This window comes from Tenrec ecaudatus, chromosome 16 (genome assembly GCF_050624435.1).
Source record: "Tenrec ecaudatus isolate mTenEca1 chromosome 16, mTenEca1.hap1, whole genome shotgun sequence".
NCBI lineage: Eukaryota > Metazoa > Chordata > Mammalia > Afrosoricida > Tenrecidae > Tenrec > Tenrec ecaudatus.
The window spans coordinates 19,992,171-20,106,639 of record NC_134545.1 but is presented as its reverse complement, the minus strand read 5'-3'; the positions used below and the strand labels follow the sequence as shown (position 1 = coordinate 20,106,639).

The 114,469-nt window shown below is 51.0% G+C and overlaps 5 protein-coding genes, 1 non-coding gene and 2 pseudogenes across 7 annotated transcripts; 4 read left to right on the top strand and 4 right to left on the bottom strand.

Moving 5' to 3' along the window:
• Positions 1 to 305: 305 nt before the first annotated feature.
• On the bottom strand, positions 306 to 2,510 carry SDF2L1 (stromal cell derived factor 2 like 1). The gene is made up of 3 exons (XM_075533377.1): positions 2,274 to 2,510; positions 1,883 to 2,079; positions 306 to 687 (listed from the first exon to the last, which is right to left on the bottom strand). Exons 1-3 carry the CDS (start codon positions 2,458 to 2,460, stop codon positions 406 to 408), a joined length of 666 nt encoding a protein of 221 aa, XP_075389492.1. The 5' UTR covers positions 2,461 to 2,510; the 3' UTR covers positions 306 to 405.
• Positions 2,511 to 16,052: 13,542 nt separating this feature from the next.
• On the bottom strand, positions 16,053 to 20,720 carry CCDC116 (coiled-coil domain containing 116). The gene is made up of 4 exons (XM_075534669.1): positions 20,623 to 20,720; positions 18,856 to 19,416; positions 17,796 to 18,743; positions 16,053 to 16,998 (listed from the first exon to the last, which is right to left on the bottom strand). The coding sequence occupies exons 1-4, from the start codon at positions 20,692 to 20,694 to the stop codon at positions 16,159 to 16,161; spliced, it is 2,421 nt and encodes an 806-aa protein (XP_075390784.1). The 5' UTR covers positions 20,695 to 20,720; the 3' UTR covers positions 16,053 to 16,158.
• Positions 20,721 to 22,344: 1,624 nt separating this feature from the next.
• Positions 22,345 to 22,475, top strand: LOC142430099 (small nucleolar RNA SNORA38). The gene has a single exon (XR_012780571.1). It is a non-coding gene; the product is annotated as a small nucleolar RNA SNORA38 (small nucleolar RNA).
• An 8,786-nt stretch (positions 22,476 to 31,261) lies between these two features.
• YDJC (YdjC chitooligosaccharide deacetylase homolog) lies at positions 31,262 to 33,046 on the top strand. 2 transcript variants are annotated; one of them, XM_075534308.1, is made up of 5 exons: positions 31,262 to 31,463; positions 31,550 to 31,709; positions 31,848 to 31,947; positions 32,127 to 32,304; positions 32,415 to 33,046. In XM_075534308.1, the coding sequence occupies exons 1-5, from the start codon at positions 31,300 to 31,302 to the stop codon at positions 32,782 to 32,784; spliced, it is 972 nt and encodes a 323-aa protein (XP_075390423.1). In that variant the 5' UTR covers positions 31,262 to 31,299; the 3' UTR covers positions 32,785 to 33,046. The 2 variants fall into 2 exon arrangements, with proteins under 2 accessions (XP_075390423.1, XP_075390422.1); XM_075534307.1 differs by having other exon boundaries at positions 31,550 to 31,947.
• Positions 33,047 to 35,579: 2,533 nt separating this feature from the next.
• LOC142429133 (large ribosomal subunit protein eL36 pseudogene) lies at positions 35,580 to 35,949 on the bottom strand (annotated as a pseudogene).
• Positions 35,950 to 40,831: 4,882 nt separating this feature from the next.
• On the bottom strand, positions 40,832 to 71,174 carry UBE2L3 (ubiquitin conjugating enzyme E2 L3). Its single transcript, XM_075533604.1, has 4 exons — positions 71,081 to 71,174; positions 56,231 to 56,326; positions 46,243 to 46,429; positions 40,832 to 42,227 (listed from the first exon to the last, which is right to left on the bottom strand). The coding sequence occupies exons 1-4, from the start codon at positions 71,105 to 71,107 to the stop codon at positions 42,073 to 42,075; spliced, it is 465 nt and encodes a 154-aa protein (XP_075389719.1). The 5' UTR covers positions 71,108 to 71,174; the 3' UTR covers positions 40,832 to 42,072.
• A 4,219-nt stretch (positions 71,175 to 75,393) lies between these two features.
• Positions 75,394 to 82,903, top strand: LOC142429642 (acidic fibroblast growth factor intracellular-binding protein-like; annotated as a pseudogene).
• A 6,956-nt stretch (positions 82,904 to 89,859) lies between these two features.
• Positions 89,860 to 94,749, top strand: LOC142429641 (RIMS-binding protein 3B-like). The gene has a single exon (XM_075534668.1). The coding sequence runs from the start codon at positions 89,860 to 89,862 to the stop codon at positions 94,747 to 94,749; it is 4,890 nt and encodes a 1,629-aa protein (XP_075390783.1).
• Positions 94,750 to 114,469: the final 19,720 nt, after the last annotated feature.

Sequence of the window (114,469 nt, the reverse complement as noted above, 5' to 3'; positions counted from 1 at the left end):
AGTGGGGTGCTCCACTGAGTTTCCTTGGCTGTCATCTTTACGGACGTCAATCACCAGGCGTTTCTCCCATGATGCCATTTGGTGTGTCTGAACCACCTGACTTCCTGAACTTCGAGGGGATAAACGTGATTGTTTTCCAACTGCTCCTTTGTATTTCTGCTCCTGTAGCACTTTGGATGGAGTCTGTGTCAGAGGCCATGGGAAGAAAGGTGACCTCAGACAGAGGAGGGCCCCTACGGTTGTCAGCCAGGGTTGGCGGCAACGTTGCAAAGAGGCGCACCGGACTCACAAATGGAATACACTCGTACACCAACAATCTTTAATCACAAAGGCACTTGAGGACCCTACACACCCAAAGTCCCTGTCCACGCCAAGTCGCCTTCCGTGCAGGCGTGCTGGGCGGGGTCAGAGTTCATCGTGGCCTGTGGAGGGCTCTGCGCTGGGTCTGATGAAGACGCCTTCCATGGCTTTCCAGGTGTTGTGCGAGTTGGCCCCGGGCATGCCGTGCACCTCATGCTGTCCCCGGATGGGGCTTCCATACTGCTCCCCGGTGACCGACAGGAACACTGATGTCCCCACGTGCTGGAAGCGCACGGCGGCCTCTCGCTCCCAGTGTTGCCCCGAGCAACGCACTGTCCATAGGTCAAGGTCATCGCCCTCACCGTCTTCGCCAAAGGCACTCACCTCCTGAGGGAGGGCGTAAGGGGGGCTGCTGTCACCACAAGGGGTCCATTAAAGTCTCTGTGATCCCTGGTGCTTGGCCCTTCCCTGCACCTCTCTGAGGCTCCAGATCTCCAACCACCCCCTACCTCACCCTCTCTACAAATACAGGCTCCCTTCAACAGCCCCCTGGTCACTGGTCTCACTGAGGATGCCCCTGCTCTTGCTCCGTCATCCTAACCCCTCCAAACCACCCTCAGCCCAAGTCCAACCCCTTCCCCTCCATGGCTGACCCGCCCCACGGCCACCCAGTCTGTCCTGACTTATGTCGGCCCTACAGCACAGAATAGAACTGCCCCACAGGGTCAGGGGTTCTCAGGCTGTCACTCTTGGATGGGAGCAGACTGCCTCATCTCTCTCCCAACGGGTGACTGGTAGGTTCAAACCGCCAATCTCACTGTGAGCTGCCCAGTGCTTAACCCATGGCAACACCAGTGCTCCTTCCCCAGGTTCACCTCGTCAAGCACAAAACAAAAAGGAACACAACCGACAGGTTGCCATCAAGTCAATTCGACTCCTGGCATGCCGGTGTCTAAGTCTCTGTGAGTCTCAAACATTCCTGTCATCTCTTCAAAGTACCCCCTGCCCTTGTCCATGTGTGCTCTTGACCTCCTCTAACTCACTCACTGCCATGGAGTCAATTCCGAGTCACACCTGGCCCCGTGGGTCCCTAAGACTATTGATTTTTTTACAGGAGTGGAAAGCTTCCTCTTTCTCCCTTGGAGGGGCTGGTGGTTTCAAACCGCTAACCTTGAGGTTAACAGTCCAATGTGTAACCACTGTACCACCAGAGCTCCTGCCAGTTTCTGGTCCCCCTGGGGCCTGAATCAGCATCCCAAAGGATTCCCAACTCCAAAAGGAATTCACCACCACCACCACCCCACCACCCCTCACCCCCCGCCCAACCACCCACTCTCTTCAGAGAGCCTGCAACTGTGGTTATGCTTGGGCTGCTAACTGCAAGGTCAACAGTTTGAAACCACCAGCTGCTTCTCCTTAGGCAGGCTTTCTACTCCCAGAGTCACAGTCTCGGAACCCCCCAGGGGTGGTTCTACTCCGTCCTACATGTAGGGTCGCTAGAGTCAGGACTGACTAGTTGCTTGTGTTTTTTTCTGAGAGGAGGCCCAAGCACAAAGTGTCCAGCTGGGGGCCGGCCACTCACCTGGTTGTTGGACAGCGGGGACGGGAAGTGGTGGGTGTGCAGGTTCTTGCCGGTCAGCACGTGAGTGAGCCGAACCGCTTGGCCACAGCGCACGGGCTTCCCGCGCGGACAGCCTCCGTCCAGGCCTCCGCGGATCCGCCAGTAACTGTTGGCATCGTCCGATGCCTCCACGCCGGTCACTGACTGCTGCCCGCTGCCTGGGGGGCGACACCACCGATTCAAACGGGCCCCAACGCTGGCCTCAGCTGACCCTTCCTCGGGTTCTCGGGCCCCCGAGCTCCCGTTCGGCCCTCTATCCACACGACCTCTCCCAGCAACCGCTCTCGACCCCCCGAAACCGCCCCACCGGCCCGGCGTCCCCGAGCTCCGCGACCCCGGCAGGGCCGCGTACCGGATCCGTATTTGATGTCGTGCGAGTGCAGCCGAACCCGGTGGTGCGTGTTGAACAGCTTGAGAACGGACCCGCAGGTCACGAGCCCCGCGCCCCTCTGCGCGCCGTCGCCGGCCCGCACCGCGAGGGCCAGCAGCAGCCAGAAAAGCCCGGGCCAGGCCGCCCGGCCCCGGCCCGCGCCCCGCATCGCCCAGGCTCGGCTCTGCCCGGCTCCCCGCCGCCAGCGCCAGCCGCTTCCGCCCCGCCACCGGCCAATCCCGCGCTGACAGCGCCCCGCGCGCGGCAGCCAATCGCCGAGCCGCGCGGCGCTCTCCCCGCGCCTCCATTGGGTAAGGCGCCTGGGACCCGCCCCCAGCTCTGGAGCCCGACGGCGGGGAGGGCGCTGGAAACACGAGGAGGGTTTTGATTGGTCCACGCTTCCGAGGCGCCACCAATGAGTGCGCGGGAAACTGCAGCCGCAGCTCCAAACTGCCAAGGATGCGGAGGAGCACATGTAGGTGGCGGCTGAACCGGGTTGGACGCCTGGCTCGGGCTCCGAGGACCCCGTGGGCACACCCTCGATTCCTGGATCCTCGGAGAGTCTTGAGGCCAGTGGACACCAGATGCTTTTGGTCACCACGTTGGTGCATCCCATAGTTACTGACTGAGCCACCGGCTCCTGTCTGGGTTACTCAGGCGTCATCCCTCAGTCCTTGGACTGTGGAGTTTCTGCAACTGTACAGGCTCAGGCATAGAGCCTTGTGTGGTCACGAGTGATTGTTTATCAAGTGATAGTGTACAGAAGAGTTTCTGGAATGGGTAATGCCCAAATCCAGCCAGGAACCCTGGGGGGTGTAGTGGTGACACGCCGGGCTGCTAAGCTCAGGTTCAGCAGTTCAAAACCACCAACCTCTCTGAGGGAGAAAAGACGAGGCTTTCTACTCCATAAAGAATTAGAGCTTTGGAAATTCACAGGGGCAGTTCTACACGGTTCTATAGACTTACTGTGAGTCAGAATTTACTTGATGGCAGTGAGAATTCCAGCAGTGAATTCATTACCAGACTTAGGGCAGCCTAGCGTTTGCAACTCAGAGAAGCAGCTGGTATTTCTAACATGGCCGATTTGTTCCGTTATGTTAGACACATGTATGCAGGAAGTATGCATGAGGGGTTAATGTTTTGTCGTCTTTTAGAAGGGCATACAAAAGGGGAAGGTGTAGGTCTCTGGTGAAAAACAAGCAAGACACATTTAAACATAGAACAAATCCAGAATGGATCGAGGGAGACACCTGGGTTCCATCTACCATAGTCAAGTTTACAAAAATCTCTGCTGGATGGTAAGGCTCTTCGTGTCCCTCCAATGTAGTCAGAGTGGACCTGCCAGAGGCTTAGTCTGACTGGATACACTGCAAATGGGTTTCAGGCTCCCGCTATTCACAATTTAAGCTCTGGTACCTTTCCCTCCATCATATTTGGACTTTGTTCTTTGTTAACTTTGATGTGCTTCTTCCATATGGACTTGGTTGATGCCTCACTTGGCTGCTTGTTTGAATACAAGCCTCTAGAGACTGTATGTAACTCTTTACAGGAGTAGAAAGCCCCATCTTTCTCCTGCAGAGTGGCTGGTGGTTTTGAACTGCTGACCTTGAAGTTAGCAGCCCAACTTGTAACCAGGGTCGCATAAAATGTTCTTGGGCAAAAAGGGGGGTTGCGTAAAATGTTCTTGGGCAAAAAGAGGTCCCAAGTGGAAAAAGTTTAAGAAGTCTGGTTCTAGGAGAACCAAAACTCTAAATTCAAATGTATTTTATACTAAAACTTAATGTGATTGAGTCTGTTTTGACTCATATCGATCTTATGAAGAGACCTGCCCCTGTGGGTTTCTAAGACTAAATCTTTATGGGAGCGGAAAGCTTCATCTTCCTCCCACAGAGCACATGGTAGGTCGTTAGGAGCCCACCCTATATAATCAACTATACCCCCTTTATTAGAGACCCTTTATTAAGTCTTTACAAAGACAAAGACATCATCCAGAGATGAAGGAGCCCATTAGCATGAAGCCATAATGCTATACAAACTGCTCATAACCGTGTGACTGATTATCCACACACGGAAAACCAGACTGACTGCCATCCAGCCAACTCTAACTCTGGCAACCCTATAAGCCTGCCGCTGTACCGAACAATAGACCATGGAGAACAAAATAAATTGGTCACAGGATCATTGAAGTCACAGGTAGGACTGCAGAAGCAGGAATGGACGATGACTTGAAATAGGTACATTATTAACAGATTAGTAAAATGTGTAAGATTGGTTCTGGGGCTCCAGGATATGACACATACCAATATGCCCCTTGCACCCCAATTCCCATCAAGGTAAATCCACAAGGATTGACCAGGGGAATTGTAGCAATCCGCTTTTTAAAAAAGTTGTATTAGAATATATCTTACAAATCATATAATTTAATTGCTCAGTCATATTAAGATTTGTGTAACCATCATCACAATCCATTTCAGAACATTTGCTGCTCCTGCTCATTGTTGTCAGCTCCCCATCCCCCCTCCAACCTCCCCTATGCCCCGAGGCAATTATCAATCCGGTTACTGTCTCTATAGATCTTCCTAGCCTAGATTTCCTACCTCGAAATTCATATAAAATGCACACAGGACCTAAGCAAAAAAACCCAAACCCCAACAATGGCTAGACAAAACAGAGAAAAACCTTACCCGGGAGGGAAAAAAAAGCAGGAAATATTAATAATTGAAACAACTTGGAGCTCAAATGAAGGTATTACATTTCAAACTAACCACATCGGCCATAATTGACTTTACAGTGCACTCTGCAAGTGAGTCCGAGTTTAGATAGCCTTTCTTCTAAGGAGACTTCTGATTACATCTCGTCTTAGGCTAGTTTAATTGTGGCTGTTATTCTGGCAGCCCACGATAGATTCAATATTGTTTGCCAAGACAACTGAAACGTATCATTAATTCTTCTTTCTACCCTTTTCAGTGTTCAGCTTCTGCATCCGTGGGAAGTTGCTAAGAGCATGGCCTTAGTTCATGCGCATCTTAATAACCAAAGTGACATCTTTTCATTTCCTTAAAAAATAATCATTTTATTGGGGGCTCATACAACTCTTATCACAATCCATCCATCCATCCATTGTGTCAAGCACACTTGTACACCTGCTGCCACCATCATTCCCAAAACATTTGCCCTCTCCTTGGGCTCTTGGTATCAGCTCCTCATTTTTATCCCTCCCTCCCCACTTTCCCATCCCTCATGAACTCTTGATAATTTATAAATTATTATTTTGTCATATACTACACTGTCCGACGTCTCCCTTCACCCACTTTTCTGTTGTCCATCCCCCATGGAGGGGGTTATATGTAGATCCTTGTAATTGGTCCGCCCCCTTTCTATCCCACCCTCCCGGTATCACCACTCTCACCACTGGTCCTGAAGGGATCATCTGTGCTGTATTCCCTGTGTCTCCAGTTCCCATCTGTACCAGTGTACCTCCCCTGGTATAGTCAGACTTGCAAGGTAGAATTGGGATCATGATAGTAGGGGTGGGAGTGGGGGGAGAAGCATTTAAGAACTAAAAGAAAGTTGTATTTTAATTTTCATATCTTATACCATCTGTTGTTTCCCTTCACCCATGTTTCTTTTGTTCATCCCCCTGGTACGGGGGCTTAAATATTGATCATTGTGATCAATTTCCCCTTTTCTCTCCTTTTCTCCCCTTTTCCCCCCACCTTCCCCATACTCTTATGGTATCCCTACTCTCATTGTTTTTCTGAGGGTTTTATCTGTCCTGAATACCATGTATGGAAAACACTTATCTGTACCATTGTACATGCTCTGGTCTAGCCAGATTTGTAAGGTAGAACTGGGGTCATGATGGGGGGGCGGGTAGGGAAAGCATTAGAGAACTAGCGCATCAGTTCTCAACCTGTGAGTCTCGACCCCTTTGGGGGTCAAGCGACCCTTACACAAGAGTCACCTAAGACCATCAGAAAACACATATTTCCCATTGTCTTAGGAACCAAGACACTGCTCCTCTATCCCTCTCCAGGCGGGATCTGCCCACATGCAGAGAGGCCCACATATCAGTACCTGGTGTGAAGACTTACCCACGCTACACCATGCTTCAAGACAAAATTTTATTTATTTGTCATTAGAAATATATATTTCGCAATATATGATTACATATTGTTTTAGTGATTAATCACTATGCTTTAATTATGTTCAATTTGTAACAATGAAAATATATCCTGCATATCAGATATTTACATTATGATTCATCACAGTAGCAAAATTACAGTGATGAAGTAGCAACGAAAATAATTTTATGGTTGGGGGTCTCCGCAACCTGAGGAACCATATTAAAGGGTTGCATCATTAGGAGGGGTGACAACCACTGAATTAGAGGAAGGTTTTGTGTTTTGTCAGTGTTATACTGCACTTTGGCTGGCTTCCTTCCTTGTGACCCTTCTATGAGGGGGTGGCCAATTGTCTACTGCTGGACTTTGGGTCTCTACTCTGACCCTCCATGTTTGCATCAATATAATTATTTGTCTTGGGTCTTCTGATGCTTGATACCTGATCCCATTGACACCGCATGATCACACAGGCTGGTGTGCTTCTTCCATGCAGGGTTTGTTGCTGCCCTGCTAGATGGCTGGTTCTCCTTTTGTTTGTCTTTTGCTGTTGTTAGTCTTGAGGTTTTGGGGTTTTGTCATCAAATCACCTCCAAAGTAAAGCAGAGTCATTCATAACCCGTGGACAAACAGATGGATTCTGGGCTCCCACCTGTCTACCCCCAATCCAAGAAAGGTTGGTCCTGATAACATGGCCCTACTCAGTACTCACCCTCATGATCACCGAAGATAAGGGTGCTACAGCAAAGTGTGGTGAAGAAAGTAGATGGTGCCCGGCTATCGATCAGAATGCTGTCTGGAATCTTAAAGGCTTGTATTCAAAGAAGCAATCTTCTAAGTGAGCCGTCAACCAAGTCCACACAAAAGAAGCGCACCTGCCTGTGTGATCCAAAGGTGACAATAACAAAATCCAAATATGATTTAGGAAAAAGTATCAGTTCAAATTATGAGCACCCAATTTGTAGAAGGCGACAGAGGGACTTTTGTCAGTGTTTTGTCAGATTAACCCTCTGGCAGATCCCCTGGAGCCACAGACAAGGGACTAGAACCGCTGTACTATCAGACAGAGGTGGTGACTTTCAACTTGACGATGGTGGATCAAACAGGGTATAATTTGATACTTGGTCAGTTCAGCTTCCTCTTGACTCAACCTGAATTTGTTCTAGGCTCAAATATTTCCTGCTTGTTCCACAACAGAAATTCCTTCTCTGGCTTTTAAAATATTGATGGCAGTCTTTTCTTTCTTACTCTTTATTTGTATTTTTTTTAATCTCTATATTACTATGTTTTTCTTCTTGTTGTTTTACTTCGGTTTTGATTTTATTGTTTCTGTTAGGCTTCCAGTTTGTGAAGCCCAGGAGTAGATGCGTAGAGACAGTGACTGATGCGGTGCCGTCTGGGATGTGGGAGGTGGGGAGGGTGAGGGGACTTTGGGAGAAAACAGTGCAGGAGGGGGGAGGGAGAATGAGAACTGACTTTGATGATCTATATACAACCCATTTGAAAACCGATTTAACCATGGAAGTGTATGATATAATTACTTTATTGTATTATATATCATGTCATACCAAGAAGTATTATTCTATTACATATTACATCAATAAAACTTTTTTAAAACAATTTATTGGGGCTCATACAATTCTTATCACAGTTCATACATATTCATACATCAATTGTATAAAGCACATCCGTACATTCCCTGCCCCAATCATTCTCAAGGCATTTGCTCTCCACTTAAGCCCCTTGCATCAGGTCCTCTTTTTTTTTTCCCCTCCCTCCCCTTTCCCCGCTCCCTCATGTGCCCTTGGTAATTTATACATCGTTATTTTGTCATATCTTGCCCTACCCGGAGTCTCCCTTCCCCCCTTCTCTGCTGTCCCTCTCCCAGGGAAGAGGTCACATGTGGATCCTTGTAATCAGTTCCCCCTTTCCAACCCACTCACCCTCCACTCTCCCAGCATCGTCCCTCACACCCTTGGTCCTGAAGGTATCATCCACCCTGGATTCCCTGTACCTCCAGCCCTCATATGTACCAGTGTACAGCCTCTGTCCTATCCAGCCCTGCAAGCTAGAATTCGGATCATGGTAGTTGGGGGGAGGAAGCATCCAGGATCTGGGGGAAAGCTGTGTTCTTCATCGGTACTACCTCGCACCCTAATTAACCCATCTCCTCTCCTAAACCCCTCTATGAGGGGAATCTCCATTGGCCGACACTTGGGCCTTGGGTCTCCACTCTGCACTTCCCCCAGAAAACTATTTTTTAAAGAGAAATAAACCAAATTTGACCAATGGTTATCATGGGCGAAGGGGAAAGAGTTGTTCTTCAGGGGACAGTGAGTTTATGTTAACGGTGGAGGAATAATTTGGAGAAGGGTATCAATAATCGTGCAACATGAAGAGTATAATCAATGACACGGAATCATACAAATGGAGGTTGTGGAAGTGGAGAATGTTTTGTTGCACACACTTTTGCCACAGTTAGAAAAAATAATTACATGGATAATAATGAGTACAAGGAAGAAGAAAAGGTTCTAGAATTGAATACAGTGACAATTACTCAACTCTTCTTGATCTGATTGAATTGTACGACATGTGGATGGCATGCTAATAAAACTGTTTTAAAATGGAATGTCTTATTTGATCACCCTCTTGACCCATTTATAAGTTGTTTCAGAGTCCAAGGAAATAGAGAAAAGAGCTAGGAGGCATTCTAAGGTCCCAAAGTCCATCTGTAGGCAACTGGACATCCCCTTACAGAAGGGTTGAGGGGAGGAGATGAGCCAATTCAGGGTGCAGGGTAGCAATGATGAAACATACAACTTTCCCCTAGTTCTTAAATGCTACCTCCCCCCAACACACACACACACACACATACACACACACACACACACTATCATGATCCCAATTCTACTTTACAAATCTGGCTAGACCAGAGGATGTACACTGGTACAGATAGGAACTGGAAACACAGGGAATCCAGGACAGATGATCCCTTCAGGACCAGTGGTGAGAGTGGTGATACCGGGAGGGTGGAGGGAGGATGGGTTAGAAAGGGGGAACCGATTACAAGGATCTACATATAACCTCCTCCCTGGGAGATGGACAACGGAAAAGTGGGTGAAGGGAGATGTCGGACAGTGTAAGATATGACAAAATAATAATAATTTATAAATCATGAAGGGTTCGTGAGGGAGAGGAAAATGAGGAGCTGATACCAAGGGCTCAAGGAGAAGGCAAATGTTTGGGGAATGATGGTGGCAGCAGGTATACAAGTGTGCCTGACACAATGGATGGATGGATGAATTGTGACAACAGTTGTACGAGCCCCCAATAAAATGAGTTTTAAAATAAATAAATAACGAGGGAGTGAGATGGTGTCTGCTTTAGTTGACGGGTTTCTTGACTTGTTTTGACCAACAGAATGCTGTATGATGCCCTTGGCTCCCATTCTTTCTGTTCCAGTGAGCCGGCCACCCTGCTGCAAAGTGGTGAAGACCAGACTGTGAAACGATGAGAGTCCACGTGGTGGAGAGACTCAGGTGTGGGGGACTTTTCACCCTGTTCCCAGCTGAAAGCAGCACCTTGGGCAGCGCCAGCTCACATCCCCGTACTGGACATCTGAAACAGGAGCTCCGGGAGGCTGTCCTCACAGTTGGTAGGCATGCACCTATGGGGCTGGGGTCATGTCCCTTGAGAAGTTGACAGCAGAAACTAGGCAGCCAATGGAGAGGGTGGCAGGTGCTGCCTCTTAAGCCTTAGGTCTCTCTTGGTTCTTTTCTGCCAACGTGATTTCTTTTAAGTTGGAACTTCAATCACACTTAAATAGCAGTAAGAGAACAAGGCGTTCTGAGGCTTGTACATTCTCTCTACATAGCAGGATAAGATGGCACCTGTGTTATTCTGAGTGGACCAGAGAAACAAATTCTTAAACACGCATATGTGTATAAGAAAGAGCTTTATATACAAGAGCAATTGGATATTGAGAAAACATCCCAGCCCCATCCAGATCAAGTCCATAAGTGTGAAATTAACCCATATATATGTCCCAAAACAATCTGTAAATTCCTCTTCAGGTTTATGAAACACATGCAATGACGCGGGATGCAGGACATCGCAGGCCAGTGGGTGTGAAGTCTTGTGGATCCAGTGGCAGTGAAAGCATCTCAGCGCTGGCATGGGTTTCCTTGTGTCTCCTCCAATTCTGGGCTCTGACTGCATCAGCATAGCTCCATCAGGCTCATCGTCAGTAATGGAGTGAGCCTCTTCTCCGCCTCCAGCAGGCTATTTATCTCCTTAGCGCTTCCAAAGGAGAGCATCAAGCTGTGTCCTGATTGGCAGGCTAAATTCCACCCCTTTACTCAAGTCTCAAATTGGCAACAGATTATGTACCTGTTGGAACTACAGCACTACACAAGATAAGGCAAGGTGCGGTCAAGTTTTTCTTAAAGAAGAAAGCCAATGTATTGCATTCAAATATAAATTTCGGGAAAGAGAAACTACAAGGACATTGGACGAGCATGTTCAAGATCTAGGACCACCAAGACCAGATACATCACAGACTCTGGCATGCGGACTCAAAGTAGCAGCACTGAGACTATGGGGTTCCCTTCCCCTTATCTGGCCCTAGACAACAGAACTGTGGGACAGAGTGGCAGGCAGGCTGGCTTCCTGGCCCACGGAGGCAAAGACCAAGGGACCAGGTGGCCGAGAGGCTGAGAACCAGAGAGAGACTTGGCAACTGGCAAAGGAGACCAGTCATTGTATCCTGATTGTTTGCTGACCCTAATTTTTGATAACCTTTTAACTTCCCTAATAAACTCCCTCAGTTATGTATGTGGAGGGGCAGGGGCAGGACAGATATACTGACTTTGTTGTTTTTCAGTAGAAATATTGATTTACCTGATAGAGTTCCCAATGCTTACCTATAACTGATTAAAATGGTCAGAGCAAAGGACATTCTACATATTTGTGTTAGTCTGGGATGACTAGAGAAACAAATTCATAGACACTTATGTGTATAAGAGAGAGCTTTATATCAAAGAGTAATTGTACATTAAGAAAACATCCCAGCCCAGTCCAGATCAAGTCCAAAAGTCAGATATTAGCTCATATGGCTGACACCAGTCTATAATTCCTCTTCAGACTCATGCAACACATACAATTAAAGATCACAGGCCAGTGGGTGCAAAGTCTTGTGGATCCAGTGGCAGTGGAAACATCTCAGCACTGGCGTGGGTCTCCACATGGCACCTCCAGCTCCAAGGCTCTGGCTCCATCAGTGTAGCTCCATGTGGCGTGCCAACAGGAATGTGAAGCTGAGAGTGTGTGTCTGGCATCCAGTGAGCTATTTATCTCTGTGGTGCCTCCAAATGAGGTCATCAAGCAGTGAACTGATTGACAGGCTAGACCACCCATTCGCTCTTAATAGTCTTATATTGACACCAGATTATGTAACGACCACAATAGTTCTGGGTAGAGTCTCTACATTACCTGGCTTTTGAAAGTTGTTCAACAAATCTTATAACTATGGATCTTAAAAAACCCCAGTCTTATAAGATTCCCTCCCTGACCTGGGCAAAGCTAATGACTTCTCATGTGTAGTAAACAGAAGCAACTGCTTCCATGAAACCAGGTAGATGTATCTTTGAGGAGCCCTGGTTAACCATTTTTACCACCCAGAGACTCCCTTGCACAAGAATTCTGTTAGGGACTGGAAATGCATCATGCGGCACCCACCTTAGGTCCCTCACCCCTCTGCCTGGCCACGGAGAGTCTTTCTGGAGTCAAAAGATGGGTCAGAGGGAGCGCTAAGGTGGCTGTGCAGACCACGGAGCCATGGCCAAACATATCTGACCTCTGGAAAGGACAATGAGCTGCCAGGCTCATTCCAGGGACAACCTGCACCACCCACCCACAGTCACTGCTGGAAGAAGCCACGGTGCCAGCCACAGCTCAGCTGTTGGGAGTCCTGAAGCCAACCCACAGCCTGGCGACACCAGATCCCTGGGAGGGGGTTGGGAAACACATACCCCAAAACTAGGGGCTGTGGGAACAGAGACAGGGTAGTAAGTAGTTAGTTATGCAAGGGAGCGGAGAGCAGGGGACCAGAAGTTCTAAGAAGCTCCAAGGGCCAGGAAGAGGCAGAATAAGGTTAAGAAGAGCCACTCAGTAAAGAGAGTCCAAGAACATTAGGCACCAGCAGACAAGAGCAACCTCGGGGACACAGGTAGAGGCTGCAGGCAGGACCTGACTCCAGAAACTACAGCTGGAGGGTAGGGGTGGAGGAACAGAAAAGGGAGGTGGTCTGCGGAGGTGGAATCTTGTGGGGGGGAGGTCAGATGCTCATAGGCAGCCTCCCTGAGGGCCATCAGTTGCCAGACTGCAGTGGGCCCCACTCCCTGCTGTTAAGGACAATGGACGCCTGCAGTCATCTATTTGGTTCCAGTAGGTGGAATTCATACCCTACAGATAATGGTTCCTATGGAGATCTAGATAATAGGTCAAAGTTAAGCCACTATCCTAAACCTAGGATCCGCCCATCTTGTTACACATATACCCCCAATCCCTCCTCTTCCTATGGAGTGTATGTCCCTAGACCACCCCCTCTCTTTACTGTATTACTTATAGCACAGCCCCTTCCTGTGACGTATGTAATTAGGGGGCTTGCATGTCCCCAGAGAAGATAAAAAGCCTGGGTTAGCATTAAAATCTCTCTCTCCCTCCACGTGGACCACCAGGCGGGGCAGAGGTGAGCATGCTACTATGAATCGTGTCTGACTCCATTTATTTCAATACTTCTATCTCTCATGCTCTCTATAACTTTACTATGATCTTTACTTATTATTGCTGTACAATTGTGCCTACCGGACCCATAATGATGCGTTAGGGGCTGGCTTCCCCTGACAGATTCTGTTTCTCAGAAACTGTCGATTCTATCCTCAGCTGTTGGCCAGCAAGGTCGGCTGTTCAAACCCACTGGCCGATTGTGGGGGAACGATGAGCCTATCTACACATGTAAAAACTAAGAGTCTCAGGCACTCTGTGGGGACCGTTCTAAACCTGCCCTGTAGGGTCACTGTGAATCAGAATCTACTCAACAGCAGGGGGATTGGGGATGGAATTTCAAAGACTTGCACCATTTCACGTTGGGCACCCCTACCGCTCGAAATATCTCTCCTTTGACATCGTACCTTAGGAGCCCTGGTGGCATAGTAGTCACTCATCGGGCTGCGGTCCTAAGGGCTGCAGTTTGAAAACACCAGCCCTTCCTTGAGAGGAAGAGAGACTTTCTACTCCCATTAACAGTTACAGTCTGGGAAACTCACAGGGGCAGTTTCACCCTGTCCCGTAGGGTCACTGCGAGTCCCGTCGACTCAATGGCTGAGTTGTACTTATTTATATTTTTAAACCTAGTAGCTCTGGCGAGGACAGCAGTTTGAAACCACCAGACCCTTGGCAGGAGAAAGATGAGGTTTTCTACTCCAATAAAGAGGTGTACTCAGACAGGGAAAGATATGACAAAATAATTTATAAATGATCAAGGAGCTCATAAGGGAATGGGGAGCAGGGAGGGAGGGGGAAAAAAGAGGACCCGATGCAAAGGGCTTAAGTGGAGAGCAAATGCTTTGAAAATGATGAGGGCAATGAATATACAGATGTGCTTTACACAATTGATGTATGTATGGACTGTGATGAGTTGTTTGAGTCCCTAATAAAATGTTGTTTTTTTTTTAAAAAGACTTGTACTCTTGGAAACGCACAGGGGGAAGACCTGCCCTATGGTCGCCATGGGTCAGAATTGACTCGATGGCAGTGAGTTGTTTGTTTTAATTTTGGGCGTCAGTGATATGCCGCATGTTTTTTGCCCTGTACAGTTTGTTTTGTGTGCGTTTAACCAGATGTTTCAGCTCAGGGAGTAATGAGACTTTCAACATTTGAGATTTCCATTCGCCTTATTCTTGCAAGATGGATGGAATCAAGGGCTCATGAGGGAGGGGGGAGCGGGGAGGGAGGGGAAAAATGTACAGATGTGCTTTATACAATTGATGTATGTATATGTATGGATTGTGATAAGAGTTGTATGAGCCCCTGATAAAATGTTAAAAAAAAAAAAGATGTGATGGAATGTCTCAATTAAATGACAGGTGTTGCCATCCGTTCGGCCTCTCTCCCCTCCTTCTCCCCTCCTCTCCTCTGTTGTCCCTCTCACACTGCCTTTCTTTGATCTCTTACTAAACTGTTCAGCCTTACTCTGTCTGGTGGAGCATGTCTGAGAGGGAGTGGCCGGCTCACGAAGCTTTTCTGCAGCCAAATATATGTGACCAACACATGCATGAAAAAAAAAGGGATCATTAGCCATTAGAACCATGTAAATCAAGACAGCAGTGAGAGGTCATCTCACCCCAGCATTCATAGCAAACTTGGAAAAAGAACAGAGAGGCAAGAACAAAGGCAGGTGGGGATGTAGAGTGTGGAACCCCCATGCACTGCTGGTGGGACAGTGGCATGGGGCAACCACTGTGGGAAACGGTATGGCGCTTCTTCCAAACGTCAGGAATAGAAATCTCAGATGACCCAGCAGTCTCTCCACTTGGTATCTATCCTAGACACATCAGGGCCACAACGTGTGTGGTAGTTACATAATCTGGAGTCAGTTTGAGGATTCAGAGTGAAGGGGTGGAGTCTAGCCTGTCAATCAGGTCATAGCTTGATGACCTCATTTGGAGGTGCTAAGGAGCTAAATAGCTCACTGCAGGCCAGACACAGGTTCGGTCCTGCTAGAGTAGACAATTCTTGTAGATGAGCCACATGGAGACAAGCTGATGGCCGTCAGAGCCTCAGAGCTGGAGAAGTCACGTGGAGAGCCCTGCCAGCGCGGAAATGCTTACACCACCACTGGATCCACATGACTTTCCACCCACTGGCCTGTGGTCTTCCTGCATTCAGCTTCATTGCATGTGTTTCGTGAATCTGAAGAGGACTTTATAGATTGGTATTGGACATATAGGCTAATATCAGACTTATGGACTTGCTCTGGACCGGGCTGGGATGTTAATATACAATTTCTCTTTTATATAAAGTTCTTTCTTATACCCATGAGTGTCTATGAATGTTTCTCTAGTGACTAACACAATGTGACTCATGTTTATCACAGAACAAATCATGATAGCAAAACTATGGAAACCAGCCATGAAAAAAAAAATTCATTGCCATCGAATCCACTCTGATTCATAGCCACCCCAGAGGACAGGGTAGAACTGCCCCTGTGCGTTCCCAAGACTTTAACTCTTGACTAGCTAACTCTTGAGGGGAGCAGAAAGCCTCCTCTTTCTTCGGAGCCATGGAAGACTGAGTCAATCAGGCATGTTACACACACAAGACAAGGCAATGCAATGTTGAAGACGACTGACACATTTACAAAACACGTCACCACTGGCATGTGCCTGCAGGACACGCTGTGGGGTGAAACTTGCCAGTCCCACACACACAGGGGAGAAGACCACGATTGGAAAAGTCAAGAACGGGTTTTCACACTAAACAGAGGAAGATGTACTATCCAATGAATGCGGCCCACCTTTTCTTTTGAACAAAACGCATTCTTTTTATTGTTCTCATTGGCTCCCTTGAGGGGCTCAGCAAGGTTCCTGGTAGGGATGCCAGCCATCTGACCCCTACTCAGCAGTGGGAGGAGGGGGTGGGCGGACAGCGCAGAGAATTGAGTATCTGGTGTGACTCCTGGAGGGGAGTCACGGGGGGTCCCTGGGACCCACTGTCGTGATGGTCTTGACCTCAACCAGAGCGGTGGGCTCAGCCTCGTCCGTAGAGAGGGTTCCATCCTCATCTTCATCACTGCCATCTCGGATCTCCACTCTCTCCTCCTCTTGGGACTTGGAAGGGCTGGAGGCAGCATTTCTGCTGGAGGACTTGTAGGGCTTGGGTTCTGACAGGCTGGTCTGCTCTTCTTCTTCTCCCTCCTCTTCCTCTTCCTCCTCCTCCACTCCTTCCTCCTCCTCCTCCTCTTCCTCCTCCTCCTCATTTTCCTCCTCCTCCTCATTTTCCTGCTCCTCCTCAGCAGTAAGCTCCCAAGAACTTGGCAGCTCTGTGTTGTGGATGCTGGCTTCCTCCTGGTCCGTGGTGGACTTGGGCTGTGTAGAGGGTGACTCAGAGGTGTGGTGGGAGGTGATGTGCCGAAAGGGCCTTGGCTGGGAAATGCTGCGCGAAGAGGGATGGCGCTGGGTGGTGCTGCGCCGTGAGGTCTGGCGGGACTCCCGGGAAGCCCAGGCCCTCTCTTCCAGCTTCTTCAACAGGCAGGACCAGTTCATCTGCGAGGACAGACGGATGCCAGCCTTGGCCACCTTCTTGAAACCCAAGAGGAGATCAAGGAGCACTTCGGTGACAGTAAAGGAGATGAAACCCAGTTGCTTGGTGAGGCCCCTCTCAAACTGATACTTGCAGAGGAGCAAGGCCACAGCCTGTTCCACCAAGAAATTGAGGTCCTCTTCCTCCCAGGGGTCCGAGACAGGGGATGAGGTGGATTTGGAGATGCAGGGCAGCGGCTTCTTCTTGGTTAACTTGGCATGGGAACTCTATGTAGGAGCAGGGGGAGGAAAAGGGACATGTCATGACCCTGACCCCTCACTCAGCCCCACCCCAATGACACTCCCCCCCAAAGACCCTCCCCTCCCAGCAGCCACCCTGGTCTCATTGTCACCTACACAACTGCTCCCCTGGCCACACACTCACTTGCTGTGAAGTCTTGGCGGCTAAGGAGCACATTCTACATGTGCATTTGTCAACCCGGTCACACGCTGACCACCCTGTCGCACCTGTCACTCTCTGTCAAAGTCAGGGGCCACAGACGCAGTGTCAGCCAAGCACTCAGGCCTGGTTGCAGAGCAGGGAAGCTGGCACAAGGACCCATGGGCAGTGGATCTGCCAGCTAGACCCAGGATCTGCAAGCTTGAGAGAGCCCACCTCTATCTCCTTCTCTTTGTTCCCAGGCATCTCCCCTGGGGCGCAGCAGGGCTAGGAGGACCTGTCTCAGACCCCTGGATCCTCGATGACAGGACCATGGACTACTGTCTGTGAGGCAGGAGAATCAAACACAAAGCCACCGAACCTTCTGGGAGTGGGGTCCTCCAAACCTCACATAGAAATGTTTAAAAGGCAACCAGCATTAAAAAATAGCCTTTATTCGCCTTTGATAATCCCTGTCATTTGTTTGACGTTGGTAACCCCACCATCGCGGCCCCTTGCTGATGTGGCTGCTCATGGTGTGGGGCACCCAGCCAGGTGACAAGGATTGCTAGGCTGTGTGATGAAAGGAGCTTCCCCTCTTCACAGGTGTCTCCCCGACCCCCCCGGGGTCCTTTCTCAAGGAGACCCTCTTGGAAAGCAGTGAGGTAAAGGAGAAAGAGAGGTGGTCTCCTGAGGAGGGATGAGGGGAGAAGACAGAGAAGATGTGGTAGGAGGGGTCCCGCTGGGGGGACCCTAGGGAGGAGGAGCAGGTTTGGCTAGAAGGTACATCCACCACTATCCCAGGGGGGTTCGTCATGGGGGGCAGCCCGCAGCAGGGCTGGTCCCTCTGGCTAGGGCTCTGGGGTTCATAGTCGGACCTGTCAAGTTTCTCGGGCCTGGAAGGTGAGGGGCCGGGAAACTTGAGTTCTCCTGTGGGTGTCACCTTGGGCTTGGATTTGGTGACCACCTGGTTGCCAGAAGAGGGCAAAACTTCTTCCTTGACTCTGCCCTGTTCTCTGCCCTTGGCAGTTTTCTGGACACGTCGTATCTTGGGGTTGGAGGCTACGGTAGGGAGTGGCTTGTTGGACTCCTCCTTGTTGGTAGGTAAATTTGAGACGGTGGCCAGCGGCTTCTGCAAGCTGGGCGTTGGCCTGGGCTCTGGGGTGGGCTTGTAGGTCACCGGGGAGAAGAGTGGGTAGCCATCCTGGCAACAGGCACCAGTGAGCTTCTCCACGGCACGGTAGACCACGCGCTGCAGGGCAGGGAAGAGGTGGTGGCTGGCCAGGATGTCCAGTGTGCGGTGGGGCTCTCGGGCTGGGCAGTAGCATGGCAGATGGATGTGGTCCGGCTGGTTCAGCAAAGACTTCATTTCCTGGTGGAACTCCCGATTCAGATAGACAAGCTCCTGCTGAGCAGGCCCCAGCTCGGAGGCTGCAGGCGTGGTTGAGCCTGAGCCCAACAGTTCTGAGAACCAGGCCAAGGGCCGTTCAGATGTCCACTGACTGCTGCCCTGGCTGCCCCGAGAGTCCCACAGTGAGGAGTTCATGCTATGACATTTCTGCAGACAGGGAGGGAAAGAGGGAGAGAGAGGCCTCTGAGGAACTCTGGGATGACTGGGGGAGGTGGGGCAGCCCTGCCAGCTCAGCCCAGTCTGGGGCTGTACCCCACCTGCCTCCCCCACTCTCCCTCAGCTTCCTAGACCTCACCCCTCTTTTCTCCAGATGCATCAGTCGCTTCAAATTCCTTTCCAGAAGCAGTCTGTCCTTCATGGGGGGCAGGAGGCCAACTCCAGGGGCCTCCAGGTCGCTGTCTCGGCTCCGCCAGCCCAGCCCACCGACAAGGAAGCTACTGCAGGAGCCAGATGAGCTACTGGAGCAGGACGGATAGTTGTTGAGAGAGCCCATGCACAAACTGGGCCTGGCCCGGTGTCGATGCACGGTACTGAGGCTGGGTCGGACCCGAATCCGGCGCCCATTGCGAGGGGCCTCAATGGGGTCCTGCACATCCACCAGGGCTCCCCCAGCTTCCGTCCTCATGTTTGCTAACCGCTCCGTGGCCTCCTCCACTACGGTCTGTAGGCTGTCCAGCACCTGCCCTTCGGCCAGGAAATCCAAGAAAGTGCCAAAGGGCTGGGGGCCCCAGGCATGTCGGTGGTGGCTCTGAGGAGCCGAGTCTTTCTGTCCATACAAAGATGGCGGATGCGGTTCGTGGCCCAGCTTGGAGGTTGGGCCCACTTCCGGGAACAGTGGCTTCCGGGGTGGCTGTACCTAAGTAGATGGGTATGTCAAGGTGGGCAGAGATTCCCTGGGGGCAGAAGGGACCGCTGAGGACCCTTCTCAACCCAGGGAGGGGAGTGGGGAAGAGGCAGTAGAGGGGGGAAACTGTTTTGGCGTTGGGTAGCTCTGGAGTAGGACTTCGGCTCTGCCGCCTTCAGGGTATGGGAAATTCTCGCTGCTGTCAGGCCAATTCTGACTCACAGTGACCCTTTACACCAGGATAGAGCTGCCCCTGTGGGTTTCTGAGACTGTCACTCTTTGGGGGAGGAGAAAACCCCATCTTTCTCGAGGAGAGGCGAGTAGGTTCGAACCGCCAACCTTGCAGTTAGCAGCCTAATGTGTAACCACTATGCTGCCTTAGCCCTCTTCATCTGCAAAGTCGGAGTGTAATTAGCTCCTGCCCCACCCCACCCCCAGCCTCCTTGATGCACAGTTCATAGACCACCTTTTTCTCTGGGGTTGCCCGCCCTGCATGGTGACAAGGGGAAAACACAACGCTGCCCAAGCTTTCTGGAATGTTCTGTCCGCAGTGTGGGAGAGGTCCCCAACCAGACTCCACTGCCTGGCTCCTTGTACTACCTGAGGTCCTGTTCTTTGCACCCCTGGTCGGTGACTTGCTTCTCCAATATAAGCCCTTTCCCTAAGCAGACCCGGGGGCTCCGAGGCCTGGTGGCAGTGTACCTAGCCCCTCCCAGATCAGCCGAGGGAGAAGAGGGTTATCAGAAGAAGCTGGCTAGGGACCACCAAACTCACTCATCGCATGTGAGTTGATGCCCTGTCATAGCAACCCCACAGGACAGGGTAGACGACCCCTGTGAGTTTCCAAGACTGTAACATTGACCAGAGTAGAAAGCCCTGTCTTCCTCCTGCAGAGGGGCTGGTGGTTCTGAACTGCTGATGTTGCAGTTAGGGGCCCAGTTCCCATCCACTGTGGCACCAGGGCTCTGCCCTGGTCAAAGGTAGAGTCCCAGAAAGGAGGTCTGGTGGAGGCCCGGTAGCCATCTCCCACAGAGGAGGCCGTCTGGTCCCTTAAAGACTCAGTCCAGGAAACCCCAGGGGGGGCAGTTTTACTCTGTCATGATCGCTATGAGTCGGAATTGACTCCAGGTCCCGTGGGGTTGGTTTGGCCCAGGGAGAGTTCAAGGGGAGTGACTAGGGGCGCCGTGGATTTTTACGAGGTCCCGAGAATACACTCACCTTCGGCATGTACACGGTGTGGCCTGCCTCATCGTCCGCCAGGTACCCGGAGTGGTGGCGGCATCTGGCCATAGTGCTCTGGCTGGCTCGGATCGTGCTGCGCAATTGCCGCCTTCTCTGCTGAGAAGAGACGGCGGGGTGAGGGTACCAGCTCTGCCACGAGCGGCCCCTCCACCCCTCGCACCCCCTAGGTCCCCCGCACAACCATGTACAGCACTGTCGGTGGTGAGCGTCCCGGAGGATGTCCCTGCCCCTCCCTTCTTTCAAACCCAGGTGAACCCGCTCACCTGCACGCTCACCTGCACACGCTCAGTCGGTGCCCGCCTGCACTGCCTGGAGCACTAACGAACGCTGAGCCGCGGCCGCCGGCCTCGGTGGCTCGCTCATTTGCATGTTGCGTCCTGATTGGTGTGCTCGGACCCACTAGCCATTCTGCGCATAATAATGGGGCGGGGCCGTCTGGACTCCTCCCTCGCCTCACCTGGTTCCGCTTCGCTCCCACATTCTAGATGCTGCTAAACCCCGCCCCCAGTCCCCCACCCCTAAAGAGTGCGGGATGAGGGTGGCTGGGTGGAGAGAGGATGGGCGCAACACACCAGTAAAGGACATCTTTACCTCCTCTCTCCTTAGTAAACTCCTCAGCACGTCCCAGGCAGCCCTCCCAGAGCTCATCCGAACTCCCCTGGGTGATGTCTTTTTTACTCAATAGCACCCTTTTGAGTACCAGGTACGGGGCGTCTGGTCACCTTATCCATGCCTAATACTTCCAGTGTCTGGGCCGGCTTCAAAACAAAACAAAACAAAATTGCCAACCAGTGCCTTGCAGATCACAGCCTAATGCGTGACCACGATGTCACCAGGGCTTCTCCACCACAAGGTAGATAGTCTTCTTTCAGGAGTTTTCTTCTGATGCCTCACACCTAGGAGACCCAGTGTTGGCCTAAAGTCCCCCCTCTCCCCATCCCAGTTTCAATCTTCATGACAGGGTCCTCTCTGAAAGCACATGTCCCCTTGCTGGCCCTGCTTCCTCATGTAACGGAGGAACAGCACGGCTCAGTTCGCACAAATACTGAGGATCCTGGTGACGGCGTGGGGGCTCAGTTGGGCTGGTAACGGCAAGGTCATCAATCTGGAACCATCAATCGCTCCTTGGGATAAAGATGGGACTTTCTACTCCTGAAAGGAGTGACAGTCTCAGAAACCTACGAGGAGCACGCCTACCCTGTCCTGCAGAATCGACGCAGTGGCAGTGAGTTTGGTTTTTTGGTAGGTAAAAAAATGAGCTTATGAATGTTAAAGTTGTAACCCGGGGTTCCAGAGAGGGAAATAGACTAAATCTTTCTTTCTGTATGACTTGCACTCATTAAACCCTTCAGTGACTGAACACTATTTTAAAAATCATTTTAAAAAATCATTTTATTAGGGGCTCATACAACTCTTTTTACAATCCATACTTACACCATTTGTGTCCAGCACATATGTACAGATGTTGCCATCATCATTCCCAAAACACCTGCTTTCTACTTGAGCCCTTGGTATCAGCTCCTCACTTTTCCCCTCCCTCCCCGCCCCCCCTCCCCTATCTGAACACTATTTATACAAACAATGGGGGTTGGGGAGAGAGGCAAACTTTCAGTATTATTCATTGGCAGTGGCAGTACCATGCCACAGATTAACACATGGCATAATAAAGCAAGGAGGGCATTAAAATAGCAAGTATAGTTCTCTTACAAAGGCGTGTCTGTGGTTCCCTGTCCTTGGACACGTAAGAATTGGAGGCAAAGAAATGTGGATTTGGAGAAGTTTGGGGCCAGCCTGCTCCTCGCAGGCTCCAGCACCCCCCTCCCACACTGAAAAAAAAAAAAAGCAAGTATACGGTAGTCCCAGCCCGCCCTTCACTGGGCAACCTCAAGGCAAGAGATCCGAACCAGAATCCAACAACCCTGTGGAGTCATCAGCTTCTTCTCACACCAGCGAGCTTCAGCCTTAAATTCAAGGGGTACAGGTAAGATTGAGATAAAGTCCACTACACTTAGTGGAGTTTCCACATCAAATCCTTCAGGTGTGGCCTATGTAGGCTTTCTTAATCCAAGTATTGTTCGTATATGTTTCCCTTGGTGTGTGTTTTTTTTTCTTTCCAAAACACAAAACACAATTAAGTAGCAACTGTCAAACTGAACAAAAACATGGTTTCCTTAAAGGGTCTGTTTCCTGACTGTTTAGAACTCTTAAACATGTCTCCTCTTCGAAAAAGCAACCAAAAAACCAGTCGGCAACTCAAAAGAGAATAAAAATGACTGATAAAAATACAAGATGGCTGTTATTAGGTGCTGTCAAGGTGGCTCTGACTCACGGTTCAACAGAAGGACACCCTGCCCAGTCCTGCACCATCCTCACCCCTATCGTCATGTCTGAGCCCGTTGTGGCAGTCCACCTGGCTGAAAGTCTTCCTCTTTCTCACTGACCCTCTGTTCACAGCCACTGCTTACCAAAGGAGAGACCCTCCTCACCAGCTCCAAACAATGCAACAGAAACAAATCCCTCTGGATAAGGAAAAAGAGGATTGGATGTGTTTAGTTGCTTAGAGAAAATACCAGAAGGGCAGGACAAGTTCACAGTGGGGTGAGCTCTAGGCTGCTCTCTCCTATTTTCTAAAGAAGCCCCGATGGCATTGCAGGTTACCATTGGACTACGCACCTCAAGGTCAGCATTTCGAAACCACCAGCCGCTCGATGGGAGAAAGGTAAGACTTTCCACTCTGGTCAAGAGTCATAGTCTCAGAGACCCATGGGGGCAGTTTTATTCTGTCCAACAGGAGGGTCTCGATGAGTCAGAATTGATTTGATGGCAGTGAGGTTTTTTTTGAGTTGTGTGTTCAAATGAAATATCAAACACACACACACCCTTTAAATAAAAAAACCCCTCTCATTATGAATTAGGGGAGGGCTTACATCAGAAGATCTTTAAAAAGATGTGTTTATAATTCATATATGTATGGATTGTGATAAGAGTTGGATGAGCCCCTAATAAAATGATTTTTTTAAGCTGTGTTTAGTGTGAGTTAGTGAAGGCATACAAGAAGATCCTCAGTTCTGTTTGAATGAATTCAAGGCAGTGCATCCTCTCACTGTTTCATCGCTTCTTCTGCTCTCTCGGTGAGCTTCCTGTTTTAGGCATCCTTCTCTGTCTGCTACATTTTTTATCTTCTTAAAACTTTTTGCATCTTAAATGATTGCATGTGCTAGCAAAAAAGCTAGTCATGAAGACACTGAGGGATTCTACCAACATCTTCAATGAGAAATTGATCGAACATGCAGTGAAGATGCATTGATAACTATTGGCAATTGGAAATGCAAAAAGTTGGAAACAAAGAAGGACCGGTAGTTGGAAAACATGGTCTTCGTGCTATAAGCGAAGCTGACGATCCAGGATAGAATTTTGCAAGATCGATGACTTGTTCGTAGCAAATCTCTTTTTTTTTAATTTTTTACAACACACACAAAAAAGACACATGTTCTCCAGCTGGAATACAATTGGCAACATCTGTGGGAAGAGACACTGGAGAAGTTCAATATCACCAGCTGAAACCAAGACAGGAGCTGAGTGTGGAAATCACCATCAGTGTAAGTCCAGGTGGAAAGTGCAGAAAATGAAAACAGGGTGACCAGAGCCCAAACGGGACCTTGAGTCTATCCCACCTGAATCTCAAAAACATCGCTAGATGTTCTTTTTAAAATTTTTTTGGTTTTTATTGTTATTTTCTTTTTTATTTTGATGTTCTTAAAAAAAACATTTTATTAGGGGCTCATACAACTCTTATCACAACCCATACATACATCAGTTGTATAAAGCACATCTGTACATTCTTTGCCCTCATCATTCTCAAAGCCTTTGCTCTCCACTTAAGCCCTTTGCATGCAGTTCTCTTTTACCCCCTCCCTCCCTGCTCCCCGCTCCCTCATGAGCCTTTGATAATTGATAAATTATTATTTTGTCATATATTGCCCTGTCCGGCGTCTCCCTTCACCCCCTTTTCTGTTGTCCATCCCCCAGGGAGGAGGTCACATGTAGATCCTTGTAATCGGTTCCCTCTTTCCAGCCCACTCACCCTCTACTCTCCCAGTATCACCCCTCACAGCCCTGGTCCTGAAGGTATCATCCGCCCTGGATTCCCTGTGCCTCCAGCTCCTATATGCACCAGTGTACATCCTCTGCTCTATCCAGACTTGCAAGGTAGAATTCGGATTATGGTAGTTGGCAGGGAGGAAGCATTTAGGAAATGGAGGAAAGCTGTATTCTTCATCAGTGCTACGGTGCTACGTAGCACCCTGACTGACTCATCTCCTCCCCTAGACCCCTCTGCGAGGATCTCCAGTGGCCGACAAATGGGCTTTGGGTCTCCACTCTGCACTTCCCCCTTCATTCACTACGGTAAGATTTTTTGTTTTTTGTTTTGATGATGCCTTATACCTGATCCCTTTGACACCTCGTGATCGCACAGGCTGGTGTGCTTCTTCCATGTGGGCTTTTTTGCTTCTGAGCTAGATGGCCGCTTGTTCACCTTCAAGCCTTTAAGACCCCAGACACTATCTCTTTTGATAGCCGGGCACCATCAGCTTTCATTGCCACATTTGCTTATGCACCCGTTTGTCCTCGGCGATCGTTATCATGGAGGTGTGCACCCAATGATATGATTTTTTGTTCTTTTTTTATTTTATTTTATTTATTTATTTTTTAACAATTTATTGGGGCTCATACAATTCTTTTCACAGTTCATACATATACATACATCAATTGTATAAAGCACATCTGTACAGTCTTTGCCCTAATCATTGTTTTCTCTTTTCTTCTTTTACATTTTATTAGGGACTCAAACAACTCTTACCACAATCCATACATATACATACATCAATTGTATAAAGCACATCCATACATTCCCTGCCCCAATCATTCTCAAGGCATTTGCTCTCCACTTAAGCCCCTTGCATCAGGTCCTCTTTCCCCCCCCCTCCCTCCCCATTCCCCCCTCCCTCATATGCCCTTGGTAATTTATACCTCGTTATTTTGTCATATCTTGCCCTATCCGGAGTCTCCCTTCCCCCCTTCTCTGCTGTCCCTCTCCCAGGGAAGAGGTCACATGTGGATCCTGATTTTTTGTTCTTTGATGCCTGATAACTGATCCCTTCAGAACCACGTGATCACACAGGCTGGTGTGCTCTTCCATGTGGGCTTTGTTGCTTCTGAGCTAGATGGCCGCTTGTTTATCTTCAAGCCTTTAAGACCTCAGACGCTATCTCTTTTGATAGCCGGGCACCATCAGCTTTCTTCACCACATTTGCTTGTTCACCCACATTGGCTTCAGCAGTTGTGTCAGGAGGGTGAGCATCATAGAATGCCAATTTAATAGAAGAAAGTATTCATGCATTGAGGGAGTACTTGAGTAGAGGCCCAAGGTCCTTCCGCCACCTTGATACTAAACCTATAAATATAGGCACATAGATCTATTTCCCCATCCTCATATATATATTTGCATATGTACATGACTTTGTCTAGACCTCTATAAATGTCCTTTGCCTCCTAGCTCTTTCCTCTATTTCCCTTGACGTTCCTCCCGCCCCACTATCATGCTCCGTCCCCCCCTGGGTTACAGCTCTACCTCTTCGTTACCTTACCCTTGATCATTCTCTACCAGGCCTGCCACTCCCACCTCACCACCAATTTGGATCCCTTGTTGTTCCCTTGTCCGTGGGTTTTTGTTTGTTTTTTATTTGTAAACATTTTTTAACTTTATTTTATTTTATTTTTAATTTTAACAATTTATTAGGGGCTCATACAATTCTTATCACAGTTCATACATACATCAATTGTATAAAGCACATCTGTACAGTCTTTGCCCTAATCATTTTTTTCTCCTCTTTTCTTTTTTTACATTTTATTAGGGACTCATACAACTCTTATCACCATCCATACATATACATACATCAATTGTATAAAGCACATCCATACATTCCCTGCCCCAATCATTCTCAAGGCATTTGCTCTCCACTTAAGCCCCTTGCATCAGGTCCTCTTTTTTTTTCCCCTCCCTCCCCTTTCCCCCCTCCCTCATGTGCCCTTGGTAATTTATACCTCGTTATTTTGTCATATCTTGCCCTATCCGGAGTCTCCCTTCCCCCCTTCTCTGCTGTCCCTCCGTGGGTTTGTTAACACCACTTCCTTACCCACCAACTCCCCCTATCCCATGTCCCCCCAGAACTGTCGGTCCCGTTGTTTTTCCTCCAGATAGTTCATCCAGCCTACCTTATTTAGACAGACCTGTGGAGATAATAACATGCACAAAAACAAGACAGAGGAAAACAAAGCAAGAGTATACAACAAACCACTGACAAAGAACAAAACAAAACACATCAAGAAAGAAAAGCTTGTAGTTAGTTCAAGGATCGTTTGTTGGCCTTTAGGAGTGTTTTCCAGTTCAGTCTGTTGGGGCACCACGCCCTGGCCCCAAAGTCCACTTTCAGCATTCCCTGGGGACCTTGCCGCTCCATTCCCTCGCTGTTCTGCTGCACTCCCCCAGTGCTTTGCCTTGGTGTGACGGGATCAGGTCGGGCACAATTCCCACACTGTGTCTCTGGTGCTGTCCCCTGCAGGGCCATGGGTCAGTGAGGGACGTCATGTCTCATAGTGGGGCTGGCCATGTGGTCCTCTCTGTGGACTGGCTGCTCTAATTGGGGTCATCGTCCTCAGGGCTTGGTGGGCCAGGATGTGCTCCACTCTCTCCTCCTCTCCCTTCATCTGCTCCCGTGTGCTCTGATCAGATATGTCCCTCTCCCGGAGCTGCAGAATCAGTGTCGTCCTTTGAAACAAATTCTTCTGGGGGGGAGGAGCAGGCATCCACTTAATCTTTGGTACTGGGGCCAGCCTCCCAGACCTCTCCACTGGTTCCCTACTCCATGCCGGCATGATGCATTCACATCTTGGAGCACTGGGTTGAAGTCTGGTCCCTCTTTCCCTGTGGAGATATAAACAATACCCTCCCCTTGGGTGGGTTAGCGCCCCATGCCCCCACTCCCCTTTTCTTCCTTGTATTCATCCTTTTTTTTTCCCCCTTTCCCCACCTCCTCCCCAGTTGTCTAGCATGGGCATCCCTGGATTTGATCTGGTCTCTGCCATACTACACGGTCCTCACCCCAAGATCAAGATGTTCTTGGTTTGATGCATTGAACACGATGACAGAAGAGCTGGTGAGCTGTGTGCGGACATCATGACGAAAGCAAAAGGTCAACACCAAAGACAGGAAAGAAAGAGAAGACCAGCCCGTTCCCTGTCCAGGTTAAAGACTTGGGGAGACCTGAATTAGGTCAACAGTTCCTTCCCCTGGTCATCATTTGAGTAGTGAGCGGAGCCCAAGAGGAAGGGCTTGTGGACTGCATCAGGGACCACAGTGAACACAACCCCAGGGACATAGACCTGGTAGTCAGGAGGTCTGCGAATCTTCAGAGACTGTCCCTGGAGGATAAGTCTGCCCAAGGTCATGACCTAGAGGATCTCCTTTACCAAGCAGAACTCCCCAGATGCAAAGTGCTTGTCTTGGTTAATCTGCATGAATCTCCACAGTCAAGACTAGCGCATCTGGGTGTTGACAAAATCCATCGGGGGCTTCTCCGTTACACCAAAGGGGATGTTGGTCCCTAGAGGTGTTAGGTCTGTCTGGTCCTCTGGCTGCTGACCTCTCGAGCACTCTCGCCTGGGGTCATGGCCAGGATGTTGGGGGTCATGGTGGGGAGGAGGGTGGTAGCAGAAATCTGACCCAAAGCTTGCCTGGCCTTGTACTGCAGGGTGGTGATATGCGGAAAGCCTGCGGTTGGCATGTCCCAGCACTTACGCTGTGACGTCCCTGTGCGTGCTCCTCTTTCTTGAGCGCCGCTGGTCTGAGGTTTCCTTTCCTTCACTGTGCTGGGCCCTGCTCCTGTTCATTCTCCTTGAGCTGCAGTGTCGAGGCTTCCGAGTGGCCTTCCCGGCCGGCTCTTGCTCTTCCCACTCAGACCACTTCCTCTTCTGCTGTTTTTCGTTAGAAACCTCATCTTTTTGTTGCAGGAGATGTGCCTGATCCGACCCCACTGCACAGGGCCAAACAGTAAGGACATACAGTGGAGCAGCACGGGAGCAAAGCAAAACAACGAAGTCCCCGAGGAAAGCCAAAGGTGGACTTTGGGGCAGGCATGGCACCTCAGTGGACTCACTGGAAAACACACATAAAGGTCAATGGACAAACCTGGAACTGTTTGAGGGCTTTTTTTTTGGTTGTTGTTGTTGCTGTTTTTTTAAAAAACATTTTATTAGGGACTCATACAACTTTTATCACAATCCATACATCAATTATTTAAAGCACATCAGTACATTCTTTGCCCTAATCATTTTCAAAGCATTTGCTCTCCACTTAAGCCCTTTGCATCAGGTCCTCTTTTCCCCCCACCTCTCTCCCCGTTCCCCCCTCCCTCATGAGCCCTTGATAATTTATAGATTATTATTTTGTCATATCTTGCCCTATCTGGTGTCTCCCTTCACCTCCTTCTCTGTTGTCCATCCCCCAGGGAGGAGGTCACATGTAGATCCTTGTAATCAGTTCCCCCTTTCCAAACCACTCACCCTCTACTCTCCCAGTATTGCCCCTCACCCCCTGGTTCTGAAGGTATCATCCACCCTGGATTCCCTGTGCCTTCAGCTCCTATATGCACCAGTGTACAACCTCTGCTCTATCCAGACTTGCAAGGTAGAATTCAGATCATGGTAGTTGGGGGGGATTGCTGTTGGTTTTTAATTCATTTCTTTATTTTTGTTTTAGTTGTTGTTTTACTTTTTTGTTAGGTTTTGCTTTTGCACATATTATTGTCTATGCATGTCTATCTGGACAAGATAGGCAGGATGAACAATCCAGAGGAGAGAACAATGGGGCTGACAGTTCGGGGTGGGGGGACATGGGAGAGGGGGATGTGGGGGAAAGGAAGGGGCTGCCAGCAAACCCAGGCACAAGGAAAAAACAAGTGATCTAAAATTGATGTCAAGAAGAGGGTAGAAAAAAAAAAAGAAGGGTGTAGGATGCTTGTGGGGTGGGGGTGCTCAATCAAGGGCAATGTAGACAAAATGGGTGCATAAGCAAATGTGGTGAAGAAAGCTGATGGTGTCCGGCTATCACAAGATAAAACATCTGGGGTCTTAAAAGCTTGAAGATAAACAAGTGGCCATCTAGCTGAGAAGCAACAAAGCCCACAAGGAAGAAACACACCAACCTGTGTGACCATGAGGTGTCGATGGAATAGGTATCAGGCATCAAAGACCTAAAACAAACAAAAAAAATCATACCGATGTGAATGGGGGGGAGGGCAGAGTGGAGACCCAAAGCCCATCAGTGGATAATTGGACATCCCCTGTCAAATGGTCAACAATGAAGAAACAAGCCAGCCGGGGTGGGGGCAGTGTAGCAACAATGAAACATACAACTTTCCTCTAGTTCTTTAATGCTTCCTCCCCCCACCCCCACTATCATGAACCCAATTCTACCTTATAAATCTGGCTAGACCAGAACATGTACACTGGTACAGATAAGAGCTCCAAACACAGGGACTCCAGGACAGATAAACCCCTCAGGATCAATAAGGGTGTAGCAATACTAGGAGGGTAAGGGAAGGGGGAGTAAGGAGGAACCTATCACAATAATTGATGTATGGTCCCCCTCCCAGGGGGAGGAACAACAGAAAAGTGGGCGAAGGGAGACAGCAGTCGGTGTACGACATGAAAAAGAATAATTTATAAATTATCAAGGGGTATGGGGGAAGGAAGGTGGAGGAGGGATGGGGAAAATGAGGAACTGATACCAAGGGCTCAAGCAGAAAGAAAACGTTTTGAAAAAGATGCACAATGGATAGATGTATGCATTGTGACAAGAGCTGTAAGAGCCCTCAATAAAATAAACCTCAACCTTAAAAAAAAAAAAAGATGCACAGCGTAGATCGGCTTTCCATTCAATGACTGTCTCCACGCCATCCCCACAGTGTAACCTCGCGGATCCCATCTCCTCGGGTCGCTTCCTGTCTCCCTCCCTTCGCTCCTAAGTTTCCTCAAGGTTGTCCTTGGGTAAATGCAGCCCTTTTGGGCTCACGCGGTTGATGCTTCTAAGGTGGCCGTACCTTCGTCGTGTCGTCGCTCTTCTGTGGTGCGGTGCCCCTGAGTCGGTTCGGACGCCCAGCGATGAGAAACCCTGCGGGGTCCTGGCCATCCTCACAATTGTTCCTATGCCTGAGCCCATGGTGGCAGCCCGTGTCAACGCATCTTGTGAAAGGCCTTCCTCCTTTGGGCTCCCCTCCCCTTTACCAAGCACGATGTCCTCCTCCAGAGACTGGCCTCTCCTGACAACACGTCCAACGTGTGTAAGACGAGTCTCGGCATCCTTAGGAACACGCGGGCCTCCCAACAAGTGCATGTAGCAAAGCGCAGTCTCTTCCAGTCAAAGACAAGTCCCGGGCTGCAACAATAAGGCGGGCAGAGCAGGGGAGGTACGCACGCGTCGGGGGCGTGGCCTAGTGAGCGTCAGGGCGGGGCAAGAACTGTCTCCTCCCTCTCCCCCTATTTCCCACTCCCCCCCGGCCCCGCCCCGCTCCGGAGCTGGGGTCAGAAAGCAGGATGGCCGGGCCGCGTGTGCACTTGGTCATCACCGCGGACGATTTTGGCTACTGCCCGCGGCGCGACGAGGGCATTGTCGAGGCCTTCCTGGTGGGGGCAGTGACCAGCGTGTCGCTGCTGGTCAACGGTGCGGCCACGGAGAGCGCGGCCGAGCTGGCTCGGAGGTGAGGGGCCCTCCCCCAGGCGGGGTGATCCGGGACCCCACGGCGCCCCGACCCGCGCGCCGCCTGACCTCCTGCGCCGGTCACAGACACAGCATCCCCACGGGCCTCCACGCCAACCTCTCCGAGGGCCGCCCCGTGGGCCCGGCCCGCCACGGAGCCTCGTCGCTGCTCGGGCCGGAAGGCTTTTTCCTCGGGAAGATGGGGTTCCGCAAGGCGCTTGCGGCCGGAGACGTGGCCTTGGCACAGGTGCAGGGAGCGGGCGGGGCGGGTGCTGCCGGCGGTGTCGTGCGTCCGCGGGAGCCGGCAGACGGAGGGGACCTCCCCGGAGTCCCTCGCGATGGGTCCCTTGCAGACGCTCCAGGGATCACCGTCCTCCCCGTACAGGTGCGGGAAGAGCTGGAGGCCCAGCTGAGCCGCTTCCGGGAGTTGCTGGGCAGGGACCCCACGCACGTGGATGGGCACCAGCACGTACACGTGCTTCCAGGTGGGAGGGGCCTGGCTCCCATGTGGGAGGTGGGCGCAAGTAGGCGGTGCTCCCCAGGGGTGCAGGGCAATGGGCGTGCTCCCAGATTGGAAGTGCCCCCAGGTACAGAAGGATGCTGGGGGGCCGTGGGACGTGAGCCCCCTCCCAGAAATGGGTGCTCGGTCCGGCTTTGCCCACAGGCGTGTGCCAGGTGTTCGCCGAAGTGCTTCAGGCCTTCGGGGTACGTTTCACCCGGCTGCCGCTGGAGCGCGGGGTGGGCGGCTGTGCGTGGCTGGAGGCCCCAGCGCTGTCCTTCGCCTGCGCGGTGGAGCGAGATGCCCGAGCCGCCATGGGGCCCTTTACCCGCCACGGCCTGCGGTGAGACCCCCTGCCCCCACCCCCCCCACCCCCGTCCAGTTGTACCCCTACCCACTGCAATACCTCGCCGACCCCTCAGCTGATGGCCCCCCTTTCGTGCGCGCCCACAGGTGGGCCGACGCCTTCGTGGGCCTGAGCACTTGTGGCCGCCACATGTCCGCGCACCGAGTGGCGGGGGCGCTGGCCCGGGCCCTGGAAAACGTTCCGGCGGGTCGCGCCATGACGGTAGAGCTGATGGCACACCCTGGCTACCCCAGCGTGCCACCGGCTGGGGGCTGCGGCGAGGGCCCAGACGCCTTCTCCTGCTCCTGGGAGCGGCTGCACGAACTGCGAGTGCTGACGGCACCCACGCTGCGTGCCCGTCTCGCCCAGGATGGCGTGCAGCTCTGTGCCCTAGATGACCTGGACTCCAAGAGACTCGGGGAGGGTCCACCCAGCGAGTCCACTCTGGAGACCTCCCTGGACACCCTCCTACCCTGACGTCCATGGACAGTCATGCACCAACGTCCTTTATTTCGAAGAAAGCGGATGTGTGCCAATTCCCAACCAGGAATCAGGCCTGGAGTTGCCCTTTGAAACCATCTAACTGGACCTGGCGCTGCTCCCCAGGGGCACCCTTCCTGGCTGCATGCAGGGCCAGCGTGTGACATCAGGCCCTGCATCCCCTTCTGTGACAGTGTAAACGTTGTATGGGGGCCTTTGGTAGAGCGCATCACGAATAAAATACCTTATTATCATCTGACTTGGGGGAGTGTGTGCACTGTGCCAGGAGTCCTAACCACAAGGTCAGCTCTTCAAAACCACTAGCCGCTCTGCTGGAGATTGATGGGGTTTTCCACTTCTGTAGAGGTGCAGTCTCAGAAACCCAGAGTGGGCAATTCTACCCTGTCTCATAAGGTCGCAATGAGTGGGCACTGACTCGATGGCAGAGAGTTTGGTTTTTGAGTGTGGGTTATAAACTGCCAGGAAACCCTCCCCCGCCAAGAACAGAAACAGGAATGCGCACAGAGCCAGCCACCTCCAAGGTCAGGTCGAGAGCCCAGAAAAGATACAGAACAGACCCCTCAGGTTCTGCGTCTGTTCAGGTTTAGGTGTTGGATGGTGTGTCATACCTTATCTCTGGGGGTGGGGGGAGATTGTGAGGAAAGGAACTTCTCAGGTTGCTTTCTGGGTGTCATATTTTGCACCTTAAAACCGGATTAAACACAAAAGCAAGCAGCTCCCTGTGGCCGAGGATGAACTCCGAGTGACCCTTAATTTAAGTTCAGTGTTGTTACTTGATCCCACTGACTCCCAGCGACCCCGTGTGTCAGGGGATGGAATTGCTCCAGAGGCTTTTCTGGACTGCAATGGTTTAAAGCTGTGGTTCCCAACCTTCCTCATGCCTCCACCTTTCATACACTTCCTCATGTGGTGGTGGTCCCCCCCAGCCATGAACTTATCTTCGTTGCTGCTTCATCACTGTCATTTTGCTACTGTTATGAATCTTGTGATGTAAATATCTGATATGCAGGATGTATTTTCATTGTTACAAATTGAACATAATTAAACATAATTAAAGCATGGAGATTAATCACAAAAGGATATGTTATTATATATTGAGAAATATTTGTTTTCTGATGGTCTCAGGCGACCCCTGGGAAAGGGTCGTTCGACCCCCTAAGGGGGTCATGGCTCACAGGTTGAGAACCACTGGTTTAAAGGGTTTACCGGGAAGGTTTCCAGAGCAGATTGGTTTTTGACTCCAAGATTCTGGCACCATGCAACATCCCCCCCCCCCTCCTCCTCCTCCTCCTGTGTTTCTTGTTTTTCTGTCCCTTCTTGCCTTCTGAATGTTGTCCTTGAGTAAATGCTACCATTTGAAGTCAGCTGGTGGATTATTCAAAGGAGTGCCTATCTCTCTGGGGTTGGAGTTCCCTATTGTCTGGTTGGAAACGAAGGGTTGCGGTAAATTCAGTTCTGAACCCAAAGGGGGGTGGCTAAGGGTCATAGTCTAGGGCAGCAGTTCTCAACCTGTGGGTCTTCACCCCTTTGGGGATCAAATGACCCTTTCACAGGGGTCGCCTGATCCATCACAGTAGCAAAATGACAGTGATAAAGTAGCAACAAAAATAATTTTATGGTTGGGGGGGGGGTCACCACAACATGAGGAACTTATTAAAGGGTTGAATCATTAGGAAGGTTGAGAACCACTGGTCTAGGGGGTCCCATCAGATTTTTTTTGGTCATTTTATTGGGGGCTCATACAACTCTTATCACAATCTATCCATCCATTGTGTCAAGCACATTTGTACATTTGTTGCCATCATCATTCTCAAAACATTTGCTTTCTACTTGAGCCCTTGGTATCAGCTCCTCAGTTTCCCCTCCCTCCCCACTCCCCCTTCTCCCATGAACCCTTGATAATTTATAAATTATTATTTTGTCATATCTTACACCATCCAACGTCTCCCTTCACCCACTTCTCCACTATCCATCCCCCAGGGAAGAGGTCATATGTAGATCCTTATACTCTGTCCCCCCTTTCTCCCTCACCTTCTCTCCACCCTCCTGTCATCAGATTTTTAAAAACAATCTTACTGAGACATAATCCATATGTCATACAATTTAATAGCTTAATCATATCGAAAATTATACAATTATTACCGCATTCAGTGTTAGAACATCTTCTTTCATTATTAGCTCCCCATTCCCCCCCCCACCTCCCCTGATAGACCCCCAAGAAACCATGAATGCAGTTACTATCTCTATAGACTCACCCAGGCTGGATCTCATGTAGTGAGAAACATACCATATACACTCAAGTATAAGCCAACCTGAATATCAGCTGAGGCACCTAGTTTTACCACAAAAACGGCATTGAAAAATGTACTGAAAAACTCGGCTTATACACGAATATATACAGTATAAAAACCCAAGACCAAGAAACAGAAAGGCTAGCAACACTAACAAAATAAAATCGAGGAAAATCTCCACAGAACAGCAGAAAATATTAAAAACTAGAACAAATGTAAAATGGGCAGAAGGGAGCTCAAATGATAGTGTGTTAAATGTACACATAACTGCATCTGCCACAGTCCACTTTCCCCTGCACCCTGCATGAGAGCAAGGCTGGCACATCCCTGGTCTATGGCCCGAGGGGACTCACTGAAGGCTTAATCTAAGCATATGTCTTCTTCACTTAAATTTTTAAAAATCTGATACATTTAAAAGGGCCAAAAAGGGAATCAGATAAGATGTTCCATTGGATTTTTTTTTTTCCAGTTTCTGGAAAGACTTTATTTTGGGAGTGGGGACAGGGGAGCACGGCACTCAGTCCTTCTTGGCAGCAGCCTTCCTCATGGCAGCCAGCACGTTGCTCAGCTCCTCTCTCTTCCTCTTGGCCCGGATATGTGTGCCCACCCGCTTCTTGATGAACTTCAGTGCCCGCTTGTCCTTGGAGACCTTGAGCAGCTCCATGGCCCTTCGCTCATAGGGTGCGAAGCCGCACACCTCCCGGATCATGTCCCCCACGAACTTGGTGTGCTTGGTGAGGCGCCCGCGGCGGCAGCTGTGCCTTGGCTTGCTCACGTTCTTGGTCACCTTGTGGCCCTTGTCGAGGCCCACAGCCATAGGGTAGCACACAGCCATGGCTGTGACTCTTCAATGGGTGCCGTGGCGGAAGCCTATTGGATTTTTTTAAATGAGTTTTTTTCCCACATCTTTCCCCCACTATCTAGGATCTAGACCTCATCTTTGATGGGTCAGTGGTAGAATTGGCTATAATCTTTTTTTTAAAATTATTTTATTGGGGGCTTATACAACTCTTATCACAATCCATACATACCTCAATTGTGTAAAGCACATTTGTACATTCGTTGCCCTCATCATTCTCAAAACATTTGCTCTCCACTTAAGCCCCTGCCATCAGCTCCTTATTTTTCTCCTCCCTCCCCATTCGCCCCTCCCTCATGAACCCTTGGTAATTTATACATCGTTCTGTCCTATCTTACACTGTCCCATGTCTCCCTTCACCCACCTTTCTGTTGTCTGTCACACAAAGAGGTTATATGTAGATCCTTGTAATTGGTTCCCCCTCTGTCCCCCGCCCTCCCAGTATCACCACTCTCACCACTGGTCCTGCAAGGATCATCCATCCCATTGCACCGACTGGATTGTCTCTCCCCGCGACCCTTCTGTAAGGAGGTATTCAGTGTCCTACAGATGGGCTTTGGGTCCCCACTCCGCACTCCCCCTCATTCACAATGATATCATTTTTTTGTTCTGATGATGCCTAATACATCATCCCTTTGACACCTAGTGATCACACAGACTGGTGTGCTTCTTCCATGTGGGCTTTGTTGCTTCTGAGCTTGATGGCCCCTTGTTTACCTTCAAGCCTTTAAGACCCCAGACCCTGTATCTTTTGGTAGCCAGGCTCCATCAACTTTTTTCATCACATTTGCATATGCATATGCTTTGTCTTCAGCAATCCTGTCGGGAAGGTGAGCATCATGGAATGTCAGTTGACTAGAACAAAGTATTCTTGCATTGAGGGAGTAAGTACTTGAGTGGAGGCCCAATGTCCATCTGCTACCTTAATACTAAACCAAAAATATATGCACATTGATATATAATATATACACCTTTAGACCTCTATAAATACCCTTTGCCTCCTAGCTCTTTCCTCTATTTTTACTCTCCTCTTGTCCCACTATCATGCTAAACCTTCATTTGCATTTCAGTAATTCCTCTTGGTTACATTACCCTTGATCACACCCTCCTATACCTTCCTCACCACCAATTTGCATCACTTGTTGTTCCTTTGTCCCTGGGTTTGTTAACACCACTTCCTATCCCCCTACCTCCCTCTCTCCCATGTCAACCCAGAACTGTCTGTCCCGTTGTTTTCTCTTCCAGATTGTTCATCTAGCCTGTCTTTTTCAGACAGACCTGTGGAGATGATAACATGCACAAAAATAAGAGAGCTAAACCAAGCAACAAAAGAAAACAAAACAAAGCCAATGACAAAATAAAACCCACATCTATGATGCTCACCTTCCCAACACAACCGCTGAAGACAAAGTGAGTGAATAAGCAAATGTGGTGAAGAAAGCTGATGGAGCCCGGCTATCAAAAGATATAGCATCTGGGGTCTTAAAGGCTTGAAGGTAAACAAGTGGCCATCTAGCTCAGAAGCAACAAAGCCCACATGGAAGAAGCACACCAGCCTGTGAGATCACGAGGTGTCAAAGGGATCAGGTATCAGGCATCATCAGAACAAAAAATCATATCATTGTGAATTGGGGCAGGAGGAGTGCAAAGTGGAGACCCAAAGCCCATGTGTAGGCCACTCGACATCCCCTTACATAAGGGTCGCAGGGAGATGAGCCAGTCAGGGTGCAGTGCAGCACCGATGAAACATACAACTTTCCTCTAGTTCCTAAATGTTTCCTCCTCCCCCACTATCATGATCCCAATTCTACCTTACAAATCTGGCTAGACCAGAGGATATGCACTGGTACAGATAGGAACTGGAAACACAGGGAATTCAGGGAGGATGATCCCTTCAGGACCAGTAGTGAGAGTGGTGATACTGGGAGGGTAAAGGGAGAGTAGGTTGAAAGGGGAAACCGATTACAAGGATCTGCATGTGACCACCTCCCTGAGGGACAGACAATGGAAGAGTGGGTGAGGGGAGACATTGGACAGAGCAAGATATGACAAAATAATAATATATAAATTATCAAGGGTTCATGAGGGAGGGGAGAACGGGGAGGGAGGGGAAAAATAAGCTGATGCCAGGGGCTTATATGGAGAGCAAATGTTTTGAGGATGAGGGCCATGAATGTACAAATGTGCTTTACACAATTGATGTATGTGTGATAATGATAAGGGTTGTATGAGCCCCTAATAAAATGATTTTTTAAAAATACCAACCACATCACAATAAAAAGGAAAAGTTGGCAGTTCAAGGACTGTTTGTTGGCCTTTAGGAGTGTTTTCTGGTTGAGTCTAATGGGGCGCCAAGTCCTGGCCCCAAAGTCTATTTTTGGTATTCCCTGGGGACTTCGTTGTTCCCCTTGCTGTTCTGTTGCACACCCTTAATGTTTTGCCTCAGTGTGGTGGGGTCAGATTGGGCACCATTCCCACACTGTCTCCAGTGTTGTCCCCTGTAGGGCTATGGGTCAGTGAGGGATGTCATGTCTCATAGTGGAGCCGGCCTCTGAGTGGGAATCTTGTCAAGGCTTGGTGGGCCAGGATGTGCTCCACTCTCTTCCTCCCCCTTCGTTTGCTCCCGAGTGCTTTGATCAGACATGCCCCTCTCCCTGAGCTGCAGCTTCAGTGCTGTCCTCTGAAATAAATTCTTCTAGAGGATGGGGCAGCTGTCCACGTAGTTGGGATTGGAGCCAGCCCCTCGGCTATAATCTTTATGGACGTGGTGATCACAGGTCTGTCCTTCTTGGGTGCCCGATGGCTATGCTCAAACACCAGCCTGTAGTTGAACACCTTGGCACCACCCACACGTTTGCTCACAGGTGTGTCTGTACACTTACCAAGAGGGGGCAGTCTTATCTGGGCATGGGTCCTGGAGGCCCGCCACCCCAGTCTGGCTCTGGATTCTGAGGTTAGCAGATGGCGGAGAATTCCCCTTTGGCCTCCCAGCAGAAGACAGAAAAGCAGGTGCTGTGACCTCATGCCACTTCATCTCACAAGTCCCTGGTTACAGGCCTAGAGATGGAGATGGCAGAGCCAAACTTGGATGGGCTTGTTTTCTCTCGTGGGCAAACATCACTCCTTTGTCTGGGCAGGTAGCAGCTGGCCGGGCAGCCTCCCAAGATGTGACTTCCTGTAAGGGTGCGGGTGAGCACGCCTTCCTGTCCCTCCCCGTGACTGTGGCTCCAGCTCCTGTTCCAGGCCCATACCCAACTTCCATCCTAACCTTGTCCTTGGCCCCAGACTACACCAGATTCATTTTATCCCCTCCGCTCTCCCCCAGGGCTCAGCAGCAAGGCACTGACTGGATCCACTTCGAGGGCTGACTCTTCTGGCTGCCTAGCCCTCACACCAGCCCACTGCGGGTCCGACCTCACTCTTGTGGGCAGCCAGCTGGCAAAGGCATTTTCCCCTCGGGCTCTCTGCCAAGGAGGCAGTCTGTCTTAGCAGCAGCAGCAGATAGCTGTGAGGAGCTCAGGCTCAAAAGAAGCATCGGTGGATGGGAGAGGTATTGGGGACCAATGGGTGTCAAATGAAGCTTGAGGGGGAGTCACCCAGGGAGGGAGAGGCGAGTAAAGCTGGAGGCCCAGGCACCAGACCTCTGGGCCAGGGGTCTTTAAGAGAATGGACAGCGAGGGCAGGGTCTGTTTCAGTAGAGTAACAGTGCACTCTCTTGCCCCAAGTGATCAGGGGGCAGCCCAACCACTGGCAACCCCAGGCTCGGCCTTGTACAGCAGCCTGAAGGCTGTCCTGACAAGCTCGGTTGCATCCCAAATCCAGGCTTGGGGTGTACCCTGGCCCAATCAACAAGTCTGAGCCCGCCTTCCACACCCACCTGGCCACCTTCAGTAGGGACTTGAGGGTCTCCAGTGGAGTGCCTGCAGGTAGAGATAGCCATCTCTACCCCCAGCGGTACACCCATCAGAGGTACACTCCGGAGCACCCCCAGGACACCAGTCTCTGGTGCCATCCCCCATACATATAGAGAAGAAAACCACAAGGCTGGGCTGGTTTTGGAGTTTTTATTGGAGGGGCAGAAAAAATTCAGCATGTCAGTCTCTGTCACTTGGGGCATGGGGTGGGCCTCTCATGGAGAAACCTTGAGAGCCAAGAACAAGCCGGGCTGGGGGCTGCTCAGCCAGCACTCCCACCCACCACGGCCACGTGTTACAAGTTTCGGTGGGCCAGACTGGCTCCTGCCTTCCCTGGGCTGGCTTGCAAGTGGCCCTAAGAGAGTAACCCCGTGGACCTGCCATCAGAGAACCAGGGCTCTGTGGACTGGGGCCCACTGTGGGGTGGGGGGCAAATGCCAGGGTTTGGTCCCTGAGGACAGCCAGGGAAGGGCTCCAGCTGCACCAAGTGCTGGGACTGTTCCCCAAGGGCGGCCAGGATTCTGCACTTGCAGCACTGACAACAAAGGGTGGCTTGCCTGGAGAGCTTGAGACAGTATTGGGCATTTTTACTACAAATGTGTGGTGTGTTAGAGGACCAAAATTCGCTTTCACCTTCAAATGAAGAGGCGGGTGGGGGGTTAGCCTGTACACTGCCTGCCCCTAATGTCCCCAGGACTCAAACAGCACCACCTGCCTGGCATACTTACCGTGGGGCCCACAGGGAACAGGCCGAGTTACAAGTTGGTCAGCCCCAGAGAGACCATGTATCTTTGTGGGTTTCCACAGGATCTAGTCCCTCCCGACTGGTCCAGGAGGGCAGGCGCCAGGGGCTGACACAGACCAACCAAACCCACAGGCCTCTTTTTCCAGGATAATCCCAACACACCAGCTTTCGGAAAGACACCAACATTCACATCCTTACAAGCTTCAGCGGATGATAAATTCTAAGGTCAATTTTTATTTCTACAAAAAAAAGGCAGTCAAAACAATATAAAACACATCAAGAGGGTCTCACGGGAGTGAGCTGTAGGTGGAAGGTGGATTTCGGCAAAGGCTGTGGGTCCCAAGGGAGCAGGGAAGCCACCTTGTTCCTGGGCCGGCCAGCTCCTGGAGAGTCGGCAGGCGTGGCACCGACTCCAGGCCAGTGCCATGTAAAGCGGAGTCCCACCACGTGTGAGTCCGCAAAGGACTGAGCTGAGTCGAGGTGGGACAGAGAGGGGCTGCTGTGGCTCCGTGCCCGGTCAGACAGAGCTTGGTGACAGGTGCACTTGGGGGTTCCACGTGGACTTTGCGGCTTCAGCTTCGTCTGCAGGGCTGCAGTGAGCAGGGCTGCCCTGGGGCTTGACGTGCATTCTCTGGTGAGGCGTACGGGGGTCTTCCTCGGGCCCACAGGCCTCTTGCTGTGGGTTTCCCCCAGCAGGCCGGGGCCAGGCCAGAGGTGTCAGTCACAACCCAGGTAGCGAGGGTCAGCTCACAGAACCAACATCCGGGTCTCATGGGCATTTTTTTTTAAACATAGAAGTTGGGCTTCCCTCTTTTTTTTTTAAATCCCCAACAAGGGGAGTAGGGTGTGTGTTTGTGTGTGTGTGTGTGTGTGTGTGTGTGTCTTTAAGGATGCTATATAATGGAGCCGGGAAGACTAGAACCGACTCCCACGCCAGGCAGTGCACCACGGAGGAAAGGCCAGGCGAGTGCCAGCTGTACCTGAGGTGGTGGCGGCGGCAGCCTGGGCCTGGGCGGTGAACAGAAGCAGACACAAAACTGAAGGCAAGAGTGTGGGGTTGGGAGACGGACAGGGGCGGGGGTAGGGCCAATCACTATCTTTTTTTCCTTCCCCTTTAAAAAAACAAAAATAAAATCTCAGGGGCTACTGGCTGTCAGTTGGAGCTTCTGGGTGAATTTGGACAAAAAGAGACACCATTTCTTTTTGAGGAGGATGGAAGCAGTGACTTTAAAACAAAGAGCAGGAGGAGAACATGGTAAAGTTTAATCCTTTCGTTACAGGCTGTCTAGACCACTTTTGATTAAGAAACTGTAGAAAGTTAGTGACTGCCACAAGCGGACGCCGGGCGGTGGCGCGTGCGTCAGTTCTCCACAGAGTCCTGCTTTGCGGGGGAGGGGGTCTGAGTGCACTGCTGGGGTCTCCGCTCACACTCGCTGCAATCAGCCGCGGCAGATTTTAGTCCACAGGTCGCTTTTCCCCGTATTTCTTTGTAAACTCTTCGGCGTTCTTACAGAATTTTTTACGGTCCTTAGAGTACTCTTCGGCTAGGTCGGCCCGGAGTGGGTGTTCAGGCTGGGGGTCGTTGACCAGGGCTATGAGGGACTGGATGACTGCCGAGAAAAGGACACGGGAGCAGTGTTTAGTGCTGCCCGGGAAGGGCCTCCGCCATCCCAGCTGCTGCCTCCCATTCACCTACGCTCTCACCTCTGCGCTCAACGCCATCTCCCGCTGTGACGGCCAACACCCCTCCCTCCTGACCTGACCCCCACCCTACATGGACAGGCCCAGCTTCTCAAGGGGACCATGCCTGGCTCGGGCAGTTCTAGACAAGCTACTGAGTGGGCACACACAAGATGCGGGCAACCCAGTCTGTAGAAAAGCCCATTCTTGAAGACACCCCTAAGAGCTTCTGAACCGACTGCTGGTGAACAAGTCCCAGCAGCATGGGAACGGCCATTTCTACAGGTTGACGGCACACCGATGGCTCCAGGCGGGGTCCAAAGTGCTGGCCAGCTAGAAGGGCAGCCTAAGCTAGGAGACCATTTCCAAGGGCCTGGGGGCAATGTGGGGGCCACAGTGGGCATGAACTCAGCCCCCTTGCGCCCTTCCTTGGACACACACATCCCACACACCCCCTCCCTCTCCTCCCTCTACCAGGGTCATGCTCCGTCCACTCTGAGATGGGAAAAGCCCAAAGCCCTTGGCAAAGGCACCACCATTAAAGGCAGGGCTTCTCTGTGGATTAAAATAGACTTTTCAGAAGAAGAAAAAAAATAAAGGTACTGCTGACCGCCCTGACCCTGCCTAGGAATACCGAGGGGAGGCGGGTGCCTGCCCAGGGCTGGAAGGGTGGGGAGACCCGTCTGCGGCAGCCTGCTTCTCCAATTCACTGTGGGCATGCCCGGACTCTGGCTGCCACACAGAAGGGATGTTTCTCTTTGAAGACTGATCCTTCTGTTTTTAATTCCTGCCTAGCTGAGCAGGAATCCTGGGTGGTGCAAACAGGTGAACTTTTAGCTTGGCATGAAAAGGTTGACAGAGTGCAAATTCACCCAGAAACACCTTTGAAGAAAAGTCTGGCGACCCATTTCTGAAGGATAAACCACGGAAAACTCTGTGAGGCAGTTCTACTGACATACATGGCAGCGCCTAGATCACAGTCAACATTGGTAAACCCAAAAGGGAGGAGTGTGTGGCCAACTGCCTCCTCTCCATGACACGAGAACTGGATGGGTACTATTCCGGAACGTTTTGGTCAAAGACCCCATAGTTGAATCCTGCTCAAAAGTGGGGAGAAATGCAGAACAGTCTCAAGTTCTCAGCAACTCCAGACTGTGGAGCCGTGAAGGCTGGCTCTGGAACTACTACTGAGGCACTCGTTAGTTAGCCCCAAACTCTCCCTTAAAATCCCCTGAAAGCCGAACAACAAAAATTAGTAATAGTTCAGTAATGCAAAGAACGCCTGCCTTGAGTGTGATACTCCTTTGAAAGACCCCATGTGCAGGGGGACTGCAACAGCAGTTGGAAAGGGTTGGACAGGAGGAGCCTTTGAAAGACCCCATGTGCAGGGGGACTGCAACAGCAGTTGGAAAGGGTTGGACAGGAGGAGCCTTTGAAAGACCCCATGTGCAGGGGGACTGCAACAGCAGTTGGAAAGGGTTGGACAGGAGGAGCCACTAAAAGGAGGGTGAGAACACACCTCGCAGAGGAGGACGTACACACCTGAATGTCACCGTGGTCACTGAACTCTACATGGAGAAATGGTGAGATTCAGGTAAATAAGTCAAATTAGACAAATAAAATTTCCAAGTGCGTAAGGCCTGCCTAAGCATACACACACTGCAAGACTCCCGGGCTGCACAGATGGCCCACGGGGCACATACCCAAATCTGAAGGAACCTCTGGTAGCCTCTCCCAAACCCCACCTTAGATCCCAAGCTCCTGCTCACTGGAGGGCACGCACACACACCAGCATGCAAACAATCCCTGCCTCACTAGACCACTCGCTGGGACCTCTGGCAGAGCCCCGCCGTCTGAGGGTGGTGAGGGCAGCTCTCTTCTATGCTAGGCACCCACTCAACGCAACACTAGCAGGCAATGATTCAGATGCAATTGCTCTCCTAAGGGAGGGACCTCCTGGAAGCTGGCGCTGGATCAATTAACCCCCCTGAGCCCCCCTGGTGGCGTGCTGGCAGCAGTGGGCCCTGGGTTATAAGACTGACAGTCGTGGTGACTCCATCGCAGGCTGTTAAGAGAGCACATCTCCTCCGCGGCAGCGGGCAATGGCTAACGACTGGGAAGGCCTCTTCGTGTAGTGAGGACTGTAGCTGTCCCGGCGGCCTAGTGGTTATGAGGTGGGCTGTAACCCCAGGGTCAGCGGTCTGGAACTGCCAGCCTCTCTGGCGGGAGAAAGACACAGCTGTCTACTCCCATAAGGAGTTCGTCTTAGAAACACACAAGGGCAGTTCGACCTTGGCCCACAGGGTCGCTATGGATCAGAATCAACTCGATGGCAGGGAGTTTGGAGACATTTGTCCAAATTCCTGGAGGGGACCACTGAATTCATCCTTTGCTCCTGCAGGTGGCGTTTCAGTCTCCCAGGGGCCCCACACTCAACTTCTGAACTGGACACTCCCGGGGTGCCTGCCTCCTTCCTTCCCATTCAGATAGTCTGTGTCACCCCTTGAAGCCTAAATATCTCCAGTTCAGGGTCTGCCATCCCCAGCCACTGGCCCTGGCCTGGGAGGACTGACATGATACCTCTGAGCTATGGGGCTTCCAGTACACAGCTGGTGATGATTGGAAATGCACACACCAGACCACTGTTTTCTAGCTTTTACTGATGGCAACTTTTCCCCGCCAAGCAACACACCCTCCTCCTCTGCCTGCGTCGTCAGCCCTCGTGCCTTTCCCACCACAGGGAGCCCCACATGGGGCTGCTGTCCCCTCCCTAAACCCTGTGCCATTCAATTCCGAGTGAGGTGAGGTTCTGGCTTCACCTTCCAGGGGTGCCAGGGAAATGATTTATTTATATCACCCGTGGCTTCTGTGATTCACCATCTCAGGGTTCCCCCATGTGGGTCAGAGGGGAACTGTGCTCCACAAGGTCCTCAGGGGATGATCTTTCAGAAACAGACTACCAGGTCTTGCCTCCAAGGTACCTCTGGGTGAACTCCACAACCCCCACCTTCTGAGGAGCAGCTGATGCTATGAAGAGTCTACACTGCAGGGCACTCTGGTTGGAACCCACTGTGGTCTAAGCAGAGCTTATATTGGCTCATTCACTGCCGTAGAATTGGTGCGGAATCATACCGACCCTACAGGATGAGATAGAACTTCCCTGTGGGTTTCCAGATGGTGAATGTGGGAGTAGAAAGTTCTCCCTTTCTCCCAAGGAGCAGCTTGTGGTTTTGAACTACTGACCTGGAGGTTAGCAGCCTAACATGTAACTACGATGCCACCAAGCCACCCCCAAATCTGAGTTAGAGTTCTACCCAAAGCCCTCAAGGTAAGAAATAAAATCCAGACCAGCACATAACAACGTCCAGCCACTCCCAGGGGCTAACGGGCAGGGCAACCACTACACGGACTCCTGGGACACGGGTGCACCTGGCCATAGCCTGCTCCTGGGAGTGCCAAGCCCTGTGTCCTTATCTGGGCACACACCATAGAGCCTGCTCCCTGATCCTGCCTTCCTAGCACCCACACAGCCACGTCCTAGCGCCCTTCTTTTAGCTGGGAAAGTCTGTTCCAATGACCTCTTCTTCCTTCAAGTCCAAGTGCTGCCTGTGCCACAGGAGAGCTCCTCAGACATTGTCCATAACCCCCCCAGCCCCCTTCACTGTACCTGGGGGCAACTTCCCCCCAACCCCCCGCCCCTTACTCCCAGACGCGCTTGCCTCTGCCCCTCCATGGGCTCGGAGCACGAGTAGGGCCTCCCCAGGGATGAGCCGTCCAGCATTCACATGAACTTCCAGGTTGGACTTGCGGAAACCAGACCCTGCTCCACAGGAAGGACGCCGAGCACCACCTCACCCCCACCCCGACCCCACCCCCAATCCCTTCACCCCCAGGCAGCTTCCCCCAAAGGTGTCAACTGAGGAAGCAGTACAAAGCCTGCCCCACCTTGGTCAGTTTTGGTGGCTGGCTTCCAGTTTTCAGCGCTAATCACGGGCAGGCAGACCTGCCCCTTCTCGTCGATGTTCGGGTGGTAGATCTTTGTTTTAAAGGTGATCTTCGGTGGTTTGAAGGGGTACTCTGCTGGAAAGTTGATTTCAATTCTGAAGGCCCCCTTATCATAGGGAGGGTTGTCCTGGAGGGGAAGAGAAGAGAACAACATCAGCACCCCCACTCACCGGCGGCGCATAACCCAGCCGCCGTCAGGAAGCATTCCCAGACCAAGATGCGGGCTCACTGATGCGGAGATGAGGCGGAGGCCAGCGCGCAGGCCCCACCCAAACAGACCCCACAGCCCTAGACGCCACAGTGGGTTGTGACTCCCCAGTAACCCAGGGAGAGGCAGCGGGGTGGCTGCGGGGTGCTCAGCTGCACAGAACACGCTGCCTCGTCTCACTTCTGCCGAGTGGCTATGACCTGCTGTCAGCCCTTTCAGTTGGCAGCTGAGCACTTAACTGGTGCCACCAACGCTCCTCAAAGGGCACACTCAAACTCTCTCTGCCACAGAGTTGACACTCGCAGCAAGCAACCTTAAAGACAGGGTAGTGCTGCCTCGTGGGTTTCTGAGGCTGCAACTCTTTACGGGAGTAGAAATCCTTGTCTTTCTTCTCCAGGACCCATGGGGGCCATAAATAAAGGCTGGCCCAGCACTCGAGGATCCCCGACGGTGGAGTGGTTACACACTGGGCTGTGGTCCACACATAACCAGTAGCTCTGCATGTGCTGGGCTTTCTCCTCCCATCAGTTAGTCTCGGTAACCCACAGGGGCCACTACGAGTCAGCATCGACTCGACAGCAGTGAGTTTGAGGCTTTTGGGGGGCCCAACACACCACTGTGCTTGCCAACAAGTGTAGAGGTGGCCTGATCTCACACCCTAGCCAGCTTTGTGACCTCAGGGAGGAACTGATGGCCAGGCAGGGCCTCGAGGCACCCCCACCAAAGATCTAGCCCTGGGAGCTAAGAGTTGCCCCAAGAATGTGCCCTTCCTCGTGCCTTGCACACCAGGCTAATGGAGGCCCTGCTGACTGTGCTGTGCTTGGCCCTTTGGGGTCTGCCCAGGTCACACCCAACCCAAAGCAATCACAGCCTGGTTTCTCAGAGACGCGGGCCCCACCTCTGCTGGCAGGGGCCTGAGTAGAAAAAACAAAGCGCAGGTGGGCAGGAATGCAAAATCATGCAGCTGCCTGCGGGGGATGCTGCGTGGTTCTCCACAAAGCTAAATCCGAGACCACCGGACCAAGCAACTCTATCCCTGGGTTTATAACACAAGACTGCAAAAGCTTGTCAGCAAGGACGCCAACAGATCCGTGTACGATACAGTTCACTGCAGCACTAGTCACAAATGCCTCCCTCTCCCCCACCAAAATAAAACTCACTGCCTTCAAGTCCATGTCCGTTCACACGACCCTATAGGACAGGGTAGAATTGCTCCTGCGTGTTTCCGGGGCTCTAACTCTTTATGGAAGTAGAAAAGCCCAACTTTCTCCTGATGAGTGGCTGGTGATTTCGAACTGCTGACCTTGCAGTTCACAGCCCAACGCGTAACCACTGCCCACACCATCAGGGCCAGTAAGTATGAAAAGATACACGTCCATCAATGGATGAACAGATAAACTAAATGTGGGACACACATACAATGGAACAGAACTGGGCTAGTGGGAGAACTGAGGGTTGATAGATGTTACAATATGGCTGGAATGTGAAGACGAAGACATGATGAGTCAACTCTTCAAACACAGAAGAACAAATATAAAATCCTGCATAAAGTAGGTGTTATGAAGGGAGCACTGGGTCGAAGAAATCACACTGACTAAGGGTTGCACTGCCCAGTCAATTCATGTAATTGCTGTAGGTTCTAACGGCATAATAAGTGAATTGACAAAAGTGTTCTTTACCAAGCCTGCTTATTCATGATGAAAAACCTTCCAGAATCTGGCTCCTTGGTTTGGAGGTACAGGGTCATGGTTTCAAGGGACAGTGCAGTTAATTGGACTAATAATGTGTTCAGTGTTTCTATTCTCTCTCTCTCTGTTTGCTTGGTGCCTGGGGCCTTATAATTTGCAAACTGCTATTCAAGGACTGGACTCTATTCCAATGAGCAAGAAGGGAAGTCAGGGGTCGGAGGAAATGGAATGTGTGGCGAATTGCCTCCTTTAACAATAATCTCCTTTGCTGTGAGACAAGAACTGGATGGTGCCCAGCTACTGTCACTGAACACTTTGATCACCGTGATTCTAAGAAAAATCCTAATCAAAAGAGGGAACGCAGAAATTAATACTCAATTCTCAAGGACTCCATTGAGGCTGAATGAACACCTGAAACTACTGCCCCTAAACCACAAACACCCCCTTCGTAACACTAAACAATAGTTTAGCTTAACCAGTAAGGGACATCTGCTTCTTCAGCATTATCTTGAGGACCCTGGAAACAAGATGCACCACAGCAGCGCGACTGGAGCCGCCCGCCAAGGTCCGGCCAGGTCCAATCGGGAAATGTGCCCTCAATAGGTGCCGCCACACTCAAGGATCTCGGCTTCATCAAGGTGGACTAAGTGATCTTTGAATGGATTATCCAAGACAGCTACCCGACAGAAGAAATGATATTTTAAAAGTCTGGAGAAAAAAAATAAAAGAATGACCTCTTTGAGATCAAACTGACAACAGCAATTCAAAAGCTTAGACAAAGGCTCAAGTAGAAAGCAAATGTTCTGAGAATGATGAGGGTAACAAATGTACAAATGTGCTTGACACGATTGATGTATGTAAGGATTGTGATAGGAGTTGTACGAGCCCCAATAAAATGATGAAATTAAAAAAAAAAAAGATTATAGACAGGAAACCTCAGGGGCAGGGAGATGGGGAGAAGCACAACTTGGAAGGGAAGGACGAGGTTGGATGTACAAACACAAAGCATGTCCTTGTCACTCAACTACATGCGCACAACTTATGTACGCTCTGCTGCTGTATTCCACCACGAAAATAAGTGATGCAGCAGCGATGGAGAGGAGAGCGAGCAGACATGCGTGCCCATGGCAACACTATGCACACTAGCTAGCGGGTGGAACCATCCACAGATGGTGAGTAAACAGCCTCCCCAACAATGGGCTGTGTTATCAGGCATCTAGAGAAAGGAAGCGCTGATACACGTCAGGACAGGGGTGACCCTGGAAGACGTGACGTTGCGTGAAACAGGCAACTGTCAATATTGTGTCGCGATATCCACATGGAATACCTACAACAGGCAAATGCATCCCCAAAGAAGGGGCCACACTGCTCCAGTAGAGGCAGTTTCGCTGTGAACTAGCTCCACTTGACAGACACCCACCCACCCCTGTGAGGGAAGTGTCAGGGGAGTAGAGACTTGGGGTCCAGAAGGAAATAGAGATGTTAGTGGGCAGACCGTTTCCCTCACCGTGTTCTCTCTCTCTCTCTCTCTCTCTCTCTCTCTCTCTCTCTCTCTCTCTCACACATACACCCTTACATACGGATGTGGGAAGCCTGAAATCTTCAGGAAACAGAACTTTCTAGAAAACTGTCCAGAGAAGGACCTAAGTGGCAGCTGCCTCCTCTCAGGCCTTCTTCTGTGTATTCCTACTCTAAGCCACCCTCCACGTATTGACAAGAGTTAGACCCACTAGGCATTTCCAAGGAGTTATTGCGAGGACTTTTCTTTTTAAAGGGAGACTTCACCACCCCCTACTCCAAGGGAAATAAAAACTCCACCTCATTTGCACTGCTTGAGTCAAGCCAAAAATAGCACTCTTTTTGACTTTGGACTTGTGAAATCTGTTCCATTTCCCCTGTCGTCCACACTGTGGCTAAGACCCGCCAGGCCTGAGGCTCAACTTGAACATCTGGAGTGGGGGGGCAGTGGCTGCACCCGCAGAAGCACATGTGTTCCCGAAGGAGGTGGGCAGAGGGCTTCCTACCTTCTCACAGGCCCAGCCAGCCACAAAGACCCCGAGAAAGGCCAGTGGCACAGGCATGCACCTGCTGCATCAAGCCTGAAGGCACCCCGGGGAGCTCTGAGCACACTGGGTGACTTTGCAAAGAGTCCTAGCAGCATAGTGTGTGACATGTTGGGCTGCTAACCACAAGGCCAGCAGTTTGAAACCACCAAGCCACCCCTCAGAATAGAGAAAAGGCTTTCTACTCGGAGGTTTCCGGTCTCGGTTCTACCCTGTTCCGTCAGGTTTGTGCGTCAGAATCGACTTGATAGCAAGGAGTTTGGTCTTTTTGAGTCGCCTTTTTGCAGTGTGAGGTAATAGCTCAGAAATGGCAAAGGATGCGCCCAAGAGACCAGGTTTTGTTGCATAAACATATTAGGCAATGCTCCAGGAAATGGGCTCATGTGCAACGTTAAACTGCCACATTACGGGAGCATCACTAGCGGACAACTTTGCAGCCACGCTGTACTGGGAGGAACAGACGGTCCTTGGTCTCTGAGATTTGAGAGGTCTCTTGATGGGCCCCCAGAAAACCGCATTCACACTCAACATACCTACTGCCACTGAGTCGACTCTGGCTGACAGTGTGCATCTCTACTGGAGCAAAAAGCCTCCTTTCTCCCAGGAAGGCTCGTGGGTTTGAACCACTGCCCTTCTGTTTAGCAGTCTAATGCTTACCCAACAGTACCAATCAGGTGTAGTGGTTATGCACAGCAGTGATAAGCACAAGGTCGGCAGTTCAAAACCACTAGGCATCCTCAGATGAGGCTTTTGACTCCTGAGTAAGGAGTTGACACTCCCATAGGGGAGTTCTACCCTGCCCTATATGATGGCTAAGAGTCGGCATGAAGTCGCGTGGCGGCGGGTTTTGTTTGTTTTTAAATGGCTGAGCTCTGGTGGCACTCTAAGTGCTGGGAAGGCCAATGGTTCTAACTCATCAGCTGTCCCATGGAGAAAGAGGAGGCAGTCAGCTCCAGCATAAGATTTACCGCCTTGCCAATTCTCTCTTGAGTTGCTGAGACGGACTGGCTGATGACTGGATCGCCTCATTGTGTATGTCCTGGGGGACTACAGGCGTCCTGGTGGCATTGTGGTTGGTAGGGAGTTGGGCTGCTAAGCTGACGCTGAGTTGTTTGAAATGACTCGTTTGGGTTTGGGGATTGGCGTTGCTGCCAGCTGCCACCCGGGGGGCCCCAGACCCGTGGTAACCCCATCCAGGACAGGTTCAGACCACGCAACCATAGTGAATGTGCAGAAGTTGGTCACCAGGCCTTTCCTCCTAAACTGAAAGTTCCGCTGAAACCTGTTCGGTCTCATAGTAGGATGGAAGCCTCCACCGACAAACAGACTCAGAGTATGTGGGCTGGGTACCCAACCCAGGTCTCCTGTCTGGAAATGAGCTCCCTGCCGCCACACCACTGCACCCCTTCCAACCCAGAACCCAGCACTCAGACCTAACTTGTGGAGATTTTGAACTGCTGACCTTGCGGTTAGCAGTCCAACGTGTAACCACCTTTGGGTTAAGTGTTTTTCCCACTGGAAGGAAACAAATCAACTGGGACTGACCGTGTCACTGTGCTACTTGCCCTGTGGTCAAGCAAGGGGTGGGTTTCTAACCAGAGTCTGGGCTCTGAAACACCTGCCTCTGGGACCCTCCCCCGCCCTCCCACCCCCGGAGAAATGCCCAGCACCGCTACACATGGGCACCTCCGCACAGGTGGCATAAATGATGACCCGTACAGTCAGAGTGTGCCTTTAAAAATGAGAACAGGTGATAAGGGGCAGGGTTGGAGGCTCTGATACACAACCTTTGGGGCCATATACGTCAGCTGGCATCAAACAGTTCACAGAGAATGTCCGTCATCCGAGTCTGATGCTGGTCTCCAAAGCTTATGACCAGCCAGCTAAGTCACGACAATGAAGCTCCTCTGTCCAGAGCCAAGGAGAGTGAGAAAAACCGCACTCCCAGAAGCGATTCGCCATGGCTTCTTGGAGCCCGAGACCAGAGAACCAGTGCTGCCACTCCCAAATGCTTCCACAGGGGATATAAGGTGGGTGGTTCAACGCCGCCCCCCCCCCCGCCCCCGGCTGCTCCACAGGAGATAGATCGGGCTGACTGCTCTGGGGAAAATGTACAGCCTCGGAAACCCAGGGGGCACTTCTTGGCCCGATAGAGCAGCTAATAGCTAGAACACAGTAGGCTTGGGTTTTATAGCTTTGGTTCTCTTTTAAAAAACAGAATCAAAAATGCATGCATACAATTAAGAGTTTACATGAAGATGTCCATAAATGAAGGACTGAAAACCCAGAAAGCACCCCATGGTTCAATTTCCAGCCAAACAACAGGGTTTCTAAGAAGCGAGGGACACCTTAAAATAAACCACCCTTGGAGATCAGAAGGGCAGCACTGGCCCAAGGACACAGTTCCGAAGGTGAGGAAAAAGGGAGGAGAGCAAGCCAGTCTCACTGTAGGGAGGGCCATCAATGTGTAAGTGTGCATTACTGAATGGAGCACTGAGACCAGGAGTAAATCTGCCCATCTTCACCTCATTCACAATAAAGTTACAACTCCCGGGAAATAGCAATGACTTCAAGGGCCAACATGAGAGTGGGTGAGCTGATGATCATCTGATTAGTGATCACAGTCACTGGGTACCCGATGGAACAGCTCTAGGGACACCACAAGCTGGCACTGACTCCATGGCAGCAGGTTGGTCTGTCTTTTTTGTACCAACATCCTGGGTGTTGTACAGTTCCAGAACGTGTCACAAAGAGCCCAATCATCACAGTGTAAACGCCTAGCTCCTAATGGTGGAGGAGCCAGATGGCTGAGTGGCAGGATGGTGGTTGGTGTTTTCTTCTTTAGACTTCAGTTTTGAACTTCAGATTTAAACACATCTCTGTCCCCTGAGCCCTGGTGACTTAGTGGTTCTCAGCGTGGGGCTGTGATTCGACAGTCTGAAACCCCCAGACAGGGCGGGGCGTTCTACCCCCATAAAAGTGACAAGTCTCAGAAACTCACAGGGGCAGTTGTACCCTGCTCTACAGGGTCGCTATGAGTCGGTATCGATCCCATGGCAATGGGTTTGGTTTTGGGGGCACATCAATATCCGTCGCAGTACAAGCCATAAAAGCCACAAAGGAGAGAGACCCTGTACACACCCATCAACCGATGTCGGCACACAAAACGCGATCTATACAGACGCTCTGCTGTCGGTAAGGCCCTGACGGGAGATGCCCGCTGGAGTTCTGTTAAAAAGGAGCACCAGCCTTGCCCTCCAAACCAACTTTTTCCATGGCATACTAAAGTGTTGTTGTGTTGTTTAAGACCCCCTACAGAGACTCTAGGTGGATCCCTGTCCACCAACGGCAGAGACCCGTGTAGGCACATTGGAGGAGGAGGAACCGGAACCCTACGAGTGATGCTTTTGGGCTTGGCCCCTGGCAAGCCAGTCACAAAAGGACACATGACGACACGACACCCACCCCCTGGTATGAAGCAGATAACGACTTCCTCACAGTTACGAGGACCAGCAGGGAGAGGGCACCCGAGAGTAACTGCCGAGGCAGCAGTGGGTGAGCTGACGATCAAGGTGATGACGTGCAGAGAAGGAGCGCGCTCTTGGTCACACAACGTGGAAAATGCCACCAATGGCACTGGGCTGCACACATGGATGCTGTGCTGGTGACCATTTGGGGTGGGTCTATTACAGGGAGCCTGAGTTCCATGATCTGTTCTTTCCAGTTTCCCACCACCAGTTTGCAACCCCCACACATTCCCGCCACCAGAGTAGGTAGCACTAGTTGCCCATGACGGCTGCACCAGCAGGTGGAATGGCACGTATTTCGTCATAAATATTTTACCATGAGAAACAGGTGTAAGATGAATTCATCTGCACTGCCCTAGAGAAAGGTAAGGGTGCCCCCCAAAAGCACCTAGCGGCTTCCCCCTTCTGGAGGTCGCACTGCCTCCCCGCACAGACCAGCATTCGCTGAGAGGCCCAGAGGCCCAGGCACCGGGTAGGGACCAGGGCAGCAGGGGATGGCAGTGCAACCTCACATGCCCCTAGGCCTTAGGCAGTAACACAGGGAGGACAGGAGAGGTCATGTGGGTGTAGGCCCTCAAGGTACTGGGGGGTGGAGGGGGAGTGGGAGGCTGCCAAGTCCACCCTACAAGTATGGCCTCCAAGTGGGCCAGGCCAGCTCACAGGTTTCACTTAAACCCATCCCATTCACTCCACCATATCATTTTCCAAAAAAAGTCCACATAGGAGTCATTAGCTCCTTATGCCACATGCTGTTCCTAAACCCATCAGCTGGGCAGATGGACCTCCCCATCCCTCTTCTCAGCCCTTGGCCTTCCCCTACAGCAGGCAAGAGCTGGAGGCCTGGGCTGGCTCTCCCACAGGGGCTTGCCCATCTGTGCCTCAAGCCCCTTCACCTCCAGGAGTCTCATCTTCCAAATCAGCCAGGGAGTTAGCTCCCAGAGGCACACATTCTGAGCACTTGCCAACGGACCCTGGTGACACCATGGTTAAAGCACTAGACTACATCCAGCCCATAAGGTTGGCAGATGGAGCACCCGCGTTTGCTCTGCGGTAGAAAGAGGCGGCAGCGGCCTGCTGGCACAGAGTGACGCCTTTGAAACTGCCAGGGCAAAGCTGCTCTGTCCTCCAGGGAGGGGAGGCGGTGGGCAGAAATTGCCTCAATGGTGGATTTCTACTCAGCCACATTTGCTAAAAACACTGTGGAGTATGTCCTTCTGCGTGCCCCCCGTGATGCTGTCTGTCAGCTACAAATCTGATTTTACCATTCAAGTTCCAGAGACTTAAAAAGGTTGTGTCCTCCTGACCACCAGGGAGAAGAACTCGGTGCAGGACTCGGCTGGCCAAACAGCAGAAACAGCAGCAGCAGCAGAGGTGGCCTGGAGGTGATCTGGCCCACAGCGGGGTGGGCATGAGTGAGGGCAGGGTCAGAGGCTGGGGCTCGGGTGCAGACAACAGAAGGAGAAGAACAGGAGGAAGCAACGGCCTTCCACAGAGACCAGAGCTGAAAGTCCGGGTGACTGGAGACTGAGAGACGGCCAGGGTCCCCCACCCCGAGGGCACATGGGGCCATTCCAAGGGAGAAGCTGAGGAGGAATCCAGGATACCCCCACCCCACATGCAACCCTCACCTACGGTGCTGGAAGAAGGAGAAACCCAAGCATGAGCAGAAAGAGAGAAGAGACGAGAAGGACTCATGCTGGAGGGTAGCAGCAGCGACCAGCGGCTCCCTGGTGACAGGACAGTTGGCAGCCCCCAAAGAGGCACTGAGCGAGCGAGCGGGCAGACAGAGCTGAGTAAGGAGAGGCTTGGGGGTTTGGCGAGAGGGTGGAAAAGGCGAGAAGGAAAAGCCAATGTTAGGAGGGGAGCCCAGCCCAGTGGAGGGCAGAAGGCTGAAGGCTGGGTGGGCCTGGAGCTGAGGGGACACACACCGAAGGCACACGGCCCAGAAAAAGACCCTGGGGAGGGGGCAAGCGGGCCATGAGAACACAGGGGCATCACATGGTGATGGGAGCTGGGGAGACAGGGACGGATGGAAGGACCTGCACACGCACCAAGAAAAATGCCCAAGAAACAGGCACCCAGAGGGACAGAGACAAAAACGCAGAGCTGAGCAGGGTACAGAGAGAGGGGGAGACACGGGAGCCCATGCCATGTTCCCATCTCCTGAGAGACCTCGCTTGGCAAAGTGAGGTCAGACATGCAGAAGCTGGGGCAAACAGGAAGGACAGAGCACAGACACACATTTCTCCCCCAGGGGCTGCACTTCACATCTGGAGCACTCCAAGGGCTGCACCAAGACATGAACCCGAGGCCCCCAGCTGACAACCCCCTCCTAGCACCTGCTGCCTGCCTGGGTCAAGAGCCTCCTTGGGAGCCGAGAGCACGCAGGCCGGCAGCACCCCCCACGATCTGTCAGAAGGGGAGGAAGGGTTCAATACTCACAGGAACAATAAGCCCTTGCCAAGTCAATAAATTAGCTTCATCAACCTGGATGTTACGGAAGTTTTTCATTCCACATTTGCGGATTTCTTCAAGCTCCTGTTGATCAACAAAGCACAAAGGGGTGTCAAACAGCAGAAGGCACCACACAGTAGACCCCTCCTGACTCCCGGGGCAAGTCCTGCGGTGACACTGAGCGAGCAGCACCGCCAGTGAGGATGACAATGGGACAGCACAGACGGAGCCCGGGCAGGGTGAGGAAGCACAGAGCTCCACCGCCCACACTCAACACCAACAAGCCCCTCCAGCCCACCTACCCCTAAAGACCCACTGAACATGACACCTGCTCTCTGGGTCAGGGACCACTTCAGCCATCCTCAGCACCTGCTTGGGGTGGGGGGTGGAGCCTAATGTCTTCCAGACAGACTTCTTAGGCACCCACTGACCTGGCCTCAGATGTCGCCTGAGACCATGAAGAGGAATTCGAGGAGCAGGAGCAAGGGAGAGGCAGGCATCCGATGCTGGTGTGCGTACCAGAGGGACCCCCACCTCGGGGTGATGCACAGCAGAGGAGATCCCTTGAGCTGGGCAGGGGGGTGGAGCAATGGGAAGGAGAACTTGGCCCCAGCCTCAGTCAGCTTCCTCAGCTGCAACACCCAAAATAGGGGAAATAACCCTCCGATGTCACATTGCTTCTGACCCACAGTGGCTCTACACAGGGCTTCTGAGTCTGCCAATCCATGTGGGAAGGGTCTCATCTTTCTCCCTCAGAAGGGCTGGCAGGTTTGAACTGCGGAACTTGCAGTCTGCGCTTACACTACACCTAGAGTGGCGGACAAAACCCAGCCCACCGCCCTCTCCAACTCACAGAGACCCTACAGGACAAGGCAGAACGCCGCCTTAGGGTTTCTGAGACTGTCACGTGTCATGAGAGCTGATGGCCCCAGTCTTCTCCCGTGGGTCAGAACTGATGACCACTGCCACCAAGGAGCTTCCGAGGGGTGAATGACAACAGGAACTTGGGGTGAGGTCGTAACAGACCATTTGGCCCAAGTGAAGGGCTATTATTACACCGTCAGAGCTGCAAACACAGTTTCAGCCAGAAAAGCACACCACTGTGATGACTTCAGAGCCCGATCAGAGACGTTCTGGGGCTGGGATTGTCTTACTCCTCGTTTCTCAGTCCTGCACCGAACAACCGTCAACAGACGCGCACCTTGAGCCACCACTGGCCGCATCGGATCCACGTCTCTGCTCCACTGGGGTTTCGGGGTGCTGCCAACTAGGCCCCGGCCCCCAGGGCTCCTCTCTATCCTGTCCATACCCACTACAGAACCAAGATAAGCCCCTTCTGTGTGGCCACAGCAGCCCAGAGGCCAGGGGCTGGGACCCACACTCTCACAGCCTCGAAGACCCTCAGCGCCCCCATTCCCATCCCCCCGCTGGCAGAGTATGAGACACCGAGGGAGGGTCTCATTGGCATGGCCAGAAACAGTGCTGGGAACAGGCCTGGCACACAGTAGAGCTGGAACAGGTTGGATAAACACACCCATCAAGCCAAAGAGAAACGCTGGCACTTCGGGCGGGACACAGCCACCACCCTCAGGGCCTCGGCAAGGGCTCCGGCACAGAAAGTCTGGCCAAGCAAGTCTACAGTGAAGCTGACACATGCTGAAGGTGACAGACAGGTCCCATTTCCAGACACCAACCAGCTCCAGAGAGGGAGCTGCCACCAGTAGTGGCCACCCCAGCAAGTGGCTGACCAGGAATTACAGGATCCTGCATGGAGAGCATGGGCCTCAGGAGGAACTCTGGGTGCTGCTGGGCCCTCCTCTGGGGGGACTATCAGATCAGGTCTGAGCAGTCAGGAAGGGAAGTGCTGATACACCCTCACCTGCAGGTTACCCCATGCAAATAGAAGGGCCAGGGGAAGGGAGGGATGATGCAGGAAGAGGTGGGGTGGTGGTTATAGAAGAAGGGAGGGTGGGAAAAGGGCAAGTACACGGGACAGGTGTCATCACATTTCAGGCCACCAGGGCCCAGATCCCTGTTGCTACGTTTGCTTGCCAAACTCACTACTGACTCTATGGGACAGGGCAGAAGTGGCCCTGTGGGTTCCCCAGATGCCAAGCCTTCTCTTCTCCTGGGAAAGGGCGGGCTCTCATAAGTACAGTACTAAAGGAATGACAGGAGGATTGCATGGGGCCAAGCAAGGCAATTGTGAGGATGGCGCAGGGCAGGGAGGTGTTTGTCCTGTTGTCCACGGGATCGCTGTGAGTCAGATCCACCCAGCAGCACGTAACAACGAGGCTTCATTTGGACTTTGTGATGTGACCTAAGAGTCTGAAGTCCTTGGCCAGTGATAGAAAAGATCACGTCTAGCAGGTCAGAGTTCCACCAAGATAACAAAAACTATAACCAAGTAACAGACTGGGGTGGGGGGATTTTTTACATTCCAGCTAGAACTCTGAAAATGGAACAATCTGAAAGAAGAAGCAACGGAGAACTAACTATCCACTACTCAGGGGAGAAACCAAAAATGTTAAATCATCTGTCAGTACACTTCAATGACTTCAGAAATCCACACTCCAACAATAGAAGTCTGGTAAGAAACAAAACAAAACTCACCACCACTGAGTTATCTCCAACTCACAGTGACACACACAAGCCCCCCCCCCCCCCATAGGGCAGGGAGAGCCGCCCTGTGGATGTTCCAAGACTGTAACTCTCTACAGGAGCAGGAAGGTCTCTGTCTCCCTCAGAACAGCGGAGATTTTGAACTGCCAACCCTGTGGTTAATCACTCAATGCGAAACCAGTGTGTCACCAGGGCTCCTTGGCAAGAAACACAGGAAGGTAAATTCCACTCTGACAATAGGTGAGGTCATGAAGCACTGTAAAGGGAGTCCAGGGAGGGCACACACGCTGTGTTGGCATCGAGGAGGTTTCTGATAGAGGCCAGAGGTAAGGGGAAGCCATACATGCGGTCCAGAGAGATGACTGGGTGGTGCTGGTGAGCAAACCTCTCTAAAGCTGGAGGCGGCATGATTCAAGCAGCAAGAAGACCTGGTCAGAAGGCAGAGGGGGGCAGAAACCAAGCCAGAGCATCATCTTCAGGGAATGTTGGGCACCTGTAGGAGAGCTCCCAACAAGATGTGACCACACCCAGGTAGGCCTCCGCACTTAAGAATCTCATGCCCTGCCTTCTACATGCCAGGCACTGAGACACTGCCCCACCCAGATTTCCCAACATCCTCTAGCACCCCAGTGGCAAACCACTGGCTCCACGCAGGGGCCAGAATGCTCAAAGGCCTACAGGCCTACGGTCCCCCATTAGTCAACCATCCCTTAGTGCCAAAATGCCCCCAAGGAAAACGTTTGGGAGTGGGATGCCAGGTGAAACTCCCAAGAGGCAAGCTAACTGAAGAAGACTGACAAAGGCCCCAGCAAAATTGTGCCCCCTTTAACTGAATCTCCAAGAGATGGACTGACACAGGGCTGTAACACGGGACTCAAACTAAGGGAGGACTGGGAGATTGGCACAGGTAGCAGGGTTGTCTTCTGCTGAGCTGGAGGTTGATATGATGAGTCACAACTGCCTAACCACAGCACTAGAGAACCCTCTTGATCCTGAAGAGATAGGCTTGGGATCAAGATAACATCAATAAAATCCAAAGAGTGCAAATTTAAAAAGGCTATTACAAAAGATGAAAGAGAACCATCAGCGGTGGGGGAGGGGGAAACGCTATTGAACAAAAGTAGGAATGCTACAGCCCAACTCTACAGGCAGGAACAAATGCATGCACACCAAGGGTATCCAGTCCACAGAGAGCACAGACATGCCACAACAGTGGCTTCTGCTGGAAAGCGTGCCCCCGATCTGGTTGACAGTGTACCTACCCCCTGACCTGGTTGATAGTGTGCTCTGGATCAGAGGGAGGAAGGAAGAGAGACCCAGTGCCCTCACACCTCCACCTCTGCCCACGGCAGAAGGGGAGTAGAAAGTGACATAAATCTCTCAAGACCAAGTGAACTTTCTGAATTGAGACATGGGTCTCTGGACACTGAGAGAACTTTCAGACAGTATGGGAGGTGCCTGACAGCTCTAGAGACACCCTTGCATGCTCAACTCCAGAGCACCTGTACAGAGGACTGTCCCACCCACCCCACCCCCCTACCCCCGTCCCCATCCAGCCTGCCACAATCAGCCTCCATGGCAAGGCTGTGCATCAGTTCAAGATTCACCATGCAAACCCAATCAATGGCTCAACCAGGAAGAAGGGGAGTGCGGAGTTAAGTTAATGCCACGTCCACAACTGGAACCAATGCCTCAAAGAGCCCCTGGACCAGGCACAGGGAGTGGGTTAAGTGATGGGCTGCAACAGAAAGTTGGTGGTTCGAGGGCCCTGAGCCAATCCTCAGGAGAAAGCGGGCTGTCTGCTCCCGGAAAGATTCACAGCTTTGGAAGCCCTATGGGGCAATTCTATTCGATGGCTGGTAAAGTGCTGGGCTGCTAACTGCAAGATCAGCAGTTCAAAACCACCCAGCTCTGCAAGAGAAAGACGAGCCTTTCTATTCTGGTAAAGAATTACAGTCTCGAAAACTCACAGGGGCGGTTCTACCCTGTGCTATACACTCACTATGTGTTAGAACTGACTCAATCGCAGTGAGAAACAGGGGCCAGGTGGGAGGCTGGGGCTCCTCTGTGGTGTACAGGGTCCCTATGAGCTGGAATCGACACTAGATTTGGCAGGTCATTGCTTTTACAACAGCCAAATCAGTGGACTAGGGAAAAGCCACCCAACCCCAAACTCACTGCCAATCGAGGTGATTCTAATGCACAGTAACCTACAGGGCAGAGCAGACCTCTGTCCCCTGTGGGTTTCCCAGATTAGACAGCTTCATCTGTCTCTCTTGGACAGCTGGTCAATTCAAACCACTAACCATGTGGTGATCAGCTGCATGCACAGCTCTGCACTTCACCAGGAGGCTCTTGCATGCACCTCTTAACTCAACCAGGAAGTGGTTGAAACCCTGAGAATCGCACCCTGGGCACCCAGCAGGCCTGCCCTTCCTGCTCACTCACTTCCCTCCCCAGAAACAAATGGGCACTTTAAAAAAGACTAGGATGGTTTCCAGACCAGCAAGCCTGACCCTACAAACACCTCACTAGGTGGGTCATGGGTGGGCCAGTGGCTGAGGCAAGCATTTTTTTAAAAAACAAAATAAAAATGGGAGGATGGTGGTCAGCAACAAGTTTCCAGAAATAACCTAGAAAACAAGGCAGGGAAGTGGCTCCAGCCACTTAATCACCACTTTCTCCTGGAGTGGCTGTGGTGGTCTAAAAAGCTGGTTCCAGCCACATTCAACGGGAATCCTGGAGTAGTGAGTGGTTGCAAGTTGCGCTGCTAACTGCAACATCAGCAGTTTGAAACCACCAGCTACTCCGAGGGAGACAGACTGGGCTTTCTACCCTTCTCAATAAGGTCACCCACTATCAGTAGGTGTCAATTCGATGGCAGTGAGTTTGATTCTTGGTAGACAGGACGAGACCTTCACACAAAGACCATTCACTGATTGCCATCAAGTCACTGCTCCACGGCGTTTCCTAGATAGATGTGAATCGGTAAGGGAGTGACGGCCTCATCTTTCTTCTGAGAAGTGGCTGGGGACTTAGAACCATCAACTTTGTGGTCAGCAGCCAGTGCTGCCTAACAAGTATTGCATGGTGCACTTGCAATAGTGACTCTGACCTGGCTTTCTGACTTTCAGGGAAAGACTCCTGTGTACTAAAATTAACGCTCCAAACTCGCACAAGCCCCTAACTGGTGAGAAGGACATCCAAACAAGGATTCCCCATGATTGTCCCCTTACAGCAATGCTCTAATTTCAATTGCTCAGTGAGGGGGGCAGGACCCTGCCCCACCCCAGGGCAGCAGGGTGCTGCTGTCATCGGTCTTGCCATTTTCATCACAGCTAATACCCCAGACCAGGCCTGGTTACTTGCTGGGCTGCTAACTTCAAGGTCAGCAGTTCAAAACCACCAGCCACTTCTCAGGAGAAAGACAGGGCTCTCATGAAGAGTTACAGTCTCTGTACAACTCTTCTCGATGTGACTGAAGTTGTATGATATGTGACATACATGCTAAAACTTGGGGAAAACAAAAAAGAATTACATTCAGGAAAACAAAGAGTTACAATCTCGAAAACTCACAAGGATAGTTCTCCTCTGTCCTATAGGGTCACTATGAGTAGGCATCAACTTGTTGGCAGTGAATGTGGTTTTGGTTTAACTGCCCCCACCCCCACCCACAGCCCAAGTCCATCCTACCCTACTGGGCAGAGGAGAACTGGCTCCGAGAGGGTTCCCAAGGCCACAAATATCTTGTCATGAGTGAACTGCTCTACATTTCCTTCTCGGAGGAGCCAGTAGGTTTGAACTTGGTACCTGTCAGTGAACACTGCAACACTGAGCCCAGGGCTCCTTACAGGGAGGGCACTAGGTTGCTGTCATAGCTGGAAAGGCAACTGCGCTATCCCCTGGCAGCGCTCAGAGACCGGACTCCAAGCAAAGGCAGGAACCAAGGTCTGTATTTAAGCCCTACCACCAGCTGGCTGTACATCTGCCTCATCACCTCCTGAATGGTCGCATCTCATGATAGGACAGGGAAGCCAATGGTCACCATGGCCTGACCGCACACCTGAGGAAGGGTTCTGTTTGCTCCAGATCTGGGTGTGTCCAGCAGGTCTGTCCATGCAACGCTCAACTCAAGATCCAACACAGGGTGCAAGTCAGGAGGTGGGCCCTTTGGAAGCCCCAGAGTGCTGAATTTCTTTGAGTCAAAGCAACACAGGCAGGAAGCCAACTTCAACAACCCAGCTCCACATGGGTCCAGTGCCCCAAGGAGACCTGTCCCCCAACCCCCAAGGGGTTGGCAAGCAGCCTTCCTGGTGGGGTGGTCGAAAGCACAACTTGAAAAACAATAGAAAATCTATCCACATGAATCTGGAATTGTCACAGAAGAAACCCACTTCACCTGCCCTGGACAACCCTCCTCCCTGTCCTGTACCTTTGTCCAGCCTACAGGAACCATCCACTGCCAAAGCACTACCCAAGGGGCAGAAAACGCCCCCTTTGGGGCAGTGCTGGAACAATCCAGGGCAAACTAAACAAACTCACTGCCATCCAGTCAACCAGGACTCGCAGCAACTCTTACAGGACAGGGTAGAACAGCTCCTTGAAGGAAGTAGAATGCCAATCTCTCTAAGCACGGTGTCTGTGGTTAAAATCCCATTTGAGAATAAGGTGGCTTTGTTATGTTAATGAAGCAGAACTGGTATCTTTGATCCATCTCCTGAGACTAAAAGAGATTCAACAAGCAAAGGAGAGAGAGGAGCAGAGATGGAGTGAGAGGCCCAGGCACATGGAGCGCTGCAAAGCAGTCAGTGAGACCAGGGCAGCCCTGCAGAGCTGCCAGCAAGAGAAAGCCTTCCCCAGGGACTGGCGCCCTGTCTTCCAACTTCTTGCCTCCTACGATGTGAGAGAATACAGCTTGGTTTGTGAGCCGCCCCTTGTGATACTTCTGCTACAGCAGCACTGCCCCCTACACCGCCCCCCCCCAAATTATCCCTGGCACAACTCAGACAAGTTGATCTTCACTAAACAAGGCAGCAGGGAAAGGGGGCAGGGGTGGGGGCAGAAGAGCTAAGGCATGGGAGGATGAGCTGGCTGTCCAAGCCTACATGTTCACCAGCCCTTTCTAAGATTCTGGGCCTGGGAGGGATGGCTCCAACATTGTTGGTTGTAATGCCTAAGTTGACTGCGCAGTCACTGCCCTTAAGTTGATGCCAACTCAGAGTGACCCCACAGGACAGAGAACTGGCCCTATGGGTTTCTGAGCCTGTAACTGTACCGTGGGTAGAAAGCCCCCATCTTTTTCCTGCGAAGCAGCTGGTGGTTACAAACTGCTGAATCTTTCAGCCCACGGCCCACTGTGTAATCACTACACACCAGGCTTCTTCAGTTACTGCTGGAGCGAGCGGGCGGTGGGAGGAGTGGCCCTTGACCAAGTAGTGATACTTCCCAATAGGATGGGGGGACTTCCTCTGGCCACTTCATGCATCTAAGGACTTCACCAAAGGAGAGATAAGAGAACCCATAGCCTGGGGGAGGTAAAAAAAATGTTGTAGCAATGGCCTATCACACAAGGAACTTCACTGTAAACTTGACACCCAACTAAGAAACAGGCACAGGGCAGGAACAGACACTTACTTCACCAAAGGGGGCACAGAGGCAGCCAGCGAACACGCACGCAAAGATGCTCGCCGAAGCCAGGCGGGAGAGGTGCAGACATATAAACATCCATGAGGTAACGTCCTCCAGCATGCCTAGCAAATGTCAGAGAACCCACGAGCAACAAACGCTGGACAGGGTGGGCAGGGCTGCAGGCCTGATACACTGCAGGTGGGGCTGTAAAACGTGGGACCAGAAACACCGCTATGATCACTGGACCTAGACCCTAGCGAAGAGCAGCTGTGACAGACACAATAGATCCTGCTCACCCCATTCGAGGCAGCACTCTTCAGTACAGCAACAACACATGAAGTCACTTGGAATGCCCGTCCATGGAAGGCCCACACCCTCAATGGGACACTCCAAAATGCAAACTCACGGCAATTGAGTCGATGCCGATGCTGACTCACAGTGACCCTGTAAGACAGGGGGTTTTGGGGACTCTGAGAGGCAGCAGGTGGTTTTGAACTGCTGACCTTGCAGGTCACAGCAAGCGCCATCAAGGCTCCTGCTCAATGTTAAAGAATAACAACGAACTACTTCATAATGTGGGTGGATCTGGAGGATGAGATGAGATGTGATGCAATGCTGAGCTGAGTGCGTCCATCACAGCAGCACAAACACAGTCAAGGAAGTTTCCACACTCCAAGAAATGTCCTTGGTTACCAGGCGAGGGCAGAGGGAGGTTGGAGGGGAAGTCACGGGCTAGAGAAGGGACAAGTGTTAATTTGGGTGAAGAGAAGACAAAATATGGTTAAGACGGAAGTTAAGCAAAAATGACGAGGCAGGAGATGAGGGGAGGTTTGCATGTTTTAAAGTCAAATATGGTTACATTACGAAATCCTTTCATAGCAGTGACGAACGCGTGAGTGCTTGGAAAGGCACGCAGCCCTCCAAAAGGGCATGGAGGGCCAGTGGGAGGACAAGCAATGATCTACGTTAAGTTTGGAGGGTGTTCGCACACCCGTCTATATGCTGCAAACAGAGACACGGGCGCGCTGCGACACAAAAACAAAACGCACTGCCACCTTGTCAATTCTGCCTTGAAGGGACCCTACAGGACATGTCAGAACTGCCCCTGTGGGTTTCAGAGACCAGCTCTTTAAAGGAACAGAAAGCCTCACCTTTCTCCCGAGGTGCGGCTGGTTTTAAACTGCTGGCCCTGTGGGCAACAGCTCAACCTGTAATCACTGCCCCTCCAGGGCTCCTTAGTGGAACACACGGGGTGGGGGGGGGTGTGTGTGTGAAATTAGGACAACTATTTTGTTTTTTGTTTTAAAGAACAGCTTCTTAGGGATCACCAAACTCCAAGAGGGAATGAGTTCCTGGACCTGGGGTGCTCAGGACCATTGTCTCAGGAGACACCAAGGTCAGTTGGCATTATCATAGTTCACAAAGTCAATGGTCCACTGTAGAGACCTACTTTGGTGGGTAGCTACTGGAATCTTTAAAGAAGTTCAAGCAGCCAATCCCAGGTGCACTACTGGTCTCATCAGGAGTATAAAAGACAGAGTACTGAAGATCCGAGACATGAAAAGACGACGCACTAAAACAAAAAATGTGAACTGTTGCATGTACAACTGATGACTGGCTCAATCTTCACCCAGACCCAACCAAACCAAACCCAACCTAACCCCCAGCCACGGAGCCTGAGGCCAACTCACAGGGAACCCATATGGGCTTTCCTGGGTTTTGTAACTCTTTAGAGGAACTGACAGTCTCATCTCTCTCCCTCAGAGTAACCAGAACCACCCACCTTGCACTCAGTACTCCCACCAGGGCTCCTATACCTTCTTCAAAAGTTTTTTTTTTTTTTTAAAGGAAAACTTGTAGAAACAGCCCAATGGACTACAGGGTCCCCTGAGCATCTGACTGCCCCTGAGATCAGAACTAGATGGTGCCAGCCGCCACCACCAACCACTCTGAAAAGGATCACATCAGAGTCGGAGAAAAATGTGGAATAGACTCAATCAAAATCATGAAAGATACCAGGCATTTGGTCAGATAGAGCCTGGTGGGACCCCCAAGTCTACAGGCCTTAGTCATCCTTCAGGTCTGGAAACGAACCCACCTTCAGATAGCTACCCACCATTTAAGATCAAAAGGGCAGCAGCACGTAGGAGAGGTAGAGGAATCAAGCAGGAAACACTGGGCAGAAGTGGGAGAAGTGATAGTACAGTGGAGGGGACTGCTCAGAATGAGTTGAACACAACGTGTAAAAACTGGCATGTCAGACCCATGATCTGTGTTGCAAACCTTCGCCTGAAGTCATAAAAACAAGTGAGGAAGATCGTATTCCACAAGAGGGAGAAGAGACCGCAAAGGGGGTGAGGGGGAGGGTTTGATAAGTAGTTTAAACTGTTCAACACCAAGGTGATGATCTCAAATGTAAACCATCCCCAATTAAAAGGAAGAAAAGGTGGAAAACAATGCAAGTCTCTTTTAGTTTCAGTTTGTCCGCTATGGTGGAAGTGGCCCAACTCTTCAACTGGGATGAATCGGAAGATCGCCAGTATGAAGTTCTGGGCTAATAATAAAACACCACTCCCCTCTTAAATCTACAAACTTCCCCCATGAGTTTCTTTTCCGGGGAAATGCCCAATGGGACAGGAAATGTGTGCAGTTGGGGTCCTGAGCAACAGCAAAAAACCAATCAGAAGCACCCATTCCTCCCTGTAGCCACACCTCCAAGTTTCACTTGTGCAGCTATTTCCTGTCCCGATTAAGACAGTGGTTACATCTGCTTGTCCGTAGTAAAGAGTGCTGAATTGGCAGCTTGCAAAAAAAAAGATTTTATGTATTCACAATGTATTTCCTCTCAAGGGTTCTAAACAAAGTTAATCTTGTGGACACATGGTTTTCCAGTCAAATCCTTTATCTTCTTCCCCTGACTTGAAGTAACACCTCAGCCTGATAGATACAAAAAACTCTACTTTTAAGAAGGCATGTGAAGTATCTGCAGACAGTCTATTGTTACAAAGAAACACTATTCAAAGTGCCTCTTCAGAAAAGTTACAAGGTTGGAAGATGAAACTCACTGTCATTCAACATTTGTTTGCTCACTCCACCCTAACTCCCAGCTTCTCACTATCAAAAATGTTATTGCCACCTAGTGCAGTAACTTTCAGGAGACCCTAGTGGCACTATGCGTTAGGCTACCAACTGCAAGGTCGGTAGTTCAAACCTACCGGCCACTCTGCAGGAGAAAGACCAATCAGTCAGCTCCTGAAAAGACTAGCACTCAAGAAACCCTGTGGGGAAGTTGTACTCTGTGCTACAGGGTCACTGTGAATGGGAAGTGACAGCTGCAGTGGGTTTGTTTGTTTTTTTTTTTAAGTGACTTTTAATTAAACTGCATTAATCATGCTGGGGTCTTTTGGTTGGGTTTGAAATAACCACACACACACACACACACACACACACACACCCCGGCTGCAACAATGGGCTCAAACATAAGAACAACGATGAGGATGGTGCAGGGTTGGGTAGTGTTTTGTTCTGTTGCACACAGGGTCACTGTGGCTCAGAACCAACTCAATGGCACCTAACAACCACACAGGGGCACTTGGAGCTCACAATGAACCTCCACAAAACTGTGTGGGCTTCCAAGCCCTCAAACTCAAGTGGCTGGACAAGCTCACTCAAGGAGCCCTGAGGTTTGCAAAAAAGGCATTGAGAAGGGAGACAGGGAACCGGGGACCTGGAGGCCAGGCAAGCTAGTACCCTACCCCCCACCCCTGTCCTTCACTCCACCAGAGGTAGATTTCAGTGTTGGGCTGTTAACTGCAAGGTCAGCAGTTCAAAGCCACCAGAAACTCCTCGGGAGAAAGGTAGCTTTCTACTCTTATAAAGGGTTACAGTCTCAGAAACCCACAGGGGCAGTTCTACCCTATAAGGTCCCTGAGTCGCCAATGACTGGCAGAGAGTTTTGGTTGTTATTTCTCAGTACATTTTCAAGCCCATCTAATCCCTGCTCCATCCTGCCTTTGCTTGTCAGGATTTTAGAGGCTGTGAATCTACACAAACCAATGGTCTCTTCTTTCTCCCCTAGAGGAGGCTGGAAGGTTTACAACCTGCTAGTAGGTCAACACTGAAGCTGCTGAGCCACCAAGGCTCCTTCTTAACTCAACCTAGCTCTACCGCCCTCTGTTAGAGAAGAACATGGACAAATAAACACACCTGCAATGGTGCTGGAACCGCAGCATGATGGTTGGTGGAGGGCCCAGTACACCAGCATCCTTTCTAAGCTCCCCCCAAAAATTTTTTTTCAAGAAACACAAAAATATTTTAAAACCAACATTCACTCCCTCTCTCAAACCCCAAGGGGACTGAACTAGATTCCTGCTCTTGAGGAATCAGAACCCGGCAGAAAAGACGGAGTGTGGGATGCCTGTCAGCTATGACAAGCTCTTTGAACGTAAAGAGGAGCCCTAGTGAAGTCGTGGCTGCACACTGGGCTGCTAAACACGAGGTCAGCAGTTGGAAACCACCAGCCCTTCCACAAGAGAAAGACAGGACTTTCCACTCCAGGAAAACAGTTGCAGTGTCAGAAACCCACAGGGGCAACTCTATCCTGTCTCCTAGAGTCACTATCTATGAGTCAGCATCAACCCGATGGCAGAGTGAATTTGGTTTTGCTTTTCAGTTGTGATTGGGTGCCCTGATGGCACTGTGGGTTGTTCCATGTGAGGGTGACGGGGCCTGTGGTTCAAACCCACCAGCTGGCCCTTGGGAGAAAGAGGAGGCTGTCTGCTCTCAAAAAGATACACAATCTCTGAGATCCCAGGGAGCAGTTCTACTCTGTCCTCCAAGGAGCACTATAAAACGGAACCAACATGATTTGCAGTGAGAGTTGAGATTAGGCACAAGATCAGCAGAAAACCAAGAACAATGGGGGTGAGGCTACACAGATTGCTCAAGGGGACCTTGCATGCAAATTAGGAACAGTTGGTTCCCCTCCCTTCCCCCCCCAAAAAAAAACAGGGTTAAGCATCTGCTACCTGGTGGCTGGGATGAGGAGGGCCCTAGAGGATGCAAATGAGTTGATCTACCAATCTAAGTAAGGTTAGCAGTTCCAACCCATCCAGAGGGCACGCAGCAGAAAGGTCTGGTGATAAACTTACATCCCAGGAAAACCCCTCAACACCACGTGAGTTATACCATGAGTCTGAACGTACTCTGCCACGTTTGAGCTTTGTTTTGTTTTGTTGTTTTGTTTTCTTGGGGGAGAGGGGTATCCGTAAAGGGACTAAGAGCGAGGAAGCCGGAAAAATGAGAGATGAGAGTGTAGGGTCAGGTTCATTCGGTAAGATCTGGAAGGAAGCACTCAAGATTTCTTCCCACAAGAAAACCCACCAGGCTTGAACAACCAAAGGCACTTGGGTGGCAAATTGAATATGCGGTTGTTTAGATTGGTGATGTCACGGACAAAGAAGAGATTGGGGGCGGGGCCAATCTGGTGTCCCCTGCCTCTTCTTTTGAAGCCATCATCACTCAGTTTTATAAAATGGAATGTCTTCTTTAACCCTTACTGAAAGTAAAGTGGTTCCCCGTAGGGAGGGTGCCAACGCCAAGTTCAATGTCTAGTCTCCCCCAGAAGCAGCTGCAGCACTTCACGTTCCCTCAGGAAGCCAGCTCCTGGGATTGTTTTTGGTTTTGAATTCTGGTTCTGACTCACAAGCACAAGTGGGTTGCAAACAACAAAAAACAGAGATAACAACCCAGTCTGCAGTCCTCACAGAGCATGATCCTGGAGGAATGTATCTCCACCGCGTTCGGGATCGAAAGTACAAGTTATTTTTCTAAACTTTGGCCGGTTTTAGGTGAGTCACGGAAGCCAACCCTCGAGCCCCGAACGAAGAAGGTCAACACCAGCCGGCCCTTGGCTTCACCCGGGAAAAGCAGGTCGTCATGACTAAGTGGGTGGATGGCAAGGGAGACGGGGAAGGGGAACGGTGCCGATCGGAGCCAATCCCACGCCTTCCTGGAGTCAGAACTTGTCCGATGTGTGACTCTGCAGTCACAAGACCAGTTTCTAGAACCCGGCTCACATTCAAACGACCCACCAAAGAAAAAAAACCCATCCCGGCTTTCGGCGGCGGCTTGCTCCTCCTCCCCCACCCCAGCACCTGCCTCCCCGCCTCCCTCCCGGGCGGCGGCCGGGCGAAAGGGACTCCGCGCCCGGCTCCTGGGCCCGGGGCGGGGGCCCCACGGCGCGGGCTCCGGTTGGCGCTCGGGCCTGGCCCGCAGCCGCCCGGTTGGGGCCTCCCGGGCGAGTCCCGGCGGCCGGGAGGGCGGGGTCCGGCCGGGCTCGAGGGCCGGTTGGGCGGCCCATGGCCGGCGGAGGGGCCGGCAGAGGCGGCCGGCGCGGCCTGGTGCTCCCGCCCAGGCTGCGGCCTAGGCGACCCCGTTAGCTCCCCCAGCCGGCGCGGGGCCACGAGGGCGGCGGGGCACGCCGGGGAGGGGCGGGCCGGCGGAACCCGCAGGGGCCCTGGCCCGCCGTGGGGGCCCCGGGTGAGGACCCCGTCCCCCACCCAGCCAGCGCCGGAGAATGGCCTTTACCTTCATCAACCTCCTGCTGGCCGCCATCTTGGATCTGGTGCTGCTGCTGTCCCAGAATGCATCACGGCCCGCCGGGCGGCTAAAACCCCCGCACTTCCTGGAGCGGGGGAGGGGCCGAGGGGCGGGGCTGGGGCGGGGCTGGGGCAGGGCGGCGGAGTGAGCACAGCGAGGCGCCTACTGTGTGCTCGGCTCATTGCCTGGGAGGCTCAGGGGACTCACAGGTGCACTGGCAGATCTTCCTTCATGGGGCTTCCAATGTGATAGCAGTGTGGACACTGCCCGGCACATAGTAGGTGCGCAATAAACACTCCCCCTACAGAAAAGAATCGGATGACCCAGATTATCACAGGCTCTGGGAGCTGCTTTCAAACCAACCAACCCCCCAAAATAGGCAAAAGACAACAGATTTCACCCAAGAGGATATTCAAATGGGCAATGAGCAAATCAGTGCAATTAGTCATTCAAACAAAATTAAAACTACGGCCTTCAAGTTCATTCCTACTCACAGTGACCCTCTAAGACAGAGTCCAACTGCTCCTTAGGGTGTCCAAGACTGTAAATTTTTTTAAGTCATTTTATTGAGGCTCTTACAGCTCTTATCACAGTCCATACATACATACATTGTGTCAAGCACATTTGTACATATGTTGCCATTATCATTTTTAAAACATTTTCTTTCTACTTGAGCCCTTGGTCTCAGCTCATTTACCCCCTCCCCTCCCTCGCTTATGAACCCTTGATAATTTGTAATTATTTTTCTTTTTTTTTTTTTTACTGTAAATCTTTACAGGAGCAGACAGCCTCCTCTTTCTCCCTCCTTCAGGTTAGCAGCCCAAGCCTAACCCACAGCGCCACTAGACCTCCATCAGGCCATCAGAGATGCAAATTAAATTAAATGAGATACCACCTTGCGCCTCTTTAAAAAGGCAAGGATCAAAAAAGCAAAGCAGGAGGCCTTGGCCAGGTTGTGGAGAAACTGGAATTTTTATACATGTATTGCCGGTAAGAATGTAAAATGGTACAGCCACTGGGAAAAACAGGTCTGCCATAAATAATTCCTCAGAAAAATTGAGCCTAGAGCTACCCTATGCCCCAGCAACCCCAATCCTAGGTATATACCCAGAAGGTGTGAAACTCACACCACGTTCAACAGATGCCGAGAGGTGGGGGCAATGGAAATGTTCGTCAACAGATGAATGGATTTCTAGAATTTGGCATATGCGCAAAATGGAAGATTATTGATCCATAAAAACCCTCTCACTGCCATTGAGCAGATGCTGACTCATAGTGACCTACAGGACCAGGTAGAACTGTCCCCACGGGTTTCCGAGACTGTACCTCTTGACAAGAGTAGCAAGCCCCGTCTTTCTCCGAAGCAGCAGTTGGTGATTTCAAATTGAACTCTTGACCTTGAAGCCCAATGCTAACCACGATGCACCCAGCACCAGCGCTCCCCATTGAGCCCAAAGACCAATGAGATCCTGGTGCATGCACAACATGGGTCAACCTCGAACATATCATGCTGCATGAAAAGAATGAAATTCCCAAGGACCAATACTATGCCCTCTCTCACAATTGAAATAAGTAAAAAGAAACCAAAGATTACTAATGACTGCCGGGGTGGGAGGATGGAGGTGAGGGGAAGATGGTTGCCGATGGGTATTGGGTTCAAATTCATGGTGGTATAATGGTTTAGAAAGAAATCATGAGAATCATGATGTATAGAGTCAATGTTTCCCCAAAGTATATAGAGCAACCGTTGAAATGGTGCATGATTTGTTTTTTGTATTTTCACCACAGTAAAAAAAAATGTAAATAGAAGCTAGTGGAACACAGTTCTCTGGGAAGTACATTGGTTTAGAACAAGTGGAGGCCTTGTTGAATTTTTGTCGCCATCTGGACTTGCCATGAAAGAAGAAGACAATAATATGACTGGTCTCCCACATGGCCTCCCGGCAGCATAGGCTTAACAGGGACAGAGGTAGAAATGAGATGACCCCTTCAGTCCAGGATCATGCCTGCCTTTTACCCATCCCCCCAGGGCCAATTCAAAGAGTCCTAATGACAGTGCGCTGCTCACCACAAGGTTAAAATCTGAGGGAGCAGTTCTACTCTGTCCCAATGGGTTGCTGAGAGTTGGAATTGACTCAACAGCAGCCTTGGTTTAGTGAATGGATGAAGAATTCCATCAGTCCCTTAGAGTCAAGGAAGCTTAGAACTCCAACCCTGGGACCAACTCCATTGTCCTTGTGGTGGTTACATGATCTGTTATCAATTTGAGACTTAAGAGTAAAGGGGTGGAGTGTAACCTGTCAATCAGTCGAAGCTTGATGACCTCATTTGGAGGTGCTAAGGAGATAGCTTGCTGCAGGCGGGACACAGGCTCACTCCCTGGGAGAAATTCCTGCAGGCAAGACACATGGAGCTACTCTAGAGCTTTGGAGCTGGAGGAGCCATGTGGATACCCACACCAGCCATGAGATGCTTACAATGCCGCTGGATCCACAAGACTTCCCACCCACTGGCCTGTGATCTTCCTGCCTTTGGCATCATTACATGTGTTTCGTGAGTCTGAGGAGGACTTTATAGCTTGGTATCAGACATGTGGGCTGATATCGGACTTATGGACTTGATCTGGACTGGGCTGGGAGGTTTTCTTAATGGGCAATTACTCTTTCTATAAAGCTCTTTCTTGTACACATAGAGTATCTATGAATGTGTTTCTCTAGTCTACCCGGACTGACACAGTCCTCCTTTGTACACAGGGCCTGAAACGTGTGACTACAGAGTCAAAGAACAGGGCAAAAAAAAAAAAAGAAAAGATCAGGGCTTTATTGTGAACAGCTTTTCCTGTTGACTCGTCAGCTGCCACGGAGTCAGGGTGATTCATGGTGATCTCAAGCACCATGGAAGGAAATGCTGTCCCGTCTTGTGCCGCCTCGTGATTGGTTGTGGATCCGACTGTTGTGCTCCATGACTCACCAGGTTTTCTGATTAGTCTGTCTTAGTCTGGAAGTTCCACTGAGCCATGTCCAGCATCGTGTTATGGTTGTCAGGCATCATCGAGTCCCTATGCACACCAGTAGGAAATGTTGCCCCATCCAGGGACCTGAGCCATCCTCACAATTGTTCCTCTGCTCGAGCCCGTTGCTGCAGCCACTGTGTCAGGCTATTTTGCTCATGAATAAAGGGCAGGAAGGGAGGAAACCAAGTAGGACATTTTTCCTCATCCCCGGCACCCCACTGAAAGATGGATCCTGCACACCCATTTTGCAGGTGGAAAACTGAGACTGTTGGTGGCAGAAAGCCATTTAAAAAATCATTTTACTGGAAGCTTTCACAAATATAATAATCCATAGTTCAATCACATCAAGCAGTCTGGTGCAATTGCTACCACGATCAGTTTCAATACATTTTCTTTCTTCTTGAACTCCTTGATATCAGCTCCCCTTATCCTCTCCCTTTCCCACCCCTCAGGAATCCCCCCCCCATAATAGTTATCTTTGGGGTGTTGTTGTATTTTTTGCCATATTTTACATGATCCAACATATCCATTGACATACACTTCTGTGATCCGATCCCTTGAGTGGGTTATACAGTCAGCAACACTATCAGCTGGAGAGCCATTGGTGTTTGTTTGTTTGTTTGTTTGTTTGTTTGGAGCGCCATTGTTAAACAAATGCTTAAGAGATGTACCAAATGGACACAAGTATGGAGAACAATGGGAGGGAGGGGGCAGCAAGTCTCTATTTAGGAAACAGTGAAGTTTTGTTCAGAGTGATAGAAAATTTGGCAAAATCATGAGTGGGGGATATGGGAAAGAATCCACCTGAAAAAATAAAATAACATGTTGGGTGAAACCGGGTGGCGTCATGGTTACGCAGTGGGCTGCTCACTGCAGGGTGGGCAGTTTGAAAACACTAGCCAGTTTGCCCAAGGAAACAGAAGCTTTCCACTTCCTATAAAGAGTTACAATCTCGGAAATCCACAGGGAAAGTTTCCCCCTGTCCCATGGGGTCACTACGGGGGGCCATTGACTCCGTGGCAGTGAGTGGTTTTTGTTTTGTTCCCCTGCACAGCACTCCTACCACTTCCTCCCACGCTTCGCCTTTTCCACGAAGCCTTCCATGATGTGGCTCCTCCCTGAGGACCTCCAACCCCAGGCCTTCACTGTACACTCGCCCAAGCCCTAATGTGACCTCTGTGAGATGTGGATTTCCCTTTCACATTGTCCCTTCGACTAAACTCCCGGAGGACAGAGACCAGTTCCGGCCCTTTTGCCTGTGTCATCTTCAGTCAGGTATCCAGCGAGGATGCAAGAAGCCAAGGTATCACAATCGATGACTATGGAACCCCTGACCAAGCCTCGGTGTTTCCAACTACCTCGTGGGCTGCAGGGCAATGCTGGACAGAGAAAAAGGAAGACCGAAGAATTAATACGTTGGGGGTATTGGCCAAGAATATGAAATGTAGCAATGACCAGAAAAAAACAAATCAGCCTTAGGAGCAAGAAACTAGACTATTCCTTAGAAAGAAGAATGGAGAGACTTTGGCTCATTGACTTTAAACCCCCAAACCAAAAACAACAACAACAACAAAAAATGCAACGCCATTGAGTCAATATCAACACATAGAAACCCAGTAGGACAGGGGTAGAACTGCCCCGCGAGGTTCTAAGACTGTAGCCCGTTATGGGAACACAAGGAGTAGAAAGCCTCCTCTTTCTCCTGCAGAGCTAATGGGTGATTTCGAACTGCTGACCTTATGGGTAGGAGCCCAATGCATAACCTGATCCTCTGGAAGACCAGTCATTAGAAAAGGACATCTTGTTTGATAAAGTAGATGGTCTGCAAAATGAGGGAAACCCTCCTTGAGCTCAGATTTACCCATGACTTGAAAATAGTGCAAGACCTGGCCACACTTTGCTGTGTTACACACGAGGGCGTCATGGGTCAGAGATGGCTCACAGACAACTAGCAGACACAACTGCAAATAATGTACTGTTCTAGGTACCAAAGAGACAGCGGAGAAGAGATAGGAAACACATCAACAGAAAGAAGGGACAGAGAATGGAGAGTTGAGGGGTGGGGCTATGGTTTCTGTAGTTACAGAGTTTGTTGTTGTTGTTGTTGTTGTTAGGTGCCACTGAGTGGATTACAACCCATAGGGACCCTGTGCACAGCAGAAAGAAACACTGCAGGGCCTGGCCCCATCCTTACAATTGTCCCTATGTCTCAGCCCATTGTGGTAGCAATCTAAGTTACAGTGTTTGGCCATTGTTGCAGCCACCTGAGTTACAGGGTTGGACAAGCTTAAAACCCTCCCGTGGCCACCACAACACTTGGGATGTAGTCCAAGCTCCTCCCAGGCCTGGTGGCAGAGCTAAAACAGAGCCAAGCCAAGGATTCCAGGGGAAGGATGTGAGCAAGGTTGCCAGGTGTCTGGCCCAAAGGTGTCGGGAGCTATGGCACAAGGTGGGTGATAGGGGGCAACTTGAGATGTACAGGGATCACCTTCTCTCTGGAGTAGGAGGTAAGTTAAAAAGTATTGTTACAAAATCATTGACACAAAATCATAGACACTTTTATTTAACAAAATATCAACATGGGAAACAATTGTTATTCAACATAGACTCTAGCTACATTGATATACTTCCCATGATGTGTATTTCCATCTCTCTGAGCCTTGCCCAAAGGAAGCCTGGTGGCTTAATGATTAGGCACTGGGCTGCTAACCACAAGGTCAGCAGTACGAAACTACCAGCCATTCCAAGGAAGGAAGGCTTTCTACTCCCCTAAAGAGTTACGGTCTCAGAAACCCACAGTGGCCATTCCACCCTGTCCTACAGCGGCGCTACGAGTTAGCATCGACTTCATGGCAGTGAGTTTTTTTGGTTTAAGCTTTAACCAACGGAGCCCTGGTGGTGTAGTGGTTGGTGACTTATGGGGCTACTCACTATAAGGTGTACAGTTCGGAACCACCAGCTTTTGACTCCCATAAAAAGTTAATCAAAAGAAAGAAAGAAACCAACCTGACCGATGGTTACCATGGGTGAAGGAAAAAGGGAGAAATTTTGTTTAGAGAACGTTGAGCTTGTGTTAATGGTGGGGGAACCATTTGGAAATGGATCTCAGTAATGGTTGTTCAGCACAAAGAGTATAATTCAGGGCACTGAATCACACGCGTAGAAGCTGTCGAATTGGAGAACGTTTTGCTGTGTCTGTTTTTGCCAATTTGAAAAAAAGTACACGGAGAACCATGAGTACCGGGAAGAAGACAATGTTCTAAAACTGATTGTTCAAGAACGCACAACTCTTCTTGATATGACGGACGAAGTGTCAATAAAACTGCTTTGCTTTGTTTGTAAGTTACAGTCTCTGAAACATACAAGGACCGTCCTAATGCAACCTTGACCTCCTGAGTCACCGTGAATGGAATCGACTCACGCTCAGTTGAGGGTGTCAAATTCTGCATTCTTCCATTTCTACCATGTCCTTGGGGAATGCCATCTTCAGCACGTACTCTCAGGAGCCCTGAGGTCCTAAGGACCCAGTTTGAAAACCACCCCTGTGCTCCATCCCTTTGGCAACATCAGAAGCTGAGATCTAAAAAAAGCAGACACAGAGGAATTCATGATCCACTGCCTGCCCCCGCTGCCCCTGACTTTCCCACACGTCACAGGCACCAGCAACGTGCTGAGCCCTAGGTAGGGACCTAGTAGGAATCAAGGAAGACAAACCCATGCTTTCTTGAGCTCAGAGACAGGTAAGGAGATGGGCAGGACGCTGGACAAGCACCACCCAGAGTGATGAGTTAGAGGGTGGCAGAAGGACAAGACTGGTCATTCAACTACATTCCAGAAGCGTCTGACACGCCATGGGCAGTGCAGATGCGGGAAGTGGCTGTGAAGTGACTGGATGCTTCCCAGAGACTTAGCCTGGTGTCCACCTCCTCCGCTGGGGCCCACGCCCCTGACCTGTAAAGGAGCCAACTGGACTGGTTTGCACAACCAGCGCCATGGAAGCAGCCATCAAGAAATCAAATAAAACATGGCCTTGGGAAAATTTGATACACAAGACCACCTTAAGGTGTTTTTTAAAAGCCCCGTGGTCACCTGGAGGGCTAAGGCACCCCGGACCCAAGCTGTGGTCTTTTCCATCGCCTCATCTATATCTGAGAGCTGGGTGCTGAAAGGGGAGAGAGGACAACAAAACCAAACCAACAACAAAACAGGATGCCTTTGAACCGTGGCCATACTGTGGACCAGCAGGAGAACGAATAAATCCATCCTGGAAAGCTCCTGGGAAGCCAGGTGGGTGAGATGTGTCATCTTGCTCACTTTGGACTTGTCATCGGGTCAGAAGAATCTCTAGAAAAACACCTCGTGGTTGGCAAAGCGGAGAGCCAGGGAACCCCCCCCCCCCCTACGAAATGGACTGACACAATACGTTCAGCAGTGAGTCACACATCAGAGCTGAGGATAACAATAACAACAGGTGGGCAACAAGCCAGTCCAACCAGGCATGGAGTGCCCGCCATGGCCCTGCAGGGACAACCCAGTTTGGTCACAGCTGCTCTCAGGCCCTGGCAAGCCACTCACTCCTGCAGTTGTGATTTGAACAGTGTCCCACCCCCACCCGCCCCCGCCAAAAATGTTGTAAATCTTCATCCCTATACTTGTGATTAGAATGCTTTATGGGCCTGGCTTTCCTTTGTTATGCTCCTGAGACAGGATTAGAGTAGGGCGTGTTTTCAGTCTCCTTTAAGATATAAGAGGGGGTGATTCACCCAGCAAGTGAGCAAGCAGAGAATGGAGAAGAGAGACACCACAGCGCTTGAAGTTACCCAGGAGCAGAGAGAATGGAAGCCTGAACTCAGATTTCTGACCTCTTGAACAGCCAGATCGCGCCCTCCAGTATGGATCACAACGCAATTAAAAGAAGACCCACATCTTCACAACTGACCAAGAGGTCACATCCTGATCAATGGAGAAAAAGAGACAGGCCCTCTGCAAGGTGGACTGACACCGTGGCTGGAACAGTGGGTTCAAGTCAGTGGTGGAATTAGTTAACTCCCACTGGTTTGACAGAACTGATAACCTCATTTTTTGGTTCTCTTGAATTCGGTGAACTGGTTGTTAAAATAGCACTGGTAATCAGAGTTCTCTCTCAGTTGGGTCGTTGGGTCAATGTGGAAATCACAAATGTACATTCCTTACTATTTTTAAAAAGTTCATCTGCCCACGAAGCCCTCATGGAAGAAGCACACCAGCCTGTGGGATCATGAGGTGTAGATGGGATCAGGCATCAGGCTTCAAAGACTCAGAACAAATTATATCGATGTGGAGTGGAGCCCCAAAGCCCATCTGTAGACAATTGGACATCCCCTCGCAGAAGGGTCACAAGGAAGAGAAGAGCCAGTCAGGGTGCAGTATCGCACCAATGAAACCTATAACTTTCTTCTAGTTCTTTAATGCTTCCTCTCCCCACCCCCATGATACATGTGAGAATGTATCATGATCTCAATTCTACCTTACAAATCTGGCTAGACCAGAGGATGTACACTGGTACAGATAAGAGCTGGAAACACAGGAAAACCCCTCAGGACCAATAATGTGAGTAGTGATACCAGGAGGGTAGGGGGAAGGTAGGGGAGAAAGGTGGAACCTAATAACAATTATCAACATATACCTCCCAGGGGGACAAACAGAAAAAAATGGGTGTATGGAGGCAGTGGTTGGTTTATGAATCAAAAAAATAATATTTTAGAAATTATCAAGGGTTCATAAGGGAGGGAGAGTGGGGCAGGGAGGGAAAACAATGAGGAGCTGATACCAAGGGTTCAAGTAGAAAGAAAATGTTTTGAAAATGTTGATGGCAACATATGTACAAAAAATGTGCTTGACACAAGGATCTATGTATGGATTATGATAAGAGCTGTAAGAGCCCCCACAATAAAATGATTTTTAAAAATTCATCTGCGCAATAGCATATTCTAAAATATTTATTCCATCCCTAGGTATAAAAATTAGATGGAACTATGCTTGTAATATTTATTCATTTCATAAAACTCATCATACTTTTGGTGAAATGCTAAATTTTATTCCCTTGCATTTGTTACTTGAGTCAACAAACCTGTAACGTAAAGAGAAGATGTCCCCAAGCCCCAGACCCACTGCTGCCATTCGTTTCCATTGTTTGTCACACCCCCAAATCCCCATGTGATATTATGAGTGAATTAAGCAATTCCAGAACGTGTTCAAAGCGCTAAAAACATTGTCGGGATCAGTTGCTATAAATTCAGCAGAAGCAGAAAGGGATTTTTCAAAAGGGAACATAATATGTTCAGAAGAGAGATGTCGCCTAACGATTTCCAATCTATCAATCACAATGACTGCCGTCTAACTGGCCGACCTCTAAAGGAATGGGCTCTCACTCCTACGGTGAAAATGTGGTGAAGGATACATCACACCGCCGATGACATCAGGATAAAAGTTGGATAAAAGTAAAGAATATTGCAAGTGAGAACGCCAATCAAGAAGCAATATGGACAGGGGAGAAAGGGAGAATCGATCCCAATGGTCGGCATATAAGCATCTCCCTGCCCCGGGGGATGAACACCACAAACATGGGTGAAGGGAGTGGAGGGGATAAGATATGAAAACAAAACAATTTATTAATTATCAAGGATTCATGAGGGTGGAAGTGTGGAGGAGGGAGAGAAAAAAAGAGCATATCCCAAGGGCTCATGTAGAAAGAAAAGGTTTTGAAAAAGATGATGGCAACATATGTACAAATGTGCTTGATATAATTGATGTATAGATTGTGATAAGAGCTGTAAGAAACCCCAATAAAATTATTTATTGTTTAAAAGGAGGAAGAAGCAGCAATATGGAAATGGCCTAAATAACAGTCTTATTATTTTTGTTAGGTATTATTTCATATATTTTCATTTGATACGGATATTTTTAAAGCCTTTCTTGTAACACAATCTAGTTTTGTGTACCTTTTAAATTGTTCAGATTTAAGCATTAGCTTTATGAAATAATAGCCTTTTGGTCTCTCGTGTTTTTAATACCTAAGATAGTCATTAGGGCAGTGAGCCCTTTGTTAAGTTATTTGAATCCAACCACTGGCTCTGCCATGGGGACAATTGTGTGGAGGTTCATAAGGTCGCGACCAACTTCATGGCACTTAACAACAACAACAACAAATAGCAAGGAAATCGATTTCCGTTTCTTCAGACAAACCGACCTTAGTAGAGGGCTGCCGTGCGCCTGGTCCAGGCAGTGCTTGCTCCTGCTTGGGTGCTGCTGCGGATGGGACACTCGGGCCTGTGCATCTCCTTGTGGCCAGCAAGCTGTATGGAACACACAGGACATCACTGAGGATGTACGGGGATCGCTCCCCCTCCCCCGCCCTGGCTAGATCAGCGGTTCTCAACCTTTGGGTCGCGACCCCTTTGGAGGTCCAATGACACTTTTACAGAGGTCCCTGAAGACCATCAGAAACCACAAATTTCCAATGGTCTCAAGAACTGAGACACAACTGCTCTATCGTCTCCAGGCAGGTCTGCCCACATGCAGATAAGCCCACATCTGAGTACCCGGCGTGAAGACTGTTACCCATGCTACACCGTGCTTCAAGACAAGATTTCATTTATTTGTCATTAGAAATAAATATTTCACAAAATAGGATGACATTGATTTTGCCATGAATCACTAGGCTTTAATGATGTTCAATTCGTAACAATGAAAATACATCCTGCACATCAGATATTGACACGACGATTCGTAACAGTAGCAAAATAACAGTGATGAAGTAGCAACGAAAATAATTATGGTGGGGGGTCACCACCCCATGAGGAACTGTATGAAAGGGTCACAGCATCAGGAAAGCTGAGCCCCACTGGGCTAGATGGCTTGGTTACCTGTTGAACGATGCAGTGGCCTTGCGGGGATTGCTTGGGAATCCTGGAACAGATTTGCTGCATGGGAACCCTGCTACAGAGGCACCAGGGACCACAACCACACCTTCCGGTGGACAACATCCCACAGCACTTCCTCCTCTCTGACCGGCTGGCCAGGGACTCCGCGGCCACCATCCTCTTTGTCAACAACTGCGTCAAGACCAGGAAGAAGCTGTTGCAGTATCTGTCTGAGCTTTGGCCACTTTGCCATCTGTGCTGAGCTCGTGATCCAGCAGCACCCAAATCCCAGCTGGATGACATGGACATGGATTTAGACCGAGAGATTCTCCAGGACTTGAAGGAGCTCAAGGTGCTAGTGGCCCACCAGGATCTGCCAGATGTGCCCAAGAGTCTGGTGTGTGCCATCCTCGGGAGAAAGTTTGGCGTCTTCTCTGAAAGGGAAGCCACTTTCAAGAACCTGTCCTGGAGGCTGGTGGACGTGGCCACCAAGCTGAGGCACAGTAAGGATGTCCGAGAAATGTTTGTTTTGTTTTTCTTTTTAAGGTGTTAGATTCTTTTAAAATCATTTTATTGGGGACTCTTACAGCTCTGAAGACATTCCATACATCAATTGTATCGAGTTTATTTGTACATATGTTGCTGTCATCATTTCCAAAACATGGTCTACTTGAGCCCTTGATATAAGCTCCTCTCGAGACCTGTGTGTGTACCTGGTGGAGAAGTTTGTGCAACCTTGCTGCTCCGACCACTAGTTGCCGAGTGCGGCCCATTCTGACTCAGGATGGCTTCCAGTTCCGGGCCCTATGGGACCGCTACGTGGGCACCCTCAGGGGCTGCCTCCAGCGACTGTACCCTGAAGTAGGCCCCTCTACCCTCCACCACCCACCACATTGACAATAAAGCTCCCAGGAGTTGGGGGTTAGGGTAGGGGCACCAAACCTTGTCTGTGTTAGAAAAGTAGAGCCAGGATACTTCTTAGAGACAAGAACTGGTGAGACTTCTCTTGTACTTTGGGCATGTTGTTAGGAGAGACCAGCCCTGAAAAAGAACCTCAGGCTTGGTAAAGGAGAGGGTCAGTAAAAAAGAGGAAGATCTTCAAGGAGACCCACTGATACAGTGGCTCCCACAATGGGCTCAGGTAGAAGAATGGCCGTGGGGCTGGCGCAGGACCAGGCAGTGTGTGTCACTCTGCTGTTGAGAGGGTTGCTATGAGATGGCCCCCACAACAAAGAAGACACCCCTTGGTGCTATGAACTGTCACCCCAGCACTGGCTAACGAAGCCTACGCCTTCCTGTGACTTGGGACGGCTGTGGAAAACACATGAAAATGCCCCCTACCCGTGGCTACCGCGTCCCAGCATCCCAGCAGAGCTCAAAGCTAAGGTCCACAGGTGTATCTGCCTACACCCACCCCATGCATCTTCCCTCTCAAACACAACTCATGAAGGGACTATGGCTTCTGGTGCCCTTGTCATTATTCATCAAGGCCCAGTGGCCTCTGCACAGCCCACCAGGCCTCAGGGCCCCTGGTGTGATGCCCAGGAGGACAGTGGGAATGGCAGTGACCCAGCCTGGTTACATGCTGAATGAATGTCCCCTGTGCTTCTTTGACCCTCAGCTTCCCATCTTACAGATGGGAACAAGGTCCCCCTGGTGGGGGTCTTGTGTAAGGGAGGGAGGGAGCGGGTTCATCCGTCTGTCCTGCACCAGGAGAAGCTCACAGATGAGGTCAGGACAGGTCACCTCAGGGGTGTGTGTGTGTCTCATTTTGTTGTTTCTTTTGTCTGCTTTTTAGTTTAAGGGGAACATTTATTGATTCCTCAAGGGGACAAAGACAACACGCAGATAAAGACACCTCATCCTCACGAGGGAGGCCATTCCCAGAAGGTCAAAATGGCGTCCCCAACGTTGGTGGTTTCCGTCACAGGCTGCAAGCTGACAGTATGCTCCAAGCTGCAGAGGCGGAGCTGTGGAACGACAAGAGAGGAGCAGCGTGCAGGAATGGGTTTCCATTGTGAACCCCGGTCAAAGTCTGTCTGCAGATAACAAGGACATTAGGTGTGGCGGGACACTGGCACTAAGGGCAGAAATAGCAGGAAGAACAACACCATAAAGCCAAACCCTCTGCCACCGAGTAAATCCCAGCTCTCTGTGGCCCCACACAGGGTTTCTGAGGCTGTAGATCTTTATGGGACCCCACAACCTCAGCTTTATCCCTCAGAGCAGTTGGTGGGCTTGAACCATCTACCTTGTAACTAGCAGTCCTAACCCACAGCACCACCAAGTTGAGCAGAAGGTGACAATTAAGCCTCCCAAGTGTCTATTCACACAGGTAGTCAGGCAGAGAGAGAGGAGGTGTGTGCATGTGCATATGTGTCTGTGTGTTCACATCTGGGTGTGACTGCATTCATGCCTGTGTGTACCCAGGTCTGCATGTGCGCATATGTGCATGGGTGTGCGTGTCATTGTAGGGGACAAAAGGGACTCCAAGTCTCAATATATAACTTGTGGAGTTACATATTTATTAAGTCTGAAAGGGGATAGAGGCAGAACAGGCACAAAGACACGTCATCAAAATGAGGAAGACGTGGGGGCATGGGGAGCTGGTTGCACTGATGAACGCATAACTCACTCACTGACGGGACAACAGCAATGTATGTGGATGGACGGACTGAATTGTGTGAGACAGGGCGCTAAAACGATTATTTAAAAAATGAAGGAGACAAACAGCGCAAAGCTAAAAAGGTGCCCAAGGGTTTATAGAAACACATTCACTTAATGATCACAGAGGCAGTTCGGTTAAAGCTTAGCACCTTATCATTTGATCTCCGTTTTGACCCAGTTTAGGATCCCTGGTGGCAGAGTGGCAAAAAATTGGGCTGTGATCTGCAAGGTCAGACGTTCAAGGTCACGAGCTGCTTCTTAGGAGAAAGGGGGCTTTCTACTCCCACAAACAGTGGTAGTCTCCTGGAGCGTGCCTACTCTGCCCTGCAGGGTTGCCGTGAGTCAGGATCAACTCAATGGGCGATGACTTTTTGTTGTGTTTATTATCAATAAATCATTTAATTGGGGGCTCTTACTGCTCTTTAACCAATCCGTACATTGTGATTTAATCGGGGGTTCTTACAGCTCTTAAACCAATCCGTACAATCCGAACTGAATGAGCCACCAATAGTATAATTCAAATTAAAAAAAAATCCATACATCAATTGTATCAAACACATTTGTACATATGCTGCCATCATCCTTCTCAAAACATTTTTTTTCTGCTTGAGCCCTTGGTATCAGCTCCTCTTTTTTCCCTCCCTCCCCTGATAAATTATAAACTGTGATTATTTTCATATCTTACCCTGTCCGCTGTCTCCCTTCACTCACGTTCCTGTTGTTCGTCCCCACCCCCTCCCCTGCCCCCTGGGATGGGGGTATACATTGATCATTGTAATCGGTTCCCATTTCTCCCCCTTCTCCTCCCATCTCCCCCCCACCCTCATGAGATCGCTGTTCCCATTACTGTCCCTGAGGAGTTCATCTGTCCTGGATTCCGTGTGTTCCCTGGGCAATGGGTCTTATCTCAGCATTTATTGTATAGGTTTCACACATATTTTGTTAAATTTAACCCTATGTTATTTCATACTATTTATGCCAGTATAAGTCACTTGGTGATTTTAAATTGCTTGTTGCTGTTATTTTATTTTATTTTTGCTTCAGGTCAGTGAAAATGAGGGCCCAGAGCCATTTGGCTCAGGAAAACTCCACCGGCAGGTGGCAGGAGAGCCGGTAGACAGGGGCCCTTATTAGACCTTCTTCTTGGGTCACAGGTTGGGGGTGTGGCCGCAGTCAATCGCACGGGGGGTGGGGTGGGGAGGGGGTGGTGAAGGTGAGCGTAACACTAGGAGCAGATCGTCTTGTCGCAGTTGTTCTTCTCGGCCAGCTTGCCCAGAGACGGCTCGATGATGCCACCAAGCAGACGCAGCCCCAAGTGCAGGATGGACTCTTTCTGAATGTTGTAGTTGGAGAGAGTGCGGCCATCCTCCAGCTACTTACCAGCAAAAATCAGACGCTGCTGGTCCGGGGGAATGCCCTCCTTGTCTTGGATTTTGGCTTTGACCTTCTCGATGGCCTCGCTGGGCTCCACCTCAAGGGTGATGGTCTTGTCCGTGAGGGTCTTCACAAAGATCTGCATCTCTGAGTTTGCCGCTCGGGCCGCCTTATTTGTTGCTGTTATTTTAAAATAATGATTTTTTTTTATCTCACTAAGCTCATTTCTTAGTTGTAGTGGCTTTTTTGTACATTTCTAAGAATTTTCTACATACATGATGATATGGTTTGCAAGTTAATAAGATTGTTTATTGGACCACACATAAGAGTTACCATCTCAACACTCATCGGGACAGTTCTGCCCTGTCCCATAGGGGTCGCTATGAGCCAGCGGCATCCACTCAGTGGCAGTGAGTTTGGTTGGATTGTTTGTTTCTTTGTTTTTTGAGGAAACAAAAATCCTCACAACAGACCAAGAGGCCCCATAATGAGAAATGAAGGAAATAGTGAAGTTGTCAGGGATTTTCTTCTGCTTGGATCCACAATCAATGCCCATTTTTCAAGAATCAAGTAACATATTGTTTTGGGTAAATCTTCTGCACAAGACCTCTTTAACATGTTCAAGTGCAATGTTGTGGCCAGGAGGACCTGCCCAAGCCCTGGTATTGCAGTCACCTCATAAACATGCGAACGCTGGATAATTGGCAAAAGAAGAATGGGCGCGTTTGAACTGTGAAGCTAGAGAAGAAAATGGAAAAGCTAGACTGTCAGAAACCCAGCAAATTTATTTTGGACAGAGCACCGCGACAATGCTTCTTAGAAGCGAGGATTGGCAAGGCTTCATCTCCCATACTTGGGACGTATTATGAAGAGGGGTCAGTCACTTGGAGAGGGACATCATGCTCGGTAAGGTGGAGGCTCAGCCCCAAAGCAGAAGACCCTCAATGAGATGGATTGACCTGGTGGCTGCTGCAATGGGTCCAAACAGAGCAATGGTTGTGAGGATCTCACAGGACTGGGCGGTATTTCTTTCTGTTTTAATAGGGTCACTATGAGGTGAAATTGATCCCATGGGCCCTACCAACAATAAACTGTGAGCAACTATATTTAGCTTCTTTAAATCCATCTCTGGTATTATTTCTGCCACAGCGGCACCGGCTCCACAGAGGTTTAATGAGGAATAAATGGCATGTGTTTGCACACTGACAGTGGTTCTCAACCTTCCTAATGCCGCGACCCTTTCATACAGTTCCTCATGTGGAGGTGACCCCCTCCCAACCATAAAATGATTTTCCTTGCTACTTCATCACTGTCATTTTGCTACTGTGATGAATCAGACGACCCCTGTGAAAGGGTCGTTTGACCCCCAAAGGGGTCGCGACTCACAGATTGAGAACCGCTGCACTAAGAGGAGCCCTGGACAGTAGTTCAGAAACTTCAAGGACAGTAGTTCAGAAACACTAGCTGCTCCTTGGGAGGAAGGCGGGCTTTCTGCTCCCATAAACACTTACAGTCTCAGAAACTCACAAGAGCCGTCCTACCCTGTCCTGTAGAGTCGCTGTGAGTTGGCACTGACTTGGAGGCAGAGGGTTGGGTTTGTGGTCCCACACTGAGGAGGACATATGGTAGGGCATTGCGTCCCCAGTGGGGCCTGCTATGACGCCAGGGCGAAGAGAGCGTGCAAAGGCCTGAAGGTGAACAAGAGCCAGGAGACTCCTGCAGATGCCCGTAAGAAGCTGACAGGGTGCAAGGGACAGCATTGGCCAGAAGACGGGATTGGACCCAGGTCTCAGTGCAGTTCTTCCTTGATGTCCAGCCCTGGGTCACACAGTCTCTCATCCCATCAGCCCTGCGAGGTGGCGGCGCTCAGTATGTCCATGGCTTAGAGACGGGGAGAAGTAACAACTTACTAGGGTTATCCAGACCAAGCTTGGAAAATTCTGCAAGGAAACCTAGATATCCCCGACCCTTCCTGTCTGGAGACACCCCACCCCCCTTGGAACCCTCAGCCAACCCAATGGATGCTCCAAGCTGGTCACATAACTGGAGTGGGCTGCACTGTTGGCCCGATTTACAGAGGAAGACATGGACGTGACAGAGCAATGTGAGGGACTGTTGAACTCCCCAAGCTTGCAGATCTCACTACCGGACACCATTACCTGCTGCTGGAGGCTGTGGAAGTTTCTGTGACTATGTCATCTCCACGGAGATAGTACTGGCATTATGCTGGGCACCCAGACACCCTTGAGCTTCACCTTAATCTGTTCTCTCTCCCCCTTGGCTTCTTTGTGATGGCACTCCCCTCTCAGGACTGTTGGGCTGGACAGCAGGTCAAACCCATCAGCCAATTCTGATGAGAAAGATGAGGCTCTGGGCTCCTGTCAAGATCTGACAGCCTTGGACACCCTACAGAGAGTCATGGTGGGTCCAGATTAACTTAAGAGCCGTGGGTTCAGAGGGTTTGGTCTCCTGCAGTCCTAGGGAGAAGGGTTGCCCTATTGACAATGAGCAAATTTAGTCAAAGCATCCTCAGGGATGCTGCAGGCAGAATTTGCCAGGCTGTATCAGATACTACTCGGATACTTCTGGGGGTGGTGGGGAGGGTTGATATCTCTCTGGGTTTTCTTATAGGACATGCAAAGGTGAGGTTGAAGCAGGTAGGTCAGGACTTCAGACACTCTTCCCAGGCTATAGGGAGTACAAGAGTCCTCCAGATGCCCACATATGCCAAAGCCCACACACTCAGACAATGTGCTTCTGCTCATGCCCCAGCCATGGGCATGAGGACCAACAGTTGCTTTCTCCAGTCCCAAAGACTGGGTCAGGGGCTTCCTGAGCACCTTGGCTTCAACGGGTTGCACAAAGCCTGAGAGGATGCCTAGGGACCACAAAGGTCATGTACCAAGGTTGAAAAAAAAAAGTGGAGGTGAAGTGTCAATTAAATCCAACAGAAAGAAAGACACCAGCCTGTGTGATCCGAGGATTATAATAAAATCCCACTCTGGAGGAGGGAACAGCATCAGAGCTTAATTTCTGAATATCCAGTTTGCAGAAGGTTATGGATGATAAGGGATCTCTTGTGGCATAGTGATTATGAGTTAGGCTGTTAATCACAAGGTTAGCAGTTTGAAACCACCAGCTACTCCATGGGAGAAAGATGAGGCTTTCTACTCCTGTAAAGAGTTATGAGTCTCTGGAACCTACAGGGGCAGTTCTACCCTTCCCTATCCGGTCACTTGGCTTTGACTCGGTTTTTATTTGCTTGCTTGTTTTTAATGGATGATGGTAGAAGCCCAAATCCATTTGCAGGGGAGTCCTGACAAGGACTAAACCTCTGATCATAGCCCAGGGAAGTGAATCATCTCTCTATCAGACAGAACCTTGTAAGGGCCATGATGGCAGTCCAATTAAGTTAAATGTAACACCTTATCATTGTACCGCTCTTTTTGACCCATCTTAAATTTGTCCCAGTTTTTAATATTTTATGTTTCTTTTGTAAAGTGTAGGGTGTACAGAGGCTGTACACCCCGTGACAGCCTCGGAAGGATATTGGTCAGGTTGAGCAGGGTAGAAAGAAGCCAGACCTAGCCTACACATCCAGTAGGCAGAAACGCAAGTTCGCCTGGCGGGAGTGTGAGACCTGCCCAGGGGAGCGGAAGGGGCACGCACACCCGTAGAACCCCCACCCCCACCCCCGCCTAGGGAGCCGGAAGGGGCGCGCAGAGCGGTTGGTGGCAGGTCAGGGCGGCAGCCGTTGGTGAGCAGCGGCCTGGGCCAGACGAGGTCAGGCGTCTGGCCGCGCCGCGGCCACCATGACCAAGGACTCTCCGAGCCCCCTGGGGGGCGGCCGCGCGTCACCCAAGAAGCTGGCGAGCCCGGGTCCAGCGGCAGCGGTGCTAGAAGAACAAAGGCGGGAACTGGAGAAGCTGCGGGCTGAGCTGGAGGCGGAGCGGGCACGCGGGCGGGCGGAACGGCGGCGCTTCTCCACCCAGGAGCGCCAGCTGCGAGAGGCGGGCGAGCGGGAGCGGCGGCAGCTGGCCGACCACCTGCGCTCCAAGTGGGAGGCGCGGCGCAGGCGGGAGCTGCAGCAGCTGCAGGAGGTCGTGATGCGGGAGCGCGAGGCGGAGATCCGGCAGCTGCTGCGCTGGAAAGAGGCCGAGCTGCGGCAGCTGCAGCAACTCCTGCATCGCGAGAGGGACAGCGTGGTGCGCCAGGCCCGGGAGCTGCAGCGCCAGCTGGCCGAGGAGCTGGTGAGCCGCGGGCACTGCGGCCGCCCTGGGGCGCCGGAGGGGCCGGCCGCGCAGTGCCGCTGTCGCCTGCAGGATGTCCTGGCGCAGCTGCGCTGGGAGACCGACGGGGAACAGGCGGCGCGCATCCGCCACCTGCAGGCGTCTCTGGACCTGGAGCGCCGGCTCTTCCTCAAGTACATCCTGGAGCACTTCCGCTGGCGCCCCGCCTGGCCGGCACCCCAAGACCCTCAGGGGCCCCCGGCCTCCGAAAACTCGAGGCCCAAGGTCGCCAGCCTTAGCACAGAGCCAGCCTGTCCACGCGGACCCGTCCACCGGCCGAGCACCAGCACCCACGTGCGCTCACACTCCCTCGATTTGGTGTTCTCGGGGAGCGCCAGCCCCTCCCACGGCCAGCGCCCCGCGCGCGCCAGTTCCCTCGACTCCTTGGCGCTTGCGCAGTCTGACTCTCTCGGCAACACTCGGCGTTGTACCCAGACCCCCGAGCCCGGGGAGCTGGCCTCCTGCTCGCCAGATGTCTCCATCCCAGACTCCCCTCCAACGCCACCACCACCAAGCTCACCAGTGCCACCGCAGCCGCCAACACCACCACCCCCGCCACCGCCACCGCCACCACCACCACCACCACCAACGCTGGAGCACAGAAAAGCCAGCGACCAACGGAATGAAGAAGGCCCCATGAGCCAACCGTGCGAGGTCCTGACCCCCTCGACGCCGGGCCCGGACTACCCGGCGCTGGTGAAGCGCAACACGGAGCTGAGCGCGGCGCTGCGCGCGCTGGACCACCGCTGCTCCGCTCTGCTCGAGGAGAACGGCCAGTTGCGGCGCGCTGGCTGCCCTGGCTTCCCTGGCCCGGTGGACGAGAAGGTCCAGAGGCTCAAGATGAAGAATGTGGAACTGACCGGCCTGGCACGGCGCCTGGAGGATCGTGCCCGCAAGCTGCAGGAAACCAACTTGCGGGCCATGAGCGCGCCGGGGCCCGGCCAGAGCCTCGCTCTCCCGGAGCTGTGCCAGGCCTTCTTGCACCAGCGCGCCCAGGACCTGGCGGAGCAGGCGAGCGCGCTGCTGGCCAAGGACAAACAGATCGAGGAGCTGCAACAGGAGTGCCGCCTGCTGCAGGCCCGAGTAGACAACGCCCAGCTCTCTGGAGGGGGCGCTCCCGGAGCGCAGGTGCTCAACGCCAGCCACTTGGAGCGGCTGCTGCGCGAATCCCAACGGGAGGTGTTGCGCCTGCAGAGGCAATTGATGGTGCAGCAGGGCCTGGGTAGTGCCCAGTTGGAGGCGGGCAGCCCCATCGCATCCAGGAAGGCGTTGGAGCTCGAGCTGGACGCGCGGAGGCTGGAGTGCCAAGAGCTGCGCGCTCAGGTGGTGGCGGCGCGGCGGCGCGGAGAGGAGGCAGAAGAGCGTCTGCAGGCCGCGCTGCGCGAGGGTGCTCAACTGGCAGAGGAGAACGCCTGGCTGCACGCCCAGGCGGACTCGAGCCTGAAGATGGTGGCCAAGAAGAGCGGTGCACTGGGGCAGCCGGACCGCCCGTGCCAGGAGGGCGACGCCACCGGCCTGCTCGTGAAGCAGCTGCTTCAGCAGACGGCGTGCCGGAAGAACAGCCAGCAACAGCTGCAACACGAACTGCAGAAGTCCCTGCGGGACCTCCAGGCCTCCTGGGAGGAGATTCAGACATTGCAATGTCAGCCCCAGAAGGCCACTCAAGTCCCCAAGTTCCAAGCCAGGGACAGCAGAAGGCCCAAGTGCCAGCGAGGGCTGGAAGACCAAGGGCTGCCCCAGGCCAGCAGAGACAGGCAGAAGATGGAAAGCTCCCTGCCAGAGAGCCCGGTCGCCCTCGGGGAGACAGCCAGTGTACCCCAAGTGCCATGTGAGGTGCTTCTGGGCTCCGGGTTCCAGCCCAAGAAAGGCAGCTCCAACCCCTCCTCAGAGATGGAGTCGGAGTGGGCCACCGTGCCATCGTGCCCAAATCTGGACTTGGACACCTCCAGTGAAGTGGATGACCTGGAGCCTGACAATGTGTCCCAGGCCCTGGATGTGGAGAACTTTGAGGCCCCCGCCGCCACCACCACCAAGCGCAAGATCTTCCTCGCTCCGCATAATTACAACCCTTTCGAGGGACCCCATGAGCACTCCCACAGGGAGCTACCCCTCATGACTGGTGATTACGAGTACATCTTTGGGGACGTGAACAAGGATGGCTTCAATGAGGGGGAGCTTGAGGACGACCAGCAGGGGCTGATGCCCTCCACGCTGGTGGAGCAGATCCCAGACAATGATATTCTGGGCTGCCCTCCCTCAGGGACCCCCAGATTTGACCCCATCCCACTCCGGGGCGGGCTGGGCAGAGCTTGGCAGGAGGACATTTGTGTCAACACGTTGCCTGGGAAAGCTCAGGGCTCAGCGGTGTGGGATTCATGCTTGGTGTCAAGGGAGATCTTGGATGCGGACCCAGACACACTGGGGCTGGGCTTGCTCCAGTGTACGGATGTACAGGGCTCCACCAGGGTGCTTCTAGGGGCCAGGAGGGCCCTCTGGATGGCTCCCATGCAACTAAGGTGTCAGAATGTCACTGCCACGTCCGTCGAGATCACCTGGGTCTGCAGCAATAATAGCCACCCCCACATGGTCTACCTCAATGGCCAGGAACACGGGCTGACCCCAGCGGGTGTGAACTGCTACACATTCCATAGCTTGCGTCCCGCCACCCAGTACCAGGCTCAGGTGGAGGTGCGGCTGCCCTGGGACTTGCTGCAGGTACGCTGGGAAACGGTGTCCTCCACCATCACCTTTGCCACTCCCTTGGCCGGACCCCCTCACCCGCCACTGGACGTACTGGTGGAGCGCCACACCTCACCAGGCCTCCTGGTTGTGAGCTGGCTCCCTGTGACAATCGACTCAGCCGGGTCCTCCAACGGGGTCCAGGTCACCGGCTATGCAGTGTATGCTGACGGGCTCAAGGTTGCCGAGGTGGCTGATGCTACTGCAGGGAGCACCGTGCTGGATTTATCACGGCTGCCGGTGCCTTCAAAGTGCCAGAAGGTCTCCATGCGAACCATGTCCCTTTGCGGAGAGTCCCTGGATTCGGTGCCCGCCCAGATTCCAGAAGACTATTTCAACTGTCACCAACTGCTGGAGACCTCTGCCTTGGGCTATACCCGTGGTGATTCATCCACCTGCACCTGCCCTGGGAAGCTGCCGCTGGCTCCTCGGAGTGCCCGGGCCAGCCCCTACACCCCTGGAAGCCGTGGAGAATCCCAAAAGGAGTTTCTGAAAGCATCACCCCAAGAAACTCAAAGGAGGTGTTCCTCCCTGGCCAGCCTGCGCACAGAAAGAAAAGGTCCAAGTTCGGCGACCCACAGCCAATCCCAGGGGCCCCAAGAGACCTGGGGTGCCTGTGGGAAAGACCTACTCTTCCAGAAGAGTCTCCAGGATCCCAGGCACCTACTGCCCAGCAGCCAGGCATCCACCAGAGGAAAACATTCTCAGGATGTGGGCACCAACAAAATCCCCTTTTCAGGGTTTATCCACCCCTTTCCCAAGGGCGGGCCCACGGAAGTGCCTGGGCGCCGCCCGCCATCCCAAGAGAAGGTCTTTAGTCAAAGGCAAGCTGCCCACGAGTCCAGCGCAGTTCAGCAGGGATCAGGCCAGCAGTATCTGTCTAGTTGCTGCAAGCTGTCGGCAGCCGAGAAGCAGGTAGGCTTGCCTGTACAGAGCACACAGAAACAGTGGGAGGCGCTCAGGGCCCAGCGCATTCAAGACCAGGAGCTGGTATGTAGCAGAAAGCACCAGGTCTGCGAGCCCAGCTCACGGCTCTGTCCCGCTCTGTCCAGTCATGTCATTAAGATGTCCCGGGTTGGCCCCCCATGGCTGAGGCAGGGGCCAGACACACCAGCCAGGGTCTTCATGGCCCTCTTTGATTACGACCCCCTGGTCATGTCTGCCAACCCCCGGGCTGCAGAGGAAGAGCTGGCCTTCCAGAAAGGGCAGTTACTGAGAGTGTGGGGGTCTCAGGACCCCAATGGCTTCTACCGTGGAGAGTGTAGGGGGCAGGTGGGCAATATTCCCGGGCATCTGGTGGCTGAAGCAGTGAAAGGCGTGGAGTGGACCGATGAGATGTGTCATTGGCCAGCTCAAGGGTACCTGCATTCTCTAGGCCACCTCAAGGACTTTGGGGGGCTGACTGGTCACCAGCCCTCCTTCCCCATGGCCCAAGGAACCCCCAAGAGCCCTCCACTGTGGACTCAAAAGACCGCGATGACAGCTCAGTGCCACCAGCCCAGGGACAATCAAGCAGGGGGTCGGGAGAAAGGCAAGCTGGCATCAAGGGCTGGGGACATGGTCACTATCTGCGGGCCTGTGGATATGCAGGGGCTGTACACTGGGGAGTCAGGAGGCCACCCAGGCCTGATCTCAGCCCACCACCTAGATCCCACATCCTTTCAGAATGAGTGAGGCCCCAGCCAAGGGGTGGGAGTTGAGGATCGAGCCTGTGGCAGAATCCCTTGCCCAGCCCAAGAGCCCTTGGCAAGCCCAAAGACCCTCACAGTGCCCCTCTCCTCCTCTCCTGGATTGTAACCAGCACCATTTGTCCCTAGCGCCCCCAAAGTACTAGCCCAAGACATTCACATGTCCCTTCCCCCTCGACAGGGCTTAACGTCCAAGCTGACTCATCTCTAAAAGAAAACAGTCTGTTACGTCCTTGGTACCGATGACAAGTATTTTGAGAAGTGCCTTTTTCTGTGGTCATCCTGTGTTGTTTTCTCGAAGGGTGTAACGTTATTCATTCGTTTCCTTGTATGACAATCTCAAGAAACATCTTCACCTTGGGGGAAAAAAAAAGAAAGAAAGAATAAGTGATGCGAATGTGCTTTTCCTGTCTCAGGCTCAGTGTTTTCCCAAGAGCCAGCCTCCTGGGGGAAGAGACGGGTAAGGTTGGATCTTGGGGGGTTGGTCTGTGGGAGGTGGGTGGATTTGAGTCACAAGGGTCCCACCACACTATCCCTGGGCTTAAACACAGGAAGCGTATAAGTCAGCATAATAGGAGATTTGAGGAAGCACGTGCAAAATTGAGCAGTAGAAATGAGCGAACCTCCACTCACTGTCGGTCGACTAAGACTGGGCTACAGCTCACTTAAACCACCCTCAATTGGTTCAAGACCGTCCTCAGATGAGGAGCCCTGATGGCATAATGGTTACACGTTGGGCTGCTAACTGCAAGGTCAGCGGTTTGAAACCACCAGCCTGCCGCTCCCAGGGAGAAAGATGAGACTTTCTACTCCCATAAAGAGGTAAATCTCAGAAACTCACGGGGACGCAGTGCTACCCTGCCCTGTGAGGTCGCCCTAAATTGGCTTCGACTTGCTGGCAGTGGGTTCAGTTTCATTTGGCGACCAGATGAACTGCTTCAGAGAAAATTCCACCGTAGAGTTCACCAGGCTTTGTTAAACCATAGCACGGGAGCATCTTGGGCCACCCAGGTGAACATATATAACCTATCACAGCCACCTAGGCATATCCAGGGACCATAAAACCAAACTCACTGCCAGAAAGTTGTTGCAGACCCATGATAATCCTGTGGAGTAGAGAGAAAATGTTTTGACGATGATGGCAACAAATGCACAAATGTGCTTGACACCATCGATGTACGTATGTATGGATTGTGAAAAGAGCTGTGCGAGCCCCCAATAAAATGATTTTTTAAAAAAACAAAACACACAACTCTGTAGGATAGGGTAGAACTGCCCCTGTGGGTTCCCAAGACTTTAACTCTTTACAGGTTTAGAAAGCCCTATCTTTCTCCCCAGTGGCTGGTAGTTTTGAACTGCTGACCTTGTAGTGAGAAGCCCAATGTGTAACCACTACTCCACCAGGGCTCCTTTATGCAAGAACAAATGACCTAATAAGCCATCAACCGAACAGGTACCAATTGTCCCAAATAAAAACCCATAGATGCCAGGCAGGCAGCAGCCAAGGAAAAAGCAAGGACCCCGTTGGAAGGGGACTTGCTAACAATGATGGCAGTTCCCCTGCAGGACAATGTTCATGCGTGCTCACCTGGGTGCCCACATCACCACCTTCCTTAACATCTCTTTCCTGTGGTTTCCTCCCTTGTCATTGAATCTACTTATGTCCGAAAGACTCTTGGGAATATACTATTTCTAACGGACAAGAGGTGAGAGTGGGCTGTCGGGACGAGCACTTGTTACCTTCACTTGCTAGGCAATCGGGTGCCACACGAGCAGTGACTGGGCGAGATGAGAGCGGGTTATATTGAGAGAACACCCGTTGTGGGCACGCGATCAAGGTCATTTCGCCATGTTCGGAACCATTAAGGTCACTGAGTCATTTTTTTTTTGAGTCATTTTCTTTGTTGAATATTCTTTTTTTGTAGGAAAGGTGAAATATGAGGAAGTTTAGAAAAAAAACATTATTCCATCATTGCCTCCCCGCCCAACTCCAGTATCTTTTTCTTTTCTTTTAAAAAAAAACATTTTATTAGGGACTCATACAACTCTTATCACAATCCATACATACATCAATTGTATAAAGCACATCTGTACATTCTTTGCCCTCATCATTTTCAAAGCATTTGCTCTCCACTTAAACCCTTGGCATCAGGTCCTCTTTTTCCCCCTCCCTCCCCTCTCCCCCCTCCCTCATGAGCTCTTGATAATTTATAAATTATTATTTTGTCACATCTTTCCCTGTCCGACGTCTCCCTTCACCCCCTTTTCTGTTGTCCATCCCCCAGGGAGGAGGTCACATGTAGATCCTTGTAATCGGTTCCCTCTTTCCAACCCACTCTCCCTCTACCCTCCCAGTATCGCCCCTCACCCCCGTGGTCCTGAAGGTATCATCCACCCTGGTTTCCCTGTGCCTCCAGCTCCTATCTGCACCAGTGTACATCCTCTGCTCTATCCAGACTTGCAAGGTAGAATTCGGATCATGATAGTGGGTGGGGGAGGAAGCATTTAGAAACTGGAGGAAAGCTGTATTCTTCATCGGTGCTACATCGCAGTATCTTTTTCTTCTATGTTCCCACAAACTTTTAGAAGCCCCCTCAAAGAGTCAAAACGTTCGCACCTCACACTCGCTGAAAACTCTCTCTCTGGCTCCACTCCGATGGCATAAGCCTACTTTTGCTTCAATTGGTGATACTGTTTTGTGAGGCGTGGTCCAGTCGATTCTGATTCATAGCGGCCCAATGCACAGCAGAATGGAACACAGTTCCATCCGCACAGTTGTTTACGTTTGAGTCCATCGTGGAGAGCGTCGTCCACTTTTGCCCTGACCCTCCGTTGCAAGCAAGCAAGATGCTCTTTTCTGGGCACTTGCCTGTCCTGCTGCCACGTCCAGAGGACCTGAGGCATAGTGTCTAAGGAGCACTCCGGCAGTACTCCCCCGAGCCAGGTCTGTTCACTCTGGAAGTTCATGCACTTTGAATGGTTTTCACCAAGGCGATCATCCAAATGCAACCATTCTTCGGTCTCCTTTATTCAATGCCCAACTTTCACATGAGCTGATTGAAAATCCCGCATGGGGTGAGCCCGGTGCAGCTTAGCCAAAGGACATCCTTGCTCGTTAACACTTTAAAGAAGTCTTGTGCAGCAGATTTACCCAGTGCAGGGAGTCCACTGATGTCTCTCTCTCTCCCTCTCTTTGTTTATTCTCTCAGTTGATCTCTTCACTGCTGCTCCCACGAGCACCGATTGTGGACCCAAGCAAGATTGAAATCCTTGACAACTCCAGTATTTTCTCTTTTTTTAATCCTGATGTTCACCATTGATCCAATTGTGAGGATTTTTTCTTTCTTTTTGTTTTATTGAGTTGTAATCCATGCTGAAGGCTGCAGTCCTTGACCTTCATCAGCAAGTGCTTCAAGTCCTCCTCGCTTACGGCAAGCCAGGTTGTGCCATCTGCCTATCACGGGTGGTTAATAAACCTTCTTCCAATCCTGGTGCCACGTTCCTCTTCCCACAGTCCAGTTCTCAGGCTATTTGCTCATCATACAGATTGAATAAGTATGGTGAAAGGATACAAGCCTGATACATTTCCTTTTTTTTTTTAACTTTACTGTTTTCCCTCGCGCTGTTCAAACAACTGCCTCTTGGTCTATGTACAGGATTCACACGAGCACAATTAAGCGTTCTTTGCATTCTTTGCGATGTTAGTCAGAGTTTATTATCATCTTCGTCCAATGTCTTCCTGTAGTCAGTAAAACGCAGATAAACAGCTGTATCTCCGCTTTCAGCCAAGATCGAGCTACCTGACATCAGCAAGGATATCACTCAACTTCCTCCCCTGAATCCACCCAGAATTTCTGGTAACTCTCTGTCCATGTACGCTTGCAACCATTTTTGAATGGTCTTGAGTGAAATTTTGCCTGTAAGTGATATTAATGATATTGGCTCAATCTTTTCCCCATTCTGATGGGTCATCATTCTTTGGAATGGGCACCAATATGGATTTCATCCAGGCCAGCTAATTATCTTCCAATTTTCCTGGCATTAACTAGTAGTGAGTACTTCTAGGGCTAACCCAGTTTATTGAAATATTTCCATTGGAAAATAGTCCATTCCTGGAACCTCATTCTTTTCTTATGCTCTTAGTGTAGCTTGAACTCAATTCTTCAATCCCATGGATTCTTGATCATAATCTACCCCATTGAAATGATTGAATGCCGATGGTGTTTGGTTTTGTCTTGTTTTTAAATTTTTTACTGAGGATTGGGTGAAGACTTTCACAATGATCATCAGTTTGGCATTTTGAGCAGGTCATCAGTTTGGCATTCGACCGTGGGGACAATGTGGACAATGTGGAGTTTGCTTCAATCCATTTCGTCGATCCTCTCGCAGTCCTGTCCCTTATCCCCACTTCCTCCCTGTGTTTCCTGTTTCCATCTCTCCTCCTTTCCTACCCCTTTGCCCTTTGTCCTTAGGTAAATGCTACCCTTTGGATCTAACTCCAAGGGAAGTTCAATGCCAGACTTGAAGGGTGACTAAGGGCCAGATAGATCCCACCAGGCTCTATCTGACCAGTAAGCCTGGTCTCTCTTTTGATTTTTGAGTTCTGTTCCCTATTTTTCTCCCACTCGATCCAGGGTTTTCTAATATGATTCTTTCTAGAGCCGTTGGTAGTGGTGGTAGCCGGGCACCCTCTAGTTCTACTGGTCTCAATGACTGAGACAGAGGTTCATGGACTGTTTCCACATGTCCTTAGATTTTCATCACCCTCCTTTCCTCCAGAGGCTCCAAATGGCTGCTCAGTTTTTAAAGACCCTAGTTTCTGCTCCTTTCGTTAGGCTTTCAGTATCTGACAATGTTTCGAAGCCATGCATTAGATTTTCAGCAGCTACTTCCTCCCTTGTTGTACCCACAACAGTGGGCTCAGGCAGAGTCACAATTGTGGGAACGAGCACCGGGTAGGACGCATCGGGTTCACTATGGCGCCTAACTTGATGGCGCCTAACAGAGAGAGCAGTCTCTACTCACCCAAGTAGGATGTAGAACATAGTCTTGGTGAAGTATATTTTATCAACTGACCTCGGGTCCCCCAAGACTGTGGTCTTGAGCACCCAGGTCAACCCAATCTTTCTCATAGAGTGACTGTGTATTCCTTCCGTCTCACCGTGATGCTTCCTACGTGTCAGCAAGCTCCAGGCTGCTTGTCTTTCCTCGGATCTTTCTGTTTGAGATGTGCTGAGTGCGGCCTCTTCCGATTTTCTTTTTTTTTTTTTTAATTTAATTAAAAATTTTTTTTTCTGATTTTCTAAATCCAAGTCTGCACGCCACTTTATTACCATGCTTTTCCTTTGACTTTTTTGAGCTGCCTTTTGAAATATTCTTCTTTCATCTCTTAATGTCAAACTGTCTCCCATTTGATTTAGTTACTCTACATGGAAGAGCAAGGTTCAGGGTCTCTTCTGACATTCGTGTTGGTATTTTTTTACCCCCTGTCTATTTAACCACCTTTTGCTTTCTTCATGCAGGACATTCTTAATGTCCTCCCACATCCTACCCCGCCTCTGGTCGTGGGTCGGTAGTATCCAGTGCATCAAATCTGGCCTTGAGAAGATCTCTACATTCAGCCGGGATCTACTTTGGCTTGCGTGGACTTGTTTACATTTTCTTCCGCTTCAAACTGCACTTGTACATGAACATTTGCTCCAGAAGGGCCCTGGCCTTGCTTGGGCTCCTCCTGCTGAGCTTCTCCATCATCCCTTCCCACAGATGTAGCTCACTGGATCCCTGTGTATTCCATTAGATAAGCTCTATGGAATTCACCATCAGTTATATTGTTAGAAAAAAAAAAAGTATTTGCGATAGAACAAGTTACCAGTCTCGCCAAATTCTGCCATGCAGTCTCCAGCTTGTTTCTGTCACCAGGGCCATATTTTGCGACTACGGACCCTTCCTCTTTTTCTTTTTCAACCTTTGCATTTCAATAGTCAGTCTTTTTTTTTAATGGCCAGTAATTGTTATGGCGTTTTGATTGTATGTTTGATCCATTTCAGACTTAAGGAGTTGGTAGAATTCTTCACTGTCTTTATGACTGGATTTATTGATTTATCACCATCTGGGGGGGATGTCCTGGATTGGGAGCACATCTGTAGTGGCTGGTACTTGCATTTGAATGAGAGTTGTATAACTTGGTCTTCCTTGCAGGCTCTATTGGATATTACCCTATCATAAGCAGCATGGTACTTCAGGATAGTTTGTGAAGAAATGTTCTTGGTGGAGATGAATGGGACACCGTGGCCTTTCAGAAACTTGGCATCCCCGGCGTAGTAAACCCCGTGATTTACTATGATTCAAAGTGGCCAATATCAGCCCCGTGTAGCTCATGAATGCCTAAGACAGGGATCACTGAACACTCTATTTCATTTTCTATGTCTTCCAGTTTTCCTAGACTCATCCTTCGTTCACACAGTCCACCTTCTAGTTAGCCGGGGATGCCTGCGCCTGTTTGTTCTCATTTTGAGTGACGCTCCTTCCGCCTTTGAAGAGGCAGCTCTTCCTCGGTCGTATCTTGAGTGTCTTCCAACCTGAGAGGCTCCTCGCTCAGCACTATATCAAACAGTGTTCAGATGCTGTTCGTAAGGTTGTCAGCGGCTAATCCCTCGGAGGTGGACGGCCTTTTCCTTCTTTGTAGTCTGCTCTCGGTCCCAAAGCCTCACCGAAACCTATTCACCATGGACGGCTCTGTGGGGATTTCAAACACTGGTGGCATAGCAATGACAAGCAACACGCAAGCCCTCACAGTACAACACACTGGCAGGTGATTGGGGCAGGCACATAGTATATCCTTAATAAATGTATGCTGGGTCCCTGGATGGCATAAATGCTTTGTATCTGGCTACTAGTCCAAAGGCTAGGCGTTCTTTCTAATACACCCAGTGGCCAAAACAAAACACAAACTTACTGCCATCGAGTGGATGCTGCCTCATAGCTACTTTATAGGACAGGATAGAAAGGCTCCTTTGAATTTCCAAGTTTGTGACTTTTCCTGTGAGTGGGAAGCCCCATCTTTCTCCTGAGGGGCAGCTGATGGTTTCAAACCGCCAACCCTGTGGACCGCAGCCCAATGCATAACCACTGTGCCACCAGGGCTCTCCACCTATTGTGAAAGAAAAGCCTACTGAGAACTGGCTTGGGAAAGGCCGAGAAACCCCTACAGCACCCAGTTCCACCCTTGAACACACCGGGAATCTTCATGGGTTGAAAGCAGACTTGATGGCAACAGGTTCTACTTTACCACGCACTCCGCACACAGCAGGACACTGTTATTGAAGTCTGTGGCACAGAGTAGGTCTTCCATAACTGGGCTGGGTGCGTGAAGAAGCTCGTTGCTACTGCTGCCTGGGTGTGGGTCCTGGGCTGGGATCAGATTTCAGCCTGCACACCGCGTTCCTTCAGATACATATTGCTACAGAGCAGCACATCATTGGTAGAAAGAGGCCCTGGTGGGACAGAGCTGGAGCACTGGGCGGTAAAAAAGTTGCAGTCTTGGAAAACCACAGAGCCGGTCCTACCCTGTCCTTAGAGAGCCACCATGAGTCAGAGACTCTCCACTCAATGACCGGTAGTTTGCTCCTGACCACAGGGCCTATCAGAAAGAAGGGCACACCCCACGGGTATGGAGGATGTGGGTGGCTGTCCTGAGGACGTGGGAGGGCATCCTGCACCACCAAAAAATCCACGGCCCTGGGGTGGCATGGGAGTAATGAGGCATGGCATGTTTGGGGGAAGAGGGCAGTAGGGCAGGATTGGGAACATGCAGTGTCCAAAGAACAAGGCAATTAAGTCTCCATGCTTCTGCATGCCACCACCAGGGGGCAGCCTGAATGCACCTGTGGGAACCTCCAGTTGAGAACACTATCCGTCCCCCTCCCCCTGGCCTCCCCCCCCCCCCCCACACTCCAGCCAGGAGTCCCTAGATTCAGGGTGAGCAGGAAATGTTATCTCATCCTACCCTCTTCTGCAGACCACCCTGGGGATCCCCCAGTCCCCCACATCCCACAAGGGCCATTCTTCCAGGAGACCTGGGCTGGTGACAGGTCTGAGGAGTCTTAGCATCCCATTTCAGTCTTCCTACAACCTGGTTTCCCTCCCCCAAGTCCTATTTCCCTGCAGGCCTCCTAGAGAGTTTCAGTGACTCAATCTAAAGAGTCCCTCCCGAGGGGAGCGAGCTCTGTTGCCGTAAAGGTTATGCTTTGGGCCCCTAACTGCAAGGTCAGCAGTTTGAAGCCACCATCCACTCCAGAGGGGAAAGATTCGGTTTTCTCCTCCCATAAAGAGATACACTCACAGGGGCAGGATCCTGTCCTCTAGGGTCCACTGTGAGTCACCATCGAATCCATGGCATTGAGAAGGCTCAGGAGGAAACAGACAGAAAATTATGGAGCCACTGGGCTTAAGGGAACAGGTTGACTGAATCTGAACCCTAATGGGCTGGTGGCCTAATGGGTTTAAGTGGCCTCTCCAAGCCTAAGTTTCTTCATCTGTGGTTCTGAGAAGCTCGGGTATACACAGAACCTTTGGCTCAATTCTCAACGCTAGAGGACTGGTTCTCCCACCCCTGGGATCCCCTAAGAAGCTGGAGGCTTAGATAGATAGGCTGTCTGCTGGGTTGGAAGCTGAAACAAACAGGACCAGAAAAGAGGCTGGTGGAGACCATAGAGGTGCCTGGTTGTGAAGATACACCAGGCCTCATCTCTGACCAACCGGACAAACCAAGGCCTGTCTGACTCTGCCTAGCAGGAGTCTGAGGGTCTTGGGAACCAGCTGGCCAGAGGGCAGAGGCTCTTACTGAGTAGGCAAAGATCCCTCGGCTCTGAGGCTAGAGTCACTGAGCCTGTCCCTTGTGCCATCCACCTCTGCCTAGGACCCTCTGGTTCGGACAGATCCCGGCACCTCGTCAGCCCTCCCAAGACAAGTTTTCCATCCTCGTGATCATCCTGTCTCACGGATGGACATGGAGACCTATCTAACCTAGGGATCACACCCTGCCAGGTCCCTGAACCAGTCAAGGGTCATCTTTACATTCTTCTGCTGCTGCTATTGGATGGACTTCAGAGCCATTGCAGGAAATCTGGAGGCGACATCTAGAGAACAGGGCCTGGAGGACACCATGAGCAGCTCAGGGACAACTCTATTGGCCCCTGGAAGCTCATCCCCCACTTCCCCCAACCAACCCTCGACCCTGGGGAGGGCAGACTTAGAGGCTGAGTTGAGCGGGGACCCTGGGGACTCAGAACACCCTAAGCATGCCAAATTGGAAGGCTCCTGGGGGCTTGGTAGTACCAGCTGACCCCTCAGGTAGTCCACAGGTCCAGCCAACCCCAAAGGGTTGGCCTGCCTGCTCATGCTCTCCATGGCTGTGGGGTCTGCAAAAGGTGTGCTCCCCCAGGTCTGGAAGGCCCTGTGTGTGGAGAACCCCAACGATTCCTGCCCACAGGGCTCTGATCCTCCAATCCCCTAAGACTCTGACTTGTACAGGCCCTATGTGTGCCATTTCCTCTCTCATGCGTGCCCCAGGACCGCCTCCCCCCACCCCACATAGACCTCCTCCGTACTGCTGCAACTGACCACCTGGCCAGCTGACCCTTGCCTAATCTAACCAACAGACAAAACACTGCCCCGCCCTGCCCTGCCCTGCACCACTGTTCCCGTGCCTGAGCCTCTTGGTGCAGCCACTGGGTCAGTCCATCCTGTTCAGAGCCTTCCTCTTGGTCACCGCCCTTCTTGGCCAAGCATGATGTCCTTCCCTAGGCACTGGCCCTTGTTTGTTTGTTTTTCAAACCCCAAGATGTAATTTCTAGACTATATTCATCACAAGGGCGCAAATGGAGACTTCATTTAAAAACCAAGCCAGACAAAAAGGGCAGCACCGCGGAAAAATACAGAGTTCTACCCAGGAGTCAAGGGAAGGACTGACTGTCTGTGGAAGAGAAGGCAACATGGGACGTGGTGGGAGGTGAAGGATTGGGGGGGTGGGGCGGTGGTCAGGACTCTTGGCTTGAGGCTTGCGTGTTAAGTTTCCGGCAAGTAGTTCTTAAAGGCTGTGGGGTGGTCCCAGAGTTCTGTGTTGGGCTCTCCCAGCAGGCTCTGCATGGAGAGGAGGATGATCCTGACGTCACACAGGACGGACCACTTGGCCTTCAGCATGTCCAGGCCGATATGACCCTGAGTGTCTACATTGGGGTGGTCGCAGGGTGTCAGGGACTTCACTGTGGGCGCACTGTAAGGGGTGCCACTGGGGAACTCCAGGGAGAGCTGACACCTCAAGTCTTCCTTGACGGTGCCAGCAGTCCCGTGGATGGTCCCTACCCACTGGAAAAGGCTGTCTGATTCCAGGAAGGCAGAGATAACCTTGGTGGCCAGACATCATGGGGCCAGCAGCTCCTGCTGTCGCCTCTTGCCCTCAGAGCTCCAGGCGCCATCCCTGCAGGGCTCAGCCCCTTGTTGGGCAGTTACGATGCAGGCTGCAGGTGGGTGTGGTTCTGGGAGGCCATTCGCTGGGCGTTGGCAGAGACGGGAACTTCAGGACTGGTCTTTCCTGACGACGTGTATCAAGTACGTGAGGCTCTCCTTGCCTCTAAGGAGCATTCCAGTGTACTACTTCTTTGGCCTTCCTTAGTCAATGTCCCACTTTCACATGCAGATCAGGCCAGTGAAAACACCCTGACTTGGGTCAGGGGCACCTTAGTCCTCAAAGTAGCATCCTTGCTTTTCAACACTCTGCAAAGGTCTTGTGCTGCAGATTCACCAAACTCCGTGGTGTCCTTTGATCTCTTAACTGCAGCTTCCAGGAGCATGGATTGTGGATCCAAGCAAGACAAAATGCTGACAACTGACCACCTGGCCAGCTGACCCTTGCCTAATCTAACCAACAGACAAAACACTGCCCCGCCCTGCTTTTGTCATGATGTTACCTATTGGTCCAGTTGTGAGAATTTTTGTTAGTGTTGTTAGGTGCCTTCCAGTTGGTTCCAACTCACAGGGAGCTTACGAACAATAGAAAGAAGCGCTGTCCAGTCCTGCACCACCCTCACGATCTTTCCCATGTTTGAGCCCATGGCTGCAGCCTCGGTGTCAGTCCATCGTGATTCGGTCTAACGTGTTTCCCCGAAAATAAGACATACCCATAAAATAAGTCGTAGCAGGATTTCTAAGCATTTGCGCAATATAAGTCATACCCTGTGTGTTAGTCTGGGTACTTTAGAGAAGCAAATCCACAGAAACTCGTGTATAAGAGAGAGTTTTATATAAAGGGTAAGTGCACATCAAGAAAACATCCCAAGCCCACAAGTCCAACATTAGCCCATATGTCTGATACCAATCCACAAAGTCCTCCTCCTCCATCTCACAAAACAGACACAACGATGCCTACTGCAGAAGGAAAGCCGAGTCAGTGAATGTGTAAGCATCTCAGCACTGGCAGGGCTCTCCACATGGCTGCTCCATCACCCAGGGCTCCATCAGGGTAGGGCCATGTGCCTTCTCCTCAGGATTGTCTCCCAGGAAGTGAGCCTTGCCCAGCTGAAGCAGGGAACCGGCTAAGGCAGCTACACCCTGGTCCGACCATGAGAAAGCAAGAGACCCAAGAACTAGAAAGATGAGGCTCACCGAGCCATTTATCTCTCCACCCTTCAACTAACCCCACATGTTTATCAGCCAGATTGGCACAATAAACTAACTACGTCACCCCGATAATAAGACATAGTGATAGGCATGTCTCTGCAGTGTGCCAGTGTGGAGCGGTTAATGAGCCAGGCATCCCTTCTCATCTGCCCCGTCGTCACAGTTGCTATCTCGGAGGGGACCGGAGAGGTGCAGGCAGCCCCATCCACAAGGTCGGCTCCCCGTGTCAGTGTCAGGTCCCAGTCATTCTGTGCGTGCAGCAAGCAGAGGCAGAGAGGGAGACAGAGACAGTGAGAGTCAAAGTCTCCTCGGTGAAGTGAGGAGCAGGACGCTCTGCTCTAGGCATTGTGTGTTCTGGGGGGCTGGGCGACAGAAGGAAAGCTGTGGTTGCCGTTTGACTCAGCACTGTGGGTCGATGTTCCACCAGACGACGACTTAACTACGTTTGAATAAATGTAGATTGTTGTACCATACTTAATAAAAATAAGACATCCCCTGAAAATAAACCATGGTGTGTCTTCCTGAGGAAAACTAAATATAAGACAGTGTCTTATTTTCGGAGAAACACAGTGCCTCTGGAGAAAGATGGCACTTCCTACCCCCTTGAAGAGTCTTGGCGACTCACAGGGACAGTTCAACCGTGCCCTATAGGATTGGCATGAGTGGGCATCAACCCCTTTGGGAGGGATTGGTCCTCTACACCAATGGTTCTTCACCTTCCTCATGCCACAGCCCTTTCATTGGGGACCCCCCAAGCATAAAATGATTTTCGTTGCTACTTCATGACTGTCATTTTGCTACTGTTATGAATCGGATGATCCTTGTGAAAGGGTCATTCAGCCCCCAAATGGGTCGCGACCCACAGGCTGAGAACCACTGCTCTAAACTGTCCCAGAGTCAGTCCCTGGCTGAGTTGTTTCAGCAGATGATCTTGAACTTCTCCATCATCACTTTTCATAGCTATAGCTTATTGGGTCCCCAGGTATTCCATCTGATGAGGCTCACAAGTATAGCCTGGATTTATATACGTAGCTGGAAAAAATGTATCTGAAATTAATATATCTCGGGTCTTGCAAAACCCAAACCCAAAACAAAACAAAACAAAAAGAATGACTGCTCTGGAGGGCGTAACAGGATATTGTTGATTTCATTTCTTGAGGTGGGCTGTGTAAATATAAATAGTATATTTCTTTAAAAACTGAAAAAAAATTCTCTCCAGATTCCTTATCTCTCAAAAAAAAATAGCGATTTGAGTGACTTTTGCAAAATGAGAAAAGGAAAGTAAAATTGAAATGGACTTGGAGTCATTGAATCGAATTGGATGAAAACAAATTTTTTTCATTCAGCTTTATCACGTGACATCCAATGTCATTTCTATCACCATGGCTGATCCTTCCTCTCAGATCGCCTGTAATTATGGACACATGGAGACTGTGTTGGTACTTCAACCTGAAGCTACAAGTCTTGATAGAGCTTTTCAATTACTTCATCGCTGGCTTAGTGGTTGGTGGGTAAATTTGAATACTAGTTATATTAATTGGTCTTCCTTGTGGGTGTGCAGATATTTTCCTATCACTGACAGCATTGGATTTCCAGCTAGATCCTAGAATGTTCTTTTTAATGCTGAATGAAACTCCATTCCTCCTGATTTTGCCTTTCCTGCCATTTGGTGCTCCTAGCCAAAGTCATGGTGCTTCCTTCTCTTTTTACCATGACATTTTCATTCGCCTATCATGCATGTGGAAGTTGGGCCTGGAATAAGGAAGACCAAAGAAGAATTGGTGCATTTGGATTATGGTGCTGGCAAAGAATATTGAACGTACCATGCACTGCCAAAAGAACAAGCCAATCTGTTTTGGAAGAAGTACAGCCAGAATATTCCTTACAGGCAAGGGTGGGGGGACTTCTTCTCACATACTCTAGACAGGTCATCAGGAGAGGCCAGTCCCTGGAGAAGGACATCATGCTTGGTAGACTAGAGGGGCAGCAGAAACGAGGAAGGCTCTCAAGGAGATGGATGGGCATAGCGGCTCAATGGGCACAGCGGCTGCAACCACGGGCTCCTGGTTAGGAGCCATTGTGAAGATGGTGCCGGACTGGGCAGTGTTTCCTTGTGTCGCACAACTCAAGTGCCACAGCACCAAACACCAAACACCAATATGCACGCACAAGCTGGGTCGTGTTTAAGGAAGGCCGAGGAGAATTGGTGCCTTGGAATGAGGCTGTGGGGGCAGAATATTGAAAGTAGCATGGATCGCCAGGAGGAACAAACCTGTCCTGGAAGAAGTCAGGGTGCTTCTTAGAAACAAAAATGAATCCCCTTGCAGAGGGTCCTAGGGGAGGAGATGAGTCAGTCAGGGTGCGATGTAGCACCGATGAAGAATACAGCTTTCCTCCAGTTCCTAAATGCTTCCTCCCCACCCGCCACTATCATGATCTGAATTCTACTTTGCAAGTCTGGGTAGAGCAGAGGATGTATACTGGTGCAGATAGGAGCTGGAGGCACAGGGAATCGAGAGTGGATGATACCTTCAGGACCAGGAGTGTGAGGGGCGATACTGGGAGAGTAGAGGGAGAGTGGATTGGAAAGAGGGAACCGATCTACATGTGACCTCCTCCCTAGGGGACGGACAACAGAAAAGGGGGTGAAGGGAGACATCAGACAGGGCAAGATATGACAAAATAATGATTTATAAATTATCAAGGGCTCATGAGGGAGGGGGGAGCGGAGAGGGGAAAAAGACTTGATGCCAAGGGCTTAAATGGAGAGCCAATGCTTTGAAAATGATGACGGCAAAGAATGTACGGATGTGCTTTATACAATTGATGTATGTATATGTGTGAATTGTGATAAGAGTTGTACGAGTCCCTAATAAAATGTTTAAAAAAATGGGATGGGGGCAGATAGCGAGCTGATAACACTGATGCCTGTATCAGCCCCACTCAATGGGATCCCACAACACAACTGTATGTAAATGGATATATTGGATGTTTAAGATACGGCAAAATATAAATTAAGGGTTCCTGGGGGGCCTGGTGGAGGGAAGGAGGGAATATAGGGGAGCAAATAGCCAGGAGTTCTAGAAGACAGACACCGTTTTGAAACCGACTGTGCGACAACCCTGCTGGATGTGAATGGACTAGGGAACGTTCTGGTCTCTGCTAAGAGCGCCCAATACAATGATTAGAAAGAAGGAAAAAAGGGTGAGACTTTGTTCCAAGAGCAGTCCCTGGAACGGGACATCTTGCTTGGTAAAGTAGGGGGCAGCGCAAAGAAGATTACCTTCAATAAGATCGATCGGCACCGTGGCAGGAAGAGTGGGCACGGGACCAGCCATTGCTTGTACACAGGATTGCCATGAGTTAGGACTGGCCTGAGCAGATGGCACCTGAGAGTAACTTCCAAGCAGCTCTTCTCGTGGTCTCCTGCTCGGTGCTGGCCCAGACCTGGGACCTGAAGCGGTGTGGTCATCGGGTGCGTGTGTCCTGCCTTGTTCTGGCCACACCAAAGCGTCCTCTTTCCTGCCTCTGAGGCCCTGCTTTCCAATGACTTCTTCGGAGTCCTCGCTACGCACTTGAACCTTTCCAGCTGCTCTGGGCCAGCTGAGTGCTGGGACTCCCTGGAAAAATCAGGCGTAGCAGGGAAGGTCATTCATCAAGGTTATACAGCAAAGAGTTGGCGGAGCCAAGATGGGAACACAGGTGTGTCCCTTTGCCCCCAAGCCCTTATCTGGACAATTCCTCCCCCAGCCCCAGGGGGTGGGCCTGGATCTAGGGAAGAAGACAGAGGGAGGAACAATTAGGAATTCAAATGGGCAGGGAGGAGGGGGGAAGGGTGCTTTAAGAGCTCCCCAAAGGGGGGTCCAGGGAAGAGGTGGGGTGGGGGCCAGGCGGTAGAGGCAGGCTGGGACCTGCTGAGTCAGAGAGGCTAGAGAGAGGTGGATGAGGCCAGGGGTAGCAAGAGGCAGAAGCTGCCTGGAGGCCTCACCCTGGGAGCAGCAGGAGGTGAGGGGAAAACAGGCTGGGAGAGGGGAGGAAAGGACGTTTACCAGAAAGAGGGCGTGGCAGGCCTCTACAAGGTCAGGGCAGATAAGCATCCTGAGCCTTGTGGTCAGGTGACTGCAACCTGGACGACTCCTGCCCGAGGGGCTTCCTGGTGCCCTGGCCCTGGGGAGCCGCCCCTCCCTCATCACCAGGGCAGGGAGAAAGAGGAAGAGCAGGAAGCCTGAGTCCCTGGCTGGCTGAAGGGCCCAGCTGAGAACCAGCAGCTTGGCCGTTGGACACCACCAGCTGTCCTCTGGTGGGAGGTAAATAAAAAGGCTTCGTTGTCTGCTTCCGGAAAGATGTACAGTCTAGGAGACCCTCTGAGAGGCTCCCCTCTGCTCTCGAGGGGTGCCATGACTTGATGGCCCACCGTGGTGGGCAACAGCAAGGCTCCCCTAAGTAGACCAAGCTGCAAACAGTGGACAGGCTCAGCACCCTGAGGTGCCGCGGAAGAAATTCCACTATTTCAGCCTTTGAGGAGCAAGCCCAGAGGGGCACTATATCCAATTCGGACAAGTGTGAGGCTGCTATGGTTGGGAGCCGCCTTCACAACACCTGGTTTGGTTGAGGGGTCTGGGAACAGTCCTTGATTCTACCTATGGCATAGTGGTTACACATTGGGCTGCTAACCAAAAAGTCAACAGTTCGAAACCACCAGCTGGTCCTGGGGAAAAAGAGGAGGCTTTCTAGTCTTGCCAAGAATTGCAGTGGGACCTTCAGCCCCCTGTTGCTGCCCAAGGGCTTTCTGCCCTAGAACCGTGGCCCAATGTATCTGTATCCTGGTGGCGAGGCTCCAACCATGGTAAGCACGCCTGTGACTGACTCGAAGCTTCTTTGGGCCACATTTTGGCACTTTGCCAGGGTGGAGCTGGTTCTTCCAACCCCTGCTGAGATCCCAGCAGCTACTCAGAGCCTGAAACTGGTCAGTAGCACTCAGACTGGCCGCTTCACACAGCTCACAGTTCAGGAAGCACCGCTGAATGGTTTGGTGGCCACTGACGTGTGGATGTGGTTTTATATTGGCACGATCATAGGCAAGTGAGGCATCATTGGCTATGATGTCTGAAGACCAATCTTTACCATCTGATTAGATTTGGTTGGCTTATTTGAATGTTCTTGGACCGTGTGTGGTCAGACTGCTCTCATAAAATAGCTAGTTGAAAAAAAAAAAGAATTACATTCTTGGAAACTCATAGGACCAGTTCCACCTTGTTCTATAGGTAACTAGGAGTTGAAATGGAGTCGTTTCTCAGCCTTCTGGCTAAGGTCAAGTGTGGTATGAGTTGAAGTGGGCTTCGTGGCAGTGAGTTCTTTTGGAGTGGTTCTGTGGTGGAATTCAGGCTCTTTTGCTGGAAGCCTGCGATCTGCATGGTCAGCAGTTCAAAACCACCAGCAGCTCCAAGAGCAAGAGACTGGACTTTCTACTCCTGCAAGCAGTTACAGCCTCGGAAACCCACAGGGGTCGCTGTGAGTCAGCATTGACTCGATGGCAGGGAGTTTGGTTTGGTTTGGTGCTGGGTTCTATTTCTCTCCCTTGTACCTCAAGCCCAGCTACTAGCCACAGGTCAGGGGCGATTTCTATGTTATTATGATGCCGACGGAGGAGCCCTAGGGGTGTAGTGGTTATGCATTGGGCTGAGATCCGTTAGGACAGCCTTTCAAAACCACCAGCCACTCCTGGAAGCAAGACAGGGCTTTCTACCTCCTTAAAGAGTCACAGTCTTGTAAGCTCGCAGGGGCAGTTCTACCCTGCTCTGTGGAGTCTGGAGATGACTCAAGGTTGACTCAGAGGCAGTGGTCTGGGCTTTTTGTTTGGTGTTTCAGAGGCAAGACTAGACCCCGCCTCCACCCAGTCTTCGGAACCAGCCTTTCCTCGGGGTTCAGGGCCCACAGCCTCAGCCAGCAAGGTCCAGAAGAGTCCTTGGCAGTCTGATGATAGAGGCAAACAGGACACAAAAGGCGAGAGAGAATTTCAGGGGCCTGTGGGAGTCAGAGAAACTAGGAAGTTTGCGACCAAGCTAAAGAAGGGGGTAGGGGTAGGGTGTTGCTGTGGGTATAAGCAAGAAGTCCCAGGAAGGGAGGATCTTATCAAAATGTCTCTTTTCCTTTACTTACAAAACAGATACCGAACTTTAACTGCTGTCCAGTCATTTCTGACTCACAGCCACCCTACAGGGCAGGGTAGAACGACCTTTGTGAGTTTTGGAGACTGTAACTCTTGAGGAGAGTAGAAAGCCCTGTCTTTCTCCCTCCGAGTGGCTGGTGGTTTTGAACTGCTGACCTTGCCATTACGAGTCCAATATGCAACCGCTATGCCACCAATTCCTCCAGACTCACTGCCCTGGAGTCCTTGCTGACTCATAGTGACCCCCTGTGGGTTTCTGGTACTGTAACTGTTTACCAGAGTGGAAAGCCCAGTCTTTCTCCCGAGGGAGCAGCATGCTGGTGGTTTCGAACTGCCAACCTCATGGATCACAGCCTAATGAGTAACCGCTACACCACCAGGGTTCCTAAAAACAAAACACTTAAGCACTGTATAATTGCAAAAATGCCAACCATTGAGGGGCAGGTGGAATTGAATGTGAAAAGGGCCCCCCCCCAATACACACACATCATACCCACACCCTCTCCTGAGGGGGGGACTCTCCAAGCCCCAGTTGGCTTCAGGAATGTCCAACTACAGGCATGAAGGAGCATCTACTTTATAAAAACCATCGTAGTGGCCTCAGGCATGTGGTTGTGTGTCTTCTCTGGCAGAGCTTCTGACCTGGTTGAAAGTCAACCTTTTAACCCTTCTTTGCCTGGCTTCCCGGGGGGCCAGCAGCACCCCCTTTGATCGCAGAGCCAGGGCCAGTCTAGTTTGGCTGCAGGCTTGCCTGAGGGACCCAGTCAACTGGTTTCTCCCTGCCTTCTCAAGTCCACCCCTGCCTTGAGCCCATCAGTGATCCCATGCTGTTCAAGAGAAGCTTCCCAGCCTGGCCTCAGTTGCCAAAGCCTGGGTTGGTCATTCTCCTCTGGCCCCCAGACATAGGGAGGTGCTGGGATGATCCCACTTTATCGATGAGGAAACGGAGGCTCCCAGAGTCTGCCACCTAGGCAAATTTGAAGCCCAAGCCTGGCTCATCTCTGGGTAACAGCCAAGAGCCTGCTTCCCCTTTGGAGACTCTGAACCTTCTCCCCCTCCAGTCATGACCCACCTTCCTAGTCCAGGTGGGTCTCAGACATCACCTGTAAGTTCCTATGGACACACACGGGCCAGGGGTTGTCCCCGACCCCAATGGTAATCCCAGGATCCCAGGAGTGAGAGCCAGAGACAGACTGAACATGATTGTCCAGTAATCAGAAAAGGCATGACCAGTGGTGCATGGCTATTGTGTCAGGAGGGTGGGCCAGAGGTGGAGCTGACTTTGAAGGACAGGGAGGGTGCCATGCTCTTCTGGTCCAGGGCAGTGGACTCCTCTGCATTGATTGGAGCTGTGAGTTTGCTCTCGATGGATCCCCTGTGAGTAGTGGTCTCTGTTCTTTCCCTGTCTGGCCATCGGGGCCAGAGAGTACATCTGCTGTCTTTGGTGGTATTGTCAGTAACTAAGTTGAAAGACAATCGAATGGTTTCTTAGCCATTCCAGGGGTTGGCGGCATCAAGAGAGGGGACATGACCCAGGGAATGTTCCTGTTGGGAGACTTTTCTCTAGGCGATACCCTGTTTTGTCAGGGCACTGGGCTTGAGCTTGACCTTAGGCAGGTGAGGCACACTGGTGGCAGAATGGTTATGCATTGGGCTGTTTACCGCAAACTCAGCAGTTGAAGACCACTAGTTTCTGGGGTGAAAGATAAGGCTTTCTACTCCTGTAAAGAGTGACAGTCTCAGAAACTCATAGGGGCAGTTCTACCCTGTCCTATAGTGTTGCTGTGAGTTGGCATCCACTCGATGGCATTGAGTTTAATTTGGGGAGGGGAGGGGCTCAGTTTTCCTACCTATTAAATGT

Excerpts from the sequence above, each read along its gene's own strand:
- LOC142429641 (XM_075534668.1), top strand. The coding sequence starts at position 89,860 with ATGACCAAGGACTCTCCGAGCCCCCTGGGGGGCGGCCGCGCGTCACCC.
- SDF2L1 (XM_075533377.1), bottom strand. The coding sequence starts at position 2,460 with ATGCGGGGCGCGGGCCGGGGCCGGGCGGCCTGGCCCGGGCTTTTCTGG. Across the intron at positions 2,080-2,273 it reads CGACATCAAATACGGATCCG|GCAGCGGGCAGCAGTCAGTG; the intron begins GTACGCGGCCCT and ends GTCGCCCCCCAG. Across the intron at positions 688-1,882 it reads CCCCGCTGTCCAACAACCAG|GAGGTGAGTGCCTTTGGCGA; the intron begins GTGAGTGGCCGG and ends GCCCTCCCTCAG.
- UBE2L3 (XM_075533604.1), bottom strand. The coding sequence starts at position 71,107 with ATGGCGGCCAGCAGGAGGTTGATGAAG. Across the intron at positions 56,327-71,080 it reads CCAGCAGGAGGTTGATGAAG|GAGCTTGAAGAAATCCGCAA; the intron begins GTAAAGGCCATT and ends GTTGATCAACAG. Across the intron at positions 42,228-46,242 it reads AGCCACCAAAACTGACCAAG|TCATCCAGTCCCTCATAGCC; the intron begins GTGGGGCAGGCT and ends TTTTCTCGGCAG.
- CCDC116 (XM_075534669.1), bottom strand. The coding sequence starts at position 20,694 with ATGGCCAGATGCCGCCACCACTCCGGGTACCTGGCGGACGATGAGGCA. Across the intron at positions 19,417-20,622 it reads ACACCGTGTACATGCCGAAG|GTACAGCCACCCCGGAAGCC; the intron begins GTGAGTGTATTC and ends CCATCTACTTAG. Across the intron at positions 18,744-18,855 it reads TGCATCTGGAGAAAAGAGGG|AGGCCTCTCTCTCCCTCTTT; the intron begins GTGAGGTCTAGG and ends AGAGTTCCTCAG.
- YDJC (XM_075534307.1), top strand. The coding sequence starts at position 31,300 with ATGGCCGGGCCGCGTGTGCACTTGGTCATCACCGCGGACGATTTTGGC. Across the intron at positions 31,464-31,549 it reads GCGGCCGAGCTGGCTCGGAG|ACACAGCATCCCCACGGGCC; the intron begins GTGAGGGGCCCT and ends CGCCGGTCACAG. Across the intron at positions 32,305-32,414 it reads TTTACCCGCCACGGCCTGCG|GTGGGCCGACGCCTTCGTGG; the intron begins GTGAGACCCCCT and ends GCGCGCCCACAG.